The 102780-nt window shown below is 42.5% G+C and overlaps 1 protein-coding gene across 3 annotated transcripts; it reads left to right on the plus strand.

Moving 5' to 3' along the window:
* Positions 1-3402: 3402 nt before the first annotated feature.
* On the plus strand, positions 3403-99576 carry PIK3CB (phosphatidylinositol-4,5-bisphosphate 3-kinase catalytic subunit beta). 3 transcript variants are annotated; one of them, XM_063407810.1, is made up of 25 exons: positions 3403-3506; positions 22057-22226; positions 49850-49965; positions 62696-62881; positions 63933-64158; positions 66771-66994; positions 69645-69827; positions 70077-70247; positions 70742-70819; positions 73361-73612; positions 73938-74034; positions 74826-74956; positions 77944-77997; positions 78714-78902; positions 83603-83724; positions 84605-84748; positions 85728-85827; positions 88048-88226; positions 88867-88976; positions 89280-89358; positions 94738-94905; positions 95304-95427; positions 96417-96562; positions 97323-97455; positions 97925-99576. In XM_063407810.1, the coding sequence occupies exons 4-25, from the start codon at positions 62729-62731 to the stop codon at positions 98060-98062; spliced, it is 3201 nt and encodes a 1066-aa protein (XP_063263880.1). In that variant the 5' UTR covers positions 3403-3506; positions 22057-22226; positions 49850-49965; positions 62696-62728; the 3' UTR covers positions 98063-99576. The 3 variants fall into 3 exon arrangements, with proteins under 3 accessions (XP_063263880.1, XP_063263883.1, XP_063263881.1); XM_063407813.1 differs by lacking the exon at positions 22057-22226 and having other exon boundaries at positions 3468-3506; XM_063407811.1 differs by lacking the exons at positions 3403-3506; positions 22057-22226 and adding an exon at positions 23360-23495.
* The last annotated feature ends 3204 nt before the right edge of the window (positions 99577-102780 follow it).

A 102780-nucleotide genomic window follows, 5' to 3' on the forward strand; every position in this document is an offset into this window, starting at 1 on the left:
AATGCTGAGCACCCCCATCCCCACAGCTGCCCTGTGCCAGGGCAGAGAGAGCCCTCGGTGCCATGCAAGGCGTCAGTCCCAGCGCCTCGTGTGTATTTGGGAGGGGGTCTTGGCTGCTCTGGGGTTTTCTTGTGAGCCTCCAGATCTTTAAAGCTGTGTTAAGAAAAGAAAATGTCAACTGTAAAAAAACTCAATGCCTCCCCAGTTTTAGTCCTTATTAAAAAAGTAAAGAATTTAAATTAATAATATACAGTAAGATATAATTTTTGCCCTAATGATGGCAAAAAAAAATCAGAAATGAGATGCAGCTGTAACCTAATATTGTAGGCAGAAATTAACTGATAATTTATAAGAATAAATCATACTCTAAAAGTTATTTTCATTATTTTAAAGCTAAATGTAATCAACATCACTCTTTAATGATTAAATTCAAGATGGTGATACTGCTTTCCCCTCCAAATAACTTTATAACAAGATGTAAAATATGTTGAATTGGAATTGGGCAAACATTAGAATTGGGCAAGCATGGACAAGCAGAAAATGCAGAACAGCACAAAGCCAGTTCCTCGTGGACTTCACAGGACCATCAGGACATAGTCACTACTTAGCAGAAAATATGTAAATAGCTCTTGGCTCCCTTGCTTGCTCAGATAGGGAGGCAAGATCTTTTCCATAAGCCTTCTTCCAGGAAACTCACCCTTCTCAAGGTGTGTGGTGAGAAATGATAGCAAAAGAAAAAGCAAGAGGGATAAAAGGCAACACTAGATAACAACAAGAATACAAAGGGATCCTGGGAAGCAGTGAGGGAGGGGTGTGGGCTGTCAGAATCTGAAGAATGCTGAATACACTGATAAGGTGAGATGAAACCTTGGCCTGTAAGTCAGGCCAAGGAGTTAAGGAGTCTCTAAGTTAGGCCAGGCAGACAAGCTATCTGCAGGCTGAAAAACCCAACTGTGGCAGTGGACATACAAAACAAGATTCCTTCAAGGCAAGGGCAAGAAACCGAGCACGTGGGATTTGTCTCTGCAGTCAGAACCTCGCTACCTAATTTTACTCTTTAGGCAATGCTCAGGTGCCACAGCTGTGTTCAGTGCGTGGGGAACAGCCTTACTTGGACAGCACCATCTGTACAGGAATGGCTGGTGGAGAGTGGAGAAAGTGAAGTATTAGCCGTGCTCTGTGGGAGGAAATTGGAAATTTGGATTAAGGAACTATCTCAGGACACTCAGTGAGGAATTAGAGCCAGCAGTGCCTTGCTGCTCATTGTTCTCTGAAATTTGACATATTAACTCCCTTGACATAGAAGGTCATACCAGAATGTCCAAAGGAAGTAGAGTCCTTTCAAAGCAGGGTTTAACCTACACATGCCATAAAAATTACTGGTAAAGTGCTGGCAAAAGTCAGTCGTGAAGAGCTATGCCTCCAACTCTCTCAATGCCGATGCAGATATAACTCAAAAGCACCAACAGTCACTGAGAGTTACTGGTGCAAAACACTTCCTAAGGTCCTGACTGTTTTTTCCAGTTGCTCCTTCTCAGCTGCTTAGGTTTTCATCACATCTGCCATTGATTCATACAGGTGTTAGTTTAGGTGCCTGGAGAGTTGCCTCCATTTAGATTATTAAACTACTACTTCTAGATACAGAAGTAAGTACTGTACGTTCTGTTTTGAAAAAATCAGCTCAACATACCCTTTTTCCTTGAGGAAGGCAGTTAAGAAGTCACAAGTACCTTGGGAAGCCAACCTCTGTGTTTTATCCTGGCTGAGTCCATCATCCCACATGCCCAGTGGGAAAGAAGCTGCAGTGGTGGGAAGGCAGGGGCGATGCAGAGAGCACCACAAGTGGGCAAGGGAAGGGGGTGTCCTCCTGGGGTGCGGGTTTATGCCAGGTAAAACTGTGACTGAACCCTGACTCTCCAGTTTCTGGGACTCCAGGTGGAAGCTGTGTGTACAGAGTGCCCCAAGCACTCCTCCACAGGCGAAGGTGATGCTACAATGTGCTGAGGTAACTGGTGGGCACAGCTGCCTGTCCAAGGGGAGGGGACCCAGCTCCCTGCAAGGAACGGCAAGGAACTGCTGCTGCCTGGGATTTGTTCTGTGCTGCTGGGCAGGGACAGCTCTGCTCATCCCAGAGCACAGGGGCAGGGAAGAGATCTGGCACCAAGGATCCCCAAAGCACACTCATATGCATAGAGAGGAGCCTGGAAAAGGAAATTCCAGGTGGAGGGCACTTCAGGTTCCTTTGTTCTGTGACATTGTTTTTTCTGCCCTGCTCAGAATCTTATTTGTGGCTAGCACAGCTGTAGGAGAGGAGTTGCTATTGTTCCTTGCAACCTATTGCCCACACCATGCATTAAAAGAATGTCAGGTTTCAAAAACATAATGTTGCACATCTGTCACCTCTACACCCAAAGTTACAGTTTTGATTTATCAGAACCCGCTCCCAAGCAGTGGCCTAAACCCCGGGGAAGGCTGGCACATGGTGCTGCTGAAGTACAGAGGAGAGCGAAGGCCTTTTTTTGGCTGGAGGTCAGCCAAAACCACACAGACATCTGTGTGGGCTGTGGGCAGCTGGTTTTTGCTGTGGGCTGTGCTGGGCTGGCTCAGGCAGGGCAGAGCATCTCCTGGCGTGGCAGGGCGTGCCTGTGGGATGCCCTGTGCCAGCCTGAGGGGCCGGCAGCGCTCTCCACAGGAGTTTCTGTGCTGGGTGGGGGCCTGTGGCTGGTGTGATGTTTGTGAGGAGGGCTGGCCTGCTGAAGCCATGCTGGAGCTGCTTGGGAGGAGGAGGAGCAGGTGAGGGATGGCAAGGAGGCAGTGCCCCCGTGTGCTGTGGCAGGCCCGGGCCCTGCTTCCCCCCACGATACCTGGTGCTTTCCAGGCAGCTCCTCTGAGGGAACGGAGGCTGGCATGAACCAAACCAGCAGATTTTATTGCAATAATCACCTCTCCTCAGAGAAGGAGATAAAGGAACAGCTGGGTAACATTTGGCATGACTCAGTATCTCAGTACCAAAGGCAAAGTCATGGCTGAAAAGATTACGCTTGTAAACTGAGGGGGCTGGCTGTTTGTCTGCCCAGGGTAAAGGTACAGCCGGGTGCAGGGGCACTGCCCAGCCGTGCGTGGCCGTGGTGGCAGGGGCAGGCTGTGTGTGGCAGCGGTGGGGGAAGTGGGGGTGGCAGTAGCAGGCGGTGGTGGCAGTGGCAGCGGTGGTGGCAGCGGTGGTGGCAGTGGCCGCTGCCCAGCGGTGCCCCGGGAGGTGCCGATGCCCGGGAGAGGAGGCTCAGTTCCGGGCGGCAGCGGCGGGAGCGGGGCGTGTGAGCCCCACTGCCCCGGGCCAGCAGCGCCACGCACCCTGCCCGTGTCCCTGCCCGTGTCCCTGCCCTGGCGCGGGGCCGGCCCGAGGCAGAGGAGGAGGAAGAGGCGGCGGCCGTCCCGGGGCGGGGCGGGCTGGGGCAGCCGGTGCCGGGGACGCTCTGTCGGTGCGAGGCTGCGGGAGGCACGGCCGGGTAGGACCGCGGCTCGCGTTATTGCTTTTGCTTCTTTTCTGACCTCCCCCGACCCCTTCCCAGGAGCAGGAGCCCCGGCTGAGCGCTGCCGGCTCTGGCCGCTCCGGGGCTCTGCCCGCTCCCGGGCTCTGCCCGACCCGGGCTCTGCCTGCTCTGTCCGCTCCCGGCTCTGCCCGCTCCCGGCTCTGCCCGCTCCCGGCTCTGCCCGCTCCCGGCTCTGCCCGACCCGGGCTCTGCCCGGCCCGGCCCAGGGTCCGGCTCTGCCCGGAGCTCTGCCCGCTCTCTGCTCTGCCCGCCCCGGCTCTGCCCGGAGCTCTGCCGGGCCCCTGGCGAGCCCCTCCCGCTCCTCGCCGCCTCCTGGCGCGGGGCCTCGGGCGCGTCCCCTCCCTCTCTGCCGGCGCTTTTCGCGTTCTGAAAACCTCCCCAGCCCCACTGCAGTGGCGCCTTCCCAATCCCAGGTGAATCCCCACTCCTAGGGTGCCTCTGGGGTCTCTTTCCCTTTTCGGGGCGGAGGAGATGAGAAGAGCGGTTAGGATTGAATGAGATCAGATGCTACTGCATCAAAAAGAAACCAGGAAGAACAAAGCAGCAGAAGAAAGAAAAGACAATGAAATCAAACCGACCAAGGAGATGTGACTACAGTGGCTAATTTACCAGAAAGCAAAGGGAACAGGGCCTCCAGTTGGGAAACTTTCAAACCTCAGCGAGGTCTGGCAGCTGCTGGGAGTGGGGAAGTGTGGCTGGCAGCGTGTCTGAGGCTGACACCTCCTGCCCGCCAGCATGTGTCAGACCGTTTAGGGTGGTAATGGCAAGAATTCACCAATTAAACAACATTCCATCTCTTTTTTCCTGAAATGTTTTCCATGTGTGCTGTCCTAAAGGGTAGCCTCTAATTTTTTTAATGATGTAAAGCATTGATGTTTGTCTGTCTCCCTCAGCAAGGTGCTTTCCTTAGCTGTGATTCATCACCCTGTTTTTCTGTTCCAATTGAGCTGCTCACTTAGAGCACTGAGACAATCAGTGCCTCATCCTATGAGCTGGGCTCAGCATTATCGGTGGGTTTGTCCTTCAGAGCGCGTTCTTGGTAGACTGGAGGTGTTTTGAGTTTCAGATTCTTGTGTTTTACTGGCAATTGTAACCCCAGGGAGGTCAGTGATCTGGTAAAACTCGAGCAGACTGGGAGAGGTCTGATAAGAGTGGAGCCTGGATTGCAAATGCTTGTGTGTTCTTGGGTTGCCTCTTGAGTCTTCACACCCCGCCAGAGCTCAGACCCTGCCGAGGCACCGAGGTTTGCTGTCAGGGCTGTCCATTGCCCTCGGATCAGAGGCTGTGTTAAAGGCTTACATGCAGTGTTCCACTAAGAGTTCTTGTACATTAAACATGAGGGTCAGTGAGTTAATCTTTGACGTTGTCAGAGCATTCCCTGGGAGCTCAGTCCCTTTTGGCAATGAGTGGCCAGATAATGGAGCTGGGATGCTTGAGGAGGGGAAGAATTTCCTTGCAATTCCCAAGCATGGAAGGAGTCTGGCAGTGGTGGGCTGTGGCTGCTGTGGTTGGAGTCTCCAGTGTCCTGCTCATGTGTGTATGCCCAGAAGGAGGTGAGGATCAGACATGATCCCCAAATACATTATTTTGCAGAAAATTTGAAAGCAAAGTACATTACTTTTGTCAACATTTGCATCAGACTTTCTAAAATCGTGAATACTTTTTGATTGACAGCTTTGCCTCAGCTGCAGCCTGGCTTCCCTGGCCAGGCTGTGTCTCCCCAGTGGTGTCACCACCTTCCCTCTAAATGATCTCACACCTCGTGGGAGACGTACTCTGGCAACTGAACCACAGCTCCTGTGAGGCACCACTTCAAAAACAACTTTTTGTTGAAAACAAAAACATGGTAGGCCTCAGTTTTTAGAAATTGAATACTAGACAGAGTGAGGGCCTTTAATGGAAAGTGCTTTTTTTTGGCCCCAGGAGAAAGACACAGTTTTCAATAGAAAAACGCCATGAGGGAGGTTTTTTACTAGCCCTGGGCAGAAATTCCTAAGATCCAGTATTAATGGAGGGATGAGGAATGAATGCAGTCTGTCTTGTACATTTCTTGCCTTGACAGCATCCATGAGTGAAACACTGACTGCCATGTCATCCTGGAGGGGCACTCTCTTCCCTAGGAGTAGGTGGAAATGCAAATCTTTCTGCTTTGCCCCAGAAGCCTGCATGGTGCAGGTGGATATTGCAGTCCTTTCACGCCTTGGTGGATTTGGTGCTGTTTGCATACCAGTTGCTCAGTTCCTAGGCTAACAGAGCAGTGAGCAGCCAGGTTTTTCTCACACTTTTGAGGTGTGAAAAATATATCAGAGTTGTTTGGCAGTGGAAGTTCTGCAGCGATGCTGTGTGCTGCACCAAATGCTGTTTCCAAGGAAAAATGTCATGAGCGGGTTCTAAAGTTGATAACCATGGGTGTCTGTTCTAAATAGTGGATTTTATCTTCCTTGTGTAGTGTTTGTCTAACTTGGCAATGAATTTTAGTGAAATATTTCTGGCTTGTTTTTCATGAATCACATTAAAGTCTGTCAAAGTGTGGCTGGGAACCTTTCTCTGCAACACCTGGGTATGAGCAGTACTGGAAACAGGATCTGGCAGAAATGGACCTTGTCTCTGAACCATTGTGGTTTTTCTAATGAGATCAGTTTGCCACCTGCATCTCTCAGGGGTGTGACTATTTTAGCGATTTTGTAAGCATATAAACAACCTTCTGACCTTCCTCCCTTCCATCTTTTGCTTTATTCTCCATTTCCTTCTCTTCCTCTCCATCCTCTCTCACGGTGCTGTGTCCTTGCAGACATTCCTTACTGCTGGTCTGAGGTGAACACTGTTTCACAGCTACTTCAGACAAGGAGGAAAGAGCTTGCATGTGAGACAAAGAGCCGTCAGGTTTAACAGCACCCCCTGAACAGCACAATCAGCCAAGCTTTGGTAGCACCCTGGTTCTCACCCCTGGCTGCTGAGCGTTTGTGGTGGCTCAGCTGTGGAGCCCTGAGTGCGCTCCTCAGAGCTGCTTCTCCAGGTCACCAACAGAGCGGACTTCACTGAAGAGGTGGGAGCAGTGAGGCCAGAATTCCCCACTGAGTCTGCTATCCTGGAAGTTGCTCAGATATAGGGAATTCATGTTGAAGGCCTGAATATTTGGGATTATACTTTCTATTTATTGTCAACAGTCAAAACAACATTGCCACTGAAACTTCTGTGGGAAGGTTGTGAACTATTAATTATTTTCAGTCTACTTGGCATAACATGAAGGATTATTAACATAACCAGTCTTACAGGTGATGATAAATTCAACAAGCATTACTTCTATTTTTTTAAGAGGTTGGTTTTCATTATTATTAATCTTTCACATAGATGCCTTATTCCTGCTGACACAAATTCTTTTTAGAGCTGACCTAAACCTTGTAATTTGCCAGGAAGTTAAGATATTTATTTAAAATCATTTCCCCTCCTAATATAACAAGCGGGGTTTTCCTTTTTTCTTGTAGAAAGCAAAACATTGTGATATTATCTCAGTTCTGCAGTTATCTAACATTAAATTCTGTGTTTTACCAATCCATCTTAAGAGAAAGAACATGTCTGTTAAATCTTTGTCTCCTCCTTCAATCAAGCACTTTGCTAATAGGCCAGGAGGAAAATAGATTTCAGTTATTCTTATATATTTACCTTCAATATTGAGTGTAGCACCCTGAATCACAGAGGTCAGGCTGAGAATGGCTGTAAGGCTGGTGAAGGGCACGTGTACATTTTGGAGCAGCCTCTGCTCTACCTGCAGCCTGCTCTGTCAAGTTGCTCACAGCTCTGACGTGTGACTGGCAATACAGTGGGAGTGCTGGACTGTGAGCAGCCAGGGTCTGTGGCTGTGATTACATCTGTTCTGGAGAATGTGTGTTACTCTCTTGCTGGATCATAGCATCCACGCTGAAATGAAAGCCCAGCTGAAGAATCTTGCTGGTTTTACTGCCTCCATTGCGTGTGTTCAGGTGCTCTCCAAGCATGCCTTCCTTTGCTGTGCAGTACAAAACCACACTGACTGCAACAGTGTCTGCGGGCTCAATGGCCTTTGGAAATGGAGCAGTGAAACATAAATTCATGACAAAGTAACATAACAATGCAAATACCTGTTATATGGACTGCAATGTATGTGTGAGAAAAGTTACTCTTCTAATAGTCTAAATAGAGAGCTTGTTTGTGTGTAGGAAGCCAAAAAGTGTCACGCTCCTCCAGTGTTATTCTTATTAATAGTGAGTATATTTATCTTTTCCCCAGTGAGCAAGTGTTGAGGGTGTACTCATAGTTAAAGGAAATTAATCTGGTTTTGGTTGTTACCCGCTTGGTCTGGCACATCAGAAGAGTGAAGGTCACTTGCTATAGCTGGAAATACTCAGGCTGTTTTATACTGAGAGCACTGCTCTTCTGCTGAAAACACACCTTTCAGTACCCCACTACAGCTCTTTTATCACTGGCTTGCTGAACTTCACCTAGTCTAAACAAAACTTTGGTGCCATTACTTGTGTTAGTTGGTTTTGTTTGAGACACAAGGGTTTTTTTAGTTTCTCTGAAGTCTTCCCTGTGTCCTTCCTCTGGTACAGATGGTTTTGTGGTGCTTGATGTCATCCAATCACAGCATCACAGAATGGTCTGGGGTGGAAGGGACCTTACACAACCTTAGAGATCATCTAGTTCCAACTCCCCAGCCATGGGCAGGGACAACTTCCACTAGACCAGGTTGTTCAAAAAATACAATACAATACAATACAGTACAATAAAATAAAATAAGCTGTCACGAAAAATGCTGTTTATCCTAAGCTGAACTTAAGCACAGCCCTGGTGCTCAGAACAGAGTGCAGGGCATACCCTACAAGCACCTCTGCCATCTCCACCTGTCCCTAAGTCTTTTGGCTTCAATTAGACAGACAGGAATGTGTAGCAATGTAAAAAATTGCTTATATCCCTCTTTTCTACATGCCTCCACAGTTATAATGCTGCAGACAAGTAAATATCAAAAAATAAATGTCTATTTCTTGTCTTGACTTTTAACTCAAGTAACATTTCAATGGCAAAGAAATGTCTATCCTGACATTCATCTTCTGTGATGTGGTCCAGTGAGTAACAGTGTAAACTGTGTTTAAACATAGCAATTACAGAGAACAAAGGGGTGGCTGAGGGAAGCTGGGTTTGTCTATGCACATTACAGGGCTCTTTCAGAAGGCAGCAGGGTGTCCTCTCAACTTTGGTTTCTAAAATACAGATTCAGATGATTTTCCTTTGCCCTAAAACTCAGCTCTCAATGACAGCAGCTTCCTCAGAAGGGCTCAGACTATCTTTGACACTGTAGGGAATTTTCTTAGGAATGACCTAGTGACTTCCTAAATTTCCCTGTCAGTTTTTTTTACTTGCATTCTTCTTTTCAGATTTTTCAGCTGCCTGTTTTACTTATTCTGTTTTTGGTGAGTTGGACGGGAACACGGAAATCCCATTTTTCATGTTCCCCAGCTGCACAGCCAGTGTGTTATAGTTCCACCTGTGCTGGCAGGGATTTCCTGTTTTAGAAGATTAATTAGAGTTGAGCAATTCTGAGTTCCTCTAAAATAAACGATTTTCCTTTCCTGTGTGGAAGGGGGATTGCAGTCTTCTGGGCTGTAAACTTGTTTAGACTCACCAATGTAGCAATTGGTACCAGTTAGAGACACTGGCTGGTTCCAGTTCTGCTCTGTCACGTCAATGTAAATCTGAGTAGCTGCTGTTGCTCTCTTTACCTCTTTTAGAGGTGTTTGTTCTTTCAGGAAGAGTTTTTTGTCCAGCCAGAAGTTTGTCTCTTGCTCTCTCTTCTCTCTGATTTAAAAGGCACTATCTGTATTTATTATATCTCCAAAAATTATTGCCCTGGTTGACTTCAAAACCTTAATCCCTCAAGCAGAAGTGGTTTCTAACACACCTTCCCAGTTTGGATGGCCCTAAGCATTCATGTGCAAACTGTTTTCACTTGTTTTCTGCCTTTTTCCCCCTCTTTTTTTCCTTTTTTCATTTCCCCTGTTGAGGTGGTCAAATGGCCCGCATTTCTGTCTCACCCACTCAGCTTATCCTGGTCTAGTTCCAAAGCCAGAGGGTGAGGAAATGGCCTTTTTCCTCAGGAATGGTGCTTTGACAGTATTTCTGTCACATACCACATTCGCTTTTGCTTGTTTCTTACCTTGCTGTGAAGGGTATTTGGACATCACTTACTAAGGAGGGCCAGAGTCTGGCTTCTACTCACTTTGCTTCTTTGGGGGAGCAAGATGGGAAAGTCACAGCTGGCAATTCCCAGATCTCCAGAGTGGCAGCTCTTGGGGCGTTGCATCTCTGCATCCAACACACACGAGTGAGTGCAGAGTCACGGAGCAGGATGTGCAAAGAGGGGTGACAGGGGACAAGGAGGGGGAAGAGCAGGGGAAAGGGGACACTGTGTCATCCAAAATGAATAGGAGAACATGGGGAAACAGCAAGGAGTTCATGAGGGACATTGAGATTTCTGATCTTTTTTCTAATTTAGGCACGAGATATAAAAATATACGTATTCATATATTTCTCATATGACTTGCTTTGAAGGCTACTAAGATTCTCCATGAATAAAACTCTTTGTTCCTCTCTCTGACCTGTCACACTTAATCTTTTCAAACAGTTATGATTTAGCAGCAACTGTAAGAAGATATTTGAACTGGTCTCATGATTCCACCGTGGCACCCAGAACCAACACAGCAGTCAGAGGTTAATGAGAGCTGTGAGAAATGAACAATTCGGGCTGCGTGTGCCACGGATGCAGAACTTGCTGGAGATGGCAGGGCAGCAGAAAGAGAGGTTGTCCCAGCAGACCTCATCAAACCCAGATGTGGCATTGTTGACTTGAGACTACCATGGATCTGAGACTAAGAAAGAAAACAATTCTTAATAAACACTTGGGAAATACTATTCAAGAGATTTAATTTTTCTCTCCCTTCTGTTTTATGTCAAGTGGAATTTTGGCCACAAACCAGACTTCTGTGGGTTTTTTCCACTGTGTACTTCATCTCATGCAGTTTTAAGGATTTAGACTAAAATACGTCAGCTTAGCTGGAGAACATTTTTTTTTTAATTTGATGTAACAAAAATAATTTGGTAATGATTTCAAAATTCATGTGGAAAAAATTGGAAAAATATTTTGACAAATGACAGGCCTCTGCTAAATACCTTTGCAAAAGTCACACTCAGCCATTTTGGAGAAAAAACATGGACAGAAATTGAGCTAAGGCAGTTCTTTAGTAAATTTCCCTTTAATATTATTAACTGGACATCAGATAGGGGGAAAAAAAGAAAGGAAAAAGATGAATTGTAAACCTTGGAAAATCATATTTAACTAGATGGAAACACCATTAACAGATGGGATGAATTGGAAAAGGCCAAAATGTACAGAAGCTGACATGTGCTGAGGGAGACTGTTTTGGAAAGAGGGTTGGACCCAGCAGGATTCCAGTACGTGTGAGGTTACAGGTGGGGGTATGTGGGGTCAGCCCCTGCAGACCCGGAGTACCAGACACAGCGTGATTCTCTGGCAGTAAAAAGGCAGGCGATAAAAAGGCAGGTTGCTAATCAGACACTCGGTGTGTGTCAGAGAACCTGGGGAAGCGAGCACGGTCACTCGGGGCTGGAGCAGCCCTGCCCTGCAGCCCCGGAGGGACCCGCGGGGTGCGGGGTCGGCACCGCCGAGGGCAAAGCCCCCGAGCAGCGCCGTGCCAGGGAGCGACAGCCCGGGGACACCTGGAACAGCACCTGGAACAGCACCTGGAACAGCACAGCCCCCCAGCCCCAAAGGCACGAGTACAGCGAGCCCCTCTGGGGAAAGCCAGGCAGGAGCAGCAGGGCACAGCGGAGGGCTCTGCAGGCAGTGCCGCAGGGTGCGTGAGTGGGAGAGCCGAGGGTTACCCCAGCGGGGCCTGCGGTGCTCAGCCAGCCCAGGAGGAGTTCAATAAAAACTCTCTGTCCCAGACAAGATGTGCAGCACGGACACGGGTTTGTTCTCGTTAACCAGGCTGTAGAAGCACTTGCCAGGTACATCTGAGCAGGCGTGGCAAACCCAGTGTTGCACTCCTGCAGGGTTCCACATGCTGGGAGGCACAGCCCCTGCAGGGAGAAACACAAAGCTGCTTTGCTTGGGTCTCCCTGCATTATTCTAATTCAGCGTTTACACAGTGCAACAGCCTCATTTCTATCAGATAATAATTAGGGTCTGTTCACATTTTTTCATCTTTTGAGGGAGGTTATCACCTGATCTTTAACAACTTGAAATAATCAGTTTTTTAATAGAGTTCAAATGGCTGAGCCACTATAGGACTGCATGACTGTTCCCCCAGCTCTTGTCATGGGGGAAGGAGAGAAAACAACAAAACAAAATCATGCTGTTTTTCAAGGCATATTTTATGGATAATTTAGCTGAGCATCATCAATTCTTAGGTTTGAAAATGATTATGCCACAAAGTGTAATGGCATGTTCTTTGATAGAAAACCTGACATGCTGTAACAGGATCTTGTTTTTCATATCTATGTGTATTTCTTTTTAACATATATCTGTGATAACGGTAATTTAAGATGTGATTAAGATTAAAAGAGGTGAAGTATGCCTCTCTCTGATACTTTATTCAGACTTTTTCTCAGAGGAATATTTAGCATACGAGTCAAGATTTAAAGGTTAAATAAACATCTTTAAGTTAAATTATCAAAGGAAAAGACTAATGTTTAATGATAGTGTTTTAAGAGGTTATTTTGGATCTACTATATGAAGGAATTAGCATAGGATGGTTTGGAAGTTTACAGGTGCTGTTTGAGGAATTGACACTTTTTTCACTGGCATGTAGAGATTTCTTTTCCTGTATTGTGACTGCTCCAGGTATTTGCTCTGTTGTTAATGTTGCTCGAGAACAAAGGTGCTTGAGAGCTGATACCTGATACTTTTTTTTGCTGTTTTGAAACACTGTCTCGTCCTCACTGTAAGTGAGTCACTGTAACTGAAAATTGTACTTGACAAGAGGAATTCTAAATATAGTTTAGTGACACGGTAAGGATGTACTTGAAGTTTCAGCTCCAGTGATGTGTTGGTGTCCATTGTGTGGGGGCACTAGAAAGGGTTTGTGTGAATGCTCTCCTGTTTTGGCCTTACATCACAGCTCTGCTGTAGGAGCTCTGCAGGGTGAGGTCTGGATGGATCACTGCAGCTGAAACAGGTTTGCCAAAGTGCTCTGCTCCAAGCTCTGGGAGTGAGCACACAGCAATAAGGATACAGACCCATGTGCAGTCAGGTATGTAAACATTCCCACTGCCAAATGTGTCCAGGCTGTCATTAACATCCAGTTGTGGCCTTCCTGCTGGATAGGTGTGCTCCCAGCTCCCTGGTGGGCTGTGGGATATCTGCAGAGAGGGCTGGGACACTGCTGCTGCCAGACTCTGCTTCATAACCATGAGCTTATGGTGTGTGACAGGCTGAGGTCTGGCATTTCTGCGTGTATTGAGAGCTAGGAAGCCAAACTGCTGTTGTTGCAGGAGGTGTGGATTACATACACCTGTACATGTGTGCAATGTGCACACCAACCAGGGCCCTCAGGAAAGCCCCTCTGCCTCTGTGTGTGCTGCCTTATCCCACGTGCTGCTGCTGGGGAGGCTGTGGCAGGTGCCTGCCTGTTCCCCTGGCCTTGTCCCTCTTCCCCTGTCCCTGTGGGGAGGGATCCAGGCAAGAGCTGGGCAGTACAATTCTGCTTTGTGGTGGGGATGAGTGGGTGGGTGGGGGGAGGGGGGAAAGGACAGTGCAAATGCTTTTCCTTTGCTGTCATCACATTCCTCTCTGAACCAGGAATTTTTACCTGAGCTTTGGTGCCCTCAGTGCCCTGGCTGATAAACAACTTTTCAGGTGAACTTTTCAGGTCTTGAGAAGTCTAGATGCCTCTGGTCTGAATGTCCACTTAGCCCTACCATTTTTAGAAGTCTGGAAATCAGTAGTTTTATTAGTCTTTCATAAAAAGGGTTATTTCACAGCATAAAGAAGAATTTAGGCTGCAGTGAGTTACCCTTTCTTAGGAAAGTAGCAGTGGCTGGCCAAAGCTTTCTCCAAAGGTGTTTGTGGGTGGTTTGGTCTTTCCAATAGTTCTTCTGTGTGGGAACTAAAAGCAGCAAGGAGTAGCATTTGGGAACCCTTCTTCAAAACACTCCTTACTGAGCACTGGCATTCCTGTGATAGCTGTAATGCAGTCATCAACCATCTCCTGAACAATCTTCTGAGCAGGACAGGCTCCTTCTGGCATGGGTTTTGCTTTGTGCCTGTCCTGATCAGCCCAGACAAAAAAAAAAAAAAAAAAAAAAAAAAAAAAAAAAAAAAAAAGCCCATATCAGTTCCTGAGATGTGCACAACAGCTGCCATGTAATTGTGACCTGATTTTGCCATAGTGGGTGTAATTTCAGTTCCCCTGTGCTTTTTGGTCTTTGAACAGTCCCTGTTGCTGGTGCTGTAGTTGTCAGACAGGTGGGAGGCCTTGCTGCTGGAAGCTGTGATATTCCCATTTCTTCTCTTCCAGCTGTGGGAGATCAGGCACAAAAGGCTGCTGCTGGAAGCAGGGGGCAGAGAAGGCTTGGAGGAAGATGTTCACTGGTATTCCTGCTTTCCATTTATTGCCCAAACAGGAGCATATTTCTTACCAAATGCAGTGACTTAGATCCTTGGATCTAAGTAGTGTTTAGTGCTGCTGGTGCCACATCCTCAGTTGGGCTGCAAGTTCAGTTGACAGGAAAAGAGTTATGGAAAGGAAACAATCCAGCTCAATCCACAGCTCTCAGCCCTGTGCAGTTAACAGACATTAAATGAAATAATATATACTTGGAAAGAGTTATAGAAAACACATGAGGTTACCTTCCTGCTTAACAGCTCTGCTCTACTTACTGCTCAGGCATTTTTCAGAGTGGAATTTGGTGGTGTTCCCTGGGAGTTCCTAGGATACTTGAGCCTAGGTCAGTCTCTCCTACAGAAAACCCTCATGAAAGTACAAATGGCAGTGGAAAACCCCAGAAATTTCCTTGGGCAGTTCTCCCTTGGGACTAATGATTCTCAGTCTCATGGAGGTGATTCAAGAGCCCATCTCCATCCTAGTGATGTGAATAACCATGTCCCCTTTGGTCTGCTGGCACATAACTGTCTTTGCCCCTGTTGTGGAGTGTCCCAGACAGTAAAGCAGCAGGAATTACTGGCATATGCTGTGCAAGCAGTGGGCATGCCTAAAGTGACACTGAATTCCAAGGAGATTTCCTCTCCCAGATTGAAAAGAGCTGTGGCTCCCCTTGGACAAAGATGTGAAAACACCTACTCTCAGAATTGGGGTGGGGAACACTGTTGGGCAACACACAACGGTATGACAAGGCTGGTATAAAACATCCTTGGTGGGAGGAGAAAACCCCCAGCTTGCTTCCATTGGAATTTGTCATCTGTTCTTAAGAGTATTACCAGAACTGCTTTACTCCTGAGACATCAGCTTTCCCCACTGCATGGGCTGTGAGGCCAAACAGAGGCTTTCAGAGAGGGCCATCTCTGAGCAAGCTACATTTCCAAGAGGTTTAAAATCTACCATGGAGATGGGGCAAGAGGAAGATTCCAGCCAACATTTAGTGGGAAGTGCCTCATTAATGATAAGCTTTAGGTGGAGAAGAACTGAGGAAGATGTTTTTCCATTATCACAGGGGGAAGCAATACCAGTTAAGGCAAGGCTTGCAGCAGAAACATTTACTGGAAGTGTTTACATGTTACTTAATACCTTGACATGCATTATTCAACTTGTGTAATATCAGCTGGGGTGGAGCAGGGAGGAATGGCTTTGGCAGGAGAATTTGTTTGCTCCCCATGGAATATTTTCCTGGTCGTAGCTACCTTCTTTGGCAATGAGATACATTCCAGGAATAGAAAAACTGTTCTTAGCCACATTTTTATGAGCTGCTGGAATGTGCTCTCTTGTGAAGGTGACCCAACCTTGTCCAGACGGCTGCTCCTGCTCTGAGCACTGCTACCCTGTTAGTCTTTCTCCAGGGTGGAATAGAATTGCAACAAAGCCCCCTGTGAGCCCTCTCCAACAGGAGAGCATCCCACTGAACAGTGGAGCCACTGAAATGGGTGCACTTCTCACTCTGGAAATAAACCCCACTTTCCCTCGCAGAGGGAGGCAGCAAGCGCACTCTCCTGAGCAAGCCACTTCAGCTGCAGTTCTCCTGATGTCCTAGAGGACTTTCTGAACTGCAGCCAAGTGAGCTGCGTTGAGGAAAAGGCAGGGAGAGTTCTGCTCATATGAGCAGGGCTGCAGTCACACAGTGAAGGAGAGGAGAAGGAGAAATAAATTGGGAAGCATGAAGTTCAGCTGGCATTTCTGCCTCCCTCATCCACACAGACAGTAATTTCATGATTCACCTGCTGCATGATTTTGTTTTGCTGACAAAGCTGTGATAAACAAAGACTTGGCATCTGTTAACAAAGCATCTGATAAACAAAGACATTTGCATAGTTGTTTAATCTAAAGGCATATGAGTCATATAAATGAAACTTTTGTCTTGTGATAGACTGCCAGGCAGAGTGGGTGAAACACACAGGTTTTGATTTGGTTAATCAATCCTTGGAAACCCTGTAAAAAGTGATTCAGCACAAAGTCTGGAGTTTCCAAAATAGTAAGGCAGGCTTGATTTCTAGTTTTGAAAGGAATAATAATATACTTGTACTCTTACACTGCAACAATTCTTAATTTTTTTTGTGATGGCATCTTGCCAGACTTACTAATTTTAGCTCTTGTAGACTAAAAATTAGGATAATGCATCTGTAGCTCAAAGAAACTGTCTAAAATAGAATTCCTAGAAATAAAATGGGTCTTCCTGATTCAGGATGGCTGGATTGTCTAGCAATGAAAGGCTGTCAGAGCAATGCTTCAAAAATGTACTGCATTTTAGGAGTGTTCCAGGAATCTCTCCTGCATTGGTTGTGCAGTGCCCGTTAATAACACTGTTCTGAAATGTGTCTGAGTGCTGCTTTTGGCTGCTTTGGATGGGACATGTGGCTCTGGGTTATCAGAAGTTTAGTAGAACTGTGAGATGAATTTATTTCTGTCTGATGCAGCAGGGAACTGAACATTCTTGATTCTCACCAATTTCAGTGTGTGCTTGTATGTCTGTTTGCACTGATTTAGTGTAGGACAGTTTTATAGAAAAATAAACACTGAAGTTAGTTGTACATGAACTAGTATTAGACTTGAAACACAGTTAATAAGACATCTGTAATTGCCTTTTGAAAGCCTATCTGCTATATTTATGTATTCTGGGCAGTCCTTTAAAAATAGAAACTCATCAGTAGTATTAAAATTACAACACAGTCACCAGAGGGAAGAAGTTAGAATCTGAGATTTTAGACAGAAATTCAAAATAATAGTCCATCTGTAGTTAGAATTGGTATTTTTGAGGAATGATGATGCATGTAGTATTTGTCATTTTTCTAGTGCTTACAGATTTTTTAAATTTCACAACTACTTTTTTTGTTTGCCCTGCTATGTAGGTATAGTGTTGATAAGCAATGAAATGATGGTTTTGATCATGTTTTCCATGGGCTAATGAAATGTTAATGCAGTACCTGTGTCTTATGGTAGCAGCAATATATCACATTTGCCTTTATCTCTTTCTCTGGTTTGCACATCACGTGTAACTTGTGCGAGGTAAAGAAAGATTTGGGTTGGAGCAAGTCTTTCATGGTTTGCAAAGTCACATGGCCAAATTCTGAGGTGATGCCCACTGCAGGTCAGTAAATGTGTTTGACCCAAAGGAGAGTTACATCAGTGTCCTTAGAGGGATAAAAACCTCTGTTTTCTCTCTTGTGGCAGTTCTGACAAAACAAAGTCTTGCTAACTGTGACTTACACCATTGTGGCTGGACAATGATTTCCTTTCAGAAAACTTGACAAAACATCAGTGGAAAGTCTCCTCAAGGTGAAATTCTGAAATAATACAGTGTTTTATATCCATAGTCATTAAAAAGTGTGACAGCCTCAATAGTATTCCTGATTATTACTGGTTTTCACAGTTGTCACATCTGATCTCTTATCAGAATTGCCGTAACAAAAAGGCCAGCTAGAAAATAAATATGCAAAGAGGCTGAGAGAGAGACAGATTTCCTGTAATGAATCTCTTTCTAGTCTTTGCCTCTGGCTGAGAATAGTAATATGCCATTAACCCAAGAGATATACAACATGCTGTGCTGTGCTTGGAAGGGTGTCAGAAACTCCTCCTGTAAGGATGAGAAGATATTTTATTGCTTTTCCAATTGTTGGTTAGTCTAATCATAGTAAGCATTTCAGCAAAAGGGGACTCCTTGTGAAGGCTGGTGTTTGATTTTGGTAATTAGCAGATTGCAAAGAGGGGCTGGTAACACAGATGTACTGAGGCAGGTAGAGCAGCTGTTACACTTGAAGTGCTGCTCACACATTACAACCTGCTGGACATTGAAACCTATTTTTAGTAAAAGAATAAATAAGCTGGCTGTGCCCTACTTTTTGTCAAAGTGTGTCATGGGGTCTTCGTATTTGATTAGAAAAGTCGGTGGAAATAACACAAGGGAACTCGGTGCCTCGACTAAAAACTGACATTTCTAACAAGCCAGTTATGTTAATAAAATGTTAATATTGGTTATGAGCTCAGGCCCATAATGTAGGCAGAGGAAATGATAGCTGGTGGGAGACTTGTCTGTGTGGGATGTGAGGTTACATGTGGACAGAAGTCTTGTTCTAGTAGGCACTGGCCTTTTGGATGAAAGAATTTGTTTTGTATTGGTTGTATTATTTTTACAAAGTCTGTGTTAGGAAACTGGGAAAATGAGAGACTACATGGAGTTACTTGTATATAAAGGGAGAATGTAGCAGGACAGTCAGCTGGCCATGTCAGGATGCTGTTGATTGTTGTAAAGTCTTTACTCTTCCTAATTCTGAGTAGGTTTTTTTAATCTTCACTTGCTGATACAAATGGAGCTCCACATATCTCACAAAAAAGCTGTCTTGTAAAGTGTGACCATACCCAGAAAAATACCCAGATCTGTTCTGCAGAACAGATGCAGAAAAAGATACATTGGCTAGGGTATGGAATTAGTGACAATAAGTATTTTCAGTCAGTTTGTCTACAGGTTAGTGCTATTAAAATTTTGCTCCTTATTACAATAGAATTTGCATAAACTGATCAAAATGCCACCATTTAAAAGTGCCTGCCTAGGAGCTCCTGCCCGTGGGGTTTCTGTGCTTTGGAAGCAGCAGGACCATGTTCTTTCTGGCTGTGGATGTCCCTGGTGGGGTGAGGGTTCAGCTCCCAGCCCTTCCTGGCACAGTGCAGAGGGACTCTGTGTGGAGAGCCCAGGGAGCAGCTGTGTTCTGTGGGGTCACCAGCACAGCCCGTGCTCCCAAAGGACAGCCTTGGTGGGGTCAGGCCTCCCCCAGGCAGGACCTGCTGTGCTCAGCAGCTCACACAGCTTGTCTGAGCGGGGAAAAGCAGAAAGGGCTGAGCCCAGCAGTCCACAGCAGGGCTGTGTCTGCCCTCATGGGTGCATCAGCTGACGTGCTGGTGATCCTGCTGTGGCACAGCAGCCCGGAGGTCAGGGAGCTGAGGAAGAGGCCCTGTATGTCAAGTGGCTCTGTGTCATTTAAGTTAGGCTTAAATTTTTAAAATGAGAGGCCTCAGACATGGAATTCAGTGGGGGGAATAGGACAGTGAAGTGCTAGGATGGTGCCTAGGCTGCTGCAGCTGGATTTGAGGAGCTGCTGCAGCTGGCAGAGGGGTTTGCCTCTCTGATTCCTGTACGTACCCTCTGGGTTCTCAGAGAACTTTTCTACTGAATTATACTCATGTTAAGTAGCTTGGTTTAGGAAAGCACTGTTAAAAGCTGTTTGTTCCTACTGCAGGCTTTTTTTCTTTAGCCAAACCCAGCATTCTTTTGTCTGACATTGGTGCTGAACATCTCTCAGGCTGTTTGCTGCTGCTGCCTCCCCTGCACCGGAGTCAGCATCAGACACAAAGAGCAGCTTTTACAGACACCCAGGCTGGAGCACAGGCACAGGGCCCCAAGCACTGCCCAGAGCACCTGTGGGGAGTGTGTGCTCACAGCACTGGGGTGGCATGTCACACTGTCACACAGTCCTTCAGCGTGCCATTAGCACTTCTCCGTGCACCCCGAGCGGCCCTGGTGGTAATGGCCAGCTTGGATTTCACAAACTGGGCTGTCTGACAACTGCAGAGATGGGGGAGGTCCAGGAGGCCAACTTTTATTTATCACCTGAGGCTGGTACAGGCCCATGCTACCCACATTCCTTATCCTCTTTGTCATCTCATTTACTTGTGCTGCAGTACTTTAACCTAGGGCATGAAATCATGGATTGGGAATCTCTCTGTGTTTTCCCTGCAGGAGATTAAATATACCCCTTGAAAGTTAAACCTGATTCTTGGGATTTACTGTACTAAACATGTGGTTTGAAATAGTCACAACCAGTATTATTCACTTGTTTATTAACACTTCTTAAATTTCAGTGACCAATGATTCCATCTTCCAAACGGTAACAACCTGCTACTTTAAGCAATAGGGGACATATTTTTTCTAGTCTAGATGAAAGAGGGCCTTTAAAGGGAAGATGAAAATTTTGTTAACAGAGTTTTTGTTAACAGCTGTTTTTTGAATATTATAAAGCAAATAGCTGGCTTTCCTCTGGTGACTGCTGAGGAGAGGGACATGTTATTTGTCATACACAAGATGTTCTAAAGCCTTTTACTTGGACAGCAGTAGGCAGCAAGCTGACAAAGGGATGACCATGCAGTGTAAAGGGACCATTATTCTCTCTACTACTGCTCACACAGTTTTGAATATAACTTCTTTTTTTTTTTAAGAAAAGAATTACTGATGAAACATTCTCGCGTCATTCTGTATTCACCAGAAAACATTCCTGTGCATTAACTGCCCAAAGCTCATTTGGTTTGTAGATGTTGTCATTGTATCACAGTACCAGACAGCAGCAAGCTGCTATAAGTGTTTAAATTTTCTTATGATTTTTTTCTAAGTGTCTCCTGCCCAGTATTTTGCTGTATTCTGGATCATTGTCCTTTAGATTTAATAACTTCAATTTTTTTCAAAATTGCTTTTTCTGCTTCAGGCCAAGCATCCTTAACATGGCATTTCCACTTGCCATTTTTTAATGTCTGAGTCTGCTGCCACGGTTCTGTGATGTTTCCAAATACAGAGACAACTTAGTTCCTTTCTTCTGATCACTGCAGTGACACAGGATGCAAAGAGTGTAAACCCCAAAACCTGAAAATGACACATTTTCAAGCAACCGAGAAAGTGCCCTAGGTGTAGGGCTGTTTCACATGCAGAGACATGACTCAGATGCAGCCGTTTTAGACAAAACCCTTTCATTACACTGAGAACACATGTAACAATAGCCTGGGGGGCAGAATAATAGAACATTTGTTGTTTTGTGAAGGGGGGTGGGAAGGGAATCTAAAGATAAGGAAATTGAAAATTAAAATGATATTTGAAGTCTAGTGGGATTGTTTTTTGCATGCCACATAGGATATAAAAATATTTCTTTAAGATGTTTCAAGGCAAGTTCATTATCAATATTGCACATACTGTCTGTAACAACTCCATGTGTGACAAGAACATGAATATCATGCAAGCTGATCAACTATAACCTGAAATATGTTAATAACTACTGATTGAGATCTCTTTATTCCCCCTGCTAAATACTGAGATTGTATTTGGAGGCATAAACCAGAAAATGGATAGGAAATTTGAAATCAGGGATTACAACCCTGCAGAAAAACTCGGTGTGGTCAGGTTTCATTGAAGTCTATTCACAGAAATTGTCTATACAAGACAGTTTTAAAGCGCCTGGGGCTCTCTGTGTGATAGACACTTCAAGGCATCGTTATTTGATTGAAAAGATGGCAGTACAGCAAACAGGGCTGCCAGCCTCTGGATGTAGCCCTCTGCTCAGTCCAGTAAGACTCTCACATCATACTTGGCTTATGCTTTGCAAAGACTGCACTGGATCCTGTAGAACAACCAGCTAATGTCGCAAGATCCACAGTAAATAACTCTCTTAAAAAAAAACGTTATCAGGTCTTTCCAGTCACAAACCCATTTGTCACCAGTGAGGCCAACTACTGAGCCAAGGTTTCAGTATCTAAGCCAAGACTATCTGGAATATTTAATGTCAAAACCACAAGTATTAGAATGATTTGAAAAACTGCATATCTGGGACTTTTTACAGTACTGGATTTCATTAATACCTCATTTCTTCAGAAATATATTTCAATTGCAATGTAAATTTTAAACAGAGGAAACAAGTGGCTCAAGAGGCTGAACTAAACTTTGTTATATAGAACATGGTCCATTTGTATGAGCTGCACATTTGCCTGATAAACCAGTTTCATTTGAACTCTACTGGCATTTTTTTTTCCAGGAAGAAGGGAAGTCAAATGAAGTTACTACACTCTGTGGTGTGAAGTAGCAGCATGATGTTTAGGAGCAAATGCCTGTGGTACTGAGCAGACTTAAGGAACTGGTTAAAAGCAGGAAGAGGAGCTGTTAATTCATACAAGACAGACAGACTGTGAAGGCAACTGACACACGGTAGGCAAGATTTCTCATTAACTTCTGCCCTTCCACTGAGATTTGCCTAGAGGTAGTATTGCATGATCATCCCTCATGCAAAAATCCCATTTGCTGAAGTAATAGGGGAGATCATTGTCCTTTCCAGAGATTTCCAGTTAATCCATGTTGTGGTTGGTTGCGTCGTTTGGAAAAAGCAATAAAGCATTTCCTAGGTATTTTCTAATCCAAATTTAATGGACTTTTAGTGCCTTGAGAATCGGCAAGGGAAGTTGAGGAAATAAATCTATCCACCCATTTTCAAAACTGGAATGACTGGAAAAATGAACAGACTAAAATAGACAAGCTTAATGATACAGCATGATTATTAGCATAGGGATGTTAAAATGCGCATAATGGGATGATACTCTTTGTGGACACGGATGTGCTACGCCTCGCCCTGTGCTCATTAAAGCCAGCAGGAATGCTGCTGCTGATTTCAGTGGGCGGGGACCGGCCCGCCGAGTGCAAAACTTGGTTCATTACCGGTTACATTCTGCCTTCCATTGATTGCTTCTTTCCAGCCTTAGAAAACCCTCTTTTATATAGCTACTAGTTTCCATGCAAGTATTCCTGACAGCTCAGCACCAGGACTCTTGAAATGAGGCTTTATCAGGGAATTCCTCGGCAAGGCAATAAGCGGCTCTAACGAGCTCTTCCCCGCTGATTTCCGAAAGGCGCTTCGGGAAAGGTGCTCCAGGCTGAGCCTTTCCAGCGTGCCCGCAGTCCGAGGCTGCCCGGGGCTGCGGTAGCGGCGTTGCGGGGCGCTGCGAGAGCGAGCCGCGCCCGGGGAGCGCCGGAGCGGGGCGGGAGCGGAACTGCGCCTCTGTCTGTCTGTCTGTCTGTCTGTCTATCTGTCCGCGCTCCCAGAGCGCCGGGGGGTCCCGCCGGGGGGTCCCGCCGCGGGCTCGGTGGCCCGGCCAGCGGCGGGCCGGGGCAAAGGCGACCCCCACCCTGCTCGCCGCCCGGCCGCAGCGCCGGCCGGAGGCGCGGCCAGCTCCGGCCCCGCCGGGAAAGGGGCGCGGCCGCAGGGCCGGGACGCGCCGCGCCATTGGCCGCCACTCGCGGGTTGATAGCGAAAGCCTGGCCCGGGTTGGCGGCGGCGGCCCGAGGGCGAAGCCATCGCCTTGGAAACCCCGGCGGAGCGCAGCGCCGGTGCCGGTGGCGGCCGACGGAGCGCTCCCCGCTGGCGCCAGCGCCGCCGCGCTGGCTGGGGCGGCGCGGACACGGCGGCGGCCGCTGCCCGGGCAGGTGGGTGTGCGGGCCGGGCAGGACCGGGCCGTGCCCGGGCTGCGCTTCAGGCGGGGCGGGACGGGACAGGACGGGACGGACCGGCGGCACCCGCTCGGTGTCGTTGTGGCTGCTGCGGGGCTCCCCTCGGCCTCCAGTTCGCTGCTGGCGATGCCTGCCCGCCCCGGGCGCCGAGCTGCGCAGGAACAGGGCACCGCTCCGCTTGCGACACCGCGGTTGCTCAACTGCGCGGGCGGCCCCGCGCGGGGAAGGTTTCGGCGGGACGCGGCCGGTCGGCAGGGGAAAGGGGCCCCGGGGGCCGGCGGGGCAGGGCTGCGCTGGGCGGGCGCCTTTGTGCGCGAAGGCGCCGGGAGCGGCCCCGCAACAAGTGCGCGGTGCGGGGCCCGCGGCGCCGCCGCTCCGGCCCGGGGTCCCTCCCGCCGCCGGGCGAGCGGCACAGCCCCGGGCCCTTCGCTGCTCGGGGCTCGGCGGCGCCTGGGAGAGCCTGAGTCGCGGCCCCTGCTCCCCCCGAGCATTCGCTGGACAAGCTTTGCGCTCTGCCCCGTGGCTTTTTTCTATTTTTTTCTTTTTTTTCCCTCAGCTGAGAACTGTCGGTGATTGCTCTGTGAATTTTAAGTGGCGTTTCTATTACTCCGTACTCCCGGTTGTTTTCAGCTGGGTTTGTGTGCCTTGTTTTCCTTCGGAACCGCAGGAATTTGTATGGCAAAGCAGTATTTGGGAAATGTGTTGCAGTCAGCTGCTCGCGCTGTGCAGGGCGGTGCACAGAGTGATGCCTTTGGCGCTGCTGTCATCGTGTGCTCTCCTCACAGACTTCACAGACGAGGAGCTGCCTCTGTGTACGGGGGAAATAAATCTTCATTAGTCCCAAAGAGTTCCTGAAAGAGAAACGGAAACCTTTCATACCAGACTCACTGGTTTGTGTAGCTCCAACATGTGTGCTTAGCCTCATGCTGGACGCTTTCCAAAATCCGGAAAGCTGAGGTTTTACTGGGGTGTAGGGAGGGGTTTTTGTTTGTTGGTTTTGGTGTTTGCTTATTTCCCTCGAACTTTATGCACTTATAGCCTTTTCTTGTCACTAGATATACTGACAAGTTTTGTTCATTTGGAATTGACAAGTGTAGCCATAACTGTAAATATTGGGTAATAAGTCCCTGCTGCCATTATTCTGTTGCTATTGAACTTCATTCAGGCTTAGGAAGTTCCTGAAACTGTCAGCCCCAGCAACATATAATTGATGTTTTCAGGGCCATAGTTCAGGGTTTGAGGTGAGATAAATGCATGGAGCATGTTGCAGAAATTTGATTGGCCTGTTTTGCAGTATTAGCTAGAGACTCCCACAGCTGTACGCCTTCAAAGAGTAATTAAAAGGTGGAATAAAACTTAAGAGCATGCTTGCTTTTGGGAAAATTGCATATAAAGGCATATTGAACATCCATATGCTTGGCAAAGGGTTGTGAAGTCTAGTGGAATGTGATAAGGTGGCTGGATAATCAATCACCAGCTCACCTGGAAACTTGGATCTGGAAGCTTCAGTTCAGAACTGCTGGTGCTTTCCAGGCTTTGGGAGTGTCATGCCAGCAAGTAGTGCTTTTCGGGAGAGTGGGGATTCAGGAAAGGATTATTGAATGAAAATTCTGTGGTAACTGATTTATTGGCCTTTTTAGAAAGAATATCAGGGATATTGCTAACATCAAGAATGTTTTGATGTGTATTGCCTTCGAAACATGCTTGAGTGGGGTTTTTAATATCGATTGAATGTTTTGGGGGTTTGGTTTTTGTGTGGATGGGGTTTTTTTGGTGTTTTTTTTTTTTTTGCTTTTTTTTTTTGTTTTGTTTTGTTTTGGTTTTTTTGTCTTTAAACAAAGGGACCTCCTCCATGAGTGGTCTTAAAATATTTCTGTTGTTTGTCTATTTAAGTATCTATTTTTCTTGAGCAAAAATCACTTCCGTTCAGCCAGGTTTCACTTCCTTGGAATATCTGATGTCATGAATTCACTGGTTCTCCAATTGTCTGTGGACTTTTGGCAGAACTCCAAATTCAAGTGTAGGAAAGCCTTCTTAAAAAAATAATTTAAAAGCCCTTTCTTTGACTTTTGTGATGTAGTGAAGAGAGAACATATCCTGTTCCACTACTCCTTTCCCTTTAAAGTTTGCATATGTCTGTTGTATGCTCTATTTGCAAATAATTCAAACCCAAAATCCAGTATAAATCCAAGCTGTTAGAGCGCTGTATATACAACGAGGGTGCAGAGGAAGGAAGGTTGTTATTTAGAAGCTGTGTGGAAATGCAGGCTGGTGTTTTGGCTGTTTAGCTAGAAAGCTGCTGTTGTGTTTCATCAGTGACCAGGGCACACAGGTCAAGCAGTTTAAGTGCTTTTTCACAGATCTAAAGATAGACATGGAAGTGTTGCCCTTGGTTCTTTAAATGTTGCCATCAGTTAACCTACCTGAAAATCAATGCAGAGCTTGTTGGGCTGTAGAATGTGATGCTGTATTTCTCCAAAGGCCACGGGGCTGCTTTGGTTTAGTTGGACTTTTTGACTTGCCACTCCTGGGAGCAGCAGATCACTAAGACAGGAAATTTATCCCTTTTCCCAACTGGCAGTTTCTGTGGAAGCAGTCCAGGACAGAAAAATCTGAAATAAGCACCATTCACACAGTTGCATAGAAAACCTTGCTTTTTTGTTTTGGTGGGGGTTTTTTGTATGTGTTTTTTAGTGAATATGTGTTTTCCTCAAACCAATATTCCTGGGCTGGCACACACAGTGTTACACACTACATCTCAAATAATTTGCCTCAAAGTATGAGGACTTTGAATCATGGAGGCCAGAAATTCAGCACTAACACCTCAGTGCATGAAACAATTTGTTTTGTGGCAGTGCTGCCTGTCCTTCCAGTCACTCACGTGTGAAAGGTTCAATGTGTTTTGTTTTGATAATTAAATCAGGTCTGGGGGCAAAGATCATCTTATGTTAGAAATTGAACTTCTTTTTTTTTCCCCCTCTTTTTGTAATTTATTTCAGTAGTAACTAGTAAGCAAAGCTTTGCTTTGGGTTGGTAAGGTGTGTACTTACAATCCTGAATTTACAGCAGGTAACCTTTGAAATAATCACAATTCAGGGAACCTGCGAGGTGAAGGTTACATGAATCTGGATAATGCCTGAAGTATCAGGTACTGGGTAAGCAACAGCGACCAATCTGTTAGTCTATCAAATTTACATGGGTAAATCTTTTTATCTCAGCCTTTGGTGGAACGAAATTCAGGAATGCGGTTTCATTTACATACATTAGGAGCTGCAGAGGAGGCCCTCATGTGCAAATGCTTGTGGATATGTAGGTACCAACATAATTGAATTTACATACTAGCTTCAGAAGATTAAAGAAACAAAGAGTAACACCGAGGTGTCAAAACCGGCTTCCTTTGAGAAATGGGATTGGGGCAGTTCTACTTCCCCACTGATAATTTGTGTGCGTGCATTGTTGCTCGGTTTGATTTTGGCTTCTTTTAGGCAGCCAAAGTTTGATTTTAGCCTGCTACAGGGCACAGTCTTTCAGAAACTGGTTGTACACAAACAGAGGATCCAGGCTGTCCTCACCTACCTTTGCTACTTCCCTGCGTTGGCTTTTGGCCAAACCTTTTTCAGGTCATTAAAAAGGTAGAAGGGCAGCTGGATCAATTTCTTACCTTAGATGCTCTTGACTTAAATTGTGAATTAGTTGAACTCAGGAGTAATTTTCTGTCTTTGGAGCTGCATCTACGCATATAGAAGTATATTTAGTATTTACTTTTAAAGGACCATAAGAATTAGAAGTACTATCACTACCTCCTGACACAAAATATGTAAATTTGCTACTCAAAGCTTACTTTTGTTTTTTTCAAGCTTGTTAAACATGTACATTTTTCATAAGTAGTGTTGCATTAAATTTTTGCTATGAAATTGAATTGTAAAGGGTGCTTTTCTGTTTCAAGAGTATCTTGCTTTTGTTTGCAAAACTCTGACTTTTTGGAATAGCTTTGTGAATTCATCATAATAGCAGCATCAAAGTATCTTAAAGCAACTCCATCAGAGGTATTGATGTCTACTTTTATGCTTGTGTAGCTCAGCTTTATATATTAGTGCTGGTGTAAAGTTGAACAGTTTTACTTCCCATATTAGGCTGATAATCTTTTAGTATCTTTAATTCACTTCTGGCTATATAAATACAAGTTTTATTCCTGTCTTCCAGAAACTGTGATGATTTGGGTTAAAGTCTGTGTTGGGAGTTTAATTTTTGTGCTGGTATGTGATGTTAAGTCTTGTCTTTGCACGAATTTACTTGTAAGGGGAGGATCAGTGGCAGCACTATTATTTCTAATTTCTTTTTATGAGACACAAGTAATCAGTGTGTTCTCATTGCTGTCGTTTTGGGTTCACTTTTAGGGGCTACTAAAGGTTGATTTTAGATTTCTTTTCACAGTGCTTTTCTGGGCTTTTTTTCCCCCATACTGTATGTAAAACAGAAAGCAGAGGCATTAATTTGGAACTGATAGGCAGTTTTAAGTGATATGTAAACCATTAGGGGCTTGCACTGCTTGCTCTCACTTTAGGTCATTCCTGCCCTCTTCTTGCCCCCAGGCACCACATATCCACTGGATTTAAAAGAACTCTGTGAGAGAATTCCGAGATGAATTGGAGGATGTAAGCTTGGAGTAGGCAGAATGTGGGCACGAGCTGGTATGGCTGGCAGAGGTAGATAAAGTTTTGTGGAAGTCATGTGAGGCTCGGTGGTGAAAGCTGTCTGTTAATAAGAATTCGTAAAAATACTGCTGTGCCTTTAGTTTTTTGGTACAGTGTTGCTATGAAGTGTTTTCTGATTCTTGCTGTTTCTGAAAGTCCTTTTTGAGCAGAGACGGTATCAGGGCAATTAAATAATTAAAAAATAAGCATAAGAACAGGCAGTTGTGTGTGGAAGCTGTTATGTGGATTGTGCAATAGTGCAATTGTGTCTGTACCATTAACCCGACACTGTAGGAGGCTCAGAGTCCTGCTGACAAGTGGTTTTGTGACAGATTTAATGTGGAAGACCTGTGCTTGTGTGCAGCTACAGAGTACCAGAAGCAGTTTAAAAATCAGAGTAGATAGGTTTGGAGAACGTTGTACAAAATCTCTAGAAAACAGACTAACTGGTAACATTTTTTACTGCTTGAGGTTCTTATGGGAACTAACTCTTGAGCAATACCTTTTTTATCTTTGGTAAATATTGTGCTTGAGAGACACATTTTGATATTGTTGCATCATATTATTTTCTAACAAGCAAAGGTAACATTTTAAAATGTGCTGTTATTTTCAGTTAACAGTTTGGTATTTATGAGTATAGAATTCTCACAACAGAAGAATATGAAGTCTATGTAAATCCAGATTTTAAAAACTGATTACATTTGTGTCACTACAAATAACAGCCAAAAAACCTGGTTTTGAGTCCTGCAGAAGGATGGTTTTCAGTCAGTGGTGTGAGCAAGGCTTTTTAGTTCTCCAGAAGTCTGCAGGTTGGTTTGTGGTTTGTATGTACAGATCATTGGTACAGACACAGCTACAGGGGAAAACCGGGTAAACAAAGGTCAGTGTTGCCAGCAGAAACTCAAAAAGCTGAGTAGAAAGTTGACCTGGTAGAAAGAAGCACATAAAATGTTATTTGAAAATTGCACTGGGCACTGAATCACCTTCCTGCTTGGCTTTATGTCTCAGATTCCTTTTCTGGTTTTGAAGAGTACTTTGGTCTTGTTGCCTGTATTTTTTTCCACTTCATCTACCTTTCAGTATTCCCTTTTTTTTTTTTTTTTTTCACTTTTTAAAAAAAATTTTACAGTGTGTCACTAAGTTTACTACTCTTGAGTTAGTCCTTCTCCTCAAATCCCCCATTATTTCCCTCCCAATACCCAAAGAATTTAAGTGTCTTAACCATACGTGACAATGTTATTTACTCTCTGCTGGTGTTGGGATGCTTTTTGTGGGTTTTTTTGGTTTTTGGTTTGGTGTTTTTTTTTTTTTTTTTCTTTTTTTTTTTTTTCCCAGTTCCCTTTTTAATTTAAAAAGGAGTTGTTGAGGAAGGCAAGGCCTTTGAGTTTTTCATACCACATACACATTGTGTATTGGGATTTGAAAATCACATGGGCTTCGATTATTTTCTATTTCTGACCCTTAGTGCTGAGCATCTTATTTTGTTTCTGATACAGGGGAAAGAATTTCTGAATTTACCATTTCATTATCTGCCCTGCTAAAGATGCAGTTCAAGACATAAGATATTTAAGGAGGACTGTCTAAGTCCTAACCTGGCATCCTGTAAACAAAGAGGAGTTAGTGCTTGGTGTAAAGACAGCAGTAAAAGAGGGACAGCTCGTATGTGTGCTGTCCATAAGGGCACAGGCAATGGCAGCATTAGAATGTGAGCAGACAGAGTAGAGTGTTAGTCCTGTTACTCATTAATGGTGATGGGCAAGACCCAATCCCCAAAACCAAGTCCAAACCTAGTAGGAAGTAACATTTGAAATGTAGAATCCTAAAATGCTTTAGATAGGAAGGTTAAAGATGCACTCCCCTTCCATGGGCAGGGACACGTTCCACTAACCCAGGTTGCTCCAAGTCCCATCCAGCCTGGTCTTGGGCACTTCCAGGGATGAGGCAGCCACAGCTTGCTTTACAATTTTGTATGTGTAGCTTTGCAACGACCTGAAAGGAGCTTACAGCCAGGTGAAGGTCAGCCTTTTCCCAAGCACCAAGTGATAGGATGAGAGGAAACTGCCTCACTGCACCACGGGAGGGTTAGGTTGGATATTAGGAAACATTTCTTCACCAAAAACGTTATCTGATATTGAACCAGGCTGCCCAGGGAAGTGGTGCACTCACCACACATCACCTGGATGTATTTCAAAGATGTGCAGATGTGGCACTCAGGGCGTGGTTTAGTGCTGGGCTTGGCAGCACTGGGTTAAAGGTTAAACTTACTCTTAAGGGTCTTTTCCAACCTAATGATTCTATAATTTTATTCTGTGTTATGCCAGGTTTAAGTGAAATTGAGGAATTGTGGATTGAACCACAACAGCAGGAGGTGAAGGACGCTTGTGTACTTCTGCTGAAGTGTTTTAAATTATTTATTTGTAGTGACTGAGGGCTGTGTCTGTCTGTAGAAGAGCTGTCTTGTTTTTCTTTTCATGGGAGGAATCTGTGATGAATGCTGACTGGAAAGTGAGTAGTAGTTTCTGAAACCTCTGGAGTGAAGAAAAACATTAGTCTGGCAGATTGTCAGCAGCAAATGGTACATTAATTTTTGGCACAAAACTTGCTAGCGAGAAAGGACTTTCTGTTGTTAATAATAAAAATGAGGAGGAACTGATTATCTGTGCTCAGTAGCTAGTATTACTCTGCATCTTTTGATATCCATGTAAGACATATACAATGCTTTTGACAAAAATCCTTTTATATTTTATTAAAAATAAAAAAACACTTTATAATATACTGATAATCTGCATTTGATTAGATATCTAGCTTTAAATATTTTTATTATGTTTATAAGCTTTTACAAGCTGTGTGCAAACAATTGCAAAATTTCCCATGTGTTTAAAGACAGAGCTATCACTCTTCAGATGTGTAGAATACTGACAGTCGTCATGCTAGGCCAGTTTTACTTCCCCAGCACTCTGGAGGTTCTTTTTTACATCTGCTGCTAGCAGTAGTAATGTAGGGAGATACTATTTTTTTTAATAAAAATGTTTTATTTGCACTTGAATTAGGTGACCTCTAGCTATGTTGAAAATTTTAGTAAGCTCAGAATGACTTAATTCTATTTTTATCTGAGTAATAATAACAGCAACATTTTGTTTACTAAATTGTTGCTTTAACTGTTAGGATACCATTTTTTTATACTCGTGTCATTGTGCTCAAATTAGAGTCTGGTTAACATAAATACATAACAATTGTTTATTTGCATTCTGCAGTCTGTTTTGGTAACTGGGAGCTTCTGTTTCCTCTGGGTGCTGTAAATAAATCTGGTGCATGAAGACTTGCAGTGAGAGGGAAGAGCAGAAAAGTTCTCCATAAAGGGGAAGGGTATTTAGTAGAGTTCTTCAATAAATGCAAGTTTGGCAAGAACGTGAGGATGTAACCTAAAAAGTTGGAATGAATGTTAAGACAATCAAGTTTTTTGCTCACAATTTCTTGTAATGAGTAGTCAAAGGAGATCTGCAACAGTTCTGTATCTTTCAAAGCTGAATACATATATTGGGTGCTGTCCTAATTTCTGTCACTGTGTATGTGCTGTATTACAACTCATTTTATAGTCAACTTGCATTTTGTCACGAAATGAGAAAAGTCCTTATCAGTTTCTACGTTTTGAAAGTAGAGAACTTCTCACTGTGTATTATTTCCTGTACTCCATTTGGTTTAACTTAAAAGGCTTGAACATTAATTTACTTGGGTGAGAAATACTGTGAGTAAAGCAGTGGCTGGGGATTTGTAATAATTAGGTTCTATTTCCAAGTGTGTCACAGGCTCTGTGTGAGTTCAGAGACATTGGGTTATCCTGGTGTGTTTTTATCTGTGCATCGAGGGTGAGGCAGTTTTCTTTCTTTGGTGTCTTTGCATGGTAAACTTGAGTGAATGTCCTTGAACAAATATAATGGATGTGATGCTTAGGGATAGGCCTTAGTGATGGGCTTGGCAGTGCTGGGAGAACAGCTGGACTCGATCGTCTTAGAGGCCTTTTCCAGCCTTAATGATTCTAAGTTTCTCTGTTGCTTTAGGATAAATGCAATCACTTAATTGAAAAATACTTTGTAGTAGCCCTGGTAGTTGAAATCGATGACAAATAAGTTTTATGTGTTTTATATTAGCTTGGAGAAAAGATAAATGTATTTTTAAGTGGCCCCATTAAAAAAAAGATCCGTTGAAGTGACTACATATAATTGTTCCAGCTGAAGCACCGGCTCGCTTTGGTGACTGTCAGTGAAAATGTTTCTGTCAAAAGAAAATCTCCTTTATTGCATTTAAAAAAATAAAGGAGAAATTATTCTTAAAAAGTAGGTAAAGACAGATTGTAATGCAGCAGCTAAAGTATTTTTAAAGCATTGTATCATAAGATTAAAAAGTTAGTCTTTAGTGTATTCTTGTCATGGGAATAGAAATTTGAATGATTAACCCCTTTCTATTTATAGCTGTTTTCTCTGAGTTATTTCTGTTCCAGTTAACTTCTAGGTAATTTTATGAGAAGGCAGAGCAATTCTTGCCTTAGTCTATCTTTGCAACTCATCACTTTAGTACCCTCAAGTTACTTTCTTTTTAACATGAATTTCACAAACCACGGCTGAATTTTCAGATTTATTTCTGGTTTGATAACTTGCAACCTCCATGTGTGCAACTACAGGATCTATAGAGGCCTTCAGTATTTGGTGGCTCCTTTTGTCTTCCCATCACTACTTGCCAGTGTTGAAAATCCTGGTGTATCACTGCTTGGAGGTGAATTCCTGGGGTTATTGCCTCAGGAGGATGAGAGATACAAGCCCTGTGCTGTGCTGATAAAGCTTGAAAGAACCAGACAATATGTACCAATTTCTGTGAAACTTTTCCACTCTTTTGGTGCCCTAAGTTGCTTCTTCATTGTTGATTTAACTGGGACTTGTTGGCCAGGAAAGTAGCACGCTACTTTTTAAGTGGTTTTTAGCTCTATTTGTGCAGTAATAAAGGGTTTCTACCTATGTAATTACAATTTTCTTCAAAAAGAGGTAGTGGTTAGACCCCTTATACAAGAAGGGTTCTTCAGAAATGGCAGCATTCGTGAAACCTTCGGTTCAAACATCTACATTTTGGTGATTAACAGACCAGTTAAGCTCAAAAAAAAAAAATTATTGAGGTGTGGTGGCAAATGAAATGGTTTGTTGTTAAACTTTGTTGTTCTGTGATGTACTTTTTTCTTGCAAAGTATTGGTGAGAAGTAAAATAGGATTTTAGAGAGGCTTTGTTTTCTTTCTCACTTATCTTGGGAGAAAATTTGAAAGGAGTTTAGGAAAATATTTTTTGAGCTTTTCCTTGGAAAATCACTCTTCTGCTGTCAAGTATGGTGTTGAGGAATTTCTGTCTTGGTCAAGCCATCACTGTTTGTGTGAAAACTGAAAAACCTTTGCTTTCAGTTGCAAGAGTCACTTTTTTGGTGTCTGATTTTTGTCATATTTTAATAATTGCTTTCTTAAATACAGATGCTGCTGCTGCTGTGGCAGCTCTTCGGTGTGCCCAGGCTTGCATCCCTTGTGTCCTACTGCTCCTGCAGTTTGGAGCTGGCAACAGGCTGGGGTGCAGAATGCACTGAAGGTGTCAAAAGAGTCTCCAGTGATCACCTCTGGGAAAAGGGGGAGCTCATGTTCATTTTTCAGGCTGAGGATGGGTTTTTTATGCCTGTTGCCAGAAAATGGTGTAAATACTGGTGTCAGTATTGAGTAACAGCAGGAGGATAAATCCATTGACCGTAATGTATCTGCTGCCTCTCCTCCGTGCTTGCACACCCTGCATCTGAAAATGTCAGGGATGTGTCATTTCTGGGGCTCCACACTGCTCAGGCTCTGCTCCTTCTCAGAACATGGAAGGGCATTTCTCTCTGCAGGGCTCCTGACACCACAAAACGCTTTGGCTTCTCTCAGGAATAAGCCTGTGGAACAGATGAATGGACTGAAACCTCTCTTTAACCAAGAAAGTGCAGTTTAGCCTGAATTACCGAGCTGAGCACTGCAGCTGAGGAAAATAGAAGGATTTGGGCTGGTCAGTTTGTTCTTAGAGCAAGTATTCTGTAATTTTAGGTGCTATGACCAAAGGCAGTGTAAATCTGTGAATACTATTCAAATCTGACTTTTGGATCCAAATTCATATTTAAACTGTTGGTTTGACAACAGCAGGATTGTCTTTCGTGTTTGTTTGGTTGTTTTTTTCTGGGTGGTGTTGTTTTTGTGGAGTGTTTTTGGTTTCTTTTGTGTGTGTGTTTTTGGTTTTGGTGGGTTTAGGGTTTTGTTTGTTTTTGAAACCAAGCACTCCCTTGCTTCAGCCTGGGATTAATTCAGATTTGGAGTTTTTCAGTGATGTAGTATTATAGATTGTAATGCAGAAATTATGCTTCATATTTTAATTTTTTTTTCTATGAGGCCTCACTACCTAAAAGAGGAGGGAGTGGGGAGCAGGAGCAGATTAAAATGCACACTTTTATTATCTGAAAGCGCTTAATAGATTTGCTTTTGAGTGTTAGATATAGCTGGAGGTAAACTGCATTTATTAGATGCTTACATTTTTCCTTCTTCAGCACAGGAACTATTCTTAGTGATTACTTCTAGTTTCAGATAGTATTTACTGTATACATGTTGTTACTAATGGAATGCTGTTATTATGTATTATGTGGTAATATTTGGAATCAAACAGCAAGTTGGACTGCAGAAGCATGTCTGTAAAATACACTTAGGTATTTCTGTGTTGGTTCAGTGTCTTGCAGTCCACACTTGAGAGTTTATTTTAATCATAAAGAGCAAAGCCTTTCAAGTGATAACTGGAGCAGGGTGGGCAGTACCTTCACAAAGTGGCTCATAATAATTAATTACTGAAAAAAATGTTCAGTCTTGCTTTTTAACTGTGTTCTCATTTATATAAATTCAAATATGAGCACAACAAAAAGCAGAATTTGAGAACTAAGTAGAAGTAAATTTGCATAGTTTCACCGTATTAGGCATTTCACGGAATGTAATTGGGAAGTGAAACATGGAGACATGAAAGTAGTGAAGAAAACAGACTACGCAGGTCACAACAAACAGAAATCACAAGTAGTGCTACTGATAACATTTCAAGTGACTCAGTAATCGTGATGTGATCTTCACAGAAACAGGATGAACACTCAGTTTTTCTGTTTAAAGTGCAGGTAAATATTTATTCATGTAGTAACTTTTGGGTGGAACCAGAGGGGTTTTTCAGTGTTTTTGTATCTATGACACACCAGTGAGTAGAAAATGCATCAGCAGTAAGGGCCATGTTCAGGTGTTCCTGAATTCAGAGGAAATGCTTCGTCAGTCCTTATGCAACTTGGGCCTTCAGAGTTTAAGGCAATCAGAAATCATGAAAAAGGACATCATAAACTTTAGAATGGCTGATAATGTCTCATTAAACAAAGACAAGATTTCTTTATTAAAGTGATGGTGCGGGGGTAATTTTGTTCAAGAGCAAGTCCTTGTGTTCTGCCCAGTAGTTAACTCTAGATTCAGGAGCAGCTTAATAAACAAAAGTATGGGATGTAATTGTGTTGTGACAGAAGACCAAAGAAACAGGTACAGGAATTGCTGTTCTGGCAATTAATGCCTCTGCCCTTGTCCCCGAGACTTCTGTCCTCAAATACTGCTTTAGATGTAATTAAAATCCATGCAGAATCAAATACTTTATTACTGCTTGTGGCCTGTTTTAGGATGTGGAGGCTGAATTTGGGTGGCAGGGCTGCTGAGGGTGCGCAGGGATGACAGACAGGCTGGTTGGGGGTTCACTGACTCCTGCAAATGTCTCTGTAGGTGTCACAGGTTTGTGCTGGGTTTGTTTGCACCTGCCTAAAGTGCTGCTCAGTGGTTAGGCTGGCTCAGCTCAAGCCTTTGGGCCTTCACGTGTAGGTGAGGATTTCTGGGAAGAGGAGCACTGCTCTGTGACCACAGCTTCCATTCTTCACTGCTGTCAGCCACAGGGAGCGAACCAGAGTTAGAAAAGCTGCAACGCTGGCGTGGAGACGAAAGTGATCTGTGGGCCCTGGGAGGAGTCCCGTTTTCCTATGGATGAGTCTGTTCAGCCTGACCCATTCAGGGCTTTGTCCCCTGCTCTGGAGCTGCTGAGCCAGCTGGGCAATCACTCGTGCCCTGTGCTGGATCGGAACTGGAAATGAGCTGGAAAGCGTTGCTCGCTTGACTCCGTGTTTGTGGAGCAGTAGAAAGCAGATCTAAGCACTTGTTTGTGAGTCATCTGAGATCATAAAAACGCTGCTGTTTTTATAAAACGGTCACACTCAGCCTTGAACTTTGTGCTTTTTGAACTGTAGAGTACCAGACAGGGTACATCCTCCAGCCCAGAGCCTCTCCTAGGATGTTTTCTTATGCTGCACTTTCATTAGAAGTGATCAGCACTGGCAGCCAGCCCTGAGTGCTGAGGGCACTGCAGGGTCTCCCTCAGCAGAGCCTTTGCCAGTCTCCATCTCAGCACGCTGCCCTCAGGTCAGGGAATGACTGGCTGCCTGGCAGAGTGTGAGAGGAAAATTTGCTGTCTGGGAGCCTCTTTTTGTTAAGCTTCCTTAACAGTGATGTGTTTCCCTTCTGCTTTGCCCACAGGCATTTCTTTTGAAGGTGACAGAGCAGGAAAGAAAAAAACAAAAAACAATTGAAACATTCTGGGGAAATAAAAATGAATTATTTTTGTTTAAGTTTCTATTTGTTGATCCTAAATAGTGCAGATGATTCCTTCCCATCTGGAATTATCTGTTTCTTGGTGCTTTAATGGAAAGTCCTTAATTTTTCAATGCCAGTAAGTGCTGACAGTCTTTTGCTCCTAAGTTTGATTTTATTGTAAGGAGAAAAGTTTACTTGCCTCACAAATCCAATCAGATTCAGATTGGATTTGTGAGGCAAATCCTCACAAATTGGATATTTAATATACAATTAGTTGGAGGGTTACTGAACCTTGAGCACCAGCAGGGAGGATACATCTCTGTGAAGGAGGGACACACCGTACCCCCCTCCCAGATAAATTCAAATGCCAGTAACTGACACCCTGTTAAAAAAATCACTACATTCAAAATAAAGGCTTGGTGAAAACTTGCAAGATCTTTTTGATATTGTCTTGCAGTTCTAAACTGAAAGAGAACTCAGCAGCATGTGTAAGCAAGTAAAAAACCGATTCATTGTAAAGGGTATTAGTGTGTGCTTGTGTGAGTAGAAGTTTGTTTTAAGCAAGCCCGTTGGGCACTGCAGGGAATTTCACAGAGGTGAGCCGGGGCTCAGTGAGGCAGAGCTCTGGGAAGAGTGAACAACTGTGATTCATTGTCCTGGGAGATGGGGCTCCTGCCTCTGTCACCCACTGGGTAAATTTAATTATGGTATGGAGTTCTGCTTGATAAAGATATAACTGAATCTAGCTTCAAATCATGTTTTTAACTGTTATCTGTTTAACTTAAAGAATAATACTGGAAAATGCTAAGTGCTCGTCTTCAGGAATAAGAAAGGATGTAAACTGATTTACAGTTCTGACATTGATGTCTGTTTTGAACTCATTTGGTGTTCTGCAATTTCTGTCTCTGCCTTGTTTTTTTTCTTTTTCTGTGGCTGTTCTTGTGTAATGGGAACTTGCAGCCCTATGCCTGTTCAGTTTTGGTTAAAAGATTTTGTACAAGATAGGTAGGTTTCTCGTTTCAGAGAAGTCTGAGGCTTTTTAAGGAATATTACTGGTTTCTGACCAAGCACCAACACCTGGGAAAGTAGAACACAAGGAATAATGCTGTCCTGTGTGTAACAGTGTGCTGTCCATTGTCAGTAAGGTATTTGTCTCTTGATGTTACTGCAGAAATAAGTGCCACCTTTAAAAGGTCAAAGCTGATCTGTGCTGCTGAAGAGACCCTGGGCATTGCATTGTTAGGACAGTGCTTGTGTAGAGCTCTGCTGTCTGGGTCAGCTGGCACACAACTCTAGGAAATACATCAGAAATACCTCTTTCAGATCTAGGCTTTAACCTGCATTTTCAGCCTGTGCGCTCAGGTGTGCAGAGTGTAGAAGCTGGAAGTTGCTGTCGTTTAGGCAAATGTACATTGTGGTGAGCTTCTCTTTTGCTCACTGTTTTAGTTCCTGGATTTGAGTTGTGATGGCTTAGTTATTATGGCAGTGAATGTTCTTGAAGAATTTTGTGCCTGTTATTGCTGGCACTTAAGACTGAGGAGGACTGAGTTCCTTTACATGTTTCAGTATTTTTTTAAGTTGAAGATATTTGGTGTACTTACTGATGCTTCATACTTTTTTTGTCTCTGACTTGGTAAAATTATGACTTTCTTCATCGCTACAGCAGCTAATTCAGTTTGATATTCAGTTGTCCAATCTTCAGCACTACTGAGAGCATGCAATGCTCAACTCAGCTTTGAGATGACCAAAGCTGAGAACCAAAGGCTCTAAAATGCCCCAGCTTTGTTCTTCTGTGTGTATCACTGTCCAGAACATCTGCTAGTGCAATCCAGATGTCACCTTAGTGCTTTCTTCCAGAGTAAGAGGTTTAATTACAGAGAAGATATGCAAGAAACTATTCTATTTTGTCATTCAACCCATTCAGAGTTTCTTATCCTGAAGTGAACCTGGAGCATCCTCTTGACAAGTGGAATTTTTGTGTACTCTGGAAGAACTGACAGAGCAGCAGCTTGTCTGATGGGCCTAGGAATTGTTATTCAGCAGAAGACAATAAGACTACAATTAGCCCAGTAATTTCTATGTGGCGTCTTACATTGTTTATTAATGAATTGTTTTTCTTTTCTATTTTTTTATTCTCTGTCTTTGTGAGTGGCCTATTTCCTTGGCTTGTGATTGTTTTCTTGAATATTACACTATCACGGTGCTGTTTCGAGACCTCAGCGTCTCCACGCACGGCCAGCCCGGGCATCGCGACACGGGACGAGGATCAGTTCGTGCGCCAAGCGACGATACTGATTCCTGTGGGTTCTTGTTATGAGAGATCTTTGGCAGTGGTGTTAAAGTGACGAAGCAGAGGCAGGGTGGGAGGCAGCGAGGTAGCAGCGTTTATTGTGCGGCAAGCGCGATATCACCCGCCTGCACCTGCTCTCGCAACTGCCCCAAGGGCGGTTCTGCGTACACCTTTATACAGATGGTGTCAGGGAGGGGTAAAGGCAATACAACCAATAGAGGGAGTTCTAGGGACCGTTAGACAGGTGCAATATTCAACTTTTGCCAACCAGGGGACAGGGAGAAATACAAAACTCGCGGGCTTTCTGACGGACAGAAAACTGACAGTTACGTCACTTGCCTCAGGGGTACACATGGATGAGGAGGGAGCAAAGGAACATATAACAAACTTAATAAACTAAATTTCACACACCGCCACATCTCCCCCTTTTTCTTTTAATAAGATGAACAAACCTGGCATGGAGGAGGCTACTGTTCAGACTCAGAAAAGCTGTCTCTGAACCCTGACTGCACGGACGACCACTGCTCCTCATAGAGGCTCTTGTCCTCCCAGGACTTTTCTAAGTTATCCAATTCAATTTCTTCAGGAACAGTTGCCATGGAGACACGGTTCACAGCCAGCTTTGGGGGAGATGTATCACCAGATATAAACTTAGGAATCATCTTTCTAATAGAACATATCCCAACTAAAGCAATTATAATTACAAATAATACAAACAAACAGGTTTTCAAAATGGATCCAGACCAACCCGAGAGTCCCAAGTTCTTAAAAAGGTCGATGGACCAGTCTGATGTCTCTTCTTTGATTTCGCTCACCAAGTCCCTCATTTTTTTTGATGGCTTCTTTGATGTCCTCAGTTGTGGCTGCGGCTGAGGTTTTGCTGAGGTGAATGTGGTCTTGGCCTGTAGGTGTAGCGAGGGTGGCCCAGACGTTTGCCTCGGTCTGAGGGATGATTCTGGTGTGATGGGCAGCCAGGAGGGTGGTGAGGAGAAGAATCATTGACAGGAAATGTGCCATGGTGGTGGACATTCCCTGGTCTGGGTTGGATCTTTCACACTAAAACTGAAAAACAGACTTTAAAACACATAATAATTAGTATGATGGTTGAAAATAAGAAAACGGTGAGGGGTCCTCCCATTCCCAGAGAATGGGCAGGGTCAGCCAGGTGCAATTTCGCCTTTTGCGGCGCAGTGCCACAGAAGCGACTTGCGGTACATTTTCCCTTCTCTCCCCCTGCTTTTTCCTAAAAGGCTTCACCCATTTTGCAGGGACCCATCTGAGCCCAGTGGGCGTGGAGACGCAGGCATACCCTCGTCCCCAGGTCACCAGGTCATATGGGCCTTCTACCTGTCCGCTCTCAGGAGACTTGAGCAGGACTGCTGGCTTTTCTTTTTGTTGGAAATCAGAACTTGATCCAAAGTGTCTCACAACTGGTGGGTTAAACACCTAAAAACTGCAGTTAAGAAAATTGATCATGTACAGTGCCCTGGCTAAACGGATAGAGGGAGGCTCAACCTTCAGTGCCTGCTGTTGTTGTGCAAGGACCCTTTTGATTTCCTGATGGGTCCGTTCCACAATCACTTGGCCTGTGGGGGAGTGTGGGATGCCTGTTTTGTGCTCCACTCCCCATTGCTGCAGGAAGCTGCAGAACTCACCTGACTTGCACGCTGGGCCATTGTCAGTTTTGAGACCTTTGGGGATACCCATAAAGGAGAATGCCTGGATGAGGTGTTTAATGACATCCTGTGCCTTCTCTCCTGTGTGCGCAGAGGCGTAAACTGCACCTGAGAAAGTATCTACAGATACATGAACATATTTCTGTCTTCCAAATTCTGCAATGTGTGTGATGTCTGTTTGCCAGAGCTCGCAGCTTTGAAGCCCGTGAGGATTGACTCCAGCATGCAGTGTGGGCACGGTGCGGGACTGACACGATGGACATGAGCCAACAATTGCCTTGGCCTGCTTACGTGTGAGGTGGAAACGTCTGACCAGGCTTGGCACGTTCTGGTGGAAAAGCTGATGACTGAGCTTTGCCTGTTCAAATATGTTTGGCAATGGGGCTATTGCTGCAGGAGCAGCGAGGGCGTCAGCTCTCCTGTTACCCTCAGCAATAAACCCTGGCAAATCAGTGTGTGATCTCGTGTGCATCACATAAAATGGATGCTCTCGGTGGGAGACAAGCTTTACAAGCTTCAAGAGCAGCTCATACAGAGTGGTGTTGGACACCTCTTGTAAGATGGCCTGATCTGCCCTAGATACCACCCCCGCCACGTATGTGGAGTCAGTAACTAAATTGAATGATTCGGGAAACCTCTCGAAGGCTCTAGTGACTGCGGCCAACTCAGCAATCTGAGGTGATCCCATCACCTCCTGAACATCTTCTTCCCACTGCTGAGTTTCAGGATTCTCCCAAGTCAGAACTGACTTGTGAGAAGCCCCAGACGCGTCTGTGAAAACTGTCAGAGCTTTGAGGGGCTTTCTGCTCTGAATACTTTGCATTGCCAATGTGAATGCTGTTTCTGAATTGAACAATTTGTGGGCCGGCCGATGAATTGAAATTTGGCCTGTAAAGGAATCTAGGGCGAATTGCAATGCTTCATTCTCTTGAAGCAGGTGTTCTAACATGGATGTTGTCATTTGGCCCATTTTCAAGCCAATTGACATGTGAATGCACTCAGAGTCACAACCGGCCAGATCTTTCATCCGCACTCTCGCTTTGCGGATGAGCTCAGCCATGAGCTCCTGTGGCTGTGTCATTCTTTTGGGCCGCTGGTGGCTGAGAAAGACCCACTCTATAATCAGCAGAGGATCTCTACCGCCTTGGCCCTTGTTACCTTGTCTAGGTGTTTTTGCAGACTGGTCCCACTGAAAAATGATGCCATACAGATGCGGCAGCTTTCCTAGGATGATGAAACGGAAAGGCAGGTCTGGGTCACATCTGTGTGCCTGTCTGGAAGACATTGCATTTTGAACCTTTTCAAGTACTGTTTTTGCCTCTGGAGTAAGTACCCTAGGAGAACTCAGCTCCTCTCCCCATTTCAAAAGATTGAAAAGAGGGGCTAGGTCCTCAGTAGTCAGACCTAGCCAGGGCCTTACCCAATTCAAAGCACCACAGAGTTGGTGGGCATCAGCAAGGGTCTGGACTTTTGTCCTGATCTCCAATTTCTGCGGCACAATGGTCCGCTTACCTATTTCCAAGCCCAGGTACTTCCAGGGTGGCATCTTCTGAATCTTGTTTGCCTGCAGCTCAAAACCTGCAGCAACTAACGAATCTGTTACAAGGCCAAGTGTGTGGGTCAGTGCATCATCTGTCAGGCACACACAAGTATATCATCCATATAGTGATGGATGATAACTTCCTCCGTGGCTGCTCTCACAGGGGACAACAAGGAAGCGACAAACTGCTGACACAGGACTGGAGAGACTTTCAGACCTTGTGGAAGCACACGCCAGTGATATCGTTTCCTTGGGGCCGCTCGGTTGATGGAAGGAACCGAAAAGGCAAAACGTGGAGCATCGTCAGGGTGTAGGGGAATTTGGAAGAAACAATCTTTTATGTCAATGACTGCCAGATTCCAATCTCGAGGGAGCATGGTTGGGGAGGGCATTCCTGGTTGGAGAGACCCCATATCTTCGATAACATTATTAATTTGGCGGAGGTCATGAAGGAGCCGCCATCATGTCTTGTCAGCTTTCCGAATGACAAAGACAGGTGAATTCCAAGGAGAATTAGTCTTCTCGATGTGACCCTTTTTCAATTGCTCTTCTACAAGCTCTTGAAGCGCCTGTAATTTCTCCTTTGACAGCGGCCACTGTTCCACCCAGACTGGGTTATCAGTTTTCCAATTCAGTTTTTGGATGTGGCGCTTCTCAGCGGCCGCTGCCCAAAAATTTTGTGGAGGTTCAGGAATGCTAATTGTGACTCCCCACTGGGCCATGAGGTCTCTACCAAGCAGTGGCTCCTCATAATCTAAAACAAAAGGACGTACAGATGCCAATTGTCCATTTGGTCCCCTTACTTTCACCATGCTCTTAGATTGCCGTGCCAATTGAAGGCCTCCCACACCTTGGACGTGACCTGCCACGTCCTCCAGTGGCCAGTGCGTCGGCCAATCTTTGATTGGGACGAGAGTTAAGTCTGATCCTGTGTCAAAAAGGAGAATTTTATCAAAGGATTCCCCACCCAATATGAATGTACACTTCACCCTGGGTTTCTGTGTTGTTACTTTGTGTACTGTGTTAACTGTGACTGTGTTTTTCTGGAGGCCAAAGCACCCGAATGGGATGGCCTGTGCAATTATCTGCCCTTTTGGCAAGAATGTGGGTGGGTGAATGCAACACAGCCAGAGGATGAGGCACTTGGGACAGTTAACAAGTCACCCAGGAAGAACTTCAACCTCTTGCGGAGTGTGTTTGCAATCCCCAATGATGTTGTACTTACTGCACTCTACCAATGGCCAGTCGCTGACAATGCAAGGATCTACGGTAACAAAATGCCAGTCGTGGTCACTTAGAATCAGAGGCTCTGTGATCTGCAACCTGTAAGGTTCATAGAGAGAATTAGTTGTTAAAATTGGTTTTGCAAGTTCAAATTCAGGAGAGAGAAGTCTACAGTCCGGTGTGTTTTCACAAATTGGTTGACCCCCTTTTGACTACCCTACCCAGTCCACCCGATTAGAGTCCTCGCGCTGGGTGGACCCGCGCTCCCTTTTTAGTTTTTTGGCTGTTGCTGAAAAGGTGGAGGAGTCCCAGGTGTTCGAGGCGTTGTCATCTGTCCTTGGTGTTTGTGAGGACAGGAGGCAGCCCAGTGTCCTTCTTCTCTGCAGAAGTAGCACTGCTGTTGCTGCTTGCCACGGAAGGACGAGCGGCGTTGGAAAGGCTTGTGCTGCATCTGGCCTGCAGGGAACGCTTGAGCCACATGTGGAGGTCGCGGGAGAGAAGATGCCAGAGCTGTTCGAGGCTGAGTCCCACGGCTGAGGAAAGGGACTTTGATCTGACACACTTGGAGCATGGAATGAAGTGTGTGGGGTGGATCTGGAGGAAGACTTAAAATTGCTGAACGACACAAATCATTTGCATTAATAAATGCGATTTCTTCTAAAATCTGATCCCTTGCACTCTCATTCCTGAGCTGCACTTCAATAGCATGAGTCAATTTCTCCACAAAATCTACAGAAGGCTCAGCTGGACTCTGTTTGATCATGGTATAAGGTGGCATGGGAGCGTGGGTTTGGAGGCTAAAAAACGCTTTGCAAGCCTGATCTCTAATTGCTGTGAGGGCTGCAGAGGGAATCAGTGAGGTTTGTGTGGAAGGAGAAATCCACTGGCCTTCACCACAAAGGAGCTCAAGGGACATTGCATTCCCTTGTCCATCCACTGCGGTATCTGGCGTTTGTAAAAGGCATGGAAGTGTTTCCCGCACCAGCTGCTTCCATGCCGCTTCCCAGAGTTTAAACTCTGTGACATTCATGAAGCATGAAAACAGCTGCTTTAAATCAGCAGGAACAACTGCAGCATTAGAAAGATCGGCTGTAAGGAGACCACGGAAGTACGGGCTTTCCCTTCCTTATTCTCTGTGGGCTTTACAGAGGTCCTTAATCAACTCTTGGGAAAAAGGTTGCCAATTCGGACTGTCACTGGTGTCCCCCCGGGAGCGCTTGAATGTCACCGGAGCAGCAGTGAAGCAAACCTGCTGACATCCTGGTTCTGACCGTGGGAACCGGAAGCGTCACCGTGGGAACCAAGCAAACAACCTGACTGACTTCCGGGGTGGGGACATGCTGGGGACTCCGCCTGTGGCTCCGCCTGGCAGGCGGGTCTGTGGGCGGGCTCGGGGGCAGGGCAGGTGGGTGGGGTAGAGGACAGGAGGGAGTGGGGTGAAGGGGAAGGGTGGGGAGAACAAAGAGGATTGTGGGGACAAGGAGCGGCGGATGGTGAACCGACCACACGGTCCCCGCCATCTTGGACGCCACAGCCACCACCACGACGCTTCTGTGACGCAGCAACTTTAAAATAAACTTTTGGCTTAGAACTGGGAAAAATCGGGGTGGGGGAAGGGCTTCTAGTCGCCGGGCCAGGGCTCCTAGAAGCATCCTGCGCAGTCCGGCCGAGACTACGCAGGCGGGGGGAACAAGAATTTTGAAAAAAGCCAGGGCTGGTAGACCTTTGTCTGCCACTTTCCTTAAAATTCCTTTTTTGCGGGGAGAGGGTTTGGGGCTGCGGGAAGGGCAAACCGGGGCAAGCTGTCCTCGCAATGGCTCTTTTTCAAATTCTCTGAACTCCGCCGCGGCGGCTTTGAGCTGCAGAATTAAAGCCGCAAATTTTTGTGGGTCTCTGCTTTTTGCATCTGCCAGATCTGCCAATTTCTGCTCCGCAGCACTCCAAAACTGCGGGCTGCGAGCGTGTGCTCACGAGATTTCTGGGAAGATCACACAGAGCCATTGTGAAAATCGCTTTACACAACTTTTAGAAAACCTAGCTTTCTTAAATTCTAAAAATTCAACTAGAACCTTAAAAATCCCATCCTGTACCGACGAGGAAGAGGCACCCATCTCCTTCCCCGTTTAGATCTTAAATCGGCACTTTCCCCAAACCGAGATCGAGAAGATAAATGTTTAAAAGAAAAAAACCCGCTGCGTCTTTAAAAGACCGGCACTTCACACTCGCTAAATCTGCAAACCCGACCGGCGCACAGCGCGAAAAGAAAAAGCGGCTGCCACAGACACGCTCCTTCCGAGCGACCGCCGACCACCACGCGAGTGGCTGCACACACACGCGCACAAAACAAAAATCACGAAAACAAACGGAAAGAAAGAAAAGCGCCAGGAAAAACCGAAAACCAGCGAATGAGCAAAAGCGCTCCGATCCCGGCGGTCGCGCGACCAGCCTCTCCGTGGACTCGCGCCGACGGCGGCTTCCCAAAACTGAAACCCGCTCTGCAGAAACAGCAGGGGCGGCGGATGCAAAAACCGATCTCGGGGTACCTCTGCTTTTGGGGGAGACGCCTTCCCTCGAGTGCGAAGAGGGTGGCACTACCTCCCCGTCGCTCCGGGAGCTCTTCCTCGAGTCCACGAAGCTGCTTCGACCGAAGCTGCTTGCAAGGCTCACGGACTGCGATTTCAGACCACGCGCCTGGCACGGGGTCTGCCAGTCCTTTTACCGTGGGCTTTTGAGAGCTCTGTCGATCTCTTCTCAGCCCCACGGCTTGGGCGCCACAATTTATATCACGGTGCTGTTTCAAGACCTCAGCGTCTCCACGCACGGCCAGCCCGGGCACCGCGACACGGGACGAGGATCAGTTCGTGCGCCAAGCGACGATACTGATTCCTGTGGGTTCTTGTTATGAGAGATCTTTGGCAGTGGTGTTAAAGTGACGAAGCAGAGGCAGGATGGAAGGCAGCGAGGTAGCAGCGTTTATTGTGCGGCAAGCGCGATATCACCCGCCTGCACCTGCTCTCGCAACTGCCCCGAGGGCGGTTCTGAGTACACTTTTATACAGATGGTGTCAGGGAGGGGTAAAGGCAATACAACCAATAGAGGGAGTTATAGGGACCATTAGACAGGTGCAATATTCAACTTTTGCCAACCAGGGGACAAGGAGAAATACAAAACTCGCGGGCTTTCTGACGGACAGAAAACTGACAGTTACGTCACTTGCCTCAGGGGTACACATGGATGAGGAGGGAACAAAGGAACATATAACAAACTTAATAAACTAAATTTCACACACCGCCACATTACACTACACAGGAATTTTAGGCAAAAGTTTCTTTTAGCTCTTTCCTCTTTCTTTCCTTGTGATTTTTTTTTTGTTTGTTTAGTTTAGTTTAGTTTTGTTTTGGGTTTTTTTGGGGGGTTTTTTGGTTGGGTTTTTTTGGGGGTTTTTTTTGTTTGTTTGTTTTTTGGGGTTTTTTTTTGTTTTTTTGGTCATACATTCATAAGTGTTTCATTGGACATAGGGAGTGTAGGTGCAGAACTGGAAAAAGTTTTACGGTATTGTCACAGGCATTTTGATTCCCACTAGTTTTATGATTGCTGAATTGCCTCATAAGATTGTTAATGTTTTAGAAAAAACAAGATATGATTTACATAAAATCAGTATCTGTGTAATGAGGGTGTAATTAAAGGATTCATGAAAATTATTATTTTGCCAAATGCGATTTCTCATGCAGAAGTTGCAAGCTGGAATGGAAAAGGATTTCTGCTGGGTCCCTGGTGAGTACTGTCAGAAGAATTCATATGGGTGTGGGCCCAAGGTGGTTTGGCTGAGTTCACATGCAGCAGACCCAGAAGAGAGGCTCTGTTTGTAATGTCCAGCTGCCAGTTCTATTTTTCCCATGTTCCCCAGAGAGGTGCAGTGGGGATATCCTCACTAGTGAGTCCAGTTTGTGAGGCAGTTCCTTCAAGTCTTTCTGATCTTTGTGCAGTTCCCAAAGATGATGCTGGCACGTTTCTTATGTAGCTGGAGTCCTCAGCAGCTGCTCATGGTTGGTAAAAGGCCAGCAGAGTTTGTACCCTGTCTGCTGGGTGTAACCAGCCTTTGGAAAATTCTCCACTTGTGGTGTGGATGTGAAAAGTGTCCTGGCTGCCTGTGGTGTGAGCTGCAGCCCGTCCATACCACCTCTCTAAACCCCTGCACTGCTGCTCTGAAAAATGGGAAAGGTTGGTTGGTGAGAAAAATAAGGCTGCACACCCTCATCATCTAATGAAGGGTTTGTTTGTCATGCTTGAATACAGCAATGGGTGCTTTGTTCGTGTACTTTAGAAATTGTTCAAGGTCTGGAGGGCTGGCTGATCCCCCACAGTTGGTTGTAGAGGACCAGCTTGTTGTCAATGTGATATCTGAGCTGCAGAGATACAAAGTGCTGTGAGAAAAGAGGGAAACAGGACAGGGAACTGGGGTGAGCACAGGAACTGTGACAGGAGCTATTCACAATGCAGTGGTTTGTTTAAGCTGTACAATTTATAGACCCTGGGTAATTTCTGGGCACCCACCATCTGATTTGTCATCATGTGTCTAGTTAGCCATTGACCTCTAGAAGTTTGGGATATCCAACTTTTAGTCAAAGAGTATCCTGCTCCTGCCATGAGATATGGTTCAGTCACACACTGTGCCCTTTGTTTGAGGGGCTACAGGTCATGCAGGATTCCTTCCTTGGGTGGAAGTTCTGTTGCCATGCCTCTTAGCTGTAGTAGGATGCATTTCACACCCCCTCCTAAGATCCTCCCTGCTGGCCAGTAGCTTTTGATTCAGTTTTTTCTGTTTCCACAAGCACAAATATTAACATGGCTTTAAAACATGAATTCTGGGCTGGTAGTTCAACCTTGATTCAGTGAGATTCATACTGTTGCTTTCTCCTTGCATTTTCCAAATCATATAATACTGTCTTCATTTTTCTCTAGTCGTCTTTTTTTCTTGTGTGTATTCGCTGCTGTAGGCTCCTCGACATTAATTTTGGGAAGTTTCCAGACTAACTCATGCCTCTGTATATAAATCAAATAACTCAGTGTGTGTGGGTTGGCTTCTTGCACACCAAGTGGGAACCCATTTTGGGACAACACCTTCTTGCACCAAAAGTTTGCACAGTAACTTAACTCATTTTAGGCTTAAGTACGTGGAGCAGTAAGTATTTATCCCTCAAAGCTGCTGAAGAGTCTGAGTTGCTTCAGAGGGCTCTACATGCCAATTCCCAGAGAAACTCTGCTCTGTGTGGGATGGGGCAGTGATAGCCCTCCCGCCCTCCCTCCTGGTCACTGTACTGTGTTGAGTTCTCACAAGCACAGTGGGACCTGCTTGGTGTGGTTTAGAAAAATAATTGTTTATGGGAAGTGCCGTGTAGTTACACGTCTTGTGCTTTGTGGCTTGGCCTACAAACCTGGAGATAACATCAGTGCAAACTGACAGTACTGCTTTGTGCTCAGGGGGGATTCAAGTAGGTCTTGTTTACTGGTCTTTATTGAGAGCTTGATTTGCAGGGTTGAGCTAAGGACGGTGATGTCTCAGCTCTGTGGAGATGTTTTACCCTGTACATCTGCAGGGTGTTTGTTGGTCAGACCTTCTGAACCTTTCACACATTGAACCATGAATAGGAATATGGGATCACCTGTGTCATCAACTCAGCTTCTGCATAGTAGAACTACAGATGACATTACACTCTTAACTCAAACCCACCAAAATCTCCCCAAACAAACAAACAACCTCCACCAAAATCAGCTTACAGCACAGAGGAAAAAATGTACTTAAGATAATGAAGGCAACTCTGTCTCCCTTTTTTGGCTTTAACTACAATGGACATCTGCTGATCTGATTCAAACTGAGTGTACAAAACATTGAAAATATTTGTAGCAACTAAGAATGCTTTTGATTAATTATTGATCATAAGACTTAATAGAATAAATGGCATATTCAAATTATTACTTCCTTTTTTTTCCTTTCTAGTAGCAGAGTGTTTGTGGATTTGGCATTCGTTTAATTGTAAGATTCATCTCATTGTGTAATGGGAATGTGGTGCTGTAGTATTTGAAGGTAAAAAATAGTGTGATTATTTAGGTATTTCTACACAGAAAGTTGGTGCAGCTTTTAAACCAAATACAAATTGTTGATTTTCTCATTTGGTCAATTACATTATGTTGTTTTTTGCTTTTTTTTAGATCACATTGAGGTCATCTCGTGGAATCTTGTGAAAAAACAAGAGTAATAGGAAGAAAATGTTTAATAAAAGTATCTTCGTTACACAGTCAAACTGAAACAGGAAGGGTTCATTGGAGTAAGTATTACAAGGCTGGGGTTTTTGGGGGTTGTTTTCTACTGTCTTTTGCTTGGAAAGTCAGAATGCTTATAGACTCTTATTGTATTTAATTTCGTTATAGTTGTATTAAAAATATAAGTGGGCGACTGTACTCATTTCAGTTGGTCAGCTGCTAATGGATTAATGGATTCTTACTGAACCATCTTCCCACTTGGAAATAGTTGTAGCTTGTGAAATTGAGATGGGTTTCAGGTTTTTCTCTTGGCTGCTGTGTATGCTGGCTATGGTTTTGAGCAGGGAATTGTCTGGCATAGATGTGATTACATATAAGCCCCTATTTGCTGGAAGAAGTTAAAGCACTGCTTGTATTTTCCAGGGAATTTGAAAATAAGCCTTTTCTTTTTTTTTTGTTTTTGTTTTTGGTTTTGGTTTTTGGTTTTTTGTTTGTTTGTTTTGTTTTGTTTTTTTGGTCTGTAACTCTCCAGTCATGGCTCTTCTGAGTGACTTTAATATTTTTGTTGTCACTATTATTTGTTCTATATTGTAATTCCATCACTCATCAAACTTGCTTAGGTTTTCAGTTTATGAATGTCAGATACCTCTTTCCTTCACTCTTTGTAGTTCACTTCCAGCTTTTTGAATTCCGGGCTGACATGTGTGTCTCATTTCTGATAAAACAGGCCTTTGCCTAAGGCAAGGCCTGTGGATTGCACTTTTTGCTACCAGATAAATAGACATTTATATCCTGATACAGTGCAATTCTTAATTTCTGTATATTTCATGTGCTTGAGATATGAGAAATCATTTTTTCTGCCACTTTGCATCAGATTGTCAGATGTTTAAACATATTCTCCTTAGAAACTGGGAAAATACTGCCTATGTCTGATGCATTTTACTCATGCTGCATGATTGTGTGACTAATTCTGCAGGAGTCACTGGAAATACTCCTGAATGCCTGGTTGGGACTGAAAAAGATCTCGCCATTAGAACTGAAAGGGGTGAGAAGTCAGTTTAGAAGAAGTATATTTTGGCATATTGCTTTATTACCAAGAGGAAATGACTCCTCTTAGCTTCTTCTTTAAAAACGGATGTGTAGAGACTGTAATGATCTGGGTAGAAAAATGCCAGTAGAACCTAATCAGACAAGAAAAGCTTTTCATACTTGGTGTTTTTGACAAAGTGTTTTTAACTGGCAGAATAACATGTTTAGATTGATTGATTTCCTGCCTTAAAAAAATACTATAAAATTTTCAATTCAATGTGGATTTAAAGAAGTTGGTGTGTTAGTTCCCTTTCTCTAAGTAGTTGAAAGAAATGCTACAAGTTTTAGTCAGCACATTTAAATTTGCATCAGTTCCCAATCTAGGCCAAACGTCAAGTGACTGGTAAATACTCATGTGCAACATTCTTGTGACAACTGATTCTGTATTCTGACTCCTGAAGTTTTTGGGAGCTGTGTTATGTGGAGTTATTTGTCTTTTACTGCCTTATTAGATTACACAGTAGAAATACAGGCAGCTGTTCTCAGTGGCCCAGTATAAACAAACCAACTAACCTATTTGCTGCCTGCACACTTAGTTTGACAAGTGAATTCTTGACTTTGGTAATCAAGTTTCTTAAACAGATAAACAATAAGGTTGCAACTGAGCTCCCCAAACAAATAAAATTAAGAATGTCAGAATGTCCACTGGAGACAGCTTTAGTAATTTTTAAATCATCGTATTTAGGCTTATGCCAAACATAAAACTTATTCAGGTGTTCAGTAGTCAGTGAACTTGTGTTTCTTCCTGCCCTCCCTCTTTTTTAAGAGACTCAGGTAATTCCATTGTTACAAATTAAAATTTATTCAGGTTTTTTTTCTTTTGTGGGAAATGTTTTGCAACCCATTTGTTTTTAGTTGAACATTTGCGTGTACTTGTGTGTGTTTGGATCATCACAAGGTATTTTGTAATTGGATTTTTTAAATTAAAGTACTAAGAGCATTAAAGTCTGAGCAGCATCTGTATTCACACATAAAAGCCAGGTGGAGTTCTTGTGAAGTCTAAGAAGAAGATGCTGAATCTCACTGCTGGGGAAGAGTAACCCCAGGAGCAGTCAGGTCCTGCTGAAGGCTCTAAGGGTTGCTGCGTTTCTGGGACACTGGAGCCTCCATCCATGGAGACTTGCAAAATTATGTGTGCAGACTCCTAAGCAACATGTTTTAACTTCAGTGTTGGAGCTGAGCTTGGGACCAGCTGACACCCTGAGGTCCCTTTCAGGCTACATAGTCCATAATTCCTACATAATCTTAAATATTTTTGGTCCTTGTGATGAATACCCAGGGCTACTTTTGGCTTTATTACCCTCAGCTTCATGACAAGAGGGATTTTTAGGATTGTGTTTTTCTACCAAATGGCATTGTATTTCAACTTCTCTTTATCAATAAGTTTCATGTAAAAGGTGCATAAAATGCATCTAACTTTTTGCATTACAGTGGAATTGTTGTATTTCCTTCAGTGCTCGGTCAGTCGTTGACCAGTCCTGTCCATGTAACAAATGGCTGTGAGCAGCCACCTCTGAGTCTGTATGATGGGGGCATTGAAGCTGCTGTTGGAAGAAAAATAACTACAAAAGTCTAGACCAGTTTATGTAAGAAACAGACCCCATCAGGAAGAATGCCTGGCCTGATGAAGCATGGAAAATTTAGTTTTTTCCATTAAAGGGCATCTTTCTACTTTGTAGCATCCATGGCATCTCTGTATGAGACTTAAGCACAGCCTGCTCATGTGTTTTGGTGTGCGTGCCCTCCTTGTAGGTGAAAATTTCACTCCTCATTGATATTCAACTGGTTTTAATTATTTCACTGGTTCACCTCCCTCTGAAGATGCACACAATCTCCCTGCTGGAGAATAATCCCCTTTCCTAGGGGTTTTGATCAGAACAGCAGAAATAGTTAAAAGGTGGATCTTTTAGTCCCTGTGTGAAGAGGTATCTACTTACAGGAAAACCTCAGTTTCTAACTTTTTTTTATAGTAGAATGTTATCTAGATGTAGCATCTTAATAGTCAGCTTAATAGTCAGCTGCTGGTGAGATTTGATGGTCTAGGTCCATTTGTACAATTCCAAAGGAGAGGAAATATTAACTATTTATATGTTTAAATGTCTTATAAGTGAAATTTTTCCTTTGTGTTTACAGTGGAATAAAAAAATACTTTGAGTGGTAGAACAGGCAAGGAAATCCCCAAGAACAGAACTAATCCTGGTTTATTATTTCCTAGTTTTGTTATCAGACTGTTAAGAAGTCAGGTGCAATTCTGTTAAGCAATGGGAGGACAGGGCCCCTACAGTTTACTTAGTACAATAAATCAATAAAAGCACAGATTATTTATGCATCTTTTCAGATTCTTGACAGAGACATTGCATAACAGTTCTAATAATAGCTTGGGCTGTTAGAAAGCCAGGCCTTTAGGCTCTAGTTTTGCCTACATTTTTTTAAATGATCCTAAGAGCTGTCGAGTGGCCAGGCAGCCCTGAGGCTGCGAGGAATTGTCACTGTGCCACTCCTCTTGCTTCTCTCTGCACCCTCTCTGTGCTGGCACAAGCACTGGTGCAGCTCTATGGAAACACCTGACTCGCCTGGGTTCAAATGACATCTTGATTCTGGTTCAGCTCCTCCTCCTTCCCCATTCAGTCTGACTGTCCAGCCCTCCTCCTTCGCTTGTGCCTCCTCCATTCACCTGTTTTGTTAAGCTTGGTTTTGTTTGTTTGTTTAAAATATCCAAGTACAAGTGCTATCATTGGAATGTTTAATCTATTCCTGAAACTCAACATACCCTAACATTTGATGCTGGCCTCCTGATGCTGTTATGTTTTGTTTGTTTGTTTTTACAGGATCTTTCCATAACTGCCCCTGAATGCCTTCAAATAAAGATCTGCTCTTGTATTACTTCCTTACTAAAATTATCTCAAGTTTTATTTCCAGGTTAGGGGAAAGGCAGCACTCCCTCTAGTTCATGAAGTATCAACAGTGCTGTGCAGGGTCCTAAAAAGGGACTCACCTGGCTTGTGAAATCACCAGATCTTTTCCCAAATCTTCAATCTCACCTTTCTGTCCTGGAGCAGGCTATACAAATGCATTGCCTGTCATGTCAGAGCCCACTGCCTGCTGCTATTGAAAAATTTCCAAAATATCTGAGAGCTGTTTGGAAATGCTTCTAAAGGTGATTCTGCCAGATGTTTCCTCACAGCCCAGTTGATACAGAATACTGAATAACTAGCCTGGGCTTTTTATCCTTTGAGCTTTTCTCCTTTTTCTCTCCCTGACTCTGTTGGTCCAGGTGTCAAATGAAGTGTTGCTCATATGACAGTGCTTTTCTAATCTGCTGTTTTCCTCCATTCCTTTATATTCCTTCTTTCTCAACCGTGCAGAACTGCATTCCAGCCATCTGAAAGGGAGTGTTTTCTCGCAGTGTTCCCAGCTTCAGTCTGATCCAGTGACTGGATGCTTCTAAAGACAATTTCACACTGCAATACTGAAATGTGAAAGTTTTTCTTCTCCCTGCAAATCACTTTACTTGCCCAATTCAAAAGGATGGTCTGAAACTCTGTATTTATATTTTAATGTATCTGTGCAGTGATTTCAAGGTAGAGGATGGCTGTGAATTAGCTGTGAGAAGATGGTACGTTACTGTCATGTGTTCCAGAATTACATGCTGCCTGTGAATTGTTGGAAATCTATCAGAAGCCTGGGACTTGAGTTTTATTCACTTGTTCAGTTCATCATGGATATTCTTCAGAGGGAGCAGCAGCTCTGTATATTTGCCTGAGTATTACGTAATGGGGATTAAGATTTTCCTTCTGTCCTCTCTGTTGAAGCCAAGCCTATAAGTTCTTCTGAGTCTGGAATGCCACCTTAGTAGTGTTGTTCTCTATGTGTAGACCTGTTTTTGAGGAAAAAAAATCTGAAGATAATCTCATTTGCAGCTAGTTTTTAAACTATACTTTCATTGAATTGTAGAATAATTTTCATAAAAAGGGATGACTAGAGGTAATATAACCTAACCATCTGTTGAAATGAAGTTACTTAAAATTAAATTAAATTTTAATTTTTAACCAGTTAACCTGTCTGCATTTTTTTCATCTCTCTGAGTCATGTGTAAGTTAATTGCAAATTCAGGTGCTCAGCATTTCTTGAAAACTGGGCCACTTTTATTTAGAGGCATTAATATCTGAGTAGAAACTGCGTTCATTCTGGGTTTAGAATCCTGACTTCAGTTTTTAAAACTTGGTGCATAATGCTATGGGTACACCAGAGAAATAAAGCTACAGGAGATGAACAGGCAAAGTAATCCAGAATCTGGGATTTAAAAAATCTAATGAAATTATCTTTGTTTGTGGAAAATAAGCTGTATTTCATGAAGAGAATGAGAGAATCTAAACTTGATGGCTGAGAGACCACTCTTGGTACCAGTGTCAGCACTCTGAGGGAAGGAGGCCTTTGAAAAAGGCCTTTCATGTTTTCTATACATAGATATTTTTAGAAAACTAAATGGTGATATTTTTATTCTGATTTCTGGAGGAACCCTGACTAAATGGACATTTAATTTTCCATTCCATAGGGCCAGCTCATGTGGCACTTGAACTAAACTGTTGGGAAATATTTATAGTACCACATGATCTTTAAAAATAACTTTCCAGTCTACTTTGTGGATGTCTTCAATTCTTAAAATCTTTGCTATTGTAGATAGATACCCATGACATTCATGGAGTGGAAAGGTCTCTGCTTGTTGATTTAGGCATTTGTATTTATCATCAAGTTGATTGTATTTTATTTTTAGATTTGGAAGCAGTTTGGATGGAAATTTACCTGTCCAGCTGTAGAAGGACAGAACCTTAAGTGGGTTCATTCTTTAGGGCTAAATGAGAAATTCCCGTGGCAGGGTTTTCCATGGTCTGCAGTGGCACACAGACCACTTTTGAGTTACCCCTGCATGGGGTTCTGGTTTTAAAAGGGTCATTATTGGTCCTGTGTGATCGGGGAGAGGAGAACAGAAATCACAGTTCTTAGAGCTCATGCACTGTCAGAAAAGGAGGTGCTTGCCCCGTCACATTAAACCTTTAACCCAATCCTCGCTGCATTTCGCTCTCTACAGCTCCCTGAAGGGTGGCTGTGCTCACCTGGGGTTGGTCTCTTTCTCCAGGCGACAGCTGACAGAATGAGAGGACACAGTCTCAAGCTGTGCCAAGGGAAATTTAGGTTGGATGTCAAGAAAAAGTTTTTTACTGAAAAACTGATAGAGTACTGGAATTGTCTGACTGGGGAGATGGTGGAGTCACCATCCCTGGATATGTTTAAAAAAAGACTGGATGTGGCACTCAGTGCCATGGTTTAGTTGAGGTGCTAGGGCTGGGTTGGACTTGATGATCTTAAAGGTCTCTTCCAGCCTGGTGGTTCTGTGGTTCCTCGTTAACCCGGTGTCACCCTGTGCCTGTTCTGTAGGGTGTTCCCACTGCACCCTCCTCCACACGCGGCCTGCTCCGCGCAAGGCGAGGCTGCTCCCGGGCCCATGGAAAACAGATGTTTGTTCCCGGTGTTTTCCATTGTGTGCCTGCGGCGGGATGGGAGGGGAAAAGCTGAACAACGCTGCTCTGGCTGAGGGCTGCCCTCAGAGACAGCTGCCCTCGGGGTGGGGGGGATGGAACCGGGAGCGCTGAGGGGAGGGGGACGGGAGCGATGAGAAGCTGGAACAAGGCTGACGAGGGGATGGAACTGAACTGATGAGGTGGAACAAGGCTCAGGAGGGGATGGAACAGAGGTGATGAGGGGAGTGGAGTGGGAGCAATGACATGGGATGGGAACAGTGAAATGGAATGGGACTGATGAGGTGGTGAAACAGCAGTGATGAGGAGAGGGAATGGGACTGATGAGGAGATATGAGAGGAGGGAACAGGGGTGATGAGGGGATGGGACTGGACTGATGAGGGAAGAGGTTGAAGCTGGTGCCCAAAGTGCCACTGCCACAGCCTGTGTCAGTCCCAAGCAGCTCTCGGACACTGCCTTGGGCTGCAGAACAGCTCCCAAGAATTTGGTACAGACTGAGGAACAGAAGAGGATGTATTTCTTCAGAGCTGTGAACTGGCCCTGATCTAATGCATATATTTGTCTTTAATGTCTTCAGAAGAAATCAGACCTTTCCATTTTTTAAAAAATTCTTTTTTCTAAAGACCTTCTAAGTTTCATAGGACATAAGTCTTTCTGCATATTCAGATTCCTTTTCCATCTTTTTATTAGGTCCTTTTCTCTTTTTTCTTCTTAAATATTTCATCTATAGCTTCCTCATCTTTTTATAGTACTAGAAGTTTATGTGGTTACAAAAATGATTACAATGATAGTACTGTGTAAGTGCTTAGTGTTTCTCCGACTTAGACTACGTGATGTGCTGCTGCTGTTCCCGAGAAAATGACTGTGGTCAGATTGTCATCTCGTCTGTTCTGAACAGTGAGATACTGTTTAAACACTCTTCTTGTGTGTCTGGATGGGGTGGCCCTTTTCACTACTGTAAGACTTTTGGGGTTTTTTGGCCCCTTTATGCCACATGACAGAGCAAGCAGTAGATAAAGAGCTATATTGATCACAGTGATGATTGTCTTGGATGTGATGCTCAACAGTTGTAACAACTTATTACATAAAGCAAAAATCTGGATAAGCAGAGTGCCCTTAGTTTTTGCATATCCAAAACAAGTTAGCTTCTGTCCTTCGTGTAAGTGTTCATGGGTTTAGTGAAAAAAGAAGAATAAATCCAGCTTTATATTTAACTTGAAGAGCTGTAGATATTTATGTGCCCTTAAAATGTGCCTGTGTTTAGAAGAGATGGTGTGAAAGAAACTTACCTCTTAAGCAAAACTACTTTTTAACATATAAGTGATCCTCCCCTCCAACTTTCTGCCATCTGTTTGGGATGATAGCATACTGATTTCATCCTGAGAGAACTGACCATGTTTCAGGAGTGGGTGACATCATTTCAGATGTAAGATAGCTCTTCTAAAGACTTTTTCAAAGACTTGGTGCTCAGGAGAACAAATGCTATGAGAGATAACAGGACATCAAAATTCTCCTCTGACACTGCATTATGTGTGCATTTATAATTATCACCTTCTTTGCAGTTACTTTTACTTGTGTTTTATTAGTATTCTTCTGGATTATATTTCAAGATAAAACATTGAATGTTGCATTGGATTTTATGTTGGTGTTCTTTTAACAACAGAAACACAGATCTCAGAGGATGAGTGACAGGGGATTTGTGGTGAGTTCAGAAGTAAAGGATTTAATGACACAATGTGAGTTTTCATAATTGCTGCATTCAAAAAGTTGGTTTCAGAAGAACTTATCTGACACAGATAAATGTTGAGTGATGATGACAGTTCAAGTGGATTTGGTACTTTTTAATGTCTAAGTCTTTTGCTGATACAATAAATTACTTTCAAAGAGAGTTTATTGTATTGTTACTCCATGTCTCATTTTTTGCAGTGCTCCAGACAGGCTCTCTGTGAGCATGTTCTTGGGCAGCTCTTAATTTCAGGAAAACCTTACAAACTCCCTCCTGTGCTTATCCTTTGTATCTCCTTGATTGGCGCTGTTTGATGTCAGATAATTTGCACATCCTGGATTTAATTGTACATATGGAAATTAACTACCCAGCACAGGTAAAATTGGTTTCACCAGCTCTGGCTGCAGTGGTGGGAAACCTTTGCAGTTGGGTGGTCCTGGACTCTCAGCAGTGTCCTGAAGGACCCACGATGGATTTGAGCTTGGCACAAGATAGTCTTGCCTGCCCTCAGGAAAATGGGTGGGTGATTTAGAAAGAGAACACAGCCCCAGTGTGCAGCCACAACTTCTGAAATCCTTCCTACTGATCCTTTAGTCTAAAGAATAAGTCTGGAACTCCTGGGGGTGTTCTGAATGCGTGGGTTTTGTTAACTGGTACTGTGCAGTGTTCCAGTGGTTCTGCTGGTGGCCAACACTTGCTGGAAGTGTTGCCTGCTCCTTTTTTTTTTTCTTATTTTATTTTATTTTATTTTATTTTATTTTATTTTATTTTATTTTATTTTATTTTATTTTATTTTATTTTATTTTATTTTATTTTATTTTATTTTATTTTATTTTATTTTATTTTATTTTATTTTATTTTATTTTATTTTATTTTTTTTTCCTTTTTTTTTTTCCTTTTTTTTTTCCTTTTTTTTTTTTTTCCAAACTAGTTTTGTACCTGCTCTGCATAACCCAGGACATATGATTTTAGTTCTGTTTTGCTTAGGGGGAAAACATGAGTGAGCTGCAATTCACGCAAAAATATGTGCAGCTTACTTTTGACTCTGTCTGTCCTTTAACTGTTTTAGAAATCAACAAAGAAGCAGCCTGCTTCTGGTAGCCCTTTTTTTTCTTAGTTTGTTTTTTCCTTTTGTTTCTTTCCAAGTGGTCTTGTTGGTTAAATGATGAGATGTACTTTTGTTGGAGAGGTGAGGGGAAAGCTATAAGGTCTCCTGGCTTCTGGAATGAGGCTGTTAGCACCAGAGCAAATTCTTTTGTCTAGAGATGGCAAGTCCTTTAAAACCACAACAGCAAGACCCAATTGAGAAATCCTGTTTGAGGGCTTCTTCGTTGTTTACATTATATAAAGAAATACCAAGATGAGGCATAAATTTCCTTCTTCTGCAGATGTTCTACTCATCTGTGTTCCATTTCTTTCCATTAGTATAAGCAGCTCTGGCAGAACTGCTAGTATATTAAAATACAAATTGAATAGGTGGGCAAGTGTGTGGGCACACACACACACATATATATGAATCTGAAATTTGCAGGTTAAAGCTTAGAGAAGATTTTCACTTTACAGGGGAAGGTTTGAATGCTGTCTGTCAGTGCTACACGTGCCTTGGAAAAGCATTTTGTATTGGGCTTTGCTCCTGTGAAATTCAAAGTCATTGATTAGATACTTGAGGAGCCAAGGTTAAGTGCTGGTTTAATTACTTCCTTCTTTTGTAAGTGAGGTTGTTGTTACTGTGACAGTGGGCAGGAGTTGCTATGAGGTTAACAGCCTGAAATAGCTTTTTATTATTATTTGAATTGTTGTTTTTTTCCTGTGGCTGGAAGTTGTTTAAAATGTCTCTGGTGCTGTTGCTCCCAATCCAGATGGCTTTTTGCCTTTGTTTCAGTTCCTAGATGTGATATTGTTAGTTAGTCACCAGTGCCACCACACATGTCCCAGTTGGGGCCGTGACTCATCCCCAGAGCTGCTGTGGGTTGACGATCTTGTGTTTCTCAGGATAAAACCCGGTTCTCTCCTGGCCCCTGTGATGTCAGCTCTTGGGGCAGAAACAGGGTGCTGCCTGCAAAACACACTGACCTGCTTCCTTGAGGAAGGAAATATTAAGTAAGTGCCTGAAAGCAAGAATAGCTCTTCAGCATGCTCAGATTGGTGAGATGGCTTCTCTTCCCTTTTTAACTGAAAATGCAAATGGAATTTTAAAAGATTCTGGTGTTTGTGCTGGAAATCTGTAATTATAAACACGTATCTTACAAGAACTTTAACACTCTGTGTTGTGGTGGTGTTTGGACTCCAGGATATGGAGCAGCATTTTTAAGTCTTGTTTCTTTGAACATTTTAAACTCTTGTTGATGCACTGAAGTGGTTTCAACAACTGCAACTGCAAAAAACATCTGAAAAAGGGTGAAAATAGAAAAGATATGCTGAATTAAAGCAGGAATAAACAATATACAAAATAACTACATAAAACAGATTTCCTTGCTGCTGTACCTGTCCAAGTAACAGTTTGTAATGGAAATACCTCTTTGTTTTACCCTCATCACCACAGAAAATAACTGCACGTGTGCGCATACAAATACGCAAAATGTATAGTACTATTATTTTTTGCTGACTGCTAATGTCAGTCAGAACAGAATTTTCTGTACACAGAAACGCAGCCAGCGTTTTCTGAGTACAAGTAACTGGATGGAGGAAGCAAATAGTGTCCCATTAAAATAGAAGCTTGTGGAAAATATGCTGGTTGGTCACACCAATTACACATTTTGTCTGGGTTTTTTGGGGGTAGATGCTGTATTATTCCAATCATGTAGTCTGTGCTGGGTGTAATGATGGAATAATGTTTCATTTCTTTCCTTCAGACAGCTTAGAGCTCACACACCATGCTAAACTTTGCACATCCAATGACGAATGGATGAATTTGTAAACTGTGGTAATTCGTGTAAAATACCTTAATATCTGATTTGTTATTTTTACCACACCACCACCTCCAGTTGTTTTTGCTTTAATTCAAACTGCTCAGTGTAGTGGATTTTTTGGAGAAAAATGTGGACATAATGGTGTCCACATTTATTGTCCATATTATCTGATAGAGATGATGGTAGGAGCTCCCTAATTATAGCTTCTATTGAGAAAAAATATTTTCCTTATGTACTTATGCTTTCTGAAATTTAAAGTTGTTTTAGTTGGCATTAATGAAAACTCTGCTATATTTTTATCTAGTACAAACAAAATATGAAGTGATCCATGCATTAGTGTGGTTACAAGATGTGTTGGCAGCTTGTGCTGGTCCTCACAGCTTTGCTAAGGCCAGATGGAAAGATGTTGGAATGATTTGGGTCTTGTTATTCAGTGTCTTTATGTGGCAGTTAGAGGTGGGTTGGAGTGTGCTGTTGGCAGGTTGATTTTTGTGCTGCTGGCATCATCTATTATCCACTGTGGGGAAGGGAAGGAATAATTGAAATACTGGCAAGCTGCAAGTGGAGTTGAACCTTCTGACATTTTCTGTTACACAGGGTGAGTTCTTACAACTCATGCTATCCAGCAAGATTTCAAAAGATGTAGGGGTAACTTGTCTATTAAAGTGCTTTATAATAGTGTTTTCCAATGCTCCCCATCCCTTTGGCAGCAGAAGAGCATTGTCTGGATGAGGAGGAAAGTAAATGATTCTGTGAGCCATGGCTGAAGGGAAAACAGCTTTAGAGAGTGGTAATCAAAACAGAAGACTTAGAAGGTCAGAAAAGCTGATGGTAGCATTAAGAGTAAATAAAAATGTGCTGAAATATAGAGGAGAGGCACTCAGGAAGGCAGAGTGAGCTGGAGGAGATCATGGGCAGGGCTTCCTCCTACCCTGCAGTGGATGAAGTTCCCACAGTGGGTGGAGTTCAGTGATCGTTCTCTAAGGGTGAAAACAAATTAATTGTCTTTAGAGGAAAATGGCATTTCTGGTAGAGTTGAAGAAATTTTTCCTGCTATTAATACAGACTTTAAAGTTGAATGTCATTGGCCACATTCATGAACAACTAACAGGAAATTTGCAAAAAGTAAAATAGTGAAACTGGTCATGACTTTTCATATGAAATATTGCCATTCTTCATCCAAGAAGTTTGTTTTGGTTGTGTTTTACACAGGTAAGGTTTTAGAGAGAACTTGAAATGAATTTCTAACTTCGTTTCAGCTAACCTCTAATCAGTTTTTTTTTCTTATTACTTAGTTTTAATGATATAAACATCTCAACAATAGTGCTTGGCCAGGCAAATATTTTTATTATATTAAATAACATTAAGGAGTAAAACTATGCTTATGTGTTTGCAATACTGGCATTTGAGACCTCAGAGTTGTAAGCTGAGCTGTACAAAGCAGGCTTATGTAAACCTTCCAAAGACTTTAAAATGTGTGTCTAATTATAGAAGGTTAAGTATACTGAATTTTGGGGTTTTTTTTCCCCTAAGGCCATGTGGTTATGATATTATTGAGATTCCATAATGCCTCCTGCCGTGACAGACAGCCTTGACATCTGGGCAGTGGATTCACAGATTGGTGCTGATGGCTCAATATCTGTGGACTTCCTGTTGCCCACTGGAATCTACATCAATCTGGATGTCCCTCGAGATGCCACCATATCTCAGATTAAACAGGTAACACCAAACGGGCAATTACTGGTGTTGGGAATGAGGGCTGGTTCTGATTTTGACATGCCCTCTGGCAAATCAAGTCTTGAATTTTAGCAGGCATAGAGATGAGGTACTGAAGGCACATGCCCCGCAGATTGATTGATAAAGAAGTGTTTGTGGGGGGGTTAACACAGAATTTGGGCATATGGCAAGGTTTGGGAAGTGCCTTCTTGCTGATAGTTACAGTTCAGCAGAGATTATTCTACTAGTTCTATGTTAATACTGTATTGCTGCTCTGAACTTTATTTTAACACATTAGAAATCCATTGTTTGCTGATCTAACATTTCTCTGAGTAGATTTTTAGTGCAGAAGTCACAGATTGGGCTCCTGCTTCTGTTGACTGGCACCAAAGATAATTACTTTAAAAACTGTGTCTGCTACTTCTCAAAGGTTTTGTACAAATTGGAGCATCAGTTAAAATGTGAGGGAATGCCCAAACAAAAAGGGGAGAACATAAGGAAGTGACCACAGATACTAAAAAACAATCTACTGACCTTTGATCAGATAATGGCCATGGGAGGACATTGGGAAAAGTTACTGAGGAATTAGGCAGTGAATTAGTTACAACACAGACTAGCCTACTCCTAATATAATAAGTGATTTCAAGTGATAAAGAATTTAAAAACAAATATGTAAGTGACAGCAATAAGGGATTTGAACTGAGCTGTCTGGTTTTCTTGCTGCTTGTGACACATGGAAACTTGACAGGCCATAAACATGTACTCTTGATATTTAGCTGTTTTCCAAAGGAATGCTGATGCTAACTACAGAGGTCTGTCCTTGAAATCGCTCAAGATAGAGACTAAAAGTGAGACAAAGTAAACACATAATGATATATAATTATAAAAATTAACCAAGTTAGTAAACATGTTTCTTTTCTATTTTTTGGGAACATAAATGGAAGTGAATGTTGCCTTCGATGCCTTAAGATATGTCTCTGTTTTCTGGGGGTTTTTTTGTTGTTGGTTCTTTTGGTTGGTTTTCTTTTCATTTATTTCTTTGTTTTCATTGCAGCTGTTATGGAAGCAGGCACATTCCTACCCACTCTTTCATCTCCTCATGGAGATTGACTCTTACATGTTCTCCTGTGTGAATCAGACTGCTGTGCATGAAGAATTAGAGGATGAAACACGGAGACTTTGTGATGTTAGACCCTTTCTTCCTGTCCTTAAATTAGTGACAAGGAACTGTGATCCAGGAGAAAAGTTGGATTCCAAAATAGGTGTCCTTATAGGCAAAGGTAATTCCATTTAATTTTTTAAAAAGTGAAGTTAAACTTTGTTGTGTATGAGGGTCTTAATTGGGCAGGTAGGAGTGGATAAAAAAAAATATTAAAAGTTCAGTATTTCTCTTTGTCAAACAAATACTGATGGAGTTGGAAAGAATTTAAATACTCCAGATGAAACACATGAAAGTTTTTTAAAGCTACTTTCTGCATTGCATTTCAGCATTGTGTTACTACATCAATCAGGAACAAATTTTATTTTGTAGATTAAGGGAAAATATATATTATTGTTAACACTAAATGAAGAACAGCATAATCCTTGAGCAGTGTTATAAATAACCTACCAGCAAACTGGATACTCAGAAGGAACTAGAAATTGTTATGATTTTATTATACGTTGTGTCTGACTTGGTTAACAATGATTCTTGTTTTTGCTGTCAATTGTGACACTGATTTTCATCAAACAATGAAAAGCTATTTTTAAAAGTTTAACAGTGACTTATTCTTGATGTTATTTCAGAATTTTCAGCTTTTAAATCTACTCTGCTTGGTTATACAATCAAGATTGACAGGGTCATATGAGGTCATACCTCTTGTTTTAAAACAATGAGCCATTGTTAGGTCTCTTATAAAGACTGCAGGTTTTGTTTAGATTTCAGCAGTATACTGTCTGCCTATTTGTTAGAGCTGACAACGGGAGCAGTTGGTCAGTTTAACCATTCAGACAGATCCTGACAGATTCAGAGAGATTCACATTCTGTGGCTGAATATTTGGTTTATCAGAGCTGTGTGAGACCCTGCCTTATGCAGCCCCTATTCAGTACCTTAGCAGGGAAAAAAAAGTGTTCCTGTCTGAGCTTCTAAACTTAGTGCTTTGTTCTCTGAAGGTGCTGGGTGCTTTGTGTGATTTGGACAATGTCCTTCAAAGTTCACGAGTAAAGATAAAAGACACTTGCAGGCCCTACACATCCTGAAGTACCAAAAAGTCGCAGCTTTCCATTGTATCATAGGAGCATGGGATGGTTTGGGTTGAAAGGGACCTTTTAAAGGTCATCTCATTCCAGCTCCCTGCCGTGGGCAAGGACATGTTCAACTGGATCAGGTTGCTCAGAACCCTGACCAGACTGATCCAGTCTGACCTTGACCATGTCCAGGATGGGGCATCCACCACCTCTCTGGGCAACTGGTGCCAGTGCCTCACCACCCTCCTCCTTTACTTGTAATCTAAACCTACCCTCTTTTAATTTAAAAGCTCCCCAGAGCTTGCTTTTCTCCGGGGTCTCTCAGCCTGTCTCCATTGCAGAGGTGCTCCAGTCCTCTGAGCCTCTTTGTGGTCTCCTCTGGAGTCTCTCTAGAAGGTCTCTGTCCCCCTTATGCTGGGTGCAGCACTGCAGGTGGGGTCTCACCAGAGCAGAAGAGAGGGACAGAACCCCCTCCCCTGCCCAGCTGCCCTCACTGCTTGTGATGCAGCCCAGGACACATTTGGCTTTCTGAGCTCTGAGTCATGTCCAGCTCATCCACCAGCACCTCCAAATCCTTCTGGGCAGGGCTGCTCCCCATCTGCTCATCCCCCAGCCTGTGTTGATACAGGTGCAGGACCTTGCATTTGCTCTAGTTGAACCTCAGTGGGATTCCCATGTGCCCACTTCTTGAGCTTGTGCAGGTTCCTCTGGCTGGCACCTCATCCTTTGGGTGTGTCACCATGCCACTCAGCTTGGTGTCATCTGCAGCTGTGCTGGGGGTGCTCTCAATCCCTCTGTCCATGCCATCAATGAAGCTGTTTGATAACTCTGGTCCCAGTCACCCTGAGGGACACCACTTGTCACTCATGTCCATTGCAACTCTGAGATGTTGACTGTGACCCTCTGGATGTGACCATCCAACCAATTTCACACTTGCTGGACAGTCCACCATCAAATACATCTCTTTCCAGTTTAGAGACAAGGACATTATGGGGCCCATGTCCAAGGCCTTACAGAAATTCACATAGGTGGCATCCACAGCCATCCCCTTGTCCACTGAAGTCACTCAGTCACAGAAGGACGCCAGGTTGGTCAGGAAGGACTTGCCCTGTGTACTCTTTCTTCACATGCTTTGGAAAAGGAATTTTACTGCTCTTGGATTGGTAGAAATTTCAGTCATGTCATTTTGACTTGAGTAGAAGATTTTCTTTTTTGACTTTCAAATAAAATTTAAAAGGATGGGGTCATTTTTTCCGGGTGATTAAAAAACCCCATAGCTTGCAAGCATTTCTGCTCTGTGATCTTTATGATGAATTTACTGGGCTTTTTAAAATTTACTCTTGTGAGGAGAGACTGAAAACTTTCCAAACTACACTGAACTCAGGGTAAGGTTGGATTTTCCACTTCATAGTACCTAAGAGATACATTGGTTCATGGTGTTTAAAATAAACACTCATGCCAGGTTGCATGGGAATTGTGCAAGTAACTGATGTCCCCTGATGTCCAGGACAATGTAGAACCCAGCTCAATTCTGAGCACCCATTTTGGATGGGATGTCTGAAGGAAGCCACCTGTATCACCTTAGCTTAAAGCTAATAATGGTTTAAATGTGATGGGCAGTATTTCTACAGCTGTGTATCCTTTTGCTTCCTTGAATTCTTCCAGGTCTCCATGAGTTCGATGCCTTACAAGATCCTGAAGTGAATGACTTCCGAGCTAAAATGAGGAGAATCAGTGAGGAAAAGATTCAGTCACTTGTGGGTCTCTCCTGGATGGACTGGTTGAAGCACACTTACCCACCAGAGCAGGAGCCTGTTATCCCAGAGGGCTTCCAAGATAAGCTCTATAGTGGAAACCTTGTAGTGGCTGTTCATTTTGATAACTGCCAGGTAGGAATGGTGGTTCATCATGTTTCAGGAGCTTTTCTTGACCCAGGTCTGAATTGGCATGGATTCCTCAAGGACATAAATGGTGTTTATTTTAAAATGCAATGTCTTGCACCAGGATCCTTGACTCTTGAAAGAAAGTGAGGATGTGAGTCCACAGTTGAGAATTGAACTTCTAAATTCTGATTACAGTTCAGCTCCTAAAGGCAAAATATACTACTTGTATCTTCTACATTACTTCAAGTTTGTTTAAATGTAAAACATGATTCAAAGTTGTCAGGAACTTTTTTTGGCCAACTGTTCCTGTGTTGTTTCACTTGCACTCATTTTTAAGCTCAGTTCATCAGAGATTACTGATAATTGGGAGGCACTATATTCAACACACTTGTTGCTGTGTGTGACTCACGGAACATCTTTGGGGTTGATCAGCTGATTAGATTGAGAAATAATTTTTTTTAGAAAGAAGAATTAGTGTTCCTTTTGCTAGAAATGCACACAGAAAAGTTATACACTGAGACTTAGAGTTAGGTTTTTGTTAAGGCTGGCAAAACCATAGTTTATTTTTAAAATAAAACCCCCTTTAGTTTCTACCAGGAAAACCTGAAATGTTTTACCGTGAGTTTTTATGATGTTGAAGTTGCTGTACTCTGCCTGAGTCCAGTATTCCCATTACCATTTTTTTGCACTCTGTTCTTTTGGATAACCATGAATGATCAACATTGGAAACCTTAAAAATCTTACAAGTGTGTAAATACGTCTAGATTTGGTATCCATTTTGACCCAAGTGCAAGAGGCTGATTTTAGTTACAAAGGTGAATTATTTCTAGCACTATCCCTTTAAACTTTAAAGGTTTAAAATGGTACCCGCATCTGCCCCTGGAAACATTAAATGTAGAAGTGAAAGCTAAATTTGGTCAGCAGTAACCCCAGCTGATGTTGGATGTGTAGGTGTTTTATGACAAAACCTTTTCCAGTCCTCTTCAGCTTAACAGAGAGCTTGTGGTTGTCCAGGAGTGAGGTTATCTTCAGCCCTTGATTAAATACTGCATCTATATGCATATGCTGACAGGACAAAAGCAGTGCAAAAGTTCTTGCTGGTGCAGAATGTATTTGCCTGCCACTATAATAGCTTAGGCTGCTGACATTTCAAATGTTTCAAATGCTTCTGCTGCCAGCTCTGACCTTCAGAGCTATTAACAGTTCAAATCTGAGCTGTTTTTAAAGCACTATAGTCTGTTGCAGGCTTTACTACTTGCACTGAGCACTGGAGTCATCCCAGGAGAGTTAAAGAGGAAGGTGTGGGGACTGTTCTGTCAATTCTTGCAGCTGCAAGATTGAGAGAAGGAAATATTGAAGTAGTTTTTGTCTGAAAGGTGTGGGTGAGCTGTAAGGTCTCCGTGGTTGTCTCTCTGGAGCAGGAGAGACTGCTCCCATCTCTGTGACATGTCTGTTAAGATCATCTGGGGAGCAAGGCAGCTGTCAGAGAGCACCAGCTTCCTGGGAAGAAAAAGTGTTATTCCCTGTCTACCTCTAGCAGTTATAGTAGGAGAAAAAAGCCTTCACACTTTGGCAGCTTTCTGAAAGGGGGAAGCTGTTGGGAACCAAGCAGAAACTGAGAAAACACAGAATTAATTTAGTGTGACTCTGCAGAGTTTGCTTGTTCCGTTGGGGCAGCTTGGCTTCTTACCAGTCTATATAAATAAAGCACAAGTCAAAAGAATCTAAGCAGACAACTCTTTACATTTGTCAATAACTGGGTTTGGAGTCCTCACATCTTCAGAATTGGGTGTGTAAATAAAAATAATAAAACTTGAAAAAAATAAAACAACAAAACCCCAGGACCTCCTGAATCAGCCTTTGCAAATAAACCTTTATGAAGTGTAATGTGGTAGATGAAGGCAGATGAAGAATTTCATAGAAGATCTTGTACTTTAGGAACTTGAAATTAATTTAAACCTTCTTTTTAATTTACAAAAGAGGTTAACTTCTTAACTTTATCTTTTTAGAACACATTAAAATTAGAGATACTTTAGAAATAGGTTGATAGCCTCTAAGGGTTTTAATTAAAAAGTTTCTTTAAAAATGCAGTCTTTCCACATTGTATTCAGAATGCTACAGATGTTGGCTGCTACTCCTCTTTTTGCTGTCCTCCCAATGTGGTGGTGGTTTTCTACATAAATCACATTCACAGTTTCTTCTGCTTTCTTACTTGAAGCTTTTTCTTCTGAGTTCAGTGATACTTGAAAAGAGGATTACTTGCTAGTGGGCAGAAAGATGAAAAATTAACACATTTAATACTGCTAAATACTTTGAAATGCATCATGATTTATTGTCTCCCTCATTCAACATTACAAAACACAACCTTATAGATCAATACATTGCTCTAGAAGTCTTTAAATAACTGCTAAATCACATAAAGGCCTATGTTTTTAAAAGTATTTCTGATAATATAAAAGTTTGGGAATTAACATCTTACAGCTTTTAGAGTCTCTATTATTTTGATTGCCCTAAACATACAGACTTTAACTGTTAAAGTAGTCTGGATTTAACAGTTATTATTTCTACCTGTTTTATTATGTGTGCTACAATTTTAGCCTCGTGTGTCTGCCTATGAGAATTTAGACCTTCAGTATTCCTGTTTGTGTTTTGTTAGGATGTATTTAGTTTCCAGGTGTCTCCTAACATGAATCCCATCAAGCTGAATGAGCTGGCAATCCGAAAACGTTTGACTATCCATGGAAAAGAAGATGAGGAAGTTGATCCTGCTGATTATGTGCTACAAGTTAGTGGAAGGCTGGAATATGTCTTTGGTGATCACCCATTAATTCAGTTCCAGGTACACAGTGCTTTTTGGAACTTGTTATAACAGTTCTCTGCTGCCTTGGCCAAAAGTGCTTCCTCTCATCCCTCCCGTCCCATTACTGAACAGCGACACCTCCCTCCTGTCTGCAGCCCTCTGCAGTTGTAAAACACACGAGCACCATTCCCTTTGTATCTCTGTAATGAATTCTTTGTTTCTTTAGCTTGGAAGTTGCTGTAGAAATAGTCTGCTGGCTGCTAACAGCTGTTCTCCCTGGGCTTTCAGTATATCCGCAACTGTGTGATGAACAGGACCCTTCCCCAGCTGACCCTGGTGGAGTGCTGCACCATAAAGAAGATGTGTGAGCAGGAGATGATTGCCATAGAAGCTGCCATAAACCGAAAATCCTCCAACCTTCCTCTTCCTCTGCCACCAAAAAAAACAAGAGCAACAACTGTGAGTTCATGGGGAGAATGTCTGATACCCAAAGGGAGCAGTGACTCGTGGGGTATAAATCACAGTGCCTGGGGTTTGTGCTGTGACTGCTCTGTTCCAGTGTAGGTCACCTGAGTCAACTCAGAGCCTCCTGTTGTTTGGGAGATTGGCCTCAGAAACAGAAGTGTGGACAGGTCTTTGCTCTGTTACACACTCTGGAGTTATTCAGAATGAGCAATATATTTTCAATTGTCAGGATGTAGTACATGATGTATATTCTTAGCCCCAACTCTCTTCCAGCTGGGTTTTTACTTTGTCTCCTCTTGTAGCTAGGATAACCAATTTATCTTTGAAGATTTCAGATTTATGTTTTTAATTGCTTTTTTGTTGTTGTTGTTTGTATTTGATATTTTTGCTTAAAATGCTTAGCTTTTAAGCAAAGCATGTTTTTTATAAAATAGGTCTCAATGTTACAGTGGTGAAGAATGAACTTGTATCTTTTTTTTGCTTCTCAGAGTGTGTGGGATATTTCCAACCCTTTCAAGATTATTCTGTTAAAGGGTAATAAACTAAACACAGAAGAAAATGCCAAAGTAAGTAACTGTGTCTAGTATCAGAAGACATTCTGTTCATCATTTTAATGATTTAAGTGATTTTCAAGTGAACTCCAAATCATACAGATTTCAGCATTTTTATTTGTTCCCAATTACATTGATAGCATTGGTCAAAATTTGGCTTTATTGCTGAAATATTCCTTTATTGCCTGAAGTTGGATATGTGCATTGGAACACTGCAATCATTGTGGCAGTATGACTTGAGTGTTTGTTGATATTTGATTTTTTAAAAGATGGTTTGTCTAAAGTGCTGACAGTGGTGTGAAGTGAGCTCATTTAAAATAGATTATCACAAACACCTGACATGACTAAATTAAATATTAAATGTTTTAAAGTGCAACATTTTGTAGTTGTGAATATCTTCTGTACTTCTAGACTTGGACTGTGTGCTTCTCTGCAATGTGTCTTTTATTTTCTACACATGAGGAACACAAAGAAAGCTGGAGTATCATTTCCTGTAAAAATATACATGACTGGGCTACTGACTGCTGTACAGACCACAAGTTGTTAACACGTGGGAATCTATTGCACAGCTGTTTTAATGCCTCACAAAACACTTGATTGTGAGGTAGAACAACATCAAACTCCTTTATTTGATTTAGAAATCAGTAAATTCTGTAGCCACTCCTGTAGATAAGGAAGATACCCAGTTAACTGTTGATCTTTGCTGTTCTCATGCTTAATTTGTGATACTTGATGCATTTTTTTAATTCAAAACTCTTACAACCTCCTTGTAAATTAACAATCCTACATTTTGGTCAACACCAAAAAGAGGTTCTACATTACCAATAAATGAGCCATAGTTACATTTTAATACCTGAGACACTGTGATTGTGGAAATGGATGACTGCAAAACTAGATGTTTCCCTTTTCTTTGTCTAAACCATTATTTTTCTAGTTCCAATATCTTCTTAACTCTCTTCTGTAGATTCTTAAATTTCTAAAAGGAAAGATAAAATAGCCGGTGGATTCAGGAAGCAACGTAGCTATTAGGAGTTTCTAAAGTGTTTCTTTCATGCTTAGAAAAGTGACTTATGGTTAATTTCAGTATGCTTTTAGGGGAAACACAATGAAAGTATTTTCTAAGCTTGAGAAGAAACAGGAAAAATGGGCAGTTCTTTTGTACTGGCACCTGTGGGCACCATCTAAATGTAATTTAGTATTTTGAATGCTTTTTAGTATTGAAAAATTAAAAGTCCTGTGGGTAACCTAGAACAAGAATGAATGCAGTGACCCTGCAAACTTGTGCGCGTTTCCTGCCTTGTCTGTCTACAGTGTTACAAAATTGTCACTATTGAGAATGTATTTGTTTTGCAGTCCCGATTCTCAGGCTGTTTAATTCACTGCCATTGTTCCTATAGCCCCACTGTGCTGTGGATAAGCCAATATTCATCCATTTCTGCTGAAACCACCACAAATGCAGTATTTGTAGTGGGGAACAAAACATGTGTCAGCTGGGTAGCACTGCCCCAGTGTGAGTTGGGGACATCCACCTAGGGCACAAGTGACCTCACCCAGCAGTCCAACATCCCATTTTCCAAGCACATGACATTGGAAATTGCATTTCCTTTGTCTTGGTCTTTGGCCACCCCATCAGTACACACCATTTCATTCATTAAAGAGGCATGTCAGAATGAAAAGAAAAAAATGGGGATCCGATCCCTTACATTAACAAGACGAGAACTCATGGAATTAGAGAGGTGAATTATTGTTTTACCCAAAACCACTAACAAATTTAATCTCTCTCTCTTTCCCTTGCAGTGCTCAGCAATAATACAATAGTTTAAAGGGAGTGTGGGGAAGGTTGATTCAGGAGCAGAGGGAACCAGAAACATCAGATCACTTTTACACATTTAACTTTGAGAACTTCTTTTTGGTGTTGACCAAAAGACTATATTTGTGGGTTTTTCGCTCTCACACTGGTATTTTGGAAGGCCACCTGAAAGCAGTTGGCACATTTCACTCTGCAGTTTTCTGTGTATATATGTTATTGATCAGAAAAGTAGAAATGAAACAGAAAAATTAAGAAAGAACAGAAAAATGTCTTAGCATTGACCTGTAATGGGTTTAATTTCAGTGCCAGTAACTCCAGCTTCTTTGTCTAGTTGTCCTTCTCCTTTCCTGAGTCTTATTTTCATCATTCAAGCTATCTGGTTGTGTTGGTTTCTGGGTACTGAAGACAAAACAAACCCTGGAAATCATGTACTCTGTCATTATTACTATAGGTGACTCCTGGTGTTAGGGTCAGCAGTGTTCCCAGTATACATTTGTAGAAATAGTTGAAATAAAAAGTGAGTTTTTTCTTAAGGTGAAAAAGCCCCCAAACATTTCTCGTTTAGAAGCACAGATTGGTTCTACCTGGAGACTTTAATTTGTATTCAGAAAATTAGTCTTAACTTCTTCATTCTGCTTAGTTGTTTGACGAAATTCATATGGATATATATGTTCTTTATCATTTTCCTATGCAAAATTCTGTAGGTTCTTCGACAAGCTTAAAATCTCTCATTTTCTTTATGGCAGGTTCATGTTAGGGCTGGTCTTTTCCATGGCACAGAGCTCCTTTGTAAAACAATTGTAAGCACAGAAATATCTGGGAGAAGTGACCACGTTTGGAATGAAGTGCTGGAGTTTGAAATCAATGTCTGTGATCTGCCAAGGATGGCAAGGCTCTGCTTTGCTGTTTATGCTGTCATGGATAAGATGAAAACAAAAAAGTCCACCAAGGCAATGAATCCTTCCAAATACCAAACCATTAGGAAAGCAGGAAAAGTGGTAATTATTTAGTTTGTTTTTCTTGAGTGACCTCCTAGTTATATCAAAATGAGCATCCAGAAATCTTCCCTTGTCCTCACTTTAGTGCTCAAGAATGCAAAAGGAAAACAAAGGTATTAAAAAAGAGTGAGTGTACGTATTAAGAATTGCACATCTTGGTATGAAAACTTTTGATACTTCTCAGTGATTAATTGCTTTTCTGAGAGGTATCACCATTTGAAAAAAATGCAAGCCACCCTCTCAGTTTTAGGTATGTTGCAGTGTTTTCTGTGTAGTAACATTTGCTGCATTCTCATTTCCATATAACAGTTCTTTCCTTTGGCAGCATTATCCTGTAGCCTGGGTGAATACCATGGTGTTTGATTATAAAGGACATTTGAGGAATGGAGAACTGGTACTACACAGCTGGTCATCATTTCCTGGTAAACCTCAGCTTTTCAGATTTGGACTTCAAGTGTGGGAGAGTGTGAGATCCTATAGCAGAATATTTACTGTATGCGTGTTCAGTCTTTTGCAATAATTTCTTTATTACTTGTAATTTTTATGTGGACAAATATACAACATTTGAATCTCTTTCCTGAAAGTATTGTTTAGCAGGAAAGAGGAAGAGCAAGAGCCTGCTTGGAAGTAGTGTTTTAAAAGTTTCATCTGCTATGAAGGAAAACCACATAAAACAGATGCGTGTTTATATCTGCTATTACTTGCTTTTAAGGTACAGTTTAGGTTTCATTTGGTCTCTGTGCCATGCACCCCAAATTGAGTAGATCAGTTGTAATGGAAGCGATAATATATTTGCATCAGCAAAAATTGTGAATTAGAATTTTGTCTGGTTCCCTGATACTGAGATCAATTAGTGGCCGTGTCTGGAGCCTCCGTGTCTCTCTTGATGCCATCCTGAGGAGCCCTGTCCCAGCCTGACTGGCCTGAAGCTCTTTTCTTCATTTGATCCGGAAGCTGTGTCCTGCTTGGCAGAAACTGCAGATCTCACTGGGATTTGTTTCAGTGTTGGGGTAGCTCAGCTTCCCTGGACTATTACTTTTACTTAAGGAAATCAGTTTTTCATGGGCTGCTAGTCCAACATTTGGGAATCCAGGAGGCAGTTTATGCTGGAAATACAGAGCATTGCACTAGAAGTGCTCTGTCCATTTTATAGGGAACTGATTTCTTACTGCATGCCTGGCCTGTAATATTAACTGCCCTGCCTGTGTTTCAGATGAACTTGAAGAAATGTTGAATCCCATGGGAACTGTCCAGACCAACCCTTACACTGAAAATGCAACAGCTTTGCACATTAGATTCCAGGAGTATTCAAAACAGCCTATTAATTACCCTCCCTTTGATAAGGTAAGAGGTGGTCTAAAGAACGGTCATGAATGCTTATGTGTAAATAGCTGTTTCTTCTTTTCTTTCAACACTGCCTTTTCCAGTGAATTCCCCTTTTTCTGCCTTTTAGTCACCTTACTGCAGTTTGTTAAACTTGCACCATGTGAGTGGCCGTGCTCGGCTTCAGGGACTATTTTGAAAATGTACACTCTTAAAAGTGGTCTGTACATGGCCTTTTGAAGGTCAGAAGCAAATCAGTTTCCCATATGAATGATCTTACAAAAAGCTAAATTTATCTGCTGTTCTGGAAACCTTCAAACTGTGCTTGTCTGTGATCTATAAAGATCTCTTCTTTCTTGGTACAACTGTATGTTACCCACTCTTTGGGACACTGCCCTATATGAGCTCAAGTCCTTTAAAGGATAAATGGACTCTTAATACTGTGTGCAAAGGGATTTCTAAAGGTCTGCTCTTGGACTAAATCCATTGAAGTGGCCCTGCAGTTTTCTACAGATGAAGATAAGAATCTCTCTAGAAAGGAGGTGTATATTTGGAATACACGTGGTTATTTTTGTAGTGTGAAGGATAGATGGAAAGTTTTTTAAAAACTAGCAAAAAAAGCTAAGACCTCAAAACAAGTAATGAAATAAGTCTTAAAACAGACTGCTAATGATACATTATAAAAGTCAGGCTTAACTCATTTACGCATTAGTCTGAATGTTGATTAGGGGAATTTAATAACAACCTAGAGAAACTGAAATTTGTTGTTGTTGTTTGTTTGTTTTGTGGGGGGTTTGTTTGGTTTTTTGTGGTGTTTGTTTGTTTGTTTGTTGGGGTTTTTTGTTGGTTTGGGGTGTGGGTTTTTTTGAGGATTTTGCACTTTTTTGGGGCATGGACAACAAGACTGAAATTACCAAGTTTTATCATCTTGTTCAAAGGCAGATTTGAGATTTAAGGTTCATAAAAATGAAATCAAGTAACAAGATATGGTTTCTTTTGTTTCAGTTTGGAATGATAGTGTTTCCCTCTCCTTGTCAGCACAGTACTTTTTCTTTTACTCAAGCAGCATTGGAAATGCAGTAAGAGCTAAACCAGTACTGACAAATTGCTGCCTTATTTATGGCTGACCAAGTAACACTTCATAGTGGACATATTTTATCCAGTTTTGGTATTGCTTTATTTGTAATGCTTTAAGTTTTTTGCTCATTTCCCTTATATGTATTTAATTTCTAAAGAAAAAATTGATGTACATATTACAGACATGCTAAGTAAAAGTGTGCCTCTTTAGTAATCACATATTTGTTCTGGCTCTGGTGGTTTCTTTCTTTGTCCCTGCAATACCGAGTTCTGAGGAAGTAAGAACCCTGGGCTGAATGCAGCCAATAGATTTTACTGGGTGAGACAGAAAGTGTAGTGACATTAAGGTAGCATGTGATGGTCTTCACCCCTTGTAGCTTTCATTCAACTCAGTCTCCTGAAGATTCTCTTGCTGAAGGTTCTGGTGAATGAGGAGTGGCATTGCAGCTGCTGGAATTACATCAGTTGAGGATCTGTCTCTCACAATGCTCCAGCTGAGACTTGCTTGCTCTATTGCTTCTCATTTTCTCAGTCTTGCTCGTTTCTGCCAAGAAAACAAAGAATGAGATGCCAGATTTTTGTTTTGAGAAACAAAAAATGCAAAAATAGGTGAATCTTTTCAATCAAATCATCAACCTGCTTGCATGCTCTTTGGGGCTAAGGGAGCAAAAGTGCCTGGACCAGGGATAAGAAACTTGTTTGAGACAGGAGCCATGTGTGGGGCTTGTCCATGGCCAGTGCTGCAGGCACATCGTGGGGCTCAGGGTTCACTCAAACAAAGCTGGACTTGCAAAGACTTTGAAAGTTTATTTGCAAACAGAGTAACTCTGCAAAGCATGGGGAGGCAAGAATCAAACACAGAATTAGGACACTGTGGTTTTGTTTATGCATGTTTTCACACACAGTATGTAAATAAGCTTTGTAGCCAAGTAGCAGATGTAATACATGATATTAATGAGAGTTTCATACAGAGAAAAGAAATAAAACAAGTTAGGATGCCTTTCTAAGAATTTTAGCTGCTGGGTATTTGTGCTCTGATTATTGCAGTCTTTTGTTGTTTCTCGTGTTGTCTGACTAAAACCAACTCAAGTCTTGCTGAACTTGGGGGTACTGTTGTATTCCCGGGTGATGGGAAAGGCAGAGCTCTCAGGAAAAGGAGATGCTGGAGTTCCTTAGACGTTTTCTTTATTGAGATTTTATTTTATGGTTTGTTCCTCAAAGCAGCAGTGTCTGACAGCTGTAGATAGACATACGTGGCCAGCTCAGCAGTGTAACACCTGCCTTGGCTGCAGTCACGTGCAGAATGCACACTGAAGAACTGCATTTACTTTAGACCTAGTTCTCCATTATAGGTTATTGTGTGAACTTCAAAAACCAACTAAAATGTTCAAAAGGAAAATAAAAAAAGAGGGGAGATCCAAGATCTAGAGAAGTACCTGGACACACTGAAAGACGTGATATGGGCAGTCTGAGAGCGTGGTGAAAGGACAGGGCTTGTAGATTCTTACTGGGATTGAGGGCTGGAAGCATGGATCCCTGGGCATGGAAACAGTGCCCTTGGAAACTGCACAGGTAGAGGTGAGAAAGCAAAGGATAACTTAGAGCTGAGGAATTTGTTTGCTGTGGTGAAAAATAAGGAGGGAATACAGAAACAGAAAGGAAGATGTCATTAGGAAGGCTCTTTAATTTAGCCCAGGAGTGATGAAAAAGGAAATAATTGAGGTCATCATGAGCACTGCTGTTCCTGATCTCCCTCGTCCTGCAGATGAGAAAAGGGACACTGCACACAAGTCTGTATTATACCACTGGATATACAAAACTGCCTAAAGATAGAAACATTTCCTTATCTGCTTCATTTCTGTAATGCTTACCTTAGCAATGCAGTCAGATTTGGGATTAAATCTAATATATTTAAAACCAATTTCTTGCAGATACTTGAAAAGGCAGCTGAAATTGCAAGAAACAGTGACAATGCTGCAATGGCGGTGAGCATCAGCTAAAGACTTTTTTAAAATTAATTTTCTGGGTTTTTTCAGTCCTTATCTTCTGCATCAATCTAGAAATAAATAAGTCAACTACTCAAATAGTTATTCTACTGGCTCTGTTTTCTTATATAATTCACTTTGATTAACTGCTCTAAAATTCAGATATGTATCTGTTTTTTCCAATATATTTTGAACTTGTCTATATTTTGTCAAAAAGCTTTACATACTCTGAATTTGGAAGACAGCTAAGATTTACATTAGATCTGGAAAATAATTTAGGACTAGAAGACCAAAATAAGTGTCTACTTGGCGACTCTGTTTTCCTTTGATTGTTGCAAAAGCATTTTTTTGTTTCTAATGAAGAGAAGTAATTGTTTGTGTATCTAAATTTGCTCATTTGAAAAATAGAAGAAGAAAGTATATCCATACTAAATGAGAGTGCTCCTTGTTGGAGCTGGAAAACAGAAATATTGCCATCTAGTGTCCTTAACTCTAAAGCTGAGCTATTTTTTCAGAAAGTTCTGCACACTAGATTTGGAATCTGCTACTTACAGTGCCTACAGCATGGAATCTGGGAGAAAGTCACAGTGGTCATTTCCCTGTGTCTCATGAGTCTTCATCTGATGTTCTTTCTGCTCTAGGGTTGCTGGTATTTGAGCTACCATACCAGAATCCTACTGAGTTTATCACAACATTCTACATCTCTCATTTCCTAGGGTCGAGGTGGTAAGAAGTTTTATGTTGTGCTAAAAGATATAATGGAAAGAGATCCTTTATCTCAGCTTTGTGAGAATGAAATGGATCTCATTTGGACTTTGCGATATGACTGTCGAGAAAATTTCCCACAATCGTTGCCAAAACTGCTGCTCTCTTTAAAGTGGAACAAACTTGAAGATGTTGCCCAGGTAAGGGAGAAGACAACAATGGTGGGGAAAAAAGCTTCAGTTAAATCATGAGTAAATAGGATTTCTTTCCCAGGTGTAGCCAGTTTGATATGGTGGCAGTGTGCAAGCTGGAGTACAGTGTCTGACTTCTGCAGCCTGGATGTGTAAAGAAGAACTTATTCTCTCAAAAAAAACCCCATAAACCAAAACCAAAACGCATTTCAGAGGTCCTCTGAATGATGAGAAAAGCACAGTGGATATTTATACAGACTAATGTTATACCTTGTGCTCAAATTGGATGTCAAAAACGAGAATTTCAGAGTGCTGCCCCATGCTCCAGCACGGTCAGCCCAAGCTGGGCTGTGTCCACCTGAGTTGGGAGCATCTCCACCAGTGGACACTCCACAGGCTTCTGGCACAAAGTGCTTGACCACCTTCACAGCAGGAATGGTTTTTTTTTTAGTAAGGTTATTCTAAAAAAGACTTGGAAATCAAGATCTGAAATAAAATTTCTTGTGAAAATCGTTAAGCTGCTCAAATACTATAAAATACACATCTCAGACTGGGTAATTAAACCTCATTGAGGCAGACAGATTGTTTTTCTAAGAGATGTGAGACCCACCAGTGCTACAAAAGACATTATTCTCATCCTGTCTCTTTGACCAAATAGAGTCTCTTTAAAGTAACTTTTAAGGACATGAGGCTAGTGCTGTGATACAAGGTGTATTTTCAGTAAAATTGTTTCATGTGTTTGCTGTACAGATGTTCAAGGTTATTTCACTACACTGTAAAGAAGTTGATGTAGCTGCCTTTTGCTGCTGTATTTACCCAAAAAGAATCCAACTCTTGGGACACTTTTTGGGAATAGGTTGAACTTTAATACAGGAAAATTACATGAGCCCACAGTAAGGCCATCCCTGCTTGACAGACTGATTTTAAAAGTAATAAAATAACAGGTTTCTGGATTGGTATTGGAATGTTTTAGTCAGATTGCATACAGAGAAGTTTGGGCCAAACTAAAAATCTGGCCGAAGTTATCAAGCACAGAACTTGCTCCAAGGGGTGGAGCCGGGCATTGTTCTGCTCTTCCTGACAGAATTCACATGTAAATGATGCTCAGCTTCTTGCAGACCACTACACTGAGATAATGTTTCTGTCTTTCCCTGAGTTTTCTTTTAAAAACTTTCAACTACTTTTTTTGATTTTTATAAACTTAGAGCTAAAAAGCATTTGCTGTGAAGGATTATGACTGATGGTATAAAATTCTATTGCACCTTAGTATTCTGGCATTCACCTGTTACAAACAATGTGTTCTTGAAAGAAAAGGCAGCCACTCCATGAAAATCCATCTTCTGCCTATACATCATATGATTTTTGTGATTATCCAGTCAGTGAGAACCTTAGTTTGCTCCAGCAGAGAGTTAATTTTCTGCTACATCCTTCCTACCAGCTAGGTGTGTATGTTCTTTGAACTTCTAAAAGTAAATGGAATTTCATCCCAGCTCCTTGTCTGGGCTGTGAACACTACACTGACAAAATGAAGCACCTACATATTCCTTACTCACTTGTGTTCTTTCATGTGCAAGAATCCTGTTCCTTAGTAGTTCCATTACTTCTGAATTTATTGTTCATTATTAAAAGTTCTTTGGAAATCAAAACTGTAGAAATACAAGCAGGCACTTGTTTGCTCCTTGAAATATGTGAAGGAAAAGGCATTCTGAGTGCTGGGGCTTTGAAATACAGCCCTTGGTGGCACTTTTGAAAAGTTATTTGGAGTATGGATATTAGCTGACAGCTCAAAGTCCTTTACATTTAGAAACATTAAATATTATATATTTATAAACCTTTTTGTTTACACAGATGGCTGAAAATATGTTGTTGTGTTATTACTGTGTACTTTCTGGAAGGAATATAGTATTTGTTTGCTTATCTATAGACAATAGTGCAGTTTATATCATAATATTGGTTTTGGCAGTGTGAAGAGTTTCTTTGAAAAATGAGATCTTACCTTAAACATGCTGAATATTTCTGTAGTACATAGACATGTCACTACTCATAATGATTTACCTTTTCAGGTAAGGCAAGATAGCCTCATGAATTTTAGGAATTCCAAAATTACCAGGATCCATAATTTAGTTCCCATTAAAATTAAATACTTGCTGTACTAGCTGCAGTTGTCTGTTACAATGTGCACACTGTCATACCAAAAGTTGTTTTAATGCCCATTTTTAGATGTATTTCAGTAAAAGTCTTGACACTTCAAGCAAGAAGTTTAAAAACCCCAAACACAATACAACAAAATAACAAAACCCAAGGAAGCAATCAAACATCAGCTATTTATAAGAAAAGCCAATCAAACACCAGCTGTTTGTAGGCAAATGGATTTAAAAATTATATTCCTGTTTTTATTAGTGCAGCTTAAAAATAGTAAGACTCTTTTAGAAATGGAGTCTCATATTTGATTGTAGACTGTCTTTAATCTGTTCGTTCAGTGGTCCATGAAGTTATGTCCAGTGGATTCAAGCAGCTTTCCTGAATTATTTACCATTATTTACCAAGCCCTCGTTGGATTTGCAGGATTTTGGTAGAATGGTTGCACAGAAGGAGTTGCCCTTACTGCTGCCATAACCTCCCTGCTCAGCAGAGTGGCAGAACTTGTTAGGAGAGTTCACAGGCAGTATTTCTTCTCAAAGCAGAATTAAAACAAGCAAACAAAAAATTAAAAGAAATTTTTAAAAAATCCACTTGCTTTCACTGAATTGACACCATCATTATTGGAAGTGGAGAAAGGACAACTGAAATACTTGAAATAATTGGAATAAAAATACTGGCCTGTGCTTAATTGTATTGTCTCATATAGTCTTGTTAGGGAAGAAATTGTGGTTATTTCTTTATAGAAGAAAATACTGATACACCATGGCCAAATTTGAGTTTTCTCTGAAACGTTGCATTGTTCATTCTCACTGTAACCACCTGTGCACTGATTTGAGCAAAGGGAGGAGCTCTGTATTTTCAAATCATCTTCCCAGTAAATGTACACCCTGTGGACCATGACTTTCACTGCCCGATATAGGAGGCATGTGGAGCCACTCAAACTCATCTTTTCAGACTGTTTAGGTTCTCCATTTCAATCATTCAGTATTAACAAAACCTCTCTATATTTTTACTGGTTCTGCACCTGATTTACACTAGATTGTGTAGAAATTCTGATAGTTTTGTTTTGGAATCTCTGTCTGACAAGCAGAGATGCTGTTTGCATTTGCAGTGTGTGTTTTCTGTATTAAATATGTGATCAGGGTTAGTATTTCCTGCAGAATTTCAGTGCCAGTGTTCCTGCTGTGGAAATGCTGGTGGCTGCAGTCCTGGACATCAGGACTGGCATTGTTGACCCTTGCCGGGTCAGTAGATTTTGGAGCGTATTTCTGAGTGTTTTCTGTGGGAATGTGACATCTATGTTTAAAACACCTTTAGTTTCAGTTTATGTCATTACGGATTGTGCATGTGTCCCTACCTGTATTTGCCCATGGAAACAGTTTAGCTGATCCTTTCCTCCACTTCTGGAGCTGCAGCACAGCCCTGGCTTTGTGCTGTGATTCATGCCCATTTCTTGCCTTCTGGATTTCACAAAAATGATGACTCAGTTCAGAATCTGCCCCCAGGGTGTATAAATGCTGTTATGAACATGCCTGTCAAATGTGGGCTGACAATGTGAACTCGTGTTTGTCATACTGGAAGTGGAAGCAGGACTTGATGTGGGACAGAGCAGAAATAAAGGTTTTTCACTGCTGTAAAGTCATTATGAAATCAGGAGAAAAACAAGTTCTTCTTAATTTTTCAGATTTTATAGTTGCTATTGAAATATTAAATAACCTGTGTTATCTAATTTGTAGGGAAGGATATTATTATCACGACTTGTTCCTACAGAAAGAAACCTCTTGTGCTGTTGATATACTGCATTCATACTAATATGCATTTATATTAATGTGCATTAAAGTGTTTATTTGTTTTTATAGTGCACATTTTCACTGATACAACTCTATACATATTGCTCTCAGCAGGTAGCTGTGAGCTTCATAACAACGCAATAAAATCAGTTTATTTTGTGAGACCTCTAAATGTTCTTTTTGGTAGTCCAAAGTTATGCATCACTGTATTCTGTAATTTTTTTTCAACACATTATTTTCATCAGTCTAGGGATTCTTTATTTGTTTCAACAGCTAATCCGACTCTTTTGTTTCCTTTTTTTTTTTTTTTCAATTTAAGCTCATTACTATTCACAGTGAATGTGCAAAAAGGCTCCATCAGTTAAGGTGGACAAATATTTTTGGTAAAGAAAGCTCTCTCAACAAAAACTTAATTTTTAATCCTTAGTAGAAATCTTTCACTGTTACCAAAATGGTTATATATTTATGAAAGCACTACAAAACATCTTATTTTTATTGAATGTCTGTTTTAAAACCATACATATCTGGTGTTACCTAATTTTTGTTTACTGTGTATTGTGTCTGTGTGTGAAGAAACAGATTTTTCAGACTAAAAATAATCTGCATCATTTTGAAGGGCGGGAAACTTAATCAGAAGTGGGCCCAGTTACCCCAAATTATTTCTCTTTCTACTCCCTTACCCCCCTCATGGCAGCTGTTCATCTTCTGTTCATTTGAGTGCCTTTCTGAGCAGTGGCCCCCACCTGTGTCCTTACCTGTCACTTTTTTTTGGAACAGCTTCAGGCCCTCCTGCAGATCTGGCCCAAGCTGCTGCCCAGGGAGGCGTTGGAGCTGCTGGATTTCAATTACCCCGACCAGTACGTCAGGGAATATGCAGTGGGGTGTTTGAGGCAGATGAGGTAGGTGAGGGCTTCTGGGGTTTTAGACTTCGTTCTGTTTGCTCACAGGATAAAACAGCCCCAGGAGGAAAGAGCTGCACACACTGCCTGCCATGAGTAGGTGGCCAAATAAAGCAGTCTGATTCCTGGATAGGCTCACTGGCAGCTAAATGAAGCCACCTTATTCTGACATCTTCTAGGAAATGATGGTTATTTTCCATGTTGCAAGGAGAACACCAGTGCACCTTTATCCCAGAGAGGACTGGGTGTTCATCCCTTGACAGTGAGAAACTCTGAGAGAAATGTTTTAATAACAAAGGGAGAAATATTCCTGGAGTCAAATACTGTAACACCTGGCACCCAGCCACCTCCACTCTGGCTGTACCATTTAATAGGAATGTGAATTGCAGCCTGTAATAAATAATGAGAGAATTACTGATTTGGTTCTGATTCACAGGAGCCTTCGTTCTCTGCAGTTCTTCCCTTATTGCATTTCATTTGCTCTCCACTGTAACCTAGGGCAGGACTTGTGTAACATTATCATTACTGCGCATTTCCTGTCCTTGAATTCTCAGTTCTCTGTGGTGAATAGTTTAGTGATTAATTTTTAATGGTCAAGGATGGACTCTTGGGGTAAAAAAAAAAAAAAAAAAAATTATTTTGACTTCTTTCAAATCCAAACAAGGAATTTGGCTGCTGGGCTATCCTAAGAATGCATCTGGAATTATTTCCATCTGGATGTTGCACTAAGCTTTGTGTTGTCCTTCTCTGTGTGATGGAAAAATTGGGAGACACTCTTGATATTGAACCAAATCCTGTCACTGTTGGGTTTTTCATAGCACCTGGAGTATCAGTAATCTAGCTACTCTCTTACTAACTGCTTTTATGTACCTCATTCTAGTGATGAAGAGCTCTCTCAGTATCTTCTCCAACTTGTGCAAGTCCTGAAGTATGAACCTTTTCTGGATTGTGCCCTCTCCAGATTTCTCCTGGAAAGAGCACTCGGGAATAGGAGAATAGGACAGATGTTGTTCTGGCACCTAAGGTAGGAGATTTCCTTTCATCTTTCTGAAACTTGTGCCTGATTGGACTTTCAAATGTGATTTCTTGAGGATTTTTCTAAATGAGCCATTCTCATAGTGCCCCACAACTCCTCTTTTTTTTTTTTTTTTTTTTTTTTTTTTTTTTTTTTTTTTTTTTTGATAGATCAGACCTCTTATTAGAAGTAAATTAGAGTGGTCTGTAGTCTACCCTTGGATGAAAACATTCCAAACTGCATTCAGCTCTGACTACCTGATGAGTTAGGTTTGTAAATACCTCTAGTATTTGTTTTGACTATGAGTGCTGTAAAAGCACAATATTTGTACCTCACAGTTGGGAAAAACTATTATTGTTGCAAGTCTAACAGAAAATAAAAGCTGTTCCCTGTGTTCTTGCTACTTTGGATGAACAGTTTCATGAATGGCAGAAGCCTTGCAGAATGGACTGGAATAGGTTGGATAGGTTCATTCTGTCTTTAGAACACAATTAATATTAGTATTTCTAGTTAAAAAGAGTGAGTGTGACATTAAAATGTTTTGAAGGATAGTCAGCTCTGATACAAAGTTCAGTGGTTTATTTCAAAGTGTTCTCCTTCAGGCAAATTGGGCTTTTCCCTAACAAAGGTTGGAGAATGTGTGGTTTGAAGTCAGCCCTTCAGTGACTTTGCAGTGCTGCTCTGAGTAGAAGGGGGTTCTAAAGCAGGTGTGCAGTCACCTCCTCTTGAGATGAGCACTGCTGCCCCAGAGCAGTCCTGGCCCTTGAAACAAGGATCCTGCATCCCAACTGGCCTGTCCTCGTCATCTGCAGCATAGAGGGGTTCTGGCATTGCCTAAGAAATCCGGATTTTTGTTTCAGCTATGCGACCATTTAACGTTTGATGTGACCATGAGGTGTTTTAATGTTTGTTCTGGGGTTTTTGAGGGACTGGAATGATGCAGTTGCATAAATGCTGTAGTCTGATGAGCAGCTTTTGCCCCTTGCAGGTCAGAGGTTCACATCCCCGCTGTGTCGGTGCAGTTTGGTTTGATACTGGAGGCTTACTGCAGGGGGAGCGTGGCTCATATGAAGGTGCTGGCTAAACAGGTAGGGACTTCCCTTTGCCCTCATCCTGACCTGTCCAAGCCTGGAACTCCCATCCTTGTTCCATTGCTCCTGGGAGGGGATATTGGCTGCCTTGACAGAGTTGGGCAGTGCGGAGGAGAAGGAGGCATGAGTGACACAGAATTGAAAGGGCTGAGTGGTGGAGCAGCCTCCGTGGCACAGAAGGTAGGCAGGGCTGTGTGGCCTCAGGAGCTAGTTTTGCAGTGCTCTAAGACTTGTGAGACACCTTCAGCACTGTCTGTGTGTTCTGGACGCAACAGAGACTCTCTGGATTAAATAGAGAAGGGCTTCTGTGCATTTGAAGTTGTTCTCCCCGTAAGGGTGGCTTGTTCTAAATTTTACGTAGACTACTCCAGGACTACTTCCTGCAGCTTTGGCTTTTGTTAAAAGGTGTTGCAAATCACCCAAATACTCATTTTAGTGTTAACATAGATCTGTCATTTACACACACACACTAACACACACAAAGAGAGAACAAAGGAGAGATATATTTGCTTTTAAATACTCTAATAAGCACGAGAAGTTTGCTTCTGAAAGCTCTAATAATTGTATCAGCAGATCATTAAGCAATATTCACAAATCATGTTTGAAGTCTCTAATGCAGTTTTAGTGAGTTAATTTAGATTATGATCTTAAAAATATTTGAAAAAATGGTCTCTCTTTGCAGTTAAAGTATTTACTGTATCAGGCCAGAGAGCTTGACTCAGTGGATGAGTAACTGATGGTGGTGTTTGTCTGCATTGAAACTGCTTTGGGAGCACATGGAACAGGGATGTTCTGTTGTGCTCTTTATTGCTGCAGCTCACAGGACATGGAAAAGACCATCTCTTCCATGTGTGCTCATTAACATTGTCAAAATCATGAAAAGAGTAGGTGGTGAAATGCTTTAAGCAATAGACATAAGGTCAGTAAAGTTTTTGTGCTCTTTACAGGAAGCAAATGTCAGTACAATCAAAGAAGGGGCAAAAAAATTCCCAACTGTGCAAACACGGAAGAAATTCAAAGTAGAAATACTTCAAAAAGTTCCTGTTTGTACAACACAGGTTCCATTTTGTTCCCTTGTCACTGATGTTTGTACAGCTCCTAGAATAGTGGAAAAGCAGAGCGCTTTTGGTTTTGACAGATGGCTGACCTGGCAGCTCTCCACTGCCCAGTTTTATAATCAAACTCCATACAATTTCCACAGCATCCTGCCTGGCAGGGTTCAGGCTGTGGGAGGGGTGAGTTTTGACTCAGCACCTTGTAAGCCAGGCTGAAGCTTCCTTGTATAGAAAAGAGCTTTCATAGTTATTACATTGCTGTTGTTTGCTAGAGAATCTGTGTATTGTCCAGCACCCTACTGGTGCAAACACAGCTGATTGTTAGAACTATTTGGTCAAAAATTACTTAGATATAGAAGCTGTATTTGCTGTATGTGCTGTCTAGGTTTCTTGAAGGGCTTCGCTCTGTCAGTGTTACACATTTACATCACCAGTTTCCTTAAAGATTTTGGAACAGTAAAAAACTTTACAAAACAGAAAGGGGAAAAGCAGTTAAACCCACCTGTATTATTGCAAATAATTGCCTTGACTTTTTACACATTTCTAAGGTAAAAACTTTGCTTAGTTAAGATGCTATGATTTCAAACGCTTCAGCCAATTAAAGCTTTGTGTTCTGCCTGACTTCAGCAGGATTTTAATGATACATATTTAAGACTTTGCTCTGTGAAAATTGTCTGCAAGTGGTCATGTGGCTGTGCCTTGTTGGATGCAACTTAATGTGAACAGGGAAGTATCTGCATCCACAGCTCATCTTGAGTAATGTCTCAGTTTGTTAGAGTATGAAATCATCAGTATTTCTGTTATTTCAGTATACCATGGGGCACCTATGTTATGGGCTTTGTTGAAATAGGGAACTACAAATTGTACTTTGAAGAAGGAATTTGTGTTAATGTGTCATGCATTAAAATGCCTCATTCATATTTTTGGAAATGTGAAGTCATGCTTTTAAAAGGGACTCAAAGCTTAGGAGTGTCAGTGTCGTCAGTGTCTCTGTTAATTATGAAAATGATATTTCTGAAACACGAGAATTTCCTTCCGTTATTTCTAATTCTAAGAAGTTGTAGATTTATTCAATACTTGATTTTGTTGTGAAATGGGATTTCACATTATATTACATCTCAAATCAGAGCAATAACTCTTATTGATAAAATATCTCTTTCAGGTGGAAGCCCTCAATAAAATGAAGACATTAAACAGTCTAATTAAGCTGAATGCCATGAAGCAAAGCAAAGCAAAAGGCAAAGATGCAATGCATACGTGTTTGAAACAAAATGCTTACAGAGAAGCACTTTCTGACCTCCAGTCTCCTCTGAATCCTTCTGTTATACTCTCAGAATTGCAGTAAGTGAAAAATGAGCACAATTTCACTGTAGCTTTGCATGGAAACAGTAGAGCAGGAGCACATTTGTGTCTCAGCTTTCTCTGGCTGCATTGTTCAGCATGTGCTGCCACAGGGAACTTCTCCTGTAGTGACAGAAGCTCTGCTGGGCATCTTCTCAAGTTAAGATATCAGTTAAAGTAGATGGTTTTTGTGATCCCCCATGAAACTTAATACTGTTTTAGTCAATGCATCACCATGGCTAAACATATTTAAATGTAAGCCTAAAAGTGAATTCAACTGCATTTCTAGCTTCTGTTTTTAACAATGAGCACAAAGATCACTCAAACTTTTCACAGCACTTAAATATAAAGTTAAAAATTGATGGGAAAAGATATGAATAAAACAATTTTCTCTGAAAATTAGGGTGCATGATTTAAGCAGGAGAGATACATTCACCAGTCAGTATCAAATACACTGCACATGTACCAAATGTGTCCATAGCTTGGTGAGTGGCATAACAGCAGAATGAAAGCTGAGAGAGCATTTAAGTAATTCCAGACTGGAAGTCTACATGTTCTCTTATGTTCTGAACATCTGAATGTTTAGATCCTTTCAGTGAGTTACTCCTGTTTGACTCAAACTTTTGTTCTTTTCTTCTAGTGTTGAGAAGTGTAGGTATATGGATTCTAAAATGAAGCCTCTCTGGATAGTGTACAACAACAAAATGTTTGGAGGAGATCTTGTGGGGATCATCTTTAAAAACGGTGATGGTAAGCAATGCTAGAAACTTTCCATTTTTCCTTTTCCTTCTTCGTTGGCATGTTTGCACTTGAGCTGTATTATTCTGTATTGCCATAGTGTTAACATGGATTACTCTGATATCAGTAAACAAATTAAGCATCTTCTGACTGAGTTTCAAAGCACAGACTCTGCCAGTCAGGGCGATGTAATTATGATTAATACCACTTTAACCCTTAGGATGGTGAGTATTTTTAGATCCCTTTTTCTGAAGGCCTTGGAAACTTGAGGAAGTTAGTGAGGAGTTGAGGCAGAGGTGTCACCTTTCATTGCAGATCTCCGACAGGACATGTTGACACTCCAGATTCTGCGCCTGATGGACATTCTGTGGAAAGAGGCTGGCCTGGATCTCCGGTAAGGATCTCCTGAGGGCTGGTTTGTTTGGATGGAGGGTCTGCTTCCAGAAATAAAGCTTTCCTGTTTTTAGCTCCTTCCCCACTGTCCTCTTTCTACACATCTGTCAGGGTGCCCAGGGGTTTCAGCTGTCACAGCCAAGGTGAGCAGGCAGTGGGAGGCATTACCTTCTCTCCTCGCTGCTGTGAGCAGAGCTCTCATTGCTGCTCACACCAGCACTTACAGCCCCTGGGAACATCTGCAGCTCTGAAGTCACTTTCTCTTGAAGTCTCTTGCAAAGGAACTTTCTTACTTTTGTATGCTTGATAAGGTAAACATGACTTCTTTGAACAAATGCTGGAACATTCCTAAGAGCAACCATATCAGTCATTGCTCAGTGATATCACACAACCCTCTAGTACATGGGAAACTTTTCCACCCAAATTTGTGAACCAGTTTTAGGTAATATGATTCACAAATTCTAGTTGCACTTGAGGAAAGTAGTCCTAAAGAAGGTACTGGATGTCACATTATTAGAAACCATTTTTAGCCATAAATTAAATTTTGTATGCCTCTGCAAGGAGCTGTAATCCTCTGTGTTTAAATGGTGTTTACAAGTGTAGAAGTACTTCTATTTAAATATTGCCTGAAATACTTCATTTCAATTCTTGGAGTTCTTTTGAAATTTTTTATGGTTCAAATATAGTAGTGGGAACTACATAAGGTATGTAACATCAGCAAAGGTAAGTAAAATCATCAACTTCTTACTTAGAATGCTTAAGAAAGGGTGGGAATATGAATTACAAATTGTTTCTGGAAAGGTACATTTTTGATAACAGTGTGTGAACACTGTTGAACACTGACTTGAGGAAACCTTAGGTCATTTATGTCATTGTAAATTGGCTGTGAGGAGGCTGATCCAGCATTTGGGGGCAAGGACAGCCTCTGGCAGCTGTGGAATCCCAGATGAGACATTCCTCAGTAGCTGTGTTCCCAGAAGCTGTTTGTGGTTCCAGCATGGGCCACACACCATGCCTAGCAAACAGGAATAGTGATTGGAATCATCAAGTATGCTTTTCCTGACTAAGGCATTTTTTTTAAGTGCAACAAAGGAAAACCAAAAAGTAGCTCTCATGTCCAAGATTTTTCTTAAAACTCTGCAAGGAAAAAAAAGTAGAAAGGGGAAGTTCCTAGTGTGAATTGAAGTTCTATATTTGGCCTCTTCAATTTGTTTGCTTAACTGGAAACATCTTCCTTCCATTCATCCTGTCATAGTGACCATTATAAAATAAAATCCTGGGATTGAGGCAGGGTCACAGTTCAGTGTCTGTCAATGAGATTAATCAGGCGCTTGCCAAGAGAAGGCTCTGAAATGATCTGCCTTGGGAACAGAACTGGACAAAACAGCACTCAGAACACCCAGAGCAGGAGAGCACAGCCATGAGTGGGAGGCTTTGGCACCTCTGTGTTCATGGCCTGCATCTCTCTCAAGAAGAGACAACTCCAGAATCAGTGGTGGAGTGAGTTCTTTGTCACATTCATGAGTCAGGACTCAGTGGTTACTTTTTGCTTGCCTGAGAGGCATGGTCTCAGCTGAAAAAGTAGTGTCAAAGAGCTGCTTTCCTGAAAAATACAGTGTCATGTGCCCATACCAATGAGTGCAGCCTTTACTTCTTGCCCTGTATCATCCTTAGTTTCCTTGAAGTTATTTCCATTTGTGGATGCACAATGGATTTTGCACTTCTCAAGTTTTTTCCATTGCAGAGAATATGGTAACTGCAGCCAAGTAAAAGCAGGGCTTCTCACTCGTGCCAGCAGTGTCAGAGCAGCTCTTGCTGCTGCCTCACCCCATCAGTCATGTTTTGCCACAAGCAGATTGTCCAGTTGCCACAAGGCATGGATCAAACAGCAGCCAATGCACCAGAGCTGGGGACAGGATCAGTTCCCTTCTAATTGCACTGCAGTCCACTGTCAGTTCTTTAGCAGTGATTTAAAATGAAACATGAGCTCAGTCTGTGTCTAAAGCAAGCACGATATTCCTGGTGGGGCTTCTCAGATCTAGAGAGGAAGGCCAAATATGTTGATTCTGAGAGCTGAAGTAGGAGAAATATTTGTTTGCTTAACTGCCAACTAATTTGTCTCATGAGTGACAAACAGGGCAGGGTGTGTATCAGAGGGGACACTTGTGTGCAGGAGGATGGCACCATGTGCTCCTGTAGTTCCTTCACCCTGGGCTCTTCCCACATGTGCACAGCTGAGGAAAGCCTGGGGTGTAGGATGGATCTGCTTCCCAGAGCAGGACCAACACCCAGACAAACACTGACACTTAGAGGAGTCTGCCTCGTGTCAGTTCACCTAAAACACCATCCAAGTAGCAGAGAGAAACGAACAAAGCAAAAAGTATATTATTTTTTTAGTTAATCCCCACACCTTAATTTCTAAGGCAAATTCTTGTACCTGAACACTGAGCAGGAAATAGATGGCCTATTACAAATACATGATACAGCAGAGGAGCACAACATCTGTCTTGCCAAGGATGCTCTTGGGTCTGTGGTGCTACACCTCTCAAGAAAATCCTTGCCTCAGAAAGTGTTTGGGCTGCTTTACCTCAGTTATAGCATCAAAGTTGTGTTAGTGGAGAAACGAGTAAAGTAACAGCAACAGAAAATCATGAATTTGAGGAGTTTGATCTATGCCAAGTCACTTTTGCTGTGGTAAAGTGCCATGAAAGTATTTAATACCTGGTTATTTTTTGACCAGATACAGGACATTCTCCAACACACTTCTTTGTTTCAGTGCCTGTTTATAGGAGGTTTTCGTTTTCGTCTCCCTTACATGTGTGAGATCTGAGGTTAATGGCTGCATATGAGTGAAATGAAAAATTACCCATGTACTGAAAAATGTATTTGTTACAACTATTAAACATTTTTAAAGTATTGGACCTGAAGTTACAGAGAATGTGTTGATAAATGACCAGTATTTTGTGTGTGTTTGGAAGGGCAATGCTTTGGTGCATTAAACACATGAAATAAAGAACAGATTTAAATGAGAGAAGAGAATTTTCTATCCTACCCAGGGTTTCAGTATTGATCTGCCCATGGCTTTTGCTGGCTTTCAAAAGCTGGGAGCATATCCTGCTGACAGATGCTGAAGTCAGAAAGACCAGGATGAGATGGAAAGGGCCCAGAGGATTTGTCCCTAACTTGACTCCTGTCAAAGTGTCTCTGTGACGAGGATGTTTTTTCCTGCAGTTGTAAGCACACAGCCCTCCAGGGGCTGCAGGCTTTCATCATGGCTTGCTTTTGAAGGGGAAGCTGTTGGCCGTGTGCCCGGCTCGGCCGCGAGCAGGGTGGGTTGCAGTGCCGGGGAAGGAGGCCAGCGTGCACTTTAACCTGGCCAGCTTTGGCTCCCGTTTGTGCTGTGCTGATAAGGATGGGCAGAGCTTCCCCGTGCCCAGGGGCAATGCCAGCCACCCTCCTGCTCCTGGAGAGCCCTGCTCTGGGGAGAGGGCTGGGAATGGGCAGGGCTCAGCATAGAAACGGGAACAACCTTCCAAGCCTGCACTTCTGCTGTTGTTTTCAAGTTGAGTGCTCTTGAAATACCCTGTTGAATTTGGTTTTCAGTGCAGTTTGTTGCCAGTAGGGAAGAACCCCAGCCTATATCGATAGTGCTTCTGATGCCTTAGCATTTTAGCTTTTATATTTTTCAAATCCTGTACTTCTTTAGTACAGGATCTATATAGCTTTAAAGTCCAAATGGAGTGTTAGTTACTGTCTTCACACTTTGGTCAGACACAACAATCCCTCTGGGCCTGAAGCTTAAGGATATCTCACTGTCTCAGGCTCCAAAAGTATAAACAGAAAGTGAATTGGGGGGAGCAAACTGGGGGTAAATGACTTCATTACCTGAAGCTTTAATTGGAGCATTAACCCCTGATATGCAAATGGACCAAACTCAGAATTGTCTGAAAAACTCGTGACCATCGTCCACCTTGGGTGCAGCCTCTGGGAGGCTCTGAGTGCCCAAGGTGCATCTGTTGGAGGCCTTTAATAAACACCCACTTTATTCTCTGAATCTTGTCCAGCCCCTGCTCTAGGGAGCCACTCCAAGGCATCAGTACTTGCACTACTTCAGTTGTGTTATCCCTTTGGTGGTGGAACTGCTCAGGTCCCTGATAGCTATTAGGCAAAAAAGTTGTGTTTATTTTTGTAAGGAATTTTATTTCTTTTTCTTCCATGGCTTGGGGTAATAGGCTGTGTCAGTTAAGAGATATGGTTATACTTTGTAGCAATCAAACTTAATATCTTATATTAAACTTATATATATATATATAAAATATATAGTTTTATATATAAATACTAATTACAGCTTCACCAGCAGTATTTTTTCTTTATGTATATATCTATATATATGTCTATATATCTGAAGTCACACACATCAATTTTAATATGTCCTGCAATTGTTTTATACAGCTCTGTAAGTCAGTGAGTGCTGGTCTAAACCTTGTGTGCTGCAGTGTAGATTTTTGTTGGTATTCATTCTCTTACCATGGAACATAACCACAGTTGAGATAATATTCTTGGCCTGAGCTGCCTGGCACAAGAGCAGACACCTCAGTTTGTGATGCATTGCCTTTGAAAAGTTTGCTCTAAAGTTTCCATTGCACATCCTGAGCTCCCATCTCGTGGGGTGTTGCCATTCTGTTTAGCTTTTTAAGCATCTGGAGGGAGGAAATGTATTGGAAAAAAACACACTTAGCTATTTATACACATCTCCCTTGATTTCCATCTTTAGCTGTGTCTCATTGTAATGCAGTGACGTGGTATAAGGTATTTTCACTGGTCACAGTGTGTGAATGCTCAGGTGTGTTCTCAGGTACCAAGCCAGTTAAGAGATGTATTCCTGTTTTCCATTGGGTTTCTATGCTTCAGTTTAGTAAGAGCTGGCAAACATTCTTTATCTTAATATTTAGAAGTATTTCTAGCATTTTCCTTTGAAGTAGGAGGAAGGTGGAAAAGGATAAGATCCTCTTTAGTATTTCCAGCAATAATTTATGGGGAGTGAACTGGAGTATGTCAGGGTCTGTCCGGGCAGGAACTCACAAATGCAGGCACAGGGCTCCCTCTGTGGCTCATCCGGGAAATTACAAGAAAACTGGGTTCCAGTAAAAAGGGAAAACTAGGCTTTTAAAAATGTCTCTCCTTTTTACATCTATGTGCAAAATAGGAAAAATGAACGTTTTAAATGTATTGCTGGTCTTTTACCTTTACAGCAGTTCCTGTATGGTACCCTTTGAGGGTTTGCTGTTCACATGAATATTCAGCCATCTTCAAAAATTGAGTACACCAAAGAAACATTTTGCTGTTTGAGGTTCTGACATGATTCTGTGTTTCCTTGCAGGATATTGCCCTATGGCTGTTTAGCAACTGGAGATCACTCTGGCCTCATTGAGGCTGTTTCTAGTTCAGAAACCATTGCTGACATTCAGTTAAACAGCAGCAACGTTGCTGCAGCTGCTGCCTTCAACAAGGACGCGCTCTTGAACTGGCTGAAGGAATACAATTCAGGGTAATTCCTACTGTTATTCTCTCACCTATAGTATAAGCTACAAAATTCCTTTGAAGTTTCACTTTCAGTGTTGAGCAAGGTGTGGTTTCTTGCTAAATGTTTTTCTGGTGTGTCAAATTCTGCCTGAGATTCATGGTACCCTTGGGCCTGGCATTTGCAGCATTTTGGCTGTGTGCTGTTGAGTAAGTTACATTAAATTTGGCAGCACAAACAAACCCAAGAAAACTACGTGGGTCTCAAGCCTTGATGTTGCCTTTACAGTATTTTTTGTCAAGTAATTCTGGTTTTACAGCATCCTAATGGACTTCTGGTCTAAACAAGCAAAAATCCTTTCTGAGGCCAAGGCATGACATGAATTCCAGCAGTGTGCACTAAAACAATTTTCTCTGTGGTTACAGAGAGGACTTGGATCGAGCCATTGAAGAATTTACTCTGTCTTGTGCTGGCTACTGTGTAGCTACATATGTGCTGGGAATCGGCGACAGACACAGTGACAATATCATGGTCAGGAAAAATGGGCAGGTAAAAATCCCTTCTGTGGGCAGAATGCCTTTTGTGTCCTTGGGGTGCAAGAGTTCTCTTGAGAACTTGTAATTGCTTTAGTGCCTTGGTGAAAGGAAAGCCACACATGGACAGAACTGATGTCTGTGGTTCACTGAGGGTTGGAGAGAGCTTCAAGGAAAGGAAATGTAATACTGGGGGAAGGACAGAGCAAAGCCTGCTCCACCAGCAACTCTGTATGGAAAGAGGCTGTTCTGTAGAGCTTTTACAGAACATCCAAGAGGCCTTTTAATGGTTCAGATTCATTGAATAAAAGTGTCTTAGGGTATCTTGCAAAAGACCATCCTTAAAAATCCATGAATTACATTTTGGAGCAGTGTCGTTTCCCCAGAGTGAGTCTGTGCAGCTCAGCCCTGCAGAAATGCTCAGTGTGGAACCCAGCACCAGCACAATGCTGTGCCCTCAGAATCGGGGGGAGCTCCTGAACATGTGTTTTCTTAAGTGTTACTCTCTAATGTAACTTGTCTGATTTAATTGAAATTATTCTGCCTAGAAAATCAGCGAGGGTTATAAATTGAGAGTTTTACAGATATTTGCAGTATTCTTTTAAGTTTGTACCTCCTGGGAGAAAGCTCCTGTGCCCTTATCCTCGATTCTAACATGGGGAGCTGCCACAGGGTCCTTCAGATTAACTTGGCTTTGCTGCCTTTTGCCTCTGTCCTTGGTTGTGATGATGCTGAGCTTCGTGGGCTCATCCTTGGGCTTGTTTTGTGTCTGATACTGCCACCAAGATGTTTCATGGCAGCAACAACTTCAACTGGAGCGAATCTTTTGCTGCAGTGGTCACTCATAAGTTCATGGGTGTTATTACTGATTGAAACCACAGATTTTGGAGTCACATCAGGATTTAACTGTTCTTGATACCAGCATCCTGTAGAGGTATTAGAAAAGTGACACATTTCACTGCAGAAATTATTTTTTACTTGTTTTTTGGTGTTTTGTTTTTTTAGCTCTTTCACATAGATTTTGGGCATATTCTCGGAAACTTTAAGTCCAAGTTTGGAATTAAAAGGGAACGGGTACCTTTCATACTCACCTATGATTTCATTCATGTTATTCAACAAGGAAAAACAGGGAACACTGAAAAATTTGGCCGGTGAGTGTTATTTTGATCTATTTGTAATTGAGATGATAATTCCCAGCATACCAGAATCTTACCTGGGGTTGGTTTGCTCATTTGCATTTGTGTGGAAGTATGCATTTACAGGATTGTCTGCTTCTCTCCCTGAGCTGGAATGTCAGATTACTTCAGAACCAGAAGCTGCAGCTCTGCAGTTGCTTTTGATCTCCCACAGCAGGAGGTAGTAGGTTCTGCTGGGCTCAGCTCTGGCTTCAGCAGCTCTGAGCTCTGCTGTTCAAGCAAGATGCAGCTCTGCCCTTAGGAACAGGCCCCCTTCTGCCCTTTCTGTCCATCAGGGCATGTTCATTGTGCTGCCCCTTGCTTGGATGTCTGGCCATGAGGGGCCATGTGCTCGTGATCCACCAGTTCAGTTTTGACCACGGAAGGAATTAGAAATGACAGCGATTAGAGGGACTGCAATAGAGCTTTGGCTTTTCCACTGTAGCCCACCATATGGGATCATCAGGGCATTCCACCTAACAGATTCTCAGGGAGGTGGGACCATGACCTGTGGCGCTTTTGTTCTTTCTGAAGAGCAGCTGGTGGTGTTTTGTACTGAGGGCTCGTTGGGGAGACATTGGATGTGTTTGTGAGAGTGCACTGGGGGTTCTGCAGGGATCTGTCTCCTCCCTGTGCTGTGTCCCACAGTGTGTATTTGTCAGAGCAGGGAGCAGGTTCTGGTTGCAGACATTTCCATGTGTTTAACTCCCTGCTGTGCTCCCTGTGTGTCGCACAGGTTCCGGCAGTACTGTGAGGAAGCCTACCTGATCCTGCGCAAGCACGGCAACCTATTTATTACCCTCTTTGCACTGATGCTGACTGCAGGGCTGCCAGAACTCACCTCTGTCAAGGACATCCAGTATCTCAAGGTGAAGTAAGAGCTATGCAGCTCAGCAGGACTCAGCATTTTTCCAGGATGTGATTTTTTTGATTCCGAGATTAATACATTTCTGTTGTTTTCCATTTCTCTCAAGACTTCCACACAGTTCTTGAAGTTTTCTTTTTCAGCTCTATAGAACAAGGTCTGTAGTCAGGCCTGGTGCACAAAGGATGAGTTCAGGATCCATGCATCTTAAATTGAGTCATCTCAGGGGTATTTTACATCCTGGCTCATGCACAAGCACAGACCTGGAAAGGTGAAAATGATTTGCTTCATTCTCTTTCAGTTTTATCTTTAAACCCAGGAAGATGTATTTAAACCAACTGATGTATTGCTCAGTGAGTAGTAAGCGAAAAAGTGTCAAAGGAGAACAAAAACACACTGTGGCTTGTGTTGAAAGGTGGTTTTAATGGTGCTTTTTAAAATTCCTAACAGTCCTTGTTTCCCTGTTGCCTTAGGACTCCCTTGCCTTAGGGAAGAGTGAGGAAGAAGCACTAAAACAGTTCAAGCAAAAGTTTGATGAAGCTCTGCGGGAAAGTTGGACTACTAAAGTGAACTGGATGGCTCACACTGTCAGAAAAGATTACAGGTCCTAGGAGATTCTGGCATTTGCACTAAGCTGAAGGTTACCTTGATGAGTGTTTGTAAAGGCTTTCTGTCGTACAGACCAACAGAACTTCAGGAAGTACTGGGACAACACTCTCAGGCACAGGGTGGTTCTTGGGGAGCCCCACACAGGGCCAGTAGTTGGACTCTGATCCTGAGGGGTCCCTTCCAACTCAGCACATTCTGTGATTCTGTGAACTGATCCAAAACAGGAAAGGAAACAACAGCGAAAACAAGTGGACTGAAATAATTCATGAGTCTTTTGCACTCTGCTTCTGAATGCTTGATTCCAAGACTGTCTCTACAGTTAGTGAACATCCTGGATAATCAATTCCTGCTGACTTTGCACGCTGAGAGCTACTAGGCATTTTAAAAAATTCTTTGGTACTTTATGGAGGTGTAAATATTCGTTTTTATACATTAGGGTAATATGCTCTAACATAGTCTCAGGAGGTTTGAAGACCTCTGACAGAACTGTTTTTTGTTTAAAGTTAGGACTTGAAGAGTAAATTTTTTTTATATATATTCTAATCTGGCTAAAAAATGAGCATATTGTGTATATTTTTCATGTGACCTCTGCCCTACTGGCACAGATGCATTAATTCTACTGTAAATAGCAGCCATGGTATCACTGTACTGCAGGGAGCTGCTGCATGTCTGTGCTGCTGCTGAAGGAAGAAGTAAAATTAAGGGAATGTGGAGGGTGGGAGAGACCTCTGACAGATGTGATGCAGCATCCAGATGTTCAGGGTTGCACAATTTTGTTCCTCTGACATAACACACAGAAGAAGCTCTTCAGAATGAGGAAGGTTAGGCCAATTCCAAACGTGCCTGAGAATCCCTCGTTGGTTACAGTCTCCCACTGAGCCTCTGGGGCTTTGCCTTCAGCTCCCAGAGAGGCACAATTTGGTTTGTTCCAGCAAGAAGCTCCTTCCAGTCTTACCCTGAAATTCCTATCTCAGATCAGTCCTTCCCTGCAAAATGTACTGACCTATGTAAGGGGTGTTTTCATTAAATATACTACACAAAGTGATTTTTAGAGCATACATACCAAAAACCTCAACTGGTTGGAGAAGCAAGAGTTTATGGGAAAAGCTCATCCCACAGAGCACCAATGCAGTCACTGATCTTCTCTTTGTATTTATTAAAAACTTGCAGTAATGTTGCTTTACCAAGATATATATTTTGAAGATGGTTGCTGAAGAAACTGGATTTGTTTTAATTTATTTGGTGAGGTACCAGGCTTTTAGGTGCTTAAATGGAGAGTAAATTTGTTACGTGCAATAGGGAACTGCTGGTTAAAAGATGTAACAAACTGTTCCTGAACATCAGCAAGAGAGGTTTAACTACTGCTTGTTCTCCGAGGAACACTGGGAGCTCTTGATTCTTGTGGACATTTGAAAGAGAATTAAACATGCATATTTACTTTTTGACTAAACACTTGTTCTGCATAGAAATGTCGGATGATGTAGGAATTTAATTAAAGTTGGTTTTACTTTGTTGAGAGTGTTCTATTTTTGTTGGTTTGGGGTTTCCTTGTTTATTTTAGAGGTTAAGAACTTACCTGAAGTCAGGATGGCATTCTGTGTAGGGCATTGATTCACTCGTCCTTACCCTATGGGCTTAATTGCCTGAAAAGGCTTCTCTCTCCAGAATATTCTAAAAGTAACAAGTGGTATGTAGGTTGGTTTTGTTGGGTTTAAGGTTGGGGTTTTTATATACAATATAGTAGCATTTAAAGTGTGTCATGTCATTTTTTTAAATTATTATTTCAACAGCAGATGGCAGGAAAATTTAAAAGAAACTACATTGCTGGTGACAGCTCTGAAAAAAGTGTAATGTCATCCTCAGGTAATTCACAGCATGAATATGAATAAGGAACCGTTCCTGGACATGTTTTATTTTTCTGTGAGGCAGAGCACTTGGAAATCTCTGGTCTTGTTGAGGGAGACATCAGCACTTTTCCAGCACTTTGAGGTGAATTTGGCAAGTGCACCTTGGCTGCCAGGACTGGTGTGCATGGACTGTGACAGGAGGAGCACGGTGGCATCATCATTTCCTGTATTTCCCTGCTCGAAGGGGGTTCCGTGTCCCACCCCAGGCTGTGCCTCAGGCTCCCCCTGCACCACTGCAGGTGAGAGCTGTGACCTCCAGCTGCAGGAACACCTTCCCTGCCTCCAGCACCACCGGGGCACTGCACGGAGCAAAGAGCTTCTGTGGTGGTTGAGGGGGTTTTGGATGCGACTTTAGTGCAGGTTTTAAGTATTTGAGATGGTGAGAAAATCCCATTGCCTCTATTCCTTGAGGAATACTTAGAGGTGATAAGGAAATGCCACTTCTGCTCAGTGTTTGTGCTGGTTAATAGCCCTTCAAAGGCTGTGTTGTGTTTGGTTGTCTTTACCTTCTCTATGTTTACTCTCGGTAATTAATTAACAAGAATGGGGAAAGGGCCGAGTTAAATGGTCTGGTTTTGTGTTTGACAGCAAAGACAATGAAGAATTTTTCTCCTGTGATCTTCAAACAGCTGAGAGGAGATCCCATCTCACAGGAACGCCTCCCAGGTTGAGCTCTCAGGGCTGAACCTGGCAGGAGGCAGCCTTTACCAGGTCACCAAAGCTGATTTTGTGATACTTTCTTGTTAGGTTTTGAACAGAGTGCTGGTTTGCTGAACTGTATTAGTGGATAGATCATCACTTTCCTTGGTTTTCATCATACTTGCTACAGCCTTTGTCATACACAAGTTCGTTCAGAAAACAAACAAGTAAATGAACTGCTTTGTGGAAAGTCAAAGGAGAGACAGTGTCCTCCACTGTCATCCAAGAGAAGACTGGATTTTGGCACAACAGTCCATTGATTATTTCTGTACTTTCCTCTTAATATCCAGCTCTAATACTAAATTGGTAAGTTAATTTGGGCTGATTTGGAACATATTTTAGACCAGTTTCTGAATTCAGAAGTCATCAAATGGTTAGATTATAATAAGAGAATTTAAAGATTCTGTGTTGAACCTTCAGTTCACATGGTCCCATGTTAATTACCTTTCTTTGTATATATCCATTGGAAAAATGACTTTTCCTTCCCAAGGCCTTCATTGTATCTGGCAGAGGGGAAAGCTGCCTGAGCTGCTTTAAAAACCACACTGAAATGTGTAAATGATCTTATTTGTTCTGGTTTATTGTTGATTGCTTGATGGGTTTGCTTTCTACCTTGAATCATTTATTTTGTGGCAAACGGTGACAGCTACTGCTTTTGCACTCCTGATTGTCCTGTGTTGGATTTCCAGGGAAAGAGCTCCCATGGATTTGCATTTCAGCTGTGGAGCTGCTTCCTTTCCCTCTCATCTTAGTATTGCATGTTTTGGCAGTGGGGTGTTGTTAGTTGTCAAGTCACTCCCATTCCAGCAAATGCCTTGGACAGAGCCCATTCCTGTATTTAATATAAAAGAGTCTAATATTCCTCTTTAATTTCCCAGAGCTATTGAAGTCAGATAATTAAATAGTAGAGCTTCTTAATAATTGATATGTCAGGCTACATCATAGCTTTATTCTGTATGATGGTTTCAAGCCTAAATCTTTTAAACATGTAATCAGTATTTCTATTATTATTCTTTCACAATATAGTGTATTAGTGTAATTATGTGTCTGAGCCAGCTTTAAAATCTAAGCCTGAAATCCTTTGCTAAGATACAATAATTTTAAAAATGACTTGTTGGGCATGGCACTCCAGGAGCTGAGGGAGCAGAGCTGTCCTGGTGCACAGGTGTCAGTAGGTGCTGCCACATGGGGGGACAGTGCCCTGGTGCTGTTGAGCCTCACTGTTTGCACAGGGCTCTGGGCATTTTGGAGAAAAAATGGCCTCACTAAGCTCAAGGTGTGGTTCTGTTGCCTGACCTCAGTGCCACACACATTAACCTGGCTGTGGAAGGAACAAACAGCACCAAGCAGATCTCTGCAGCAGATCTTGGTAGCCAGTGCAGGAAGGGTGCAGTAATTTACCAGCTGCTGAGAAATCAGGTACAAAACTGTTGGTGCTGCCTCAGTGCCTAACAATAGTTACTCTCCCAAACGTGACTTCATGGCTGATGCAGGAGAGGGGAGGGGCCCCTGCCAGGAGCATTGATTCACCCTGCCCGGGTTGCCAGCTGTCCTTCTGTCAGCACAGCAGCGCTCATCGGGGACCAGAGAGAGCTGCTGTCCCAGGGAGCTGGGTTTGCACCCTGCTGCTGCTGCCTGGGTGCCTTTCCAGCCTAATCACCCACAGGAGGAGCTTGCTGTGCCCTTTAGCAAGCCACACAGGAAATCCTGCCAGGCAGATGCCCAGAACTTTCCTTGTTCTGTCCCCTCTGGAACGCTTGGATAAAGGCTCAGTCGTGACCTATTTGAACTGATTTCACTGTATGGGACCACAGGATTTAAAATAATGCTGTGATGAGCTAGTCCTTCATCTTTCCAGTCTGTCACCTTGCTTTTCCTCAGGTGTTTGTCTGGAGAAGTCTCCACTGCATTGCTTGATGAAGAGGAATGGGGTTGAATTTATATTTCTTGAAGTAGTGGTAAAGTAAGTTTTCTTGGGAAAGCTGTGAAGGGTCCCAGTTCAGGAAATAGCAGTCCCAGAGAAAAGTGAAAGGTCAATTCTGGTTTGCTAGGCCCTGGTTGGCTTTTAAAAATAAATGGAAACAACCATCAAGCACCATGGAAAGGTGGGTTTG

Source organism: Prinia subflava, chromosome 11 (assembly GCF_021018805.1).
Source record: "Prinia subflava isolate CZ2003 ecotype Zambia chromosome 11, Cam_Psub_1.2, whole genome shotgun sequence".
Lineage (NCBI taxonomy): Eukaryota > Metazoa > Chordata > Aves > Passeriformes > Cisticolidae > Prinia > Prinia subflava.

Bases quoted from the DNA above. Each gene is read 5' to 3' on its own strand.
- PIK3CB (XM_063407810.1), top strand. From the start codon at position 62,729: ATGCCTCCTGCCGTGACAGACAGCCTTGACATCTGGGCAGTGGATTCA. The intron at 70,820-73,360 runs GTAAGTAACTGT...TCTTTATGGCAG, and splicing joins ACACAGAAGAAAATGCCAAA to GTTCATGTTAGGGCTGGTCT. The intron at 96,563-97,322 runs GTGAGTGTTATT...TGTGTCGCACAG, and splicing joins AACACTGAAAAATTTGGCCG to GTTCCGGCAGTACTGTGAGG.